General features: G+C 42.0%; 3 protein-coding genes across 3 annotated transcripts; 1 reads left to right on the forward strand and 2 right to left on the reverse strand.

Moving 5' to 3' along the window:
• Positions 1-10108: 10108 nt before the first annotated feature.
• On the reverse strand, positions 10109-45780 carry LOC120516236. Its single transcript, XM_039737787.1, has 8 exons — positions 45688-45780; positions 41658-41697; positions 38233-38574; positions 36640-36669; positions 30269-30391; positions 16954-17018; positions 15487-15525; positions 10109-10209 (listed from the first exon to the last, which is right to left on the reverse strand). Exons 1-8 carry the CDS (start codon positions 45778-45780, stop codon positions 10141-10143), a joined length of 801 nt encoding a protein of 266 aa, XP_039593721.1. The 3' UTR covers positions 10109-10140.
• Positions 45781-58267: 12487 nt separating this feature from the next.
• Positions 58268-68279, reverse strand: LOC120519587. Its single transcript, XM_039742533.1, has 7 exons — positions 68247-68279; positions 65288-65635; positions 65006-65035; positions 64724-64831; positions 61506-61570; positions 59965-60003; positions 58268-58448 (listed from the first exon to the last, which is right to left on the reverse strand). The coding sequence occupies exons 1-7, from the start codon at positions 68263-68265 to the stop codon at positions 58380-58382; spliced, it is 678 nt and encodes a 225-aa protein (XP_039598467.1). The 5' UTR covers positions 68266-68279; the 3' UTR covers positions 58268-58379.
• Positions 68280-79780: 11501 nt separating this feature from the next.
• On the forward strand, positions 79781-99278 carry LOC120516298. The gene is made up of 7 exons (XM_039737914.1): positions 79781-79799; positions 87305-87652; positions 87871-87930; positions 88104-88211; positions 90466-90518; positions 94431-94469; positions 98458-99278. The coding sequence occupies exons 1-7, from the start codon at positions 79781-79783 to the stop codon at positions 98530-98532; spliced, it is 702 nt and encodes a 233-aa protein (XP_039593848.1). The 3' UTR covers positions 98533-99278.
• Positions 99279-116177: the final 16899 nt, after the last annotated feature.

Raw genomic sequence — 116177 nt, forward strand, 5'->3', positions numbered from 1 at the left:
AGCACTTTAAACCACACAAGTACTATAGGAATAACAACCTGTCATTCAGCACTTCAAGAGACTTACTTATTTTTGGCACAAACAACAATACGATGTTTTAGTGATATCTCAGACCTAAATATTACTTTTGGTCTACAAGAATACATTTAAACATACAAAGACTCAGCACTCTTGACTTTATGCCATTTATCAGCCAAGAATACCTTCTTTATCGTATTTGTTCCTTCTATTGAGTATAGCACCCTCACTCTCAGCCTTATAAACCTCGCAGCTCAGAAATAATGGCAAAAATCCGGCTGTCACCAGGTGCCCAAAGAAATCTAACTTATTACTTCAATCACTCTAGACATTAAGACAAAGCATTGAAAGTTAAAAGCAGCATGGTATTTATCACAAGAATAATAATAATACCACAAGAACAAAGAATACTAGAAAATAGGTACTGATAGGAAAGTCTGAATATATGTAGTCTTTAGAAAAAGCTTACGATAAAGTTATCGACAAGGATGAATGTCCCAGGGAGGCGTTTGATTTAGCAATCGATGTTCATGATGCCTTTCTGACGACCAGGGCCATCTTCGTCCGTTCCTCTTCTTCTTTCTTCTTCTCCCTTTGCTTCTCTCTTCTTCTTTCCAAACCAAGGCATATTTATTATGAAATGTCAAGCCTTGGTTTCACAATACATGCACCTGATTGGCTGACTGTCCAAATGATTGATGAATTAATTCAATGTTCGTTTTCCCACACAACAAAACCTTTGATGTGCTCTGAGGTAGCAGTAGTTCTTCCTGTCCCAGGCTATAAAGCAAATTGTTGTTCCAGATGTCCATCCATAAAGTAATCAATAGCCTGAGGTATCAGCTCAGCATCCTTTCCCAGGCTATAAAACCAAATTAGCACGAAGCTATGAAAAAGTGTTATAAAAGTAAGGTGTAAGGGAAGAAAACCTGCTTTAATTTGTTAATTTCATCTGTTGTCTTGCCTTGAACAAAATATAATGGAAACCAAAATGTACAGATTTTATACACCATAACAAATACATTTAGAAAGAAAAAGGGAAAAAGTCAAAGATCTGGTGAATATCTGTGAATAAAGATTGAGAGCAAAGAGTTCAAAAAACTCTACCTGCAGACCTCCAGAGCTCCACTCCACTAAGAAGGTTGTCGCCTTACGTTAAACGTCAGTGAGACGCCTGGTCGATTAGGGTTGGGGGATGGGTACCTGATTCAATTTGAGCAAATCAGGTGACAAAAATCTGCAATCTAATTGGCTACTCAGCTGAGCTACTGATTAACAGAGCTGGACCAATCCTGAAGAGACCGGGCTGAAAAGTGTCGGAAGCTTCTTCTGGGGATTAGGGGTAACGCGGCAAAAAACAGGGAACAGACGCTCAGTTGTATTAAAAGAAGGGATGGAAAAGACGATCATGAAAGAAAACAAAATGTCACAGAGGAATTGGGAAGCTCAGCAAGAGGAAAAGAGGAAGACCTAAAAGGAGGTTTATGGATGTGGTGAGGGAGGACGTGCAGGTGATAGGGGTGACAGAACAAGATGACGAGGACAGGAAGATATGGAAGAAGATGATCTGCTGTGGCGACCCCTTACGGGAGCAGCCGAACAAAGAAGAACATATTAGTTGGTTTTGGAGGTGTCACTGGTATGATAAAAACTTCCTGTTTGTTGTGAAATGTATTCACGACCAATGACGGCAGCTATTTATGTTAAATTTTCAGTAGTAAAAGTTAATGCACGATATCTCATAAACAGGGAAATTGTTCGTAACTAGCGCCTATTTGAAACAATGAATGTGTGTGTATACCGTATGTGGACCACAGTAGAATGAATGAAAATATGGGCTTTTTTATATTTTCATTGTTTATTTAAGGTGTGAAATAAATAGCCTCGACACACAAAAAAAGATTTGGGGCAGCCACCCATATACTTGAAGCCTGGCTGCAAAAACGCAAATAAGTAGCACAGATGTGTACAGAGTCGAGTCCAAAACAGAACTGAGGTTATATTGAAGTTGTCTTGTATTTAATGAAGAAGTGATGTCATTGAGGCCCAGAACCAGAATTGGTGTCCTTGGGGCCAGAAATGGAAGTGACATCATTTTTGGGGGCGAAACCAGAAGTGACATCATTCTGGGACCCCCTAAACCGGACGTGACATCGTTCTTGGGCCAGGGCCAGAGTCTGTGTGGCTTTACGCAAAGTTTAGATTTCACACATTGCGATTTGAGTGTGGAAACAGGAGTACGCAACATTTTTGTGCATACGCACCGTTTATACATGAGGCCCCTACTCTTTATACTTAGCCCATCACTCCTGCTAGTGGTCCTGGCAGTAGCGTGGCAGCTGTGCTGGTGTCATCGGGGGGACAAAGTTTGTTGACTGTGCATAATGAGGGTCTCTTGATCGTGTCTCATTTCCTCATGGAGCTTGATGCTTTGCGGAATACGCCAACCCACAGATCATCAATCAAGTGTTTCAAGCTTTAAGGGGGGACACATTTACACGATTATTGAGATTTATAAAACCAAATCGATCAATTCATATTTAAATATTGTGCTCTGAGTTCAAAGCTTATTTTTTGGAGTTCATTCTGTATGTTGTTCTATTTGAAATCTCACTTCTTCATTTTCAAATATTTAACATAGAAAAGGTAAGGTACCACTGTCCTTGAGAGACTTTTAGTGCAGTTTCTAGGAGTAATTCTGAGACACTTTTAATACAAGCACTGGTCCACAAAACATCTTAGGGGGGGCCCTCAGAAAAAAGAAAATCTACCACTTTGTAAATGCCTGCCTTGGCAGAAAGCGAGCCCTAAGAAGTTCATAGGATGAAATAATTGATGTTCTTAACATCTGTCTTGCATGGCCTCCTGAAGATCCTCTTCCAGGCACAGACCGTGCCACCCTCTATATATATATATATATATATATACAGTAATCCTCGCTATATCAGCTCGACTTTCAGTGCTTCACTCTATCGCGGATTTTAAATGTAAGCACATCTAAATATATATCATGGATTTTTAAGCTGGTTCGCCGCTTTCTGCGGACAATGGTCTTTTAATTTATGCTACACGCTTCCTCAGTTTGATTGCCCAGTTGATTTCATACAAGGGACGCTATTGGCGGATGGCTTAGAAGCTACCAATCAGAGCATGTATTACATATTAACTAAAACTCCTCAATGATATAAGATATGCTTCCCGCGCGGTGCTTGTTTTGTTTGCTTCTCTCTGTCTTTCTCACTCTCTCTGCCTGACGGAGGGGCTGTGAGCAGAGGGGCTGTTTGCACAGAGGACACGAAGGCTCCTCTACAAAATGCTGCTTTATCGCGGGGCCTCTGTATACTTAAAAGCACATATTGATTTTTTGATTGTTTGCTTTTCTTTGCGAGCGCTCTCTCTGACATTCTCTGCTCCTGACGGCGCTCCTTTGAAGAGAAGATATGTTTGCATTCGTTTAATTGTGAGAAAGAACTGTCATCTCTGTCTTGTCATGGAGCACAGTTTAAACTTTTGACTAAAGGGTGTTATTTCATGTCTAGAGGGCTCTAATAATGTTAACAGTGTGGGAGAGTTTATAAGGGCTTAAAATATATAAAAATAACCATACAAACATATGGTTTCTACTTCGCTGATTTTCATCTATCGCGGGGGATTCTGGAACGCCAACCCCCGCGATCGAGGAGGGATTACTGTATTTAGGAGGTCGTAAACAGGTTTTCTATGCTCTAACTGCGAAAATATTCGATTTATAAATAAAGAATCCTACTATATATATACTATATATATGTTAACTAGCTGTATAAGCCCGTGCTGTAAAAAAGCCCAGGCTCCTAGAAACTAAGGATTCTGGTACTTCAATCAATCAATCACATCGGTTGTGCATTAGCGGCTAAGTGAGGTTCTCTTTCCTCTGCGATTTTGTTTTGCCGATGTGCTCGCCTCTTTTGTCTATCAGCGGCTAAGCGAGTTTTTCTCTTTTCTTGGTGGTTTCACTTTGGCGACGGAGTCGATTTCTTTGAGCTTAATGCTGTAGACTCGCACTTCCAGGCCGGACAGACAGACACATACACAAAGAAAAGTATTGTGTTGTGCTTGGGACTGTCTTAAGCGTTGTCCACTGGGTAAAAAAGAAAATAAAAAACTTATGTGTGCTTGAACTTGTGTTCTACGCCTGTCTGTTTCAGGGTTGGATTTTACAATGTGCATGAGGACCCAGGAGAGTGATGGAACACTTCTGGGAACGTCTTCAGCAATGTATTGTCAACGATGGCCACCATTTGTCTGATATGATTACTAAAACCCATTAAAACTGAACTGTTTCTTATGTACTTTTCAGAAATATGTACAATTATTTTTTTAGATAGCTTTGTTCATTTATTATACCCCTTCAAAATGTGGTAGATCTTTCTGCCCAACACTGTTTCAGGTCTGTTTGGTTTTTGGTCTCTAAGTACAAGGAGTCACCCAGTGGTACCCCGACCCTTTCACTTTGTTGTGTCTCCTTTTGACAACATGTAGACTGTGACCCTGTAGTTAGGATCTAGTGGGTTGGATAATGGATGGACGGATGGACTGATTAGGCATCACGGAAAACACAGACCTTGTCACCAGGATAAGGTGGCAATTCTCAGAGAGGACAAAGCTTTTATAGATATGAATATACAAGAACATATACTGTAGCTGATAACATGCTAATTATACACAAGCAGATTTACTTAAAAAGGTAAAGGAAGTTGGTCTAAACATGAATGTGTGGACTTTGGCCGGCCATTCATCCCGGCCAAGTCCCCCAGGCCGCCAGAGGGGCCCTCCCTACAACATGGAGATGCCCCAAATTCCAGAAGGGCATCATGGACTATGGAGTTTTAATGCACATACCTTCTGGATAACATTGGGGCCACCAGGGGATGCTGTAGGGAGGCACAGAGACGTTTATTTTCCATACAGCCCGGAAGTACTTCCATGTCACGAGGACAGAAGAAATAAAGTGCTTCCAGGCTGATGAAGAAAAGTAGTTTTCACCTGACCCGGAAGTGCTGGGTAATCACATGACCTGAGGGGTCAGAAGCAGTTCCAGGTGATGGACTATAAAAGACTGTGGGAGATCCCAGATGGGCGAGCTGAGTTGGGAGGAAGGGAACAACGCGTCTGGGAGAGGAGGATTGATTATTGACTGGTTTATTTGTAATTATTTATGAGTATTGTGGAGTGGATGGTGCTTTGTGTACATTATAGTTCAAATAAATTTAATATTTGGACTTTTACATGGTGTCTGGCATCTGATCCAAGGGTTCAAGGGGATGACAGCGCCCCCTATCTGTCACAAATGATAGAATATATCCATGGCGCTGAGACTCAGGGTCTGGGCCTGCTTACCATGGAAGTGTCTGCATACTTTAACCTTTTTATTGATAGACATTGAAGACAGCTGCATCTCTTAGATTATTTCACACAGTTAGGAAAACCTTGTGAGTCTCAAAGTCCAAGATGCTAAAGGTTTATGCATCTGGTGATGCCGGCTCGGTGTGGTATCAAGTCTCAATCCAGACTCTTTTCGTGTGTCGTTCCTAGTTGTTGGAATGAGCTGCCCACCTCTGTCTGTACTGCTGACTCCCTTAATGTACTGTATATTTAAGCAGGAACAGATGAACCATCTGTTATGTGAATAAAAAACAAAAAAAAAACAATGCTCTGTGATCTTTTATGTTATCGGTTATTTGTTGTGTGACGGGCAGCCACGGCCAATACCCTGCCAGAATGCCAACGGAATGGAAGTACCGGGGGGTGGGGAGAGAGCACCAGTGAAGCAATACCTCCTCTGGGACACTAGAGGGCTGCCCTCCTGGGTATCTGTGGCACCACGGATTCCCGCACAGCATTCTGGGAGCTGGAGTTTGATACAGCCCTGGTGGGTTCCATGGGGGCCACCAGGGGGAGCTGCAGAGCAATATAGTTATTTAATTATTCCAGGTAATGCTGATGAACAATCCCAGGACCTGAATAAAAGGAGCCACCTCGCTCTGCTCTGAGTCGGGAGGAGGTGGACGAAGCTTACGTGAGAGGGAATGGAGGAGGAAGGACAAACCGAGAGATGGAGAGAAGGAAAGAGTCTTAAGGCCTGTGCTTTGTTGTGATGTTTTGGGACTGTGCTATGGGAAAAAAGAAAGTCCCAGATTGTAAATAAGTTGTGTGCTATGTGACAAACTTGTGGCTGCTTGTCTGTGTCAGCTTAAGGTGGCTTTATACACCCCTTGGGCATCACAGTTGTTATATAAGTTTAATTGCTATATCTCTATCTTATATAATAAACATCAACACATAGAAGTGTGTGTGTCTTTCTGTCCGTCCCGGAAGTCCAGCCAGCACATCGGCAAAACAAAACCTCCGAACAAAGACAGCCAATTTAGCCGCTAATGCACAAATGATGCAATCGACAAATCGAAACCTCCTAGGAGAGAGACACACAGAGCAGTTCCTTTCAATTACCTGACATCTCTACATTTTATTTTTTTTTTCTGACGATTTCAATAGTTTTTAGGACCCTGTGCTTTGATTTAAGATATGAAGAGGTAGGGGAAATGATGGCGAAGGTGGTAGGGAATGAGAACGGCGCCCGTACGCATGTGCCGCACAGCTGCCCTGCTGGCCACTGCCGAGAGTTGATTCTACAATAAAATAAAATAAAAAGATAAATAACCTTAGAGGTCAACCATCACCCTGAAAGTGGATAGTAGACGTCACGTAGTATATGTGTACCAAATTTCAGGTCAAGCGGTTTGCGAGCTACAGGTGATTTAAAATCCTGGATAGTCAAATGGACAGCCATGGTAGCGTATTATATAAGAAGATGTGACGATGCCAGTCCCCTAGAGACTCCCTGTTCCCACATTTGAGTCTGTAGTCTGTAGGGGACCGACATCGTCACAATTTGGTGGCAGTGGTGGGATTGTTTCTAGTGCTTTTATTATTTATTGGTGGCTTTAGAGCAGTGGTAGTGTGGCTGAGCCACGGACCTGGGCTGCCAGTTGCACAGGGTGAGTAGTGATGTGGAACCTTCCCGTGCAACTGGGGCTTAAGGGGGGAGGTATGTGGAATAGCGGGTCCGCGGCTACAACAAAATATGGCCAGGTTTTAAATCCACAAAGCTGTGCCCGTCTCCGTGGGCGTGATTGCACAGCCGCGGGGAGCTAATGAGGTAATTGGGGCGAGTCGCACCTACACGTGAGGGTGAGATCATTCTCAATTGCTTCATTGGCTTCCTGTGGTTTAAGGCGCTGCGCCCACAGAGATGGGTGTGTACAGACCCTGACAAAAGTCTTGTCGCTTCTCTATTTTGTAGAAACTCCTGCCTGACTTTTAATTAATCAACTGGTGTTAGAAATAGCTCCTATGAAAAGCTAAAGCCCTCCCAAATGATGTTTAATGCACTGAAATAAATTAGTTTCACTGAAAAAAGATTTATCATTTAATCAAGACAGACAGGTCAAATTTGGGCAAGACAAAAGTTTTGTCGCCTATACAGAAAATGAACAACTTTACTGCAAATCCAAAAATATGTCAGCAAATTAAGTAGTGGTGCTGTGAGATCCAAATTTATTATCTTGTATGACTTCCATGAGCTTCAAGGACAGCATCTGTGCGGTTTGGCAAGGATTCATACAATTTATTGAAGAAGTCATCGGGAATAGCAAAGAAAACAGTCTTGCGTGCCTCCCAGAGTTCATCAATATTCTTTGGTTTCGTCTTCAATGCTTCCTCTTTCATCCTATCCCATATATGCTCAATGATGTTCATGTCTGGTGTCTGGGCTGGCCAATCCTGGAGCATCTTGATCTTCTTCGCTTTAAGGAACATTGATGTGGAGATGGAAGTACGCGATGGAGCACCATCCTGCTGCAGAATTTGGCCTTTTTTATGGTTGGGAATATAAGAGGTAGCTAAGATTTCTTGGTATTTTAGACTATTGATGTTGCCTTCCACCCTGCAGATCCCTCGCATACCCCCATACTGGATGTAACCCCAGATGATTTTGCCTCCACCAAACTTCACTGTTTCCTGGGTAAATCTCGGCTCCATGCGGGTTCCAGTAGGTCTCCTGCAATATTTGCGGTGACTGTGGTGTAATTCAACAGAAGATTCATCTGAAACATTCACCTTCTGCCACTTTTCCAGCGTCCATCCTTTTAGCCTTGGCAAATGCCACACGGTTTTTCAATTGTCTTTTGTTTAGTGCTGGCTTATGGGCACTGATTCGACCATGGAGGCCATTTCAGAATCCGACAAACTGTTCTGGTTGACACAGGGACTTCAGGTGACCAGGTCTCGTGGAGCTCTGCTGCAGTGGAAAACGGGCTGACCTTGGATTTTCGAGCCAACAAACGGTCCTCTCGAGCAGTTGTCTTGCGGGGTCTTCCTGACCTGGGCTTGTCAAAAACGTCTCCAGTCTCTTCAAATCTTTTTTTATCCTCTGAATTTGACGCTGAGACACATTGAAGGTGTTTGCCACATCAGCAGTGGATTTGGTCTCCAGCCTCTTGACAATCAACACTTTAGTCTCAAGGTGAATCTTAGGCATGTTCGCAGAGCTCTAGTTGCAGTTGATGTGAAGGTCTAGTGTACTGGGGTTCTTGTTATACACACCTGAGACCTAATTGATCCATTATAAGTCACAGGTGAAGCTCATATGACAAGGTGACAACACTTCTGTCTTGCCAAAAATTGACTCAATGGGCTTTACCAAGCTGTGAATATTAGAATACTTTTTGTCAGTTTCGTTTTGCACTGAAACATTATTACAAAAGCTGATGGGATTAAAATGACCCATTACTTGTAACACAATCTTGATTAGAAATATATTTTAGTGGCACTTCAGGTCAATTTGTACACAAGCGACAAGACTTTTGTCAGGGACTGTATATACGGGCCGGCACAAGGGGAGAGGGAAGATATAAAAGATGTAAAAGAAAGAGAGGAAAGAAAAGAATAGAAAGAGGTTAAAGGATGGAAAAAGGCAGTCATGGGAGATGATCCAGACACCTGTTTGGAGAAGGCAGATCAAGCTGTGGCTCTGGAAGGAAGCAAAGGCTGAGGCGGTCTAGGGGCTGGTTGGTTCGCCCCACTGAGTAAGCATGTGGAGAGGGGTGAGCGGGACATAAGCCCTTCCAGTGGATCTGTGGAACGACTGCGTGAGTGCGAAGGAAGACGGGAGAGGTGTGCCGACCTGGACGGTCTGGATGCATCCTGGATTTATGGGGGGTATTAATAAGAGAGATGAGACAGAGGAGAGGAGTCAGCAGGGAGAACTTTGAGAATTGTCTGCATGAGCGTCCGTGAGTGTCTTCTTTTTTCTTCTTCTATAACATTCTCAAGCTCATTTAAGCCATCATCTTCATCATTGTGCTGTGTCGTCTAAGACATTGGTGGTCAATTTTCTCCAGTGCTCTCTTGTCCTCCATCTTGTGTATCAGCTCTATTTTTGTGACAACTTCTCCTATGCTGTTGTTCCACTGTCCAAGTCTTTTAACCGCGGCACTCCTCTTCATTTATTTCCCAGTAACAATGTTGTTCTCAAGCTCCTCCCACCTCATTACATGTCCAAAAACATTCATTACACTTAAACAAATTAACTTTAATTATTGAATGGGGTCACAGCCCATCCAGAAGCGTGGAGCACAAATCAGAAAGCAATCATGGACTTGGCCCACTCGTGCTAAGAACGTCATTCAAGCTCTCAGTGTGGAGCTGCTTATTGGGAAGGTGGGAAGAAAACCAGAGCCATTCAGGTAAATTTGACACAAACAATGACTGGGATCAGGATTTGACCCCAAGCTGCTACCTCCTAGGGGCCTGCATAGTCACTGATGCCATAGAGCTCAACGGCGGACAACAATCTGCTGCTGTGCCACCTCAGGGAGGTCAGGGTGTCCAGTGTCACTAGTAACTCCTTCCATCTCTCTGTTCCTCCTTCTCATTGATTCAGTAAATGGCATACTTGGCAATATATTTTCTTTAATGAGATTCTTGGAAGTTTTGAAATTCTAAAAATGAAAGTACATTTCACTTTTATTAAAGACAACTATTTCCTCACAAACTAACTGATCTTCCTCTGCTCTGCTCCATTCTTCATTTCCTTGTTGTTTTCTGGGAGTGTTGACATACTTCATATAAAGCCTGGTCCTTGTGGGAGAGCATCTGCAGAAATAAATTCCAACAATCAGTTTAAGAGGGGACAGGGAATCAAAAATTCTGGGAATTGTCAAAAAAAAAATCTTTCATTATAAAACGTACAGAAATTCCCTTTCAGCTGCTTCAACTACTCCTCTTGAGATGCGATACCCGTGTCCCAGCACTTATACCATCCCAGTTAACGTCTCCTGTGCTTTCTAGATTTGTTTTACAGTAGTAAATCTTCTTAACTTCAGTCTAAATTTATCATTTTAGGAAGAAAAAGAAGTTACAGGGAGTGGGATCCGATAGATATTATAAAAACTGGTGAGTATAAATTGAGGGATGTTATAACACACCAGTGAGACCTCATCTGGAGTACTGTGTGTAATTCTGGTCTTCACGCTGCAAGAAAGACAGAGCAGCAGAAGAGAGCAACCAAATGCACCATGGGAATGAAGGCCATGCCGTACTCTGACAGACTCTGAGAATTAAACCTGTTTAGTCTGAGCAGAGGAGACCTCATCCAGATAACTCCATTGATATGGAAGATCCAGCACAATTCATACAATTTAGTGGTGAAGCACGTACTCGAGAACACCAGTGGAACTTAAGGGGACATTCAATTAGGACTGAAGCTAGGAAGCTCTTCTTTATGTAAAGAGTTGTGGGACTCTGGAACAAACTACTGAGACACGGAGTTGAAGCTGAAACCTCGACACCCTTAACGCGCACACGTACCGGTCCCGGGACATAACAGCGTTTTAAAAACGTTACAGTAATGTGTGCATGCCCATCTGCCATGCATCTCGACACCCTACCCATCAAATGAAACTTCAAAGTCTCGTCTTTCCGATGATATAAACCATTTTGACACACAACAACCACAGCACTGACACTAAAGTCTTTTTTACAGAGAAGTACATACTTTTAAGAGTTGACTTTCCCTACCTTTGAAGACCCCCTGCAAGTCAAACATCAATATTTCCGAGCAGTATTGATCCCATTGTGTCCGTAAGGCTCCAGCGAATATAATCCAGTAAAACGATTAGGTCCAAAACACACGATATATCCTCAAAGGGACAAAATCTCCAGAAAATGTTTCTTAACTTGAGACTAGCTACGTAATTTTTTTTCATTTCTATTGATCATATCAGACGTAATTTGTTTCTGTCGGCGATAACCATGCTACCGCATGTTACGGAAGTGTTAGCTTCTGATCGACACCTAAGTTGGCCAATTACGACGGGTCTGGGGTTGACTGGCACCTCGTATAGCCAACGAGTGTCACAGACAGCTGGAAGGATGACGTAAAACTCCAAATCTACCATTTTGATTGGACACTGTGACTGACACTCAAAACTTACAGCCAATGAGCAGCCGAGCATTTTGATATGTAACTTGCCATACTAACTTGTAAACAAAACGATCGGAGCTGCGCGAAGGTGGCATTTGTGCCAGTCTGCAGAGTTGGTGCGTGGTTGTTTATTGTGATTTCAAGTTTTTCTCATTTTAAATATGAATAAAAGTAGAAGTTTAAACGTAAATAAACGCTCGATTAAATAATAGATGCATGTACGCGTTGCAAAAGTTTTCAACCGGCATACGGGCCGTATAATGGGAGAGAGCGACATGTGCCACGCCCTTGTGCTTTCTGGTTGCTAGTGATTGCTGCCATCAAGTGGCACATGGAAAAATGCTGAGCTGTGTTGTAACAGTTTGTAAAAGAAATGTATATAGTTTGTGTGCATTTTATAAAAAAAAAAGTAAAAAATAAAAAATATAAATATATTTTTGGCCCATAAGACTTGTATTGACTATTTTTATATAGAAATGTGTATTTTTATTGTTTTTATTATTTTTATAACTAATAGAGTGACACTGTGTGTAGATATAGATTCCTTTAGGTGTAAGCTTTCAGTAGAGCCCTCATTGATATCTGTGGGTTGAAGCATTCAAACGTTATTACACTTTCTCCATATGTTCCAAAATGTGGATAATGGTCCCTCTAAAAACCCCCTGGGCATGCCCACATAAAAACTGGTGTAAAAATGTCATTTTTACAGGTATTCTTTTCAAATTTGAAATGTGAGTAGTCAACAAGTTATTCTGTTGGTACATAGTGTGTTTCTGTCCCCACCTACCTACTGCAGCTTTATTTTCCTTTATTTTCATAAAAACTTTGGCGAGAACAAAAAATTCATTTTTTTGTGAGTTCTAATGTGCATAACTTTTGATCAGTCACACCTACAGTGATTCTGACTACTAAGGGTGAAACTAGAGAATGTGACCTTTACAAAGAGACCAAACATGTGTTTATACTCCAGATAGTTCAATAACAGCAATGATTCTAATTTGGAGAGGTCGAATTACAAGCGATTTAGCAAAAATGACCCCGCTTGATAAGGGGTTTTAAGAAGAATCTGGAGGAGATACTGGGACAGCTTAGCTATGAGCTAAACAAACAAGTGAGAAATGGAGAAAATGTTCAAAATGTTTCTTATGTTGTAACACCGTGAATTCATACATCTGAAATAAGGACCTTGTGTGGGGTAGCTTGGCTCACTGTCCATAACAAGCTGAGTTTTGAAGATATGAGGATACTTCTGAGGTTCTTATGGTTTTATGTCATGTCCCCTTGTCTACATCTAATTTTATAGATAGAAAGATAGATAGATAGATAGATAGATAGATAGATAGATAGATAGATAGATAGATAGATAGATAGATAGATAGATAGATAGATAGATAGATAGATAGATAGATAGATGAAAGGCACTCTATATTAGATAGATAGATAGATAGATAGATAGATAGATAGATAGATAGATAGATAGATAGATAGATAGATAGATAGAGTGGTGTGAAAAACTATTTGCCCTGCTGATTTCTTCTTTTTTGCATGTTTGTCACACAAAATGTTTCTGATCATCAAACACATTTAACCATTAGTCAAATATAACACAAGTAAACACAATGCAGTTTTAAATGATGGTCTTTATTATTTAGGGAGAAAAGAATCCAAACCTACATGGCCCTGTGTGAAAAAGTAATTGCAGCCCTCGTTAAAAATTAACCTAACTGTGGTGTATCACACCTGAGTTCAATTTCCGTAGCCACCCCCAGGCCTGATTACTGCCACACCTGTTTCATTCAAGAAATCACTTCAATAGGAGCTGCCTGACACAGAGAAGTAGACCAAAGCACCTCAAAAGCTAGACATCATGCCAAGATCCAAAGAAATTCAGGAACAAATGAGAACAGAAGTCATTGAGATCTATCAGTCTGGTAAAGATTATAAAGCCATTTCTAAAGCTTTGGGACTCCAGAGAACCACAGTGAGAGCCATTATCCACAAATGGCAAAAACATGGAACAGTGGTGAACCTTCCTAGGAGTGGCCGGCCGACCAAAATTACCCCAAGAGCGCAGAGACGACTCATCCGAGAGGTCACAAAGACCACAGGACAACGTCTAAAGAACTGCAGGCCTCACTTGCCTCAATTAAGGTCAGTGTTCACGACTCCACCATAAGAAAGAGACTGGGCAAAACGGCCTGCATGGCAGATTTCCAAGACGCAAACCACTGTTATGCAAAAGAACATTAGGGCTCGTCTCAATTTTGCTAAGAAACATCTCAATGATTGCCAAGACTTTTGGGAAAATACCTTGTGGACTGATGAGACAAAAGTTGAACTTTTTGGAAGGCAAATGTCCCGTTACATCTGGCGTAAAAGGAACACAGCATTTCAGAAAACAAATGGTGTCATACCAACAGTAAAATATGGTGGTGGTAGTGTGATGGTCTGGGGTTGTTTTGCTGCTTCAGGACCTGGAAGGCTTGCTGTGATAGATGGAACCATGAATTCTACTGTCTACTAAAAATCCTGAAGGAGAATGTCCGGCCATCTGTTCGTCAACTCAAGCTGAAGCGATCTTGGGTGCTGCAACAGGACAATGACCCAAAACACAGCAGCAAATCCACCTCTGAATGGCTGAAGAAAAACAAAATGAAGACTTTGGAGTGGCCTAGTCAAAGTCCTGACCTGAATCCAATTGAGATGCTATGGCATGACCTTAAAAAGGCGCTTCATGCTAGAAAACCTCAAATAAAGCTGAATTACAACAATTCTGCAAAGATGAGTGGGCCAAAATTCCTCCAGAGCTGTAAAGACTCATTGCAAGTTATCGTAAACGCTTGATTGCAGTTATTGCTGCTAAGGGTGGCCCAACCAGTTATTCGGATCAGGGGGCAATTACTTTTTCACACAGGGCCATGTAGGTTTGGATTTTTATCTCTAAATAATAAAAACCATCATTTAAAAACTGCATTTTGTGTTTACTTGTGTTATATTTGACTAATGGTTAAATGTGTTTGATGATCAGAAACATTTTGTGTGACAAACATGCAAAAGAAGAAGAAATCAGGAAGGGGGCAAAGAGTTTTTCACACCACTGTAGATAGATAGATAGATAGATAGATAGATGAAAGGCACTATATTATAGATAGATAGATAGATAGATAGAATAGGCACTATATTATAGATAGATAGATAGAATAGGCACTATATTATAGATAGATAGATAGATAGATAGATAGATAGATAGATAGATAGATAGATAGATAGATAGATACTATGGTTTGAACACACACCAGAATGACTAAAAAGGAAGAACATTTGAAAATCAAGAAACCTTCTCACTTGGCAGTACCAGTGAGGCACTAAGCAGATGTACTGCTGTTGCTATTAAGGACCTCCAGTCGCCTTTCTTGACCCACTGCTGCTGAACGATTTGTTGGCTGAAAGTCCTCAGTGTTTGTGTATCACAGGGAGGATGTTCAGCATTGTTCGTAATGGCACTCGGTTTGGTGTTCATTCTCTTCTCCTCTACTAATGCCAGGTGGTCCAGAGGGTGCCTCATAACTGAGCCTGTCCTTTTAATCAGCTTCTTAATTAATTCGGTGGTCCTCTATTGAAGTGACGTTACCAGCCCAGCACACCACACTGGTCATCACAGAGTTGTAGAAGATGTGAAGGATTTCACTTCCTACATTAAAGGAATGCAATCTCTTAATTAAACAGAGCCCGCTCTGCCTTTTCTTCTATGGTTCTTCTGTGTTAGGAGACCAGTCCCATTCTATATTTTTTTCTGCCTCGCACATTCTAGAAGAACACACATGTTATGTCAGTCCCTGAATAAGTTGCAACCCACCCAAATGGAAACAGATACCGAAGAGATAAAGAAAGACAACGCAGATCCAAGATCCTCTGACACACACCTAGAAATGACAGTCCATAATTACCTGGTATTCACTTTCTCTCTCTTTATTGGCAGACGAAATCTGAAATGAAATTTGAAACTGTTCAGTTGGTAAAATATTTACGGTGCAAAACTAATTAGGTGGCAACATTCAAGCCATTTCTAAAGAAACATTGAAACATTGAAAATCTTACAAAAAAAGTGACATTTAAGGGTGTAAATCAAACCAGAATCAGAGGCCATGTGTCTGGAGTAAATACAAATGGTGTGTTTGACTCAAAAGTCTGAAGGCTTTGTCTCCTGTCCTGTTTGGGATTTTCATGGTCAGGATATCAAGGTGCAGTCAGGGAGGGGATGGCAGTCCAGTTTGGTGGCTTTACCACTGCATTGCTTCTCTTTCCTGATTTCATTGTCCCATTGGCTTTGTTGGGCTGTGAACTCCAGCATGCATTGGGATGAATGGCGACCGAGTGAGAAGCGGCAGGGATGAGGAGCAGCATCTCCAGATCTGAGGCTATGGTAATTAGTAGGCAAATTATGGTCTGTCCTCTCCAAACGGGAGGTAAGTAGAAGAGTGCTAGAATTTTAGGGTTTTGTTCATGATCGAGGAGAACAGAGATAGTAAGACCGACAGATAGATCAGGAGACAGCAAGTGCAGTTATGAGTTCATAATGATGATCCATTTAGTGAACTAAGAAGGAGCCGAGACTGAAAGAAAAGCTCTCAGTTTCTTAATTAGAAAGAGAAATACTCATGGTTGTGTCACTTTTGAATGCTTTTGTTGTGTATTTGTGATAAAATAAAAAAGCCTTAGTATTTGAACCTCTTGACTTGTCTTGTTTCGGGTGTGTCTGGGGTTTGGGGTGCTGCTACGCCCCTATTTTTGTGAATACCACATTACTGTCACCTGTCTGAGAGAAACATGAAGTTCAGAGTTTCATTGTGCTGTCCTTGCATTAAAAGAAACTTGAACCTGAACTTCAAAACAATTGGCGAAGTAGTGAACATGGCATGAAAGCAGAAAGGGACGGTGTCATTGGCCCAGTTTGGGGCAGGCAGCATAAGATTCTTCAACCTGCTTGATCCAGCTAAGGATCATTTTGGGGGGGCCATTTGTAGTGCTGAAGCCTATCCCTGAAGCCCCCAACCATCCTTAAGGGCAGGCTGGCAGCACATCACAAACACACACACAATTGTCACAATTCACATTCACCAATTAACCTAACAAGATGGGAGAGGATGACATCTGGGCAGGCGAGTCAAACCCGGGGTGTCACAGCATTGTCACCCCCATGCAGTTTTCATGTCTCTATTTATTCTTTTCTACATCAATAGCAAGGACTTTTATGTTGTTTAGCAACTTTCTAAAGTCAACAGCATCCTGCCCAGGAGTGCCGATCGACTTCAGCTGGCATCATGGAGTGTGAGTGTTGGGTGGACTCTGCTGGCATCAGTGACCAGTGCTGAATCAGACCATTGGACTCAATAAATCACACATCTTCACCTTACCTCAGAATCAAAGCTTCGCCTCCTGGATTTCTGGTCGCTTTCCATTTGCTCTGAAAGCCGCCTCACTGAAAAATCAAGAAGAAGTAAATCCCTTAACTCCCATGTCAAAATGTAGGAGAGTCCATTATGGCAGGGATAACATCAGGACATAACACAGCCTTGGTTCTGTACCAATGCTATCCATGTATGCATCAAAATGGCAAAAGAAAAGGCGAATATATTGTCACACACGTCCCAATAGGGGGCAGCCAACAGGCCCGATGCAGCGTGAAAACAACAACGACCGAGGGGATTTGACACAAAATTCTTATGCCTCTCCTCGTATCCTCCAGGAAAAAAAGAAGAAGAAGAAAATCTTTACCTTTCGGAACTCTGCTCAAAACAGACCCGATCACAACAAGCAACCCTCTTCCTGGTTCCGAAGTTCTGACTTCATCTGATGACTTCACTTCCGGTCCACTCCCGATGATCTCACTTCCGCCTTTCCCCAGCGTCATCGTCTCTGGTTCATCACTTTCATCACGCATGTCATTTCCTGTCCGTTTTCTATAAAAATCCCCCTGTTTCACTCATCGTGGTCTCTCTTGAAAGTCTGTTATGTACACGGTTTCGGTACTTTACGATTACTCATCAGCGACCTACAGTATGTGAGATGGGGTCCCAAACCTTTACGAGTGTCTCTTGTATTTTTATATCTTCACAACATAGAGGGTGGTGTATGAAAAACCGAACCATCTCTGACTGGCTGGCTCGAGCTACTGTATTATACAGACGGGTGCCATCGCAATCGCGGAGCCTCGTTGTCGTGACAGGGTCAGCAGCCCCAGCTGTGCATTAGTAAGAAAGCTGTGAGCCAGCAGGTACAGACGTACGTGAGAGAGATCGGGAAGATGTATTCTCTGCAACAGAGGATTGGAATAGTGGAGGTGTATGTGTCTACCGGTTCTGTTAAGGAAACGCGGGACATTTTCACACAGAAGTTTCCTGGCATAAACCTACCAGCAAAGAGCAGTATTCACGAGTTGGTGAAGAATTGGTATAAGACTGGGTCAGTTGCAAACTGCAAAAAGAATCGGGCCCCATCCGTTTGTACACCTGCAGTCGTAGCAGAGCCCTAGGAAATCGACACATAAATCGGCACAACAAGCGAATGTTTCGTGCAGGTCTTGTCAACGTGTGTTGAACTCACTACAAATGAAGCCGCCGCACAGAACGACTTGTGTCCAAGAACTGAAGGATAACGACAAACAAAAACGTGTATTTTATTGCACGTGGCTCCTTCAAACAATTGTAATTGGATTTTTGTATTGCATATCTTTCGTTTCGTGTACAGGCTAAGAAACGTACGTCGACGTTGGAGTGGGAGATGGTTCAGTTTTTCGTGTGCCAACCGGTATAAAATCCATTGTCTCTCTGTCTGTCTTGCTTGAACATTCCGGTTGATTTTGCGACTTCTGTCATCACGCTAAGTATCATAGTTCGCTTACGGTACCAATGTATTTGCTTGAATCCGAGAGAGACACACAGCGGGCCACGGAGAGTGGGGGCTGGGGGGGAGAGGGCCGGGCCCTCCTCACTCACTTTCCAACCTCGGCGCGTATCTTACTTCGACTTAGCTAGCGAATGAGAGAACCACTTAACGGATTTAGATCGGGATTTTTTTTTAGAATTTGCTTGAACATTCTGGTTGATTTTTTTCTCTCATCACACTAAGAATTACAGTTGGCTTGCAGGATCAATATAGTCGTGCTAATCCGAGACTGAGGCTGCCGGCCGAGGTGGTGGGGAGCGTGACGTCAGTAGTGGGGAGCCAGCCAGGGCCCTCCTCACTGTCCTGTTTCACTTCACAATTTACAAATAATTAGAACTTCCAGCATTAGTGTGATAGCATCTTCAACAGTGCCTGCAATTGTGACATCACTGAAACACCTGTGAGTGCCACAGGAGATGGACGGGCATCCCCGAGGGTGATTAGTCGCCCAGACGGGATGCCATAATACAACCCCAATTCCAATGAAGTTGGGACGTTGTGTAAAACATAAATAAAAACAGAATACAATGATTTACAAATCCTTTTCAACCTATATTCAATTGATTACACTACAAAGACAAGATATCGAATGTTCAAACTAATAAACTTTATTGCTGTTTTGCAAATCTTCACTCATTTTGAATTTGATGCCTGTTCCCAAAAAGCTGGGACAGGGCCATGTTTACCACTGTGTTATATCGCCTTTCCTTTTAACGTCACTCAATAAGAGTTTGGGAACTGAGGACACTAATTGTTGAAGCTGTGGAGGTGGAATTCTTTCCCATTCTTGCTTGGGTGCAACTTCAGTTGCTCAACAGTCCGGGGACTCCGTTGTCGTACTTTGGACTTCATAATGCGCCACACATTTTCAATGGGAGACAGGTCTGGACTGCAGGCAGGCCAGTTTAGTACCCGCACTCTTTTACTGCGAAGCCACGCTGTTGTAACACATGCAGAATGTGGCTTCACATTGTCCTGCTGAAATAAGCAGGGACGTCCCTGAAAAAGATGTCGCTTGGATGGCAGCATATGTTGCTCCAAATACTTTATATACCTTTCCGCATTAATGGTGCCTTCACAGATGTGCAAGTTACCCATGCCATGGGCACTAACACACCCCAATACCATCACAGATGCTAGCTTTTGAACTTTGTGCTGATAACAATCCGGATGGTCCTTTTCCTCTTTGGCTCGGAGGACACGACGTCCATGATTTCCAAAAACAATTTGAAATGTGGACTCGTCAGACCACAGCACACTTTGCCACTTTGCGTCAGTCCATCTCGGATGAGCTCGGCCCCAGAGAAGCCGGCAGCATTTCTGGGTGTTGTTGATATTTGGCTTTTGCTTTACATGGTAGAGATTTAACTTGCACTTGTAGACGTAGTGACGAACTGTGTTAACTAACAACGGTTTTCTGAAGTATTCCTGAGCCCACGTGGTATCCTTTACAGAATGATGTCGGTTTTTAATGCAGTGCCGCCTGTGGGATCGAAGGTCACGGGCATCCAGTGTTGGTATTCGGCCTTGCCGCTTACGTGCAGAGATTTCTCCACATTATCTGGATCTTTTGATGATATTATGGACAGTAGATGATGATATCCCTAGATTCCTTGCAATTGTACGTTGAGAAACGTTGTTCTTAAACTGCTGGACTATTTGCCCACGCAGTTGTTCACAAAGTGGTGCACCTCTCCCCATCCTTGCTTGTGAACGACTGAGCCTTTTGGAGATGCTCCTTTTATACCCAATCATGACAAACCCCTGTTTCCAATTAACTTGTTCACCTGTGGAATGTTCAAAACGGGTGTTTTTTGAACATTCCCTAACTTTCCCAGTCTTTTGCTGCCCCTTTCCCAGCTTTTTTGGAACGTGTTGCAGGCATCAAATTCAAAATGAGTGAAGATTTGCAAAACAACAAAGTTTATCATTTTAAACATTCGATATCTTGTCTTTGAAGTGTATTCAATTGAATATAGGTTGAAAAGGATTTGCAAATCATTGTATTCTGTTTTTATTTACGTTTTACACAACGTCCCAACTTCATTGGAATTGGGGTTGTAAAAGAGACTGAAAGGACAGACCGGGAACAAGAATCCTTACCTGGCAGGAAGGTCAGTATGTTGGAAGGACTGGGGAACTGTATCTACTGATACACTAGTGAGCAGCATCCCTGGGAATTGGGTCCCCTTCATATACCCACAGGGTATCATGGGAGTTGGAGTTCTGGAGTATAGACCTGTTGAGTTTCTTGGGTGCCACCAAGGGGATGTTGCAGGGGGATATGGACCTTATTTTGTGGAACTCCCATCTAAGCTGAAATGGCTTCCAGTGGCTCTCATCCTAACCCCAGAAGAACACCCTGGTTCAAAGATAAAAGAAGCCCCTTCACCTCAACCAAACAGTCAGAGTCAGGAGGTGGCACATGAGGCTTGATGGGAGGACAATGGAGGAAGAGGACTGTAATACTGTACTGCTTATTTTTTGGGGGCTCGTTGGCACCCCTTACTGGTTACACACCTCTGCCAGTCACATGACCAGAAACAAGCACCACTAACAACACCAAAATCACTTTGGAAGAGAAGCAAATTCAAAATGATTCCCGGATACCATCATTAACAAAATGAAGAAAATTTGTAACAACCAGAACTTTTCATTTGAATAGAAAAACATAAGTCTGTCTTTTGTTTATCCAGGGCAGGGTCATGGGGGTACAATACAATACAATACAGTTTATTTTTGTATAGCCCAAAATCACACAGGAAGTGCCGCAATGGGCTTTAACAGGCCCTGCCTTTTGACAGCCCCCCAGCCTTGACTCTCTGAGAAGACAAGGAAAAACTCCCAATAAAACCTTGTAGGGAAAATGGAAGAAACCTCGGGAAAGGCAGTTCAAAGAGAGACCCCTTTCCAGGTAGGTTGGGCATGCAGTGGGTGTCAAAAGTAGGGGGTCAATACAATACAATATACAGAACAGAACAATTCCTTAAGACAGCATAATAATAAAAATTTTAGAATTACGGTTTAACAGTAGATGATATGACATAATTAGGTTTGGATATTTTTAGAGTCCTGGAGACCTCATCCATCTAGCTGCCTCCCCATTTGGCCATGCCACGGCTGAAACATTGCTCCGATGAAAGGACCCTCTTTCCCATGATTCCTGTGATCCTCCATCAGGGATGACTTTACCATAGGCAGGCAAACAACTTGGCAGGTGGGCCGTGGCACCAATGGCCACATTTGGGTACCGAGAAAAGAAACAGAATAGGTGAGGGTTAGTATTCAAATATAATTATCATGTTACTTATCTTATAGTGCTAATGACTAACAACAGAGATGCAGTATGTACAGTTAATCAGCAGCTCTAGTCAGGATATGCTAAACTGAAGTAGTGAGTCTTCAGCCGGGATTTAAAGGCTGAGACTGAAGGGGCATCTCTTATGGAAGCAGGAAGACCATTCCACAGTTTAGGGGCCCTGTAACTAAAAGCTCGACCTCCCACTGTTATTTTATTAATCCTTGGAATCCTAAGCAGACCGGCATCTTGAGATCTTAATGTGCTCAGGTTTGTAAGTCATGATAAGTTCAGACAAGTAAGCGGACCTTGGCCATTTAATGCTTTATATGTTAAAAGGAGGATTTTGAAATCTGCCCTAAATTTAACTGGGAGCCAGTGTAAAGATTTAAGAACTGGGTTATGTGTTCATATTTTCTTGTTCTTGTAATAATTCTTGCAGCGCATTTTGGATTAACTGGAGGCTGTATAGAGAACAGTTTGAACAGCCAGTGAACACCGCATTGCAGTAGTCAATCCTACTAGAGATAAATGCATGAATTAATTTCTCACAATCCTGTTTATTTAGAAAGCGCCTTAATTTCCTAATATTTTTAAGATGGAAAAACATGTTTTGGACGACTTTGTAATATGCGCTTTAAATGACATGCTAGAGTCAAAGATAACTCCTAGATTGCGGGCTGATTCAGTAAAATTAATTGGGATTCCAACTGAGTTAAATGACGACAAAATATTGCTGTGATCAGCGTCATTCCCTCCAACAATTAACATCTCTGTTTTATCTGTATTTAAAGACAAGTAGTTCTCATTCATCCATTCCTTTAATTCACTAACACAACTAATTAAAGACAACATCGGAGAAACTTCATTTGATTTAAATGAAAGGTATAACTGGGTGTCATCTGCATACAGTGAAAATTAACATTATGTTTCCTAATGAGAGATCCCAGTGGAAGCATGTAAAGTGAAAACAGTAAAGGTCCCAGTACTGAGCCCTGCGGACACCATATTGAACTTCTGTGTATAATGATGGAGTACTGTCAGCACATTTCTGTACATACTGGAATCGATTTGATAAATAAGAACTGAACCAAGCGAGCACGGGCCTGTAAGCCCAACATCGTTTTCTAGCCTGTGCAGTAAAATAGAATGGTCAATGGTGTCAAATGCTGCACTTAAGTCCAACAACATAATTACAGTGGAATTTCCTTCATCAGAGGATATCAGAATGTCATTTACAACCCGTGTTAGTGCCGTTTCTGTACTATGACCAGTGCGAAAGCCAGACTGGAATTTCTCAAATAAATTGTAATGCGTAAGGTGTGACTGAAGCTGACTGGCGACTACTTTTCTAGTATTTTAGAGAGAAATGGTAAATTTGAAATAGGCCTATAGTTATTTAGTATGTGTGGGTCTAGGTCTGACTTTTTAAGTAAAGGTTTAATGACTGACACTTTTAGTGCATCAGGTACTGTGCCATGCAATAATGAACTATTGATAATGTTTAGAATGGTGCTACAAGAACATCCATTGCACTTTTACTAGTTTTGTTGGCACTGGATCTAGGGAACAAGTAGTGGGCTTCATTTTAGAATTAAAGTTAAGACTTCCTGCTCAGTTACAGGATTAAAATTATTAAAGTGCTGAATGCAATGTGAGCAGGGTCTGCTAAGCTAGTATTTGGTTTGTACTGTGATGCTGAGATCTGGGATCTTATATTTTTAATTTTCTCATTGAAGAAGTTCATAAAGTCTGTACTGCTAATATCTGTTGGTATTTTGCACTGTTGATCTGAATTCCCATTTGTTAATTTAGCCACTGCTCTCAAAGTACCCTAGGATTTTTATTATTGCTATCTATTAATGTAGAATAGTATTCTGAGCGAGCTTTAAAGAGGGCTTTTTATATTTATTACACTCTCTGTCCATGCAATTTGAAAGACATGTAGCTTTGTTGTTCTCCATCTGCGCTCCAGTTTTCGACACTCTAATTTAAGAGCTCGAGTATTTTCATTAAACCAGGGAGAGTTTCTATGTGCTTTGATCACTTTTGTTTTAGGGAGCCACTGTGTCCAGAGCATCTCTCAAGGTCACATTATAATGTGATGTTAGCTGATCTAAATTGTTTTCCACAATTACACTCGACTTACTCAAGGTATCTATAAATTTTGAAGCAGAATTACAATCTAGATGTCGCACTGTCTATGTTTTAATCTGCGAGTGCTGGCATGGGCAGAACTAAATCAAACGTAATTAAGAAGTGATCGGAAATAACTACATTTAATGGAGTAATATTTAAATTTTGAATTTCAACTTTGTAAGTTATAATTAAATCTAATGTATGGTTATGATTATGAGTTGGACCTTTGACAATCTGACAAAATCCTACTGAATTTAACAAATAAGTAAAACATTTGCTAAAAGTGTCAGTTTCCACATCAATGTGTACATTAAAATCCCCCATCAGAACTACGTGATCATAATTTATAGCCAAATCAGACAGAAGGTTGCTAAATTCAGTCATGAACAATGAATATGGCCCTGGTGGTCTGTAGACTAGCACTATAATTGTGTTGGAATCTGTTTTAATATTTAAAATGAATGCCTCAAAGGATGTAAAGTTGCCTAAATTTTTAGGAGTGATTTGCATTTTGTTACAATGAATTATTCCAAGGCCTCCTCCTCGACCAGAATCTCTAGACTTATGAAGGAACGAGTATCCATCTGGTGACGCCTCAGCTAGGGAACAGTGTCACATTTACTAAGCCAGGTTTCAGTAAGAAGACACAGATCAGATTTTGTACTTAATATTATATCATTTACCAAAACAGCTTTAGTGCCAAGAGAGCGAATGTTCAATAAACAGCATTTAAAACTGCATGGTTCTTTCTGAACTGCTGATATAATTTTTGTTTTAATTTGAATTAAATTTCTATTACAGATGCCCCTGGTGGAGTGTCTGGTTTTATCCCTTGGTCTAATTATACACCTTATTTTTGGTTATCAATTAATTTATGGTTTGTATCAAGACTAAATTTACTGGATGCCCCACAACAGGGATTATGGGTAACAGCTTCAGGAAAATAACAGGTGGGATAAACAACAGCCTGTGATTTAAGATCACATGACTGCGGCCTGGATGGTGCTCTAATCAGTCAACCAGGCAGTTTTGCTGCCATATTTTGGGATAATACATAAGATCCCCTCCAGTTAGGATGAAGACCATCTCTTCTGAAAAATCCAGGCCTTTCCCAAAAATCATCCCAATTGTTCACAAATGCTATGCTTTTATTTGCACACCAGGTTTCTAGCCAGCAGTGAAAGGAATGCAATCTGCTATAAATCACATCCCTCTATATAATCTTGGTAAGGGACCAGATACAATTAAATTCCGACATTTTGTTTTAGCTTTGGTGCATAGAGATGAAGTTCGCTTTAATACCTCAGATTGCTGTAAATAAATATCATTAGTGCCGACATGCAGCAATAAGGTAGATACTTCATCGTCGGCAACACGGTCCAATGCGGCCTTTATGCCAGAAATCTTGGCCCCTGCAAGGCACTTAACATTAACTGCTGGTTTAACATAGTTTGGAATTCTAACATTCCGCACTATGGAATCGCCAATTATGAGCACTTTATTATTCTCAGTTTCCACAGGCGCTGGAGAGCTGAGAACCTGTTCTGGGTCGAATTGGTGACCTGGGTGCTGGGGACTAAATTTTGGATTCTTAGACCCCCGTCTTACTGTTACCCACTCGCCCTGTGGCTGAATTGGTGCTGCTGATTTCGGCCTCGCACTGACTACAGTGGGACCTGGAGAGACTGAAGCCGAATCAGATGTAGCGAATTGTCTAAACAAACCGAGTCGATCCAATTTTGGTTTGCCTAATCGCTATCAGATTCCTAACGCGGTCCTCCAATTCGCGTATTTTCCCGACCAACTCTAAATTAACTAAACATTTTTGGCAGGTGAAGCTATCTGCACTGTCGGCCGGAAAACCTGAGCTGTACATACTGCAGGACACACAACATATAAACGTGCCCTCGATGGGCAGAGAGCAGATAGAACTTACATTAAATGTTGAAGTCATCTTTGCCGTTTTTATAGGTGCTTCTGCGCTTTCCGTGTTGAGCTGAATCACCGTCGCTTTAAGTTTCCACCACCCGCTAAGCGATCGACTTTAATTTCTCACTGCCGGTTATTTCTACTGGTCAGCTGCCGGCTTTATCTCAAGTGAACTTGCTTGTGTGCTTTCAAAGGGCTACGTGCCTGTGGGAGACGCCGCCGCTCTCTGCTTCCGCTCGCTGATTCGCTGGGTACTATCCCAGCAAGCACTGGGTGCAAGCCAGAATCAAAATCTGGACTGCGACAGAGTGAATGTACCGTCACAGATGTCAAGGGCCAATTTAGCATCTCTTACCCACCTAACCTGCATGTCTACGGAATGTGGCAAGAAACTGGAGCCCCCCAGACAGGTACCTGGGTCTCCTTGTGCCACCATGCCATCAAACAGCAAAACACTGCTCCATAATTATGCCTAAAGTGGACAATTATGACCCTACAGCAGCTCATATAGAATGTTAGACAAAGACAAAATGAAAGGCAGTCAGCGCGTCACGTAACTTGAGAATTGTGCTTTGCTCTTGTCAGTGACATGGAGGTAAAATTCTGACAGATAAAGCCATCCTATCTAAAAAGACCAAGACAAGAGAGTGTGTACAATGTGCAGGCAAGCATTGTTAAATTGACCTGTTCTCATAATGCTGACCATTTCTAAAATGTATTGTCAGTTACTCACCTTTAGACTTCAGTCTGCACACTGCGTACGTCAAAGCAGAGGTCATCACCACCAGCAGGAATCCCAAGATGGCAGACACCCAAATCCAAATTCTACAGGGACAAGAAAGTCCAGCTGCACCTGCTGACAAAGTCAAGAATGAAGACAGACATTGGTATTTGTGCATTAGCAGTGCCAGAGGGTCACAACCTAACCAGATGTTCCCTCAGTCACTGCGCTTATTATTGAAATGATTCAAACAACCCTTAGCTTTGCCTTCTTTTCTCATCTTTCCCTTTTCTTTTTGCTTTTTTGTAGTTTTTGCAAATATTTTCAGCTCATTGCACTCACTCAGTTGGCCCTGCAGTGTTCTGCATATTCTTGGATATGATTAGAGATGAGAGCCCACCATTAAACTGTGACCCACCTTATTTATTTCAATCATGTGTTTGCACATCTCATCCGAGATTTTAACAATTGATATCATGCAGTGCAAGAGACCAAGAAAAAGTCTGAGACTATTTACTTATTTTAAAGAAGGAACAGGAATTTAAAAAATGTTTATTATAAAGAATGCATCAGGAACAACATATCGAATGGGGCTGAGTGGCCACTTGATCTTCACACACTGAAGAGGAGGACCACCTGATGGTGCTAAATTTGATTAAGCAACCAAGGAAGTGTACATGATGCAATTAGTTCAGAATGCACTTGCATGAATCTTAACAAGAAAACAAAGACCTGGGCACAGGTTCTTACTTCCTGTATGTAATTCTTTACATTTACCAACATTAAATGTCATCTGCTGTCACAAACCTGCCCAAGCCTGTCTGCTGTTCAAGTCCTTCTGTGATGATTTAATGGATTCCAAATTATCTGCTAATCCACCCATCTTGATATCATCTGCAAACTTAACCAGCTTATTACTTATATTCCTATCTAAATCATTTATATATATTAAAAATAGCAGAGGCCCTAGCACTGCCCCCTGCTGGTCACCACTCTTAACATCGGCCAGTTCTGATGAGGTTCCTCGCACCATCACCCTCTGCTTCCTGTGTCTGAGCCAATTCTGCACCCATCTAAAAACATCACCCTGAACTCCCACTTCTTTTAACTTGATGCCCAACCTCTCATGTGGCACCTTATCAAATGCTTTCTGAAAGTCCAGATAAATAATATTGTAAGCTCCACTTTGATCGTATGCTTTTGTTGCCTCCTCATAGAATTCCAGCATGTTAGTAAAACACGACCTCCCTCTTCTGACCCCATGCTGACTGTTCAGAATAACTCCTGTCCTTGCCATGTGTTGCTCAATCTTATCCTTAATAATTCCTTCCATTAATTTTCCTGTGATGCACGTTAAGCTTACTGGTCTGCAGTTGCTTGGATCAGCCCTGTCACCCTTTTTACTGTATATAATGGATAAAATTTGCTATTTTCCAATCATTGAATTATATTAAACTTATATGCCTTATTTGTCTTTTTTTCCTTTGCAGTTTCCTTTCTAACTCTTCATTAACCCACTGCAGAGAATTTTTACGTTTCTTACTAATTCCAGTTTTAGGTATGTTCCTGTGCTGCATTACATGTAAAACATTTTTAAACCTGTTCCACTGCTCCTCGACTGTCTCCACATTTAAAAGCTTATCCCAGTCTATCCTACTTAGACTGTCGCATCTGCTCAAAATTTGCCCTATCAGAGTTCAACTTAACAATTTTAGTATTTGCACCCGCGCTCTTACAGAACACTGAGAATTATATTATTTTCTGGTCACGTGACCCTAATGGTTCAATCACTTCTACACCCTCAATTCCATCCTGATTATTACAAAATATTAAATCCAGACAGGCTTCACCCCGTGTTGGTGCTTTAACATGCTGTGTTGAAAAACAGTCACTGATGACTTCTAAAAACTCCTGGGGCCTCATGTATAAACGGTGCGTACGCACAGAAACGTTGCGTAAGAACTCTTCCACGTTCAAATCGCGATGTATAAAACCTACACTTGGCGTAAAGCCACACACTTTTCCACGGTACCTCATGCCTTGTCGTACGCAAGTTCTCCGCTCGGTTTTGCAGATTGCCGGCACCCAGCGTCAAAGCAGTGCTACTGTTTCTGTGAGGTTACACCTTATTTTCTGACGCGGCTTTATAAATACACCGAAACTAACCGCATATTGTTTATTAGTGTAATGCATCTGATTGTAATTAACTTCGTAACAATATAATGGTCAGGAACAGCCATAGTATTCCAAATACCATAACTGCTTTAGCGTTGTTACTCTCACTTCTTCTTCTTCTTCTTCTTTCAGCTCCTCCCGTTAGGAGTTGCCACAGCGGATCATGTTTTTCCATATTTCTCTCACTGCACAACTCAGAGTATTTATATCACTGTATCTGAGTGTGAATCACAGCAGCAGCTGATCGGAAAGAGAATTATCGGTATACGGCATTAAGCACACGCTGTCTCAGCCACTGCAAAATGTTTTAAAGCCTTTCCTGTACGGACCTCGCAGTTCAGAAACAGAAACGATATCATTTATAAAGTGAAATTCAGCAAAATATGTTTATTAAATTATACAGATAAAACTTTAACTTCATTTTAATAATCTATATTCTTCACTGGGAGTGTCTTTAAGGATAGAATAATTAAACATGTACTACGAAGATATTTCAATGTTCTTTAAACGTTTTGAAGAATCGGCGCTAAGCTTACAGATGGCTTAACGTCTATTACAGAGCTGATTGTATGGCGATCGGTTACTTGGGGAAAGAAAAGCAAGGACTCTTGGGCGCTACGCCAATATATATTGAATATAAAACAGAAAGATAAAATAACAACACAGCTAAAAACACAGCAACAAATTTCGGCAAAAGTTAAATGCTTGTGTCATGAGCACGAGGCGGCTAGTGTCTGCAACATACGTGGCCATCCACTGTGCATAAGCTACTTTACTGACGGGCGGGCAAAGGAGCCACCGATTCTTCCTCTGCCCAGTGCCACCACAAGCCTTGAGCCACCCCTGATTGTACTGCTGCAATAAATTATTTCATCAAAGTGAAACACATGTTTAATAATGTGCTTTAACTCCTATCATCATGAAAATGATATCACGTATACATCTCAGTATTTTAGTTATTCAGAAAGCTGTAATATCACGAATGTAATGGACTCTGTGTCCAGTTGGAGGAAGAGAGCCAGTTTAAAAAGCAAGTAGTGATTCACACACATAGAGCACATAGAAGATCAAATACAAAACAAAGCATTTAACGTGCTACTTTAATTATGATGTGATTTGAGAAACTGGTTAATTAAACGATTTTAAGATGAAGTTTATGATGTTCTACTAAATGACAAAATAAACTCCGTGATTAAAGTGGAAATGTCAAGATTGAAGTTGACATTTCGTGCTTTTTCCCCACCGTGTGCCTTTTTTCTCTGTACCCTAATAAGCTTTCACACTCAGACAGCTCATATAGAATGTTAGACAAAGACAAAATGAAAGGCAGTCAGCGCGTCACGTAACTTGAGAATTGTGCTTTGCTCTTGTCAGTGACATGGAGGTAAAATTCTGACAGATAAAGCCATCCTATCTAAAAAGACCAAGACAAGAGAGTGTGTACAATGTGCAGGCAAGCATTGTTAAATTGACCTGTTCTCATAATGCTGACCATTTCTAAAATGTATTGTCAGTTACTCACCTTTAGACTTCAGTCTGCACACTGCGTACGTCAAAGCAGAGGTCATCACCACCAGCAGGAATCCCAAGATGGCAGACACCCAAATCCAAATTCTACAGGGACAAGAAAGTCCAGCTGCACCTGCTGACAAAGTCAAGAATGACGCACAGACACTCAGACAGTGGAAGCACAACTCTTCTGACACTCAGACAGTGGGCTTAGTGGGCTTACAACTCTTCTTTCCTGACACTCAGACAGTGGGCTTACAACTCTTCTTTCGGACTTTGATATGTGACACTTTGATATGTGACTTCTTTTTTATTTCCGGCACTGTTCCACTATTAAATGTCATCTGCTGTCACAAACCTGCCCAAGCCTGTCTGCTGTTCAAGTCCTTCTGTGATGATTTAATGGATTCCAAATTATCTGCTAATCCACCCATCTTGATATCATCTCCAAACTTAACCAGCTTATTACTTATATCCCTAATTAAATCATTTATATATATAAAAATAGCAGAGGCCCTAGCACTGCCCCTGCTGGTCACCACTCTTAACATCGCCAGTTCTGATGAGGTTCCTCGCACCATCACCCTCTGCTTCCTGTGTCTGAGCCAATTCTGCACCCATCTAAAAACATCACCCTGAACTCCCACTTCTTTTAACTTGATGCCCAACCTCTCATGTGGCACCTTATCAAATGCTTTCTGAAAGTCCAGATAAATAATATTGTAAGCTCCACTTTGATCGTATCCTTTTGTTGCCTCCTCATAGAATTCCAGATGTTAGTAAAACACGACCTCCCTCTTCTTTCCAGCTGACTGTTCAGAATTACAACTCTTCTTTCCACGGCGCACTTTGATATGTGACTTCTTTTTATTTCCGCACTGCGATTTTGTGGATGTGAGCTTTCGAGTTTCTCCAATACGCTATGTCACTCGATCAACTTCATTTTGTTGATTATACCACGGCTTACTTGAACAAATAGTATGTTTTTCATTTGCCTCCACTTGGTATTCGCTGAAATTCTTATATTTTCCCCGTGCTTTTCCCATTGTCTTTTCACAGAAGGCTGCGCTTAAGGTCGATTTATATTGATTTGCATATTCAAAGAGGCGTAATTCTGGGTGGAGTTGGGGCGTTACATAATGCGCGTGCACGAGCGTTAGTTTTCACGCTGATCCGGATTTATGGAGTGGAAGAACGTGGAAGTTGAGCGCACAGATTCCTGCATCTGGATTTTTCTGTGCGTAAGCTTTTGTGCTTACGCCATGTTATAGTGCGAGTTCTACGCACGGCGTTATACATGAGGCCCCTGCTCTTGTGCTCTGCTATTTGTAAGGTTATCCCAGTTAATATTCAGATGATTAAAGTCCCCCATGACTATAATAGCACCCTGTAAACTTTGCCTTTTTTAATATTACTAACAAGATGTGTGTTTAAATTATTGTCTGAATTGGGTGGTCTTTAACACACTCCTCATATAAGGCCTCTTTCCCTAATGCTATCTAGGCAAAGCCAGATGTCCTCACTAAGATGGGGCTCGTCATCCAACTGAAGAGGACTTGCGTTTAAATTCTGTTTGACATCAATAGCAACCCCACCTTCTTTTCCGTTCTGTTTATCCTTCTTAATAATTTGTATCCCTCTGTGTTACACTCATCGGCATCTTTGTTATTTTTCCAGGTTTCCATTATTGCTATAATATTGTAATTATTCTGCATACAACTCCAACTCACTTGTTTTATGTCTGATACTTCTAGAATTAAATTAATTATTTATCTTTCTAATATAAGTGTGCATTATGTATTTATCTTTTGTATGCTGTTTATTTATTATTAGAATTATGTGCAAGTGTAATTTGTTTTTCTTCACATGTAACTTCAGTACTTCTTTAACATCTCGTAAAGCACTTTGTATGAAATCCTTTGTGTGAAAATGTGCTGTAGAAAGCACTTTCATTGTTTGTGTTCTTCTTCTTCTTGTATGTTCCATCTAGTTCCCCAGAAGTCTGATGCTCCTGTTTAAAAACTTGCAGAAAGGGCAGGTCTGTGTGTGGAAAATCGTTTTTCTCGATTTCTGGCTGGCCTCGTGCTGTCCATCAAACGTCTGACCACATGGCAATCAGAGCTGCCGTTGCATGTTGAGTGTGCAGTTTGAGTCGTGCCATGTGTGTCATCTGTGTGTTCTGTCTAGGATATTGTGGCCTGTCTTTGTGACCTTAAACTCATTTCTGCTGTGATATGCACCATTACTCATTTTCTATGAGATTTCTGGATGGATTAACAGTAAACTCAATGATTAGAATCTCCTCATTAGCTTGTGTGTTTAGTGTGCAAAGTTCAAAAATTCTCATTATGCTGTGACACAATCCAGGCAATGCTGTTTCATGGGTTTTGGTGTCTCCAGTTGACCTAGCAATTCTCCCCTGTGGGACATCCTGAGGGTTCGCGGGATCCCCTCAAGGTTGCTGCATATCTTAACCGGCCTGTTCGCTGGTACTGTGAGTGCTGTGCAGAGTGGAGGCAGGACCTCTGCATTTTTCCCAGTTAATTCTGGGGTTCATCAGGGGTGTGTTCTGCTCCTGCTCTGTTCAATGCTTGTATGGACTGGGTGTTGGGCAGGGTCATGCGGTCCAGCGGCTGTGGGGCATCTGTTGGTGAAGATAGATTCACGGATATTGAGTTTGCTGACAATGCTGTGATCTTCATGGAGTCAATGGAGGCTGTGATCGGGGCTCTCGAGAGACTGAGTGAGAAGTCTGAGTGTCTGGGCTTACGAGTGTCCTGATAAAAACCAACATCAGGGCTTTAATGGCCTCTTGGGCACAGCAGTGTGTCTGTCTGCAGAGAGAGTGTCGACCTCATCGAGAGGTTTACTTACCTTGGCAGTGACATTCATGTCTCTGGTGACTCTTCCTATGAAGTCAGTAGATGGATTGGGAGGGCATGAGTTGTCATGAGGTCGCTGGAAAGGAGTGTGTGGTTCTCCTGATATCTACGTAAATGGATGAAGGTCCAAGTCTTTAGAGTCCTGGTGCTTCTTCCTATATGGTTGTGAGACATGGACGCTATTCAGTGACCTGAGATGAAGACTGGACTCCTTTGTTACTGTGTCTCTTCAGAGAATCCTCGGGTACCATTGGTTTGACTTTGTGTTGAATGAGCAGTTGCTCATTGAGTCCCGAATGAGGCACATTACCTGCATTGTGAGGGAATGTCAGTTACGGCAATACGGCCATGTGGCGTGTTTCCCCGAGTGTGATCCGGCTTGTAAGATCCTCATTGTTGGGGACCCAAGTGGCTGAACCAGGCCAAGGGGTCGGCTACGTAACACCTGGCTGGGGCAGATAGAGTGTCAATTCGGTGAGGGTAGGACTGGACCGCATGTCTGCCTGGGGAGTTGCCAACCGGGATCCCGAGTTGTTCCATCGTGTAGTGGGTACTGCAACACACTGTACCAGTGCATGCTCCCTGACTCGACTTGACTTGCTGGCATGTGGGATAAGCCCACCTTAGTGCCTTTATTAACTTTCAAGCCCAATTCCCAACCCCTATATTTTATTCTTACCAACCACCTTAACCACCTGTTGATGCTTTTTGGTCATTTGATTTCATTTAGATCTGCAATACACATGGAGGTGTCCATTAGTGAAACACAATACATCTGCTTTGCCTTTGTTATGATATGTGATCAATGGACAGGAATGCTGATGCAACACAATTGTATTGCATTTTAATTTGACATGAAAATTGAGTGGCTTAGTGAAAAGCAATTATGACATGATAAAACAAAATGAAATGCACCACTTGCATATGTATTGCACTTCAACATAGTTAACACACTGGATTGCATTTATGTGAATTTCCCCTTGAGATTAATAAAGTATCTATCTATCTATCTATCTATCTATCTATCTATCTATCTATCTATCTATCTATCTATCTATCTATCTATCTATCTATCTATCTATCTATCTATCTATCTCTGAGTCCAGTAATAAATTCAGATGGCAGGGAGCACAAAAAAACAAACAAACAAATCTTCTTCGTCTTCTTTCGGCTACTCCTGTTAGGAGTTGCCACGGCAGATCATCTGTCTGCATATGGATTTGGCAAAGTTTTACACCGGATGCCCTTCCCGACGTAACCCTCCCCATTTATCCGGGCTTGGAACTCCAGGCCAAAAGAGTATCCAGCCCCAACTGGACATTCTACCTAACGTAAAGGTTCTTAATTCCTTCCTCCTTCTTTCCAGAGTTCACATGAGTAGGATTTGATGGAGTTGGACTCATGGACAGCTGAGACCCTCACCTTCATTCCTTCATCACAGGTGCCCTGATCAGGTGGTGGTGGTGTTGCTGATCATCACCACAGAAGAACCAGAAAAGACAGCAGAGAATCGCAGAGGAAACAACACGTCAGCTAACAGTGTGGATATTCTGACCAGTCAGGTCTGAGCTTCTACTCAGCGTCCTACCTGCACTTTCTAATTTTACTTCAGCTCTAATTTGTCATATTGCCCTTGTATGCTGCATCATATTTTATCCTTTCATATTCAATTTTTATATTTATCTTTGGTATTCCGTGTGGTCCTTATAGATTACATCAATAATACCAAAGCAAAATCCTAATACATGTCTATCTATCATATAGTGCCTTTCATATCTATCTATCTATCTATCTATCTATCTATCTATCTATCTATCTATCTATCTATCTATCTATCTATCTATCTATCTATCTATCTATCTATCATATAGTGCCTTTCATATCTATCTATCTATCTATTTCATTTTGGCACAAATAATCTTTCATAAACATCTTCATAGTACACTTCTAAAAATCAAGATGCCAGCGTGGTTCTTCTGAGCAAAGCAATAGGGCAATCATTTTTAATTCCTAAAAGACCCATCCAGATGGGATGAGAAACACCACCATTGACACGTCACAGTTTCAGTGGCCATGAACAACTGTTTGGTGCCTCGTTGCATGTTTGCTGTTATGGCACATGTTGAATCTAAATCTCTAGGAGAGAGTTTCCATTTCATTTAAAGGTTCCTCGGTGAGTTAGGATTATCCTCGTCATGCTAGTTTACATTTACTTTAAGTGTGGAGGTAATGCTTGGAGAACAGTAAAAAAACACCAAAAAATGGGAAATCAAGGTGTCGGAGTGGTTCTTCAGAGTGACGCCATAGGGGAACCGTTTTTGGTTCTCAAAAGACCCATCCACATGATGGTTCCAAAAAGAACTCTTATTTATTTAAATCCATAACAATCGCCATACAGTTAATAACCATAAATAGATGATAACAGATCTGCGAAACACCAAATTGACTTCTGTTTTTAAAAGGACTCACTCTGCATACAGTTCTTCAAGCTCAGCTCAGGATTTCTTAATCTGTTCCTCTCCTGCTAGGTAGTGTACTATACAATAAAGATTTCTGTTTTTATTCTTCATATTAGGATGTTGATTAAGGCACAAAGAACCAGCTTTATATACAGAGAATCCTTCCCAGACTGACATGGTGCTTGGGCAAGTCATAGTTGTATGAGGAACTACACAACCCAGTAAAGAACCATAAAGTGCCATTAAAGAGCGTATCTGAGTTGCACAGTCTGAATCTTTCAAAAACCTTTTGTTCCTTTTGACTTCCTGTATTTTCTTGATCTTGTGCTCTCATTCCTGATTACTTCCTTTTTAATTTCATTTCCACTTTGTTTAAAAGACAGGACTGTCTTTCAGTTCCAGCCTTACTGTAGCTTATACCTACTGGCTTCGCACATCTCCTGGTCTTCTACATATCATTTCTATCTCACTCTGAGTCAATATAACCTGAGGGATTACCGTTTCAGTTCAGGAAAGATCACAGCTTCATCAGCAGGTTGAGTTTTATGGGGGGCACGAGGGGGAATTGCCAGAAGTGATCATCCCTGCTGTATGGGAGCCAGAAGTGCATCCATCAGGCCACACCCCCAGCACAGGAAGTACTCCAAGATAAAAGGAGGCCACTCGACCTCAAACAGGTGAGTCAGAGTTGGGAGGCAGCGGGCAACACACAACGGGAGGCGGAAGGAGAGGAAACGGTTAATCGTTTGTATGGTTTTTGGCTCCAGCAGACATCCATGACCCTGTAGTTAGGATATAGCAGGTTGGATAATGGATGGATGGTTTTTGGTTGTATTTCATTGCGTATTATTGTGCTTGTTAGATTAAAAAATCCATTATTTGAATTTGTGATTGTGTTGGACATTATTGGATCTGGGGTTTGGTTACAAGGTATTCAGTGGAAGTCATGAAAAACAGATACAGGGAATGAGGGAGGTTAGTGGTCAGTTATCATTATTATTATTTGAATTGTGATTTGAAGAAATTTAAGAAGTTTCACATACCTTCAAGTGTGCTCTTCACGTCTGTTGGACCTTGGAGAGATAAAAAACAAAATCAGACATAAGAAACATGAAAATATTGGATTTTTTATGTCAGTACATACAATTATGATGTCTAAAAATACAGAACAAAGAAAACTGTGTGAGTGCCATCACAACTATACTGAGGTTTCGATGCGATTGGGTCACACTTAGGTGGGTATGGAGAAAGTGCCTTGGGAAAGCTGCTATATAAATAAAATGTATTATTATTATTATTAGGTGGGCCAAGACCCCTGGCACCTTTGGCGCCCAACCCCCAGTTGCAGCCTGGTGGGCTGCCCCACTTGCGGCCAAAATCACGAAATTCTATATATATCCATCCATCCATTATCCGACCCACTATATCCAAACACAGGGTCACGGGGTTTTGCCGGAGCCAATCCCAGCCAATACAGGGTGCAAGGCAGGAAACAAACGCTGGGCAGGGCGCCAGCACCCCGTAGATCACCCACACACCAAGCACACACTAGGGACAAATTAGGATCGCCAATGCACTTAACCTGCATGTCTTTGACTGTGGGAGGAAACCCATACAGACACGGGGAGAACATGCAAACTCCACGCAGGGAGGACCCGGGAAGCAAACCTGGGTCACCTTACTGTGAGGCAGCAGAGCTACCCACTGTGCCACCGTGCCGTCCCTTCTATAAATATGCATCCATCCATTTATTTTCTAACCTGCTGAATCCGAATACAGGGTCACGGGGTCCGCTGGAGCCAATCCCGGCCAACACAGGGCACAAGGCAGGAACCAATCCTTGGCAGGGTGCCAACCCACCGCAGGACACACACAAACACGGGCCAATTTAGAATCACCAGTCCACCTAACCTGCATGTCTTTGACTGTGGAGGAAACCGAGCCCGGAGGAAACCCACGCAGACACGGGAGAACATGCAAACTCCACGCTGGGAGGACCCGAAGCTAACCCGGTCTCCTAACTGTGAGGCAGCAGAGCTACCCACTGTGCCACCGTGCCGTCCCTTCTATAAATATGTAAAAGAAAAATGTATTATTATTTAACGGAATAAAAATCATGAAATGAGAATTAAATATTTACTCTCTTACCGATCGGAGTATTCCTGTTTAAACTGAGCTCCACTGTGCTCGATGAGTATTTATAAGAGACTAAATAAATGATCCATTTGTTTTAACTGACATTCTTGTAGGTAAAAAAAAACTTTTTTACAAAAATGACTCATTTAAATAACAGGAAAAATCACATGAAAACTAGTGGCAGGCCATGGGTGGTCGTAACTCGACCGTCAGCTAACTAAATCACCTAAATACAAACGACTGGCGGGATATTTTAGTTTATAATTTAAAAACGGAATAAGAATCTGAAAATCTAACATCACATTAAAGTTCCATGCATTCTGAAAAGAATGATACCAAATATATATATATGTACTGTAGGTTTTAAAATAAGCCGATTTAAAGTGTGACAAAAAACATCACATAAAATTGTTGCCCTTTTAGGCTTATGATTTTATACATAGAGAGAGAGCAGATTATTATTAAAGTGACAAGAACACATTAAATCAAAACTGACTGACTGTCCACTCGCAGCTCGATCCCTTCGCCAAAGCGGCACACGTCCCTCTCTAGCTGTGAGCAGTAATAAGTCGCAGCGTCTTCTTGGGTGACGTTCTGGATGACTAGCGTGTGATTTTTCTTTGAGAGAAAATGTCCTCCAAAATTAAAGTATGGAAAGTGGAGTTCACGGTCAGGGCTGAAGGTCTGCAGTATGGGTTGAGGTGGCCGCCCGGGGAGCTGCCTGTACCAGAGCATCGCTGGGCCGACACTGCTGTTGGCACCTGAGCAGTTCAGGGAAATGGCGTGACCTGTGAGAGACGTCAACGAGAAACTCCAGGCATGAAGGCAGAAGCTGAGAAGACCTGGAAAAAGACAAACATGAATTCTTCTTAACATTTTCCTCGATATTCTTTTGTTGATGTAAAAGTGAATTGAAATTCTTAATGAGTAGCTAATACCTGACCTGCTGCAGGTGGAAATCATCAGGCCCAAAGTGTTCTGACTCTGCACGTTGTGTCACACATGTGCACATGGGGAGCATCTTAAGGGTCCTAGTGACGGTGATTACCCACCAAACCAGGGATTGCACTGTTGTCTAATGCCTCCCTCTGCAGAACAGAAGATTGACGGCCCTTCTACCACTGGCATCCCTTCTGTTGTCCGCCCTCTTAGACCCACTTCTTCCTGCCTGGAACCCATATGACCAGATGTTTGGCAATTTTGAAATCAGATCTGTTTGAACTGCCATCTGAAAAGACGCCTCCACAACTTGTTTCAAATATTCTGATTATATGAGGGTCACCGTGGTGGTGCCACAACCCTTTGACATTGTATTGTCTCCTCTTTACAGTTGACATATTTTAAATATTTGATTAATCCTTACCAAAACCCTCAACAGGAAAAAAGGTTTTAGAAGACGAGATGACGATGATAAAAGCCTTTTTATTAATGGTTACTACCCAAGTTGGGTGTTTTTGAAGTTCTACAACTGATGTTTGTGTTTATTGCTATCATAAAAATGATTTTGTTGTTTCCTAGGTGCTGCCTTGTTGTGTCACCGCTGTCATGACGTGATGACGGTCACCAGGGTGTGCGATTCAGGGAGTTGCATGGTTGACATCAACACGCCACTACACGAAGTGACACATCAGATATCAGAATAAAAACTATTTTCAGTTACGTTATTAAGATTTTCTGGTTCCCAAGTGGCCAAATGTTTTGAGAATGACCCAAGTGTTGGTTTTCACAAAGTTTGCATCTTCAGTCTTTTTAGATCTTTGTGTCAGATGTTTCTATGGTAGACTGAAGTAGAATTACAAGCAGTTCAGAAGTTTCAAAGGCTTTTATTGACCCCCAAAGGTTAACCTAAAACAGAGGTTTAGAAAGAGAGAGGTATAATCTTACCTTCAATTGGGATTCGGAAAGTGAAAAAGGCCCCTGACTCCTGAGCCTGCTCATGTGTGTCTGCAAGGCCACTTGTATTTTAATAGTGCAATGCAATGTGATTGGTCACACTGTCTAACCGTGATTGGTCAGTAAAAGGTACTTCCAGCCTGCATGGGCCATCTCTCTCTTTCTTCCGACCAAGATGTCATGGTAAGTGTTTGGTAAAGTTCAGCCTTTAAAGTACATTATTTGTGTAAATATTGTGGACTGTGATGTTTGCTGATGACATTGTGATCTGTAGCGATAGTAGGGAGCAGGTTGAGGAGACCTTGGAGAGGTAGAGATATGAGAGGAGAGGAGAAGTATGAAGGTCAGTAGGACCACCAAGACAGAATACATGTGTGTGAATGAGAAGGAGGTCATTGGAATGGTGAGGATGAGGGGAGTAGAGTTGGTGAAGGTGGATGAGTTTAAATACTTGGGATCAACAGTACAGAGTAATGAGGAGTGTGGAAGAGAGTGTACAGAGGGTGGAGTGGGTGGGGAAGAGTGTCAGGAGTGATTTGTGACAGACGGGTATCAGCGAGAGTGAAAGGGAAGGTCTACAGGACGGTAGTGAGACCAGCTATGTTATATGGGTTGGAGACTGTGGCACTGACCAGAAATCAGGAGACAGAGCTGGAGGTGGCAGAGTTAAAAATGCTAAGATTTGCATTGATTGTGACGAGGATGGACAGGATTAGAAATGAGGACATTAGAGGGTCAGCTCAAGTTGGATGGTTGGGAGACAAAGTCTGAGAGGCGAGATTATGTTGGTTTGGACATGTGCAGAGGAGAGATGCATGCTGGTATATTGGGAGAAGGATATTGAGGCTGTCAGAGAGGAGGAAAAGAGGAAGGCCTAAAAAGAGGTTTATGAGAGAGGACATGCAGGTGATGAGGGTAACAGAGCACAATGATGAGGACAGAAAGATATGGAAGAAGATGATCTGCTGTGGCGACCCCAAACAGAAGCAGCTGAAAGACAGAGAAGATTTGTGTAAATATAGTCTTTAAATAAATTTCTCCCGATGTAGTGATTAGTGGAGGTATTTATGTGTATTATGTTTTGTCTTCTTGTGTATACACTGATTTTTTTCTTTGTAAATATTTTTTTTGGATTATACTATTTGTTGTGGAGTTTATTCCTGTATGTATTTTCAGTAAGGACGGCTGCCCATTTTTTCTGTATATGCGTTGATTGTTCTCGTTTCTTATACCTGGGGACTTGGCACACTCACTGTAAATACTGTTCAGTTTCACTAGTTTTATTTTTGGGATATTAAGTATTTGTGTTTTGTCTGTCATTTGCGGTGTGTTCTGTGTAAAAAGCCCACCTGACACTATTTGATGTGCACCCATAAAAAAGAACCCACTTTTGTTTTTGGACCCCAACCTTTTTTGTGCCTGTGCATCCAAGATTCATCTCTCATTTCTGATTCTGATCGGTCCCAAACTACAGGACCGCCCAGGGTGTAGTGTAGAGCCCACTACACAGGGTGTCACGGTCACCTTGGATAAAGTTGTCTGCTAAGTAAATCACAATGGTGATTATTATTATAGCAGAACAGAGAAGGCCAGTGCTGCTGTCTGACAGGACGTACTGTGTGTTCACTCCAGCCACAAGTTCTTATCATGGATGACACCTTTATGAATGTTTGAAATTGCTGAGTTCTGAAAATAATTTGCAAATACAACCACTTGGAGTAGAAACTTGTGGTCAATGGGGCCGGGATTGAGCTGCACATCTAAATTAGCGTCCCATCCATCAGCTGTAATAATAGTACATTATATTTATACAATATATCATCCTTTAAAAGATCAAACTACCTCACCACATGAATTAAGGCTCCTCACTGATTCAAATAAAGTTAAGGTGAAGTGAAAGGTGAGATAAGAAAGGAAACTAAAGAACAAAATCAAGAAATCACAAAGGTCATCAGGCAAATCAAAGCTCCAAGGTAAATTAAAACAAAAAGTTAATTACACGAACGGACAAATGTGCAGAGAAAGGACTCACCAAAAGCAAGCAGCTGCATGGTGGTGTGGTCAGCCATCAGCTACAAGGGGGAAATAAAAAAGCAGAGAAAAGTTGAGGCAGGAAATGAAGAAGAAGAAACATCCAGCCAACCCGGAAGACTCAAATGTGAAGAATGACAAACTAACACCACACAGATTAAGAGAGACGGGTGTTGCACTGCCTTTAGAGTTTAGCAATGTGAGAGTTCTATTATACTGCCTACCATAACAGAAGACCAGTATGGACTGTCATCCCACTCAGGATGGACTATTCCCTTTCCCGGTGTGGCGGATGGCTGTGGACCCTGCCCAGCTGGGACGCCTGGAAGGACCGGGAGGGGGACAATACCTCCCCTGGGCCACAAGAGGGCTGCCGCCCTGGTCTGCATGGGGGCCACGGGACCACAGCGAAGAAGCTCAACCCTGCTGGGGCCCGTGGTCACCACCAGGGGCGCCCGGAGGATCATGGAGCCTTGAAATTCAGCACTTCCACCACACCAGGAAGTGCCGCTGGGAGGTAATTATGGACTACCTGGAGCACATCCAGGGCATGATAAAAGGGGAAGGAGACAGAGCTTGAGTGTGGAGGAGTAAAGGCGGCAGAAATTGAAGAAGAGTGAAGAAAGAAGGGACTACGTGTGGGTTGATTAGAGCTTAGTAAGGTGTTGTGAATAAGAGAAGGCAAAAAATAGTGTATGCTTTGGACATTGGGTGTCGTGTCCGCTGTGTACGGGGGGCTGCATTACCACACTGGTCGGGTGGCCAATGTAATGGATGGACACAGGGAGACCCCGTCCTCAAGATTTGTGTTGGCCAGTATGCTGGGTGGCCACATCCCCTTAGTGAAGCTCCTATTTGAACACTCATAAGGCTGAATAGAAATTGTGGTTCCACTGAGCAGTGCTCTTGGGGTCATTGGGTGATGTCAGGGGAGGCTGCTTATTTGCATGGTGGTCCTGCCTGACCTGGAAGTGTTTCCCATATCTGGATATATATACACCGCCTAGATATCTCTACATGTATACACTGATAGGACATCCATCCAGCTGGGGTCTGTGCCCTGCCCCAGCGTAATGTCTCCCAGCATCCACAAGAGGGCAAGAAAGTCCAGTAGCCAGTAGGTAAGTAGCCCGCATAAGACAGTAAACCATGTGGCATATGTCCAAGTGTCACATCGTTTGGCGCCCACAATGGGACTTGCATTCTACCTAACATAAATTACCTCAATCAGTCCTCATGGTATTCAGGGTTCTCATGAAAGAACTTGATGATGACGGTCATGTGGACTTCTGGCCTTTAATCCATCAATGTAGGGGAATCAGGGTGCTTTGACCAGGTGGTGTTGGTGCAGGTCGCCACCCCAGAAAACCAGAAAAAGAACAGAACTGAAAGTAGGGGTTAGTACGGATTTTAAACATGAATACCATGAATAATGATGATAATTAATTGAATATACAGAACATCAGGATTAAACTAAGATGAAGCTATGATAAAGCCATGTTAAAGTAATGTGTTTTCAGCAGTGTTTCTATCGGTCAGCTATTCCAGATTTGAGGTGCATAACAGCAGAAGGCCGCCCGCCTCACCACTTCTTTTAAGTTTAACTCTTGGAATTCTAAGTAGACCCTCATTTGAGGATCTAAGGTTACGATTTGGAGTGTAAAGTGTCAGACATTCTGAAATATAAGATGGAGCAGAGATAATTGAAGGCTTTGTAAAATATAAACAGGATTTTAAAGTCAATTCTAAATGACACAGGTAACCAGTATAGTGACATCAAAATTGGACAAATGTGCTTAGATTTTCTTTTCCGAGTTAGGATTCTAGCAGCTCCATTCTGCAGTCGTTGAAATAGATTTATGTGTTTTTTGGGTGGTCCTGAGAGGAGTGCATTACAGTAATCTAGCTGACTTAAAACAAAAGCGTGAACTAATTTCTCAGCATCTTTCAATGATATAAAAGGTCTAACTTTTGCTATATTTCTTAAGTGAAAAAATGCTGTCCTTGTAATCTGATTAATATGTGATTTAAAATTCACGTCGGAGTCAATAGTTAGCCCTAAATTCTTTATCCCCATCTTGACTTTTAATCCTAATGCATCAAGTTTATTTCTAATAACCTCCATTATTCACTAAAATCACTGAAATGTCTGTTTTCTCTTTATTAGTTTGAGAAAATTACTACTCATCCATTTAGAAACACAAGTAAGACATTGTGTCAGTGAATCAAGAGAGTCGGGGTCATCAGGTGCTATTGACAAATACAGCTGCGTGTCATCAACATAGCTATGGTAGCTCATGTTGTGCCTCGAGATAATCTGACCTAATGGAAGCATGTAAATCGAAAAGAGCAGCGGACCCAGAATAGAGCCTTGTGGACCACCATATAGAATATCAGGTGTCTTCGAGATGTGATTACCACAACTCACAAAGAATTTTCTCCCTGCCAGGTAGGATTCAAACCAATTTAAGACCCTGCCAGAGAGGCCCACCCATTGACTAAGGCGATTTCTAAGAACGTTTTGATCAATGGTGTCAAATGCAGCACTCAGATCTAAGAGGATGAGAACAGATAAATGGCCTCTGTCTGCATTTACCCGCAAGTCATTTACTACTTTAGCGAGTGCAGCTTCTGTAATTCAGAAACCCGACTGTAACTTCTCAAGAATAGCAGGTTTATTGAGGTGGTCATTTAGCTGCATAATGACTGCCTTCTCTATGATTTTACTTAAGAAAGACAGGTTAGAAATGGGTGTAAAATTGTCAAAAACAGAGGAATCGAGATTATTTTTCTTGAGCAGGTGTTTAACTACAGCAGTCTTAAGACAGTCTGGGAAGACCCCCGTATCTCATGATGAGTTTACTATGTCAAGAATACTACCGGGGTTTAAGAGGATCAGTATTGGGATATATACTGTACTATATTATTTCTAATATCATTCATTTTGTGATTACAAAATACAGCAAAAGCCTCACAAGTTTCACTGGAAGTATTCTGGAGGCATTCCATTGAGTGACCCGCGTTTAGCAGACAATCAATCGTAGACAACAAGACTCTGGGATTACTAGCATTGTTATTTATAATTCTAGAAAGAATAAGAAAGGAATTGGGAAGTTCAGCAAGAGGAAAAGAGGAAGGCCTAAGAGGAGGTTAATAAATGTGGTGAGAGAGGACATGCAGGTGATGGGGGTGACAGAGCAAGATGAAGAGGACAGGAAGATATGGAAGAAGATGATCCGCTGTGGTAACCCCTAAAGGGAGCAGCCAAAAGAAGAAGAAGAAGAAAAATGTATTAGTTGGTTTTGATGCTGTCATGATAAAAACTTCCTGTTTTTGGTGAAATGTATTTATGACCAATGATAGCAGCTATTTATTTAAAAAGTTAATTCGCGATATCCTGTAAACATGGAAATTTTACGTAACTAGAGCTTATTTGAAACAATGAAGGAGTGTATATGTGGACCACAGTAGTATGAATGAAAATATGTGCTTTCTTATATTTTTGTTGTTTATTTAAGGTTATCACACTGCTCCTGTTCCTGTTACTACTATGTTATTACTATTGTACGGTGCTCTGATGAAAAAGAAGAGTCATTCTGTGTGTCCACTTTAATCAGTTCACGGTCATCTTTCAAGTTTAGGTGGACACTGATGCAGCAAACCCAGACATCTTGACACCAACCATTGAACCATTTCACCTGTTTTAATAAATGGTAATTTCTTGGTGTTTGTATTTACTGTAATACTCCTGGTCCTGCTTGACAACTGCTTTCTCGATTGTCACCTGTGAATGAACTACAGAAATGTAGGTTCTCGCGGGTGCTTTGCTGTGGAATTGAAGCGTTTGTAAAAGTCAAACATCTTTTTATGAAGAGTAGAGAATAGATTTTGGACCGTGCAATGATCTGTAGAGAAGGCCAAGGTCTGCTATTGACTTCTGTGAAACATCACTTGATATTTTGAGTTGTACTGGACATTTCTGCAAGATGAGAACAAGGGGGACTGAACTAGAAGCAACACCTGCTGCTTACACTCAGCCCATCTCTCCTGCTGGTGGTCCTGGCAGTAGTGTAGTGCAGCAGCTGTTTTTGAACTGCAGGGGACAAAGCTTGTTGACTGTGCATCATGAGGGTCCGGTGCAGTTGTGTCTGAGCTTTGGTGTGCTGCCAGGCCCCCTACATGTCGATATATTTAAATATACATATTGTGGACCTCTAAGGTGGGCACTGCCATGCCAGCCCGGCACAGACAGACATAGAGGCACAACTCTAAGCGCAGAGGACTTTTTATTTTCTTTTCCCTTATGGACAATGCCTTCTCCATCCCCAAAAGTATAACTCACTCCCAAAACACAAGCACAACACAATGCAATTCAATTCTTTTCTTTTCTCTTTCTTTCTCTCTCCTTTCTCTCCTTTACTCGTCTGGTCAAGTGTCATTTCCCTCCTCCTGACTTTTGCTCCCAGAGTAGTGTCTGCCAGCTCCTTTTATACGGCACCCCAGAAGTGATCCAGGTGCTCGTTGACACATTTCCGGAAGTACTTCCGGGTGTGGCGGTTGAGCTGCTCGGTAGGGCTCAGCAGCAGTTACAGCACACCCTGGCATCACCCACAGATCCCAACAGGGCTGCACCAAACTCCTGCTCCCATGAAATCCTGCGGGAGTCCTATGGCACTGCTGCAACCCAGGAGGGCTGCCATCTAGAGCTCCAGGGGAGGTAACACTCTGGATAGGCTGGCTCCCCTGGAGTGTGGAGGCATCTCAGCTGGGAAAGCGGTCCGGCTGTCCGCCACAATATTTATATATAGTCACCTGTGTGCACTTGGGAAGCAGCTTAAAGGATTTGGTGATGGTAGTTACCTGCTAAACCATGGGTTGGCACTGTTATCTAATGCCTCCCTCTATCTCCCTCTGCAGAAAGAAAGACTGACAGCCATTTCAGTGCTGAAGTCACTTCCATTGTCCACCCTCCTGGACCCGCCCCTTCCTGCCGGGGACCTATATGGCCGGACGTTCTGCCATATTTACTCAGGTTTCTATTGGACTCGCATCTGAAAATAAATCTCTCTATTATAAAAGGAAATCCTGAGATGAGACTTTTTCAAATAGATAATTTCAAGTCCTGTGAGACGAGAATTTGGCCATGAGATTTTTTGAAGTCCCACCCTCCTCTCAACCATTTTCCACCTCGCACACGGTCCTCTCACCTCTCATTCGTGTGAATGCTTTTGACAGACAGAGTCCCTGCTCTCTTAGCTCTTACAAATTTTTGCGTTTTCCTCACTTTAAGTTCCCAATTAAAGAAGACTCATTATGTCCAAATCTTATTGAAGAATTTCATCCCGAAGGGTTATCAACAGAAGAAATGAGTAGACGGACAATCCTAGCACAGAGAAACAATGAAGTCAAACGAATTAACGTGAAAACTGTTGATCGGTTACACGGCAAATTGGTTAAATGTGTATCAATAGACTCTGATGAAACAGCTGGCAGTTAAATGTTGCGTTGTCACGATGAAAGTCCAAACACAGAATCAAAATTCAATGCGATATTGACGAAAATTTAATTAACATTTTTTTACTGAAGCTTTAAAGTAAAAGAGTACGTTTAAAAAGTATTTGTGTGTTAATTTCAAACCCAAACAGAACAAAATCGTATAACACAATGAGTGACTCTAACGCAACATGAAACATAATTTACTTTCAAATTAAAATGTTTTACTATTTTTTAAAATGGTTAATTACTCTCTGTAATGTAAAATAGTTCTATTAAGCATATGTAACAATTCCCATGAAAATAAAAATCTGGTTAAATTGTACATCCGCATCGCCATACGCGTAGTGCATTGTGCCAGCCCGGGGATTTACACATGAAGTGAGTAGGAGACAAAGCCCCCTAGTTATAAATATCTTCATAAAAGGATCATTTTGTTTTTCATTAGTTTGCATTATATGAGGTCAGGGATGTGCCCCAAAGCTTTTTCTATGTTGTATTCTTTCTTACAATATCTAAATTTATATAAAATGAAAATATATATTTTTATTTATTATTTTAAGTTTCTGTCATACCCCTCCACACCGTTCACCCAATTATTACTCCTGCTATGCACATCCTCTCTCTGTCCCCCCTATGACTCCCTCAGTCTCAGTGCTGCTAACTTGCCTTTCAATGCAGTCGGTTATAATGGCAAGACAGAAAAGCAACTTATCTATTCAAGGATGTGCAATTTTAGACTGCAACAGAAAAACTGCGGCAAAAACTGATAATGAACATCGAAAAAAACAAAATGAACAAAAAGAGTTGCATATAATAAAAATCAAGAAGAAAGAGAATTGCCCAATAAATAAAGAGACGTTTATAGAATATAAGTTAGAGAATAAAGTAATTCATATTGGTGTTTTTCATGAAATTTTAATGTAATTTATTTTTTATTTTATTACTGTATATATATATATATATATATATATATATATATATATATATATATATATATATATATATATATATATATAAGGAGGTTGGGTGCAGTGTGAGTTGGGTGGTGGCGGGCGAGGGACCTTGGCGGTCTGATCCTCGGCTACAGAAACTGGCTCTTGGGACGTGGAATGTCACCTCTCTGAAGGGGAAGGAGCCTGAGCTAGTGCTTGCGAGGTCGAGAGGTTCCGGCTAGATATAGTCGGACTCACCTCGACGCACAGCTTGGACTCTGGAACCAGTCTCCTTGAGAGGGGCTGGACTCTCAACCACTCTGGAGTTGCCCCCGGTGAGAGGCGCCGAGCAGGTGTGGGCATACTTATTGCCCCCCGACTCGGAGCCTGTGCATTGGGGTTTACCCGGTGGGCGAGGGTGGCCTCCCTCCGCCTTCGGGTGGGGAAGAGTCCCGACTGTTGTTTGTGCGTATGCGCTTGAACAGCAGTTTGGAGTATCCACCCTTTTGGAGTCTCTGGAGGGGTTGCTAGAGGACATACCTTCTGGGGATTCCCTCGTTCTGCTGGGAGACTTCAATGCTCACGTGGGCAATGACAGTGAAATCTGGAAGGGCGTGATTGGGAGGAATGGCCCCACCGATCTGAACCCGAGCGGTGTTTTGTTATTGGACTTCTGTGCTCGTCATGGATTGTCCATAACGAACACCATGTTCAAGCATAAGGGTGTTCATATGTGCACTTGGCACCAGGACACCCTAGGCCTCAGGTCAATGATCGACTTTGTGGTTGTGTCGTCGGACTTGCGGCAACATGTCTTGGACACTCGGGTGAAGAGAGGGGGGTGCTGTTAACTGATCACCACCTGGTGGTGAGTTGGCTTCGATGGTGGGGAAGATGCGGTCAGACCTGGTAGGCCCAAACGTGTTGTGAGGGTCTGCTGGGAGCGGCTGTCAGAGTCCCCTGTCAGAAGTAGCTTCAACTCCCACCTCCGGCAGAACTTTGAACACTTCCAGGGAGGTAGGGGACATTGAGTCGAATGGGCCTCTATTGTTGAGGCGGCTGACCGGAGCTGTGGCCGCAAGGTGGTCGGTGCCTGTCATGGCGGCAATCCCCGAACCCGTTGGTGGACACCGGCAATGAGGGATGCCATCAAGCTGAAGAAGGAGTCCTATAGGACTTTTTTGTCCTGTGGGTCTCTGGAGGCAGCTGATAGGTACCGGCAGTAAGTATATAAGTATATGTTGTTGTGTATGGCTGGGGCCCTTGCCCGGCCAGGATGCCTCCATCTTGGGAGGACTGGAAGAGCCAGCTTATACAGAGTGTTACCTCCCCCGGAGTGCAAGATGGTAGCTTCATGGGAGTTTGGTGCAGCCCTGTTGGGATCCATGGGCACTGTAAGGGGGTGCTGTAACTGCTGCTGAGCCCTACAGAGCAGCTCTTCCGCCACACCCAGAAATGCTGGCGGGTGTGTTATTAAAGGAACCTGCAGCCACTACTCTGGGAGCCAGAGTTGGTAAGAGGGAGAAGAAGAGATAAGAAGGAGAACGAAAAGGATAAAGAAAAGTATGGTGTTGTGCTTGGGACTGTGTTAAGCTTGCAGGAACAGGGAAGGTATTGCCCAGAGGATAAAAAGGAAAATAAAAGACTCACTTGTGTTTGAACTTGTGTCCTACGCCTGTTTGTGTTGGGTTGGCCTTTACAATGTATATATCTATATAGTATAGAATGATGCCAATGGACAGGCATGCTGGCCCGGTTGGTTGGTGGTACCTTTTAGAGTGCAATTAGCAATGCATTCCTGCATGAAGCACAAAAACATTTTTACTGTACTTTATATTTATTGTATAAATATACAATTTTATATAAATTTAAGTCAGGCTTCAGAACAAATCACAGCACAGAAACTGCACTCATTAAAGTAATAAATGATTTGCGGGTGGATTCAATGAGGTTATCAGAAATAAACTTGATGCATTAGGATTAAAAGTTAAGACGGAAGTAAAAAACTTAGGGGTAACCGTTGACTGTAATCTGAATTTTAAATCGCATATTCATCAGATCACTAGAACAGCATTTTTTCACTTAAGAAACATAGCAAAGGTTAGACCTCTTATATCATTGAAAGATGCTGAGAAATTAATTCACGCTTTTGTTTTCAGTCGACTAGATTACTGTAACGCACTCCTCTCAGGACTACCCAAAAAAGACATAAATCATTTACGAGTGCAGAATGCAGCTGCTAGAATCCTAACTAGGAAAAGAAAATCCGAACACATCTCTCAGTTTTGATGTCACTACACTGGTTACCTGTGTCATTCAGGATTGACTTTAAAATTCTGCTTATGGTTTATAAAGCCTTAAATAATCTCGCTCCATCTTATATATCGGAATGCCTGACGCGTTATATTCCAAATCGTAACCTTAGATCTTCAAATGAGTGTCTGCTTAGAATTCCAAGAGCTAAACTTAAAAGAAGTGGTGAGGCGGCCTTCTGCTGTTATGCACCTAAAATCTGGAATAGCCTGCCAATAGGAATTTGCCAGGCTGATACGGTGGAGCTCTTTAAAACACTGCTGAAAACACATTACTTTAACATGGCCTTTTTATAACTTCACTTTAACTTAATACTGATACTCTGTATGTTCATTTCATCATAATAACTATTCATGGTGGCTCTAAAATCCGTACAGACCCCAACTCTCTCTTCTGTTTCTTTTCCGGTGGCCTGCGCCACCACCACCTACTCAAAGCATCATGATGCACCAACATTGATGGACTGAAAGTCAGAAGTCTACGTGACCATCATCATCAGGTCCTTCCATGAAAACCCTAAATACAAAGAGGACTGTTTGACTAATGTTAGGTAGATTGCCCAGAGGGGACTGGGCGGTCTCGTGGTCTGGAACGCCTACAGATTTTATTTTTTTTCTCCAGCCTTTGGAGTTTTTTTTTTTTCTGTCCACCCTGGCCATCGGACCTTACTTATTCTATGTTAATTAATGTTGACTTATGTTTATTTTTTATTGTGTCTTCTATTTTTCTATTCATTTTGTAAAGTACTTTGAGCTACATTTTTTGTATGAAAATGTGCTATATAAATAAAATTGATTAAACATCAAAAAACTAACTGAACTAATAAAGCGTGCTCCAAAAAGTTTATTTCTTCTCATAATTTCTCTGAAAATTCAAAACGTTTCTCTTACGGTCTTCCCTGTCCTCTTACTGGGGCCAGTGAAGTTCTGGGGTGTTTAAAGGTTGAATGCTTAGTGCTAAGTGTTAAGTTGTTTTCTTAACCATGTGGTGGTCTTACCATACAGTTTTGTTTAGTTCATATTTGTATTAATTCATAATTGCTTTTAGCCCAGGTCTACTTATCTTGATCCATTGCCTTTGAATATATATTTTCTTTTGAAAAATAAATCAGCAGTGATGTTAAGTCTCCTGTGGTTTGTACCAGCAAAATCAGCTTCAAATGATCAAAGAGAAGAGAACTGTGCAGGCGTTAGAGGTCAGGGTTTATTTATAAAGTGGTCTAACCAGCAGTTTTTAAAATTGTTTTATTCTTTCCGAGAAATGAAGGTGAGAAGAGATAAAGGATCAGAATCAGAATCAGAACTGACTTTACTGGCCAGGTGCACTAACGTGTATTAGGATTTTGCTTTGGTATTATTGATGTAATCTATAAGGACCACACGGAATACCAAAGATAAATATAAAAATTGAATATGAAAGGATAAAATATGATGCAGCACACAAGGGCAATATGACAAATTAGAGCTGAAGTAAAATTAGAAAGTGCAGGTAGGACGCTGAGTAGAAGCTCAGACCTGACTGGTCAGAATATCCACACTGTTAGCTGACGGGTTGTTTCCTCTGCGATTCTCTGCTGTCTTTTCTGGTTCTTCTGTGGTGATGATCAGCAACACCACCACCACCTGATCAGGGCACCTGTGATGAAGGAATGAAGGTGAGGGTCTCAGCTGTCCATGAGTCCAACTCCATCAAATCCTACTCATGTGAACTCTGGAAACAAGGAGGAAGGAATTAAGAACCTTTACGTTAGGAAGAATGTCCAGTTGGGGCTGGATACTCTTTTGGCCTGGAGTTCCAAGCCCGGATAAATGAGGAGGGTTATGTCAGGAAGGGCATCCGGTGTAAAACTTTGCCAAATCCATATGCGGACAGATGATCTGCCGTGGCAACTCCTAACAGGAGTAGCCGAAAGAAGACGAAGAAGATTTGTTTGTTTGTTTTTTTGTGCTCCCTGCCATCTGACCTTATTACTGGACTCAGAGATAGATAGATAGATAGATAGATAGATAGATAGATAGATAGATAGATAGATAGATAGATAGATAGATAGATAGATAGATAGATAGATAGATAAATAGATAGATAGATAGATAGATAGATAGATACTTTATTAATCCCAAGGGGAAATTCACAAAACAGACTCATCCTTAGAGACTAACATCATGACACTGTATATAAGGATGTATGGAAAATAAAAAGTCATGCATTAGAGTAAACACACATAAAACTAATTAAGAGCTTCTATAAGCATTACAACTTACCATGAATTAGATATGTCAGGCAAATAGTTCAATAAATGCATTTGACATATTTCTTTTTTAGTTACGCTCAGAGCAAAACCACCAATATTGAGTTACTTGGAAAGACAGAACAGGAAGAGAATGACGTACAGAAACTGCACAGGGACAGAGAAGGGGAACAGGGGAACACCTGTTTTTTGAAGGTCGGCTAAGAAATAAGGGAAGCTGAAAATGGTATCGAATGACGAGATGCAGAAAACATTGGTGGCCAAGAAAGGCCCGTGAGAAGCCAGCTGGAGTAGGGAGTCAGAACAGTCAGCAAAGGCATTGTTCTGAGCGGTCAACATGATGAGAAATGATTATACAAACAGTGATTTTTGGCATGTCCGGCGCTCAGCTCAGTTTGGCCTAATTGGGTTGAGTCTGTGTTATTATTTATTGAAATAAACCTAATTACTCTGTCTATCCTTCGACTCCTAGAGCCTTCATTCAAAGTATATATTTTTCGCTTCAACAGACGTTACTCTTCTACTTGATAAATTAGCCACAGGGGATGCACAAAGCAGTGTGTTTCTTCATGCCAGTCCCAAGCCCGGAAAAATGGGGTGGGTTACATCAGGAAGGGCATCCGGTGTAAAATTTTGCCAAATCAATATGCAAGCAACAATATAAATTTCCATACCAGACTGGTCGAGCCCCGGGTTAACAACGACATCCACCAGTACTGTTAGACAACAGGGTGCTGGTGGAAAGTGGGCTACTGTTGGCCAAAGAAGAAGAAAGGAAATGAAGAGTGGGGGAGATGTGTCCGGAGTGGAACTGAGGGTAGGAACTTTGAATGTTGACAGTATGACTGGTAAGGGGAGAGAGTTAGCAGATATGATGGAAAGAAGGAAGGTTGATATATTGTGGGTGCAAGAGACTAAATGGAAGGGGAGTAAGGCCAGGAGGAGCGGAGGGGGATTCAAATTGTTCTATCGTGGTGTGGATGGGAGGAGAAATGGAGTAGGAGTCATTCTGAAGGAACAGCACATCAGGAGTGTTCTGGAGGTGAAAAGAGTGTCAGACAGAGTAATGATTATGAAGCTGGAAATTGGAGGTGTGATGATGAATGTTGTTAGTGCATATGCCCCACAAGTTGGGTGTGCGATGGGTGAGAAAGAAGATTTTTGGTGTTTTAATTAGATGAAGTGATGAGCAGTGTACCCAAGGGACAGAAAGTGGTGATTGGAGCAGATTTCAATGGGCATGTTGGTGAAGGGAACAGTGGAGATGAGGAGGTGGTGGGTAGGTATGGTGTCAAGGAGAGGAATGAAGAAGGTCAGAGGATAATGGATTTTGCCAAAAGGATGGAAATGGCTGTGGTGAATATGTATTTTAAGAAGAGGGAGAAACATAGGGTTACGTACAAGAGTGGAGGAAGATGCACACAGGTAGATTACATCCTATGTAGAAGAGTTGATCTTTAGGAGATTGAGGACTGCAAAGTGGTGGCTGCGGAAAGTGCAGTTAATCAGCATAGGATGGTGGTCTGTAGGATGATGTCGGAGATCAAGAAGAGGAAGAGAGTGAGGGCAGAGCCAAGGATCAAATTGTGGAATTTGAAAAATGAAGACTGCAAGGTTAAGTTTAGGGAGTAGGTGAGACAGACACTGGGTGGCAGTGAAGAATTACCAGACAGCTGGGAAACTGCCGGCTGGGAAACTACAGCAGATTTAGTAAGGGTGCTTGGCGTAACATCTGGACAGAGTAAGGAGGAAAAGGAAACCTAGTGGTGGAATGAGGAAGTACAGGAGAGTATACAGGGGAAGAGGATGGAGAAGAAGAAATGGGATAGTCAGAGAGATGCAGAAAGTAGACAAGAGTACAAGGAGATAAGGCACAAGATGAAGAGAGAGGTGGAGAAGGCTAAAGAAAAGGCGTATGATGAGTTGTATGAGAGGCTGGACACTAAGGATGGAGAAAAGGACCGGTGGGCTACAGAGAGGGGCCGAGCTGGGAAAGGTGTGCAGCATGTTAGGGTAATAAAGGATAAAGATGGAAACATACTCACAAGTGAGGAGAGTATGTTGAGCAGATGGAAAGAGTACTTTGAGAGGCTGATCAATGAAGAGAACGAGAGACAGAAGAGGTTGGATGATGTGGGATAGTGAATCAGGAAGTGCAATGGATTAGCAAGGAGGAAGTAAGGACAGCAATGAAGAGGATGAAGAATAGAAAAGACATTGGTGCAGAAGACATACCTGTGGAAGCATGGAGGTGTTTAGGAGAGATGGAAGTGGAGTTTTTACCCAGATTGTTTAATAGAATCTTGGAAAGTGAGAGGATGCCTGAGGAGTGGAGAAGAAGTGTACTGGTGGGCCGATATTTAAGAATAAGGGGGATATGCAGGACTGCAGTAACTACAGCGGGATAAAATTGATGAGCCACAGCGTGAAGTTATGGGAAAGAGTAGTGGAAGCTCAGTTAAGAAGTGAGGTGATGATTAGTGAACAGCAGTTTGGTTTCATGCCAAGATAGAGCACCACAGATGCAATGTTTGCTCTAAAGATGTTGATGGAGAAGTTTAGAGAAGGCCAGAAGAAGTTGCATTGCGTCTTTGTGGACCTGAACAAAGCAAATGACAGGGTGAGGAGAGATGAGCTGTGGTATTGTATGAGGAAATCGTGAGTAGCAGAGAAGTATGTAAGAGTTGTACAGGAGATGTACGAGGGAAGTCTGACCATGGTGAGGCCTGCGGTAGGAGTGACGGATGTATTCAAGTTGGAGGTGAGATTACATCAGGGATCGGCTCTGAGCCCTTATTTAACAATGATACATTTTATTTATATAGTGCCTTTCCCATGCTCAATGGTGACAGGTTGATAGATGAGATTAGAGAGCAGTCCCCGTGGACTGTGATGTTTGCTGATGACATTGTGATCTGTAGTGAGAGTAGAGAGCAGGTTGAGGAAACCCTGGAGAGGTGTAGGTATGCTCTGGAGAGGAGAGGAATGAAGGTCAGTAGGAAGAAGCCAGAATACATATGCTTGAATGAGAGGGAGGTCAGTGAAAAGGTGAGGATGAAGGGAGTAGAGTTGGTGAAGGTGGATGAGTTTCAATACTTGGGATGAACAGTACAGAGTAATGGGGATTGTGGAGGAGAGGTGAAGAAGAGAGTGCGGGCAGGGTGGAATGGGTGGAGAAGAGTGACAGGAGTGATCTGTGACGGACGGCACATATCAGAAAGAGTGAAAGGGAATGTCTACAGGATGGTAGTTAGACCAGCTATGTTATAAGGATTGGAGACGGTGGTACTGACCAGAAAGCAGGAGACAGAGCTGGAGGTGGCAGAGTTAAAGATGCTGAGATTTGCATTGGGTGTGACGAGGATGGACAGGATTAGAAATGAGGACATTAAAGGGTCAGCTCAGGTTGGACGGTTGGGAGACAAAGTCAGAGAGGCGAGATTTAGTTTGGACATGAGCAGAGGAGAGATGCTGGGTATATTGGGAGAAGGGTGCTAAGGATAGAGCTGCCGGGCAAGAGAAAAAGAGGATCGCCTAGGGGAAGGTTTATGGATGTGGTGAGAGAGGATATACAGGTGATGTGGGTAACTGAATAAAATTCAGAAGACAGTAAGATATTGAACAAGATGATCTGCTGTGGCGACCCCTAACTGGAGCAATCGAAAGAAGAAGACAACCTGCAGTAAATAGTCCTTAGCAAAGTTTCGATGTCACTCATCAGGGAATGGCTTTCTAAGCACCATCTTTACGCAGGTCCTCAAAATGTGCCACGCGATGTCCCGCTCTTGAATGTAGAATGGACTGACACAGAAGAGTGGCTGCACCTTTTCATTTGGACTGCATGACTGATGTGCCACTGTAGGTAAACAACAGCGGATCATCTTTTTCCATATCTTCCTGTCCTCCGAGGGGAGGGTGAAGTGTTGACGTCAGGAGTAGGGAGCTGGGCAGGGCCCTTCTCATTGTCCTGTTTCACTACAACGTGAGCGGACAGCTAGTCTCTCTATATATAAAATCCAACGTCTGTCTGTCTGTAAGTCTGTCCGCTTTTCACGAGAGAACTACATAATGGATTTAGATCATTTTTTTTTCTTTCTATAATTTGCTTGAACATTCCGATTGATTTTGCGACTTCTCTCATCATGCTAAGATTCATAGTTCGCTTGCTGTACCGATTTATTTGCTCCAACCCGAGAGAGACGAAGCAGGCTGAGGGGCCCTGGTGATTGGCACAGATATCACGGCCATGTGCTTTTCTCCCCACACGGAAGTCGCTCTCCCGTCAGATCTGAACGCGTTCAGATACAGTGCCAGCATTTGACATGTGAGCGTAGCCAATTTCTGCTTGACCAGAATTACATTTTTTATTGCATTTTAAATCTTGTCCTGTTTCACTAATATGTGGGTGGAGCAGCAGATGACAGCTAGTATTTAATAAAATATCGTGTCTACTTTTCTCATGTGGTTATGATACTTTTCTAATACGTAGAAATGACAATTTAAAAAAAACAATTTTCTATAGTCAGTGTAATTCATATTTTTATTTAATTTTTTGATAGTTTCATTGTGTTTGAAAGTCGGATCTTTTGTGAGCGACCGTGTCAAACCTGTGAGCGACTCTCCTAAAATGTTAGAGCGATCAGAAACAAAGAGGGAACAAAAACAAAATGGCATCTCAAATAAACATCCAATAAAGCGAATCTTCTAAATGAGGGCTCCAATAAGGAAAATGATTACAGTATTCATTTCCCTGAATATAAAAATCACAGAAATGACACACAGATGCCATGAAGAAAGAAAAAGAAACTTCATTCACAACATCTAAACAGACAACGACCGGGCCCAAGATTTAAATGCACGCTGCTGCCCACCAGTACTCTGGGGAATGACAACTCAGTCTTGACTACGAATCTGTGGCTGTGACATCCCACCCTGGTAATAAGGCAATCCGTTAGCGCCCACCCAGCTCCTGCCGTATAACCTTTTCAGAATTTCCACCTGCCATTGTTGGTATGTGCACAGTGTGCTTAACAAGTTTGTTTTGAAAGGATTTGAAATGTGACTCAATACTTATGGGGTGCGTTGATAAGGGGGATGAGACAAGGGAGACGAGAAAGGGGGAGAAGTATGAGAATTGTCAGCAACCCAAAAATCAGCAAAACCAAGAAACTGCTGACTGACTTTCACCGCACTAAAGAGCCGATATGTCAGGTTACCATTCATAGATAGATAGATAGATAGATTGATAGATAGATAGATAGATAGATAGATAGATAGATAGATAGATAGATAGATAGATAGATAGATAGATAGATAGATAGATAGATAGATAGATAGAGTGAAACATACTATAGATAGATAGATAGATAGATAGATAGATAGATAGATAGATAGATAGATAGATAGATAGATAGATAGATAGAGTGAAACGTACTATAGATAGATAGATAGATAGATAGATAGATAGATAGATAGATAGATAGATAGATAGATAGATAGATACTTTATTAATCCCAAGGGTGAATTCACATACTCCAGCAGCAGCATACTGATAAAGAACAATATTAAATTAACGAGTGATAACAATGAAAGTATAACAGGCAGACAATAATTTTGTATAAGGTGTTTATTTTGAAAGGATGTGAAACTGTAAAACTTAAAATGCATTTCAATTTTGCTTAAACAGCCTTCTTCCCCTTCAATCGGTTATTTTTCATCTCCTCTCCTTCATTCTTCATTTCCTTCTTGTTCTTTGGGAGCGGCCACACACTTCATATAAGGCCTGATCCTTGTGGGACAGCGACTGCAGAAAAAAAAAATTTAAAAAATAAAATAAGTCTGAATTAGCGTAAGCTGACCTAACCTGGGGTGCTCAGAATAATAGTAATAATAGTGTAATGATTTACTTAAGGGTGGCAAAGGTGGCGCAGTGGATAGCGCTGCTGCCTCACAGTTAGGAGACCTGGGTTCATGCATGTTCTCCCTGTGTCTCCGTGGGTTTCCTTCCGCAGTCCAAAGACATGCAGGTTAGGTGCATTGCCGATCCTAAATTGTCCCGTGTGTGTGTGTGACCTGCGGTGGGCTGGCGCCCTGCCCGGGGTTTGTTCCTGCCTTGCACCCTGTATAGGTTGGGATTGGCTCCAGCATCCCTCTAGTTAGGATATAGCAGGTTGGATAATGGATGGATGGATGATTTACTTAATGAGATATACTGCATATACAACTTAATAACCAAGAAGAGTTCCATCAAACATTTCAAATATTAAAATGTGTGCTTCAGTGTAAATGTTTACAGTCTAAATATTTTTCTGATATTTTTCTGATATGGATGTGAGCAACACTGGAGCACTATGAGGACCACGAGGAACAGGCCTGTCTGCTTTACTCTTCACTCTGCACACCTCAGACTAGAAATAGAACAGCAGGTCAGGTTACTTGGTGAAATTCTCAGATGATTCTACACTTATGGGGGTAATGAGACAGGGGAGAGGAGTCAGGTGGAGAACATTGAGAATTGACTGCAACTTAACATCAGCAAGACCAATGAACTGCTTAGAGATTTTCACCATCTCCAAAGATCCACTATGTCCAGTCACTATTCAAGGAGTGGATGTAGAAGTGGTCCACTCCTATAAGTACAGAACAGTACAGTACAAGTACAAGTTGATATGGTGGGCCTCACTCAAAGTGATGTTACCAGCCCAGCCCAGCACACCACACCGGCCATCACAGAGTTGTAGAAGATTTGAAGGAAGTCACTTCCCACATTAAAGTACAGTCTTCTCAAATTAAAGCGTCTCATCTGCCCTTTTGTTCTCTTCTTCTTCTGTGCCACAAGACCACCTACTACCACTGTACCCCAGACACCCTTGAACACAACAGCTTCTGATTTCCTCAACTTGGACCCGGACTTCTGACGTTCACAATTTGGAGAACATACTAGCTGGAGCAACTCCTGCATTCATCTCTGTCAGTTTTTATCGTGGGTTTCCCAACAGCACTTGACTGTGTCTTTGCTCAGAGGCTCTTTAATACAAGAGTTAAGTTACCATTAATGTTGTGGTCATATTGTCATCTTTGTGTTTCTGAGGTGGCACTGCACTCTAAGTGGAGTTCTCAGTATTCATCAGCCCATCAGCAGAGCTAACATCCTCTGCTGGACACCCCGACCCAGACAGTGAAGGAGGAACATGGGGCGTCTCAATTCCCTCAACAACAACTTAAGTTTTGATCTACCCATACTGAAGCATGTAATAAATGAGAAAAAAAAGTGATGCCTGTTGAGCCCAAGCCTCTGACCCACGTCTTGACATATTTACCTGATATTCTCCTTCCAGATCTTTCTTAGTAGGTAGAATCTGAAACAAAACATGAAAATATTCTCTTTTAAAATAATTCACCATATCAAAGAATTAAAGAAGTAGGAAAGAAACATTTGTCGATATGTCCATTTTGTCACCTCATCACTCCACTTCCAGGTTGTGGGGACAAGTATCAGAAAGTCAAAGGAGCACCACCACCCCGTTCCCGCACCCGTCTTCACTTGACTTTCACTGTCTCGTGACAATCGATTGTGAGAGCTTCTGTTTTTTTTTTAAGCAAATTAAATTCTTTCACCAGGATAGATTTACCTGATTTATATAAAATAATTTCTCAACTGAGAACCTCCGCTTCAAATCGCGACTTGATGTTATTTTGGAGAAATCAGAAGGCAGAAGGCAGGATAGGAGAGATTACTGAGATGATTGGCCTGTCCTCGTTGAAACTGTTTAAAGTTTAACAGCATCTGCTACAAGCGTTTAGTACAATTGCTGATATTTTTGTACAAATTGAAATTGCTGAATGTGAGGGCCGTATGCATTGAACTTGCAGCAGTGATATGATTCCTGCTTCTCTCTGCCTAGCATTTTCAATTATGGTTTTTGTGCTAGTTGTGTGTTTTAACTCATTGAATACTTGTAATGTTATGTTAGTTTCATCGTCGCACCATCACTTTCAGCTTTTGCTTCACACTGTTGACAGCCAGGAGATCTGTGTTGACTCCATCTGACGTAAGACAGCATACAGTATGTACAAAACATGGAGGTGTTTGTAGATTGAGGTTCTGTGCAAAATTAATATTTTCTGGAGACTAAGGGCTAAGAATTCTCCTTTTGACTTTTGACCTCAAATCCTTTTTTTTGTGTATTAGGAGTATTGTTCACTGATAGCTTTATCACATATATGTAATGGGCTAGAATTCAGTGTTTTCAAGAAAAGGCATATTTCCTGGAAAATTCTGCTACAGGTTATTGTTGATGGTGATCTGCAGGACTTCAACGTTTACCTGTAACCTGCTTGGAATAGTCAGGCTGCTTTGATTTAGTAACTCATCTTCACACAATGTGGTGATACAGAACTGCCTGCTTCCTTTGAAAATGAACGAGTTCTGGGGACATTGGTTTCTAATCAGGTACTTCTTGATAGCTGACCACAATACTATTGTTGAATCAAAGCAAATGTGTTAACACTGTTGTTCTGCAGAGGAAATTGGCTTGCACCATTGTTTAACTGATTGTCATGTTAATCTATACAGAGATTGAAGTATTTATATATCTCTGGGTAAATGAGAATAAAGGAGAACAGAGAAGTCTGGTCTGAGACTCATGACTGCTGCCTGCTCCTCTGATGCTCTCACCATATCGCTGTGGCTGCACCCTGTAGCAACAGTGGCTTGTACCTCACCCAGGTTCCCCTAGCCCTGAATGTCCCAGACAACATCATAAGCATCTTCTCATGCAATATTCATCTCCTTTTTTATAATTATTCAATAAAGTCTGAGCCCACAAACAAGATCCTGGCTTTGTGTGATTCATATTACCTCAGATTCCAAGCAATGCCTCCTCGTATTCTTGACGCTTTCCAATTCTTCTGACAGCCGTCTCACTGAAAAATCAAGAAGAAGAGGAGGATGTCTTAACCCACTTTTCAAAATGTTGGAGAGTCAAAGAAAGCAGGGTGACATGCTGAAAGCTGATGGCTTGATTACAAGCTACGCGTGTGCTTAACCCCTCCATCAATAGTTGTCATTAGATGACCAGAAAACGTGGGAGCTCGCTGGTACTGGCAGCAGCAGTCAATGTCATTGAAAAATAACACAATAAGTCACTAATTTGGAATGGTGAGAATAAACTTCTGAGGCAGTTTGTACATAATGGTGCACCCTATTAAGCTCTGGACAAATAAATTAAAATATATTTCTTGGTCTGTAATAGTAGAAAATGTGATGGTCAATTGTGGGACATTGAATAGAGCTGATACAACGCCACTGTAAAGAGCCAAATCAAAGTCGGCATGTTGGAGTGAGCGTGTGTGCGTAAAGGAGACGACAGCCTTGGTCAGAAAGTAAGTGAATAGACATTTAGGAAATTAGGTGAGCAGGGACTTGAGCATGGGAAAGGCGCTATATAAATATAATGTATTATTATTATTTATTAATACATTCTATTTATTTATTCATTAGTACATTTAATTTATTTATTTATTAAAAATAATAATAATGATAATAATAAGAAAGGCACTTTATAAATTACTAGCAAAATACCCGCGCTTTGCAGCCGAGAAGTAGTGTGTTAAAGAAGTTATGAAAAAGAAAAGGAAACATTTTAAAAATAACGTAACATGATTGTCAATGTAATTGTTTTGTCACTGTTATGAGTGTTGCTGTCATCAAGGATTTGATTATCATTATTTCTTTCAATCAGGTTCGTATTTGTAGGATGTGTTGTGTTCAAGTTACATTCCGTGTTTGTCAATCGTTGTAAAGATGACAGGTTTCATTCATCGAAGTGTTCACTACACAAATAGGTACTCGTGAATGTAAGATGTTCAACAGGCATTCCCGGTATTAAGTTGTGGAAATTGCCTGTGAATAATTTATCGGCAGCATGTCTATGAACTTAATTTAATCTTTTCCAGTCCTGCAAAGTCAGTTGATGTGAGCCACTCGGAGTACATGCATCGAAGCTTCTCAGCTGTGCTCGTGCGATCTCGCGATGTCAGCGGCTTTATTTAATGTTAGCTAAGACCCGACACTTAAAAGTTTCTCGCTGCAGCAATTTTAACTCCGTTACAAAGTGATCCAAAGTTTCGTTTATACCTTGTGTCTTCTCATTAAACTTGTATCTCACGAATACCATATTCGTCGTAGGCATGACAAACGGCAGCGGGAGTGTGTCTATAAACTTAATTTAAACTTATGCTTCATATCGTGCTTTGTTTCCGCAGTAGCTGCACTTATGAATATACTTGTATGCATCACTCGCTTCATAATCTTTTGCTGCCTTCTCAATTGTGCAATGCGTTTTTTGTTCAGCACTCCTTGGAGCTCTTCCTTGTTTTCTACGTACTGCGTTCATAGTCATTTCACGTGATTACGTGGGAGGCGTGATGATGTCACACGCAACTCCGGCCCCCACGGGCATCGAACTGAACTGTCCATTACAGTATATGGAAAAAAATAGGTTCCAGTTATGACCATTACGTGTAGAATTTCGAAATGAAACCTGCTTAACTTTTGTAAGTAAGCTGTAAGGAATGAGCCTGCCAAATTTCAGCCTTCTACCTACACGGGAAGTTGGAGAATTAGTGATGAGTGAGTGAGTCAGTCAGTCAGTGAGTCAGTGAGTGAGTCAGTCAGTCAGTCCGTGAGTCAGTCAGTGAGTCAGTGAGTGAGTCAGTCAGTGAGGGCTTTGCCTTTTATTAGTATAGATTATTATAACATATTATAATAATTATTATAATATATTATAATTTCATAATAATAATTTATAAAGTGCCTTTCAAATTATTATTATTATTATTATTATTATTATTATTATTATTATTATTATTATTATTATTAATAATAATAATAAATAAATAAATAAATAAATACATGAAATGTCTTAATAATAGTCAGTCAGTCAGTCATTTTCCAACCCGTTATATCCTAACACAGGGTCCCGGGGGTCTGCTGGAGCCAATCAAGCCAACACAGGGAGCAAAGTAGGAACAAATCCCGGGCAGGGTGCCATTCCACCATAGGCATTAATAATAATAATTTGTAAATGCATTTGTTTTATTTATTTATTTAAATCAATTGATCAATTAATATTATTTTTACTGGGTGGTCTTTTTGCAAGTTATTGGTATTGTCTTGCAGCTTTGTGTAACAGGTGGTGGGCTAAAAGGGGATTAAAGACGTCAGCCCACTCACCATGAACAGTTTATGCCTATAATGCTGTTATTGACGGCCCATTGAGAATCCTCAAGAGCTGGGTGGGAAAACAAAAACCCACCAATTCTGATTCTGCAAGAATGGGCATCTGCCATCAGTCAGGATTTGGCCCAGAAGTTGATTGCCAACCTGCCAGGATGAACTGAAAAAGAAAGAAGGACCAACACTGCAAATATGGACTCTGGGCATAAACTTCATGTCACTGTCAATCAAAGCCTTTGAAACTTCTGAACTGCTTGTCATTCTACTTCAGTCTACCAGAGAAACATCAAACACAAAGACCTGAAAACACTGAAGCAGCAAACTTGAAGACCAACACTTGTGTCATTCTCAACACTTTTAGCCGCAACAGTAGATCAGGTGACCGTGTCGGTTTGCCCTTTTTATTGGCTCCCCTGTGGCCATTCATTTGAATATGAAATGTCAGCTCATGCTGCTATTGGCTCATTCTTGGCTAAAGGAAGAATATAATTACTTGACTCGTGATATACATTTGTGATGCCTGCACTAATATCATTGACACATCAATAAAAGGTTGGCCAAAAGTCCCATAGGCCAAGACGCCGCCAGCTAAACAACGTGGATGCCAACATAATCAGCACTTACTTGGTTCACAGACACATGGAAGAAAATTCTCAAGTAGTGTGTGAGAGAGTAGGACATTAGAGGTCTTCAGAACTGGACTTGATGTTATTTTACACAAACCAGATGGATAGGGTGGACAAGCTTGTTAGGGTTAGCGGCCTGTTCTCGTCACAGTCTATTAAATGTTCTGATGTTCTCATATGTATAATTAATGAAATGTATTATTGAGCACACACCTTTAGACTTCAGCCTGCACACCACATACGTCAAAGCAGACGTCATCACGACCAGCAGGAATCCCAAGATGGTGGACGCCCAAATTAAAATTCCACTGCTACAGTAAACTACAGAAGAACAAAAACAGAAATTAGAAAAGGAAGAACTTTAATTAGGGTGGCGCTCAGTCCTGTATGGAAGGGTAAATCACACAAGTGGGCATGAAATATGAGGGAGTTATTGTGCTCTTATTTTAATTACTGTATCTTGTAATTTCGAGACATTTACAATTCACCACATACCTTGGTGGATTACATTCATTTTCATCAAACCTTGAAGAGAAAAAAAGAATATCATAGTCCACAATAAAGTCTTAAACTGGTTTATTATTTTATATCATTGTAATGAGATGATAAATACTGAAAATAGACAAGGAAAGTCAGTAAGAGCAACCTCTCGACTTCATTGAGGTTTTACTTAACAGAAGTGGAGCCGCTTGGTTGGCTATGGAGAAAGTGAAAAAAACATAAAATATTGAAACAAAATGACAGACTGAGTGATATAAAATATCGAAACAAACTCACCGTCCACTTGCAGCTCGATCCCTTCGCCGAAGCGGCACACGTCTGTTTCCAGCTTGCAGCAGTAATAAGTGGCGGCGTCTTCTTGGGTGACATTTCGGATGACTAAGGTGTGATTTTTCTTCAGGGAAAAGTGCTCTCCATACTGGAAAAATGGAGTTCTGAACGTACTCTTAGGACTGAAGGTCTGCAGTATGGGCTCAGGGGGCTGGCGGGGGAGCTGCCTGTACCAGAGCATCGATGAGCCGTTACTGTTGCTGTTAGTGGAGTACAAGCAGTTCAGGGACACCGTGTCACCCGGGGGAGATGTCACCACAGAGCTCAAGGCGTGAAGACAAAGGCTCAGGAGACCTGAAAGAATACAACGTGAATTCTTCTTCACATTTTTACTGATTTATGAAAATTGCTTGCAGGTTTAAAGAATGGCAAACAAGAATTGGAAAAACTGCTGTCTTCTCTGTTGTTTGTGGTTTGCCTTTTATTTGCTATTTAGACTTTCATATTTCTGAGAGACAAATTACAAGCTTCATTTCCGTGTGTGATTGTTTATTTAAAATCTGTGTTTGGAAAAAAATTATTCTTAAATGCACACCATCGCCAATATTGAATTTCAGAGTCAGTGTCAGAAGTGTTTGCTGGTGGCTATGACCTGTGAGCCGGGGCCACCACACTTCACGTCATGGAGACTCGTTTATAAATTCCAGCACAGCCCCATTAGTCCTTTGTTCAGAATTACAGATTTGAACTGTGAAAGTGTTGGTATAGTGCTATAGAATCATCGAAGATCTCATTTTCAACACCAAACAACCCAAACTGAGGGTTGATGCTACCACTGCGTCTTAGATAATGGACCACCCAACTGGTAGACCACAGTTTGTGAGGCTGCATATTGGACATGATCAAGAGCAGTGCAGGAATGCCATAGGGAACTGTACTGGTCTGTTCCTGAATACCCTGTAGTCCTCAGACTTTAGATAAAATACTGAAATATGTCATCTGAAGACATTCACCAATGACACATTTGAAGTTTGGTGTCTATGTGGTAAAGAGAAGAAAGAATACAAAGCACTTGTGAAGAAGAGTATTTAAAGGTACAAACTGAATTACCTGGAGCACAACATCAGTAAGACAAAAGAGATCATCACAAACTTCAGGAGGATCAAGTCCACTTTGTCCATGGTTCACATTGACGGTGAAGATGTGATGAAGGTGATGACCTTGGAGGGCATCTGATTGACAGGCTTGGATAGAGTACCAACACATCTGTATACAAGACGAGGCAGAGTCGCCTCAATTTCCTGATGATGTTGATGTTGGATGATGTATGAAGGACATTCTTAAATGTTTTCTGTCTGCCAGTCTGTAGTGGCTGGTGCCATCAACTATGTGGTGATGTACTGAGGAAATAGCATTAGAGCTGCTGATGCCAACAGAAAAACTGAATTGATTAAAAAGGCTGGGTCTGTGTTAGGAGTCAGGATGGAGAAACTAGAGAAAGTGGGAGATCAGACAGTCACTCGGGATGCTGTTGACTATCCTGGACAACAACTCTCACCCCATGTATGGGGTGTGCCTTCAAAAACAGACCGAGACAACTCAGATGTTCCTAGGAGTGCCATGTGAGGTCATTTCTATCTTCAACCCTCAGGCTCTACTATCTATCTATCTATCTATCTATCTATCTATCTATCTATCTATCTATCTATCTATCTATCTATCTATCTATGTCAGTCAGTCATTATCCAGCCCGCTATATCCTAACTACAGGCTCACGGGGTCTACTGGAGCCAATCCCAGCCAAAACAGGGTGCAAAGCAGGAAACAAATCTTCGGGCAGGATGCCAGCCCATTGCACTTTTTGTAAATAAATCCTTGATAAATAAAGATTCCTGCTTACCTGTTGTTTATAAAATATGCGGGTTTCTGGGTATCCATCCTCTAATGGAACTTTATTAGTATTACTGTATTTAGAAAATATTTTTCAGGTTTTTGAGATGATGTCTGAGGCAGGTGAATGTAGCTCAGTTTGAGCTCATTGGTGTGAGGCTTTTGCAAGGCAGGCTCCTTATTAAAATGAATGGCTTATGCCTTCATCTTATGAATGTGTATCACACTGCCCCTTTAATTTTGTGTCCCCATCAGTGTGTGAATCACAAATGCACATTTGGCCCCGAGTTTAATAATGAGGACTGAGCTGATGAGCACTCGTGAAGACTTCTGTTGCTGTTCATTTACAACATTCAGGTTGTGATGCCACTGATGTCACACTCACTCCAGGTATGAATGACATTACTGGAAAATTGTCTTGTAACTCCTACTACAGGTGGCGCCCCCTTCTGGAAGTTAACCGATAATCTTACTGTAACTAAACCTCTTGGGTAGTCCAGTGTGGGGCTGATAGTTAAATATGAATTACATAGTAAAGGATCACATTTACAAGGAATGAACATGAAACATAAAAGAGGACAGTGCCACTCAAACAAACAAAGGACACGCACCGCGGTCACCACAAATGACAGTTTCTGAAGTAGGAGTTCTTATCATGCAGGTATTTTATTGAATATTTGAAATGCAGGAGTATAGAAAGTAATGCAAAAATGCAAGTAGCTTCTACTGTTTAAAGACGTACATGTGGTGAACAAAGTTAAAAGTGAGCCTGACGTCTAATTTTAGAAGTGACAGTCTCTGTTCCCTCATTCAGTGATTATTATAATATTGGTACATTTTAATTACAGAGCATCTACAGTATCCCAGGACTCAAAGCATTTCAAGAACAACAATTTATGTTCTTCACCCACTGAAACAAAAATTAGGAAAAGTGAGATAGGAAGGTGTGGGGTGATAAAGCAAACTGAATAAAAAACAATCAATCACAGTTTAATAAAATGAATCAAATCCAAGCACCAAACGTAAAAAGTAAATCAAATGAAAACGTGAGAATTGAATGAAAGAAAGGACTCACCAAAGGCCAGCAGCTTCATGATGGTGTGGTCAGGGTGGAAACACAGAAACAAGAGAAAATGTGCAGCAGGAAATAAAGAAGAAACTTCCTGTCAATGAGCTAACACCTCAAACGAAGAGAGCAGCACCGGCTTGAGAGTTTATTTAGGGAAGACGGGCAGGTGAGGATTTCATTATCCTGTGTGCCATCGTGGAGTAAACATGAGAGGACCAGCAAGTTGATGCTGATCTGTTTATTAGGCCAAATAAAACACACCAAAGGCCAAACGAATACCCAAAGAAAGCCGAGTTCTCACAAAGCATTAAATAATAGTGGCAAGGCTGCATATATGATGAGACGTCTATTGTAACATTTAATACAAGTAAATCTAATGCAAGTTTAACACGGTCTTGTCTGGCAAACCAGTAGAAAACAACCTTTCTGATGGACAGAAAGCAGAAACTATTAACAGTTCTAAAAATTAAAGACACACTGTGGCCTGCAGGGGGCGCTCGGCTCCCCAACATCAAGAGTTCAACGATGCACACTCGGTTTTTAATTCAGCTGTGGGAAACTCTTTCCTTCGTTTCTCATCTGCACAGCACAGCACAATCAACAATAAACCAAACACGCAGCACTTTGTCTTCCTTTTCTGTCCTTCCTCTATCCTTCTTTTTTCTTCCTCCTCCAGCAAACTTCATCACCTTCCTCCCTACTGTGGCTCCTGGAGCACTGGCAGTTGGCTCTTTTTATATAATACCCGGGAGTATTTCCGGTGTCCCGTAGGCTTGGTCCGTAAGGTGAGAGTCTGATGAAGCAGGGCATTGCAGTCTCTAGAACAGCCCCCCCAGCGGCACCCAATGGAGCCCAACAGGGCTGTGCTAAACTCCAACTCCAATGAAGCCCTCTGGGAATCTGAGGCACTGCTGCAACCTGGCGGAGGGGTTGCCATCTGGAACTCTGGGGGAGATAATGCCCTGTGCACGCTCTCTCCCCAGGTCCTTCTTTTGCGAAGGCATCCTGGCCATGTAAGGGCCTTGGCTGCCCACCACAACACCATAATACAATGGGTGAAAGATTAGCCCGGCAACAGACAGACACGCTCTCCAGATGTCCCAAAAAACATGCACTTTTAAATTGAATAACTGCTCCCACACAATATCGTGCACAAACCACAAGGCTCAATCCTTTGTGCATCTCTTCAGCCACCTCTACTCGTCTCTCGCAAGCTCCGTCTTCTCCCTCCCAACTCCGGTTCCTCGAATGGAGTGAGGCAGCCCCTTTTATCCTGCTCCGGATGTACTCCAGGTGCTCAGTGATGGTCGTCTGCACTTCTGCCACACTAGGAAGTGCTGCACTTGCACCTTAAAAGCACTCCTGGCATACATGGTTCCTGCTTCGGCAGCACTTCCCGGTGCGGCCGAAGTGCCATTGTATTTGGCTCAGGAACCATCCAGGCACCTCTTGTTGGCAACCACAAACCCCCACAAGGCTGAGCTTCCCAGCTTCCATGGTCCTGATGGAATTCAGGGGGCCCACCCTCTTATGTCCAGGGGGAGGTATTGCCCCTCTCCCGGTCCTTCTGGGTTCCAGGCATCCAGATGAGGCAAGAACCCTGGCCGTCTGCAACAAATGCTTCTAATGCTGTTCTCTTGATATTACTGCGAGGCCTTCTAATTACTTTGAGTCAGGTCAGGTCAGGTCACGTTTGGGAGCATGCACTGGTACAATGTGTTGCCACGCCCACCACACGCCAAAACAGCTCAGGATCCTGATTGCAACCCATCCATGCAGACACAAGGTCCACACCCACCATCCGGAAATGACCATCTATCTGACAGGGCCAGGTGTTATGAAGGCATCCCCTTGGCCTGGTCCAGCCACTCGGGTCCTGAACAATAATGATCCTGTGAGCCGGATCACCCTCAGGAACTGCACCACATGGCCGTTGTGTCGTAACTGATGCTCCCTCACAATGCAGGTAATGTGCCTCATTCGGGACTCCATGAGCAACACAAAGCCAATTCAGCGGTACCCAAGGATTCTCCAGAAAGACACAAAATCTTCATATCTGGTCACTGGATAGCATCCATGTCTCTGTCTAGCAAAACAGTTAGCACCAGGACTCTAAAGACTTGGATCTCATCCTTTTGCAGAACACACACCCCTTTCCAGCAACCTGATAACCCACCAGTCCGTCTATTGACTTCATAGGAAGAGTCACCAGAGACATGAATGTCACCACTAAGGTAAGTAAACCTCTCAACACGGTCAACACTCTCTCCGCAAACTGACACACTGCTGATGGCTGTGACAAAGAGGTCATTAAAGGCCTGGCTCTTGGTTTTTATCAGGACACTCGCAAGCCCAGACACTCAAACTCCTCGCTCAGTCTCTCGAGCGTCCCGATCACAGCCTCCATTGACTCCACGAAGATCACAGCATCATCAGCAAAGTCAAGATCCGTGAATCTTTCCTCACCAACAGATGCCCCACAGCCACTGGACCCCACGACCTTATCTATTACCCAGTCCATACAAGCATTGAACAGAGTAGGAGCAGAACAGACCACTGACGAACCCCAGAATCAACTGGGACAAACACAGAGGTCCTGCGTCCACTCGGCACAGCACTCACAGTACCAGTGTACAGGCCGGCAATGATATCCAGCAACCTCGAGGGGATCCCGCGAACCCTTCACAGGACAGCTCGATCAACTGAGTCCAACGCTTCATGAAAATCAACAAAGGCTGCAAAGAAACTCTGCCGATATTTGCTTTTGCGCTCCATGAGAACCCTCAGTGCCAGGATGCGGTCGATGGTAGACTTCTTAGGTGTAAAACCAGACAGTTCCAGTCACTGGTAGGTGAGCAAGTGGTCATGGATCCTGTACCCGGTACAGAGAGCAGTGTTATCCCCTGTAGTTATCATTGATTTGATTCAAAGTCACATTAAATAATATATTACAGCAGAGTGCACATAACAAAAAAACTTGAAATGAAATGAAGTTACATTGAAGAATGATATGAACATATGCAAGACGCAAAAATCAAAGCACAAACACAGATAAAAAAATTAAAGATGACAACTACTTTCAGATGAGTCATGTCTTGACTCCTTATCTGAGTACATTTTCCAGTTTCAGTTTCATTTTGTATAGTGTGTCACAATGCACCCTTGAGGACCTCCCAGATGGCCCAGCTAAGCCAAGTGATACCACCGCCGGGCAGGAATGGCGCTGTTTGTTTCTTCCACAGCACAGACCCGGCCCAGCCAGGTGTGGGAAGTCCTCCCAAGAGGAAGGGCCACGATGACATCACTGCTGAAGGACCACCCTCAGGCTACATATTTCAGTAGCTCCCTCAGAGGTTCATTGATTTTCCATCAAACATTGCATTTTGGTGTTATATATTTAGTTTGGTTTTTTTCTGAATTTTGGTGCTTCTCTTTTTGGATTACGAATTAGGGTTGATTGTTGGGCCAATTGCCTTTTTGCTATTTTCGTTCTTTGTTAGTGAATTAAAAATAAAACCTTCAAACCTAGATTTGTTAAACTTGACTTGATTGTATGGAATGCTATTTGATTTTAATAAAATCAAAAAATTGCAAAAAATAATAATAATAATAATAAATAAACCCTTGCATATCTAAATATTCTTTGATGGTCTTGTTTCTCAAGCCAAAGGTTTTGATGACTTCCTTTCCCTTGAGCAACACAAACACCGCCACCAAGTCATAAGAGGGTCGCTTTGCTCAAACTTTAACAAATGTCCGGTGCTGTCCGGTTTGCACATTTCCAGCAATTCATTTGTATTATGGAAACAAGGAATCACACTGAAGAGTGACAGGACCACTTCTGTTATCCATCACTGGAAGGTGGTGGTGTCACTGATCCTCACGTGAAAGGCTCCTCATTAGAACATTAGAAAAATAGAACAACCCAGACGAGAACGGGCCATTCAGCATAACAAAGGTTGCTTAATTCTTCTAAAGTAACATCAAGTCGAGTTTTGGATGCCCCTAAAGTTCTACTGTCTACCACACTACTTGGTCACTTATTCAATGTGTCTGTGGTTCTTTGTGTGAAAAAAAAACTTCCTAATGTTTGTGTGAAATTTCCCCTTCACAAGTTTCCAGCTGTATGTTCTTGATGAACTCATTTTAAAGTCACCGTCTCGATCCACTGGACTAATACCTTTCATAATTTTAAACACTTCACTCAGGTCGCCTCGTAATCTTCTTTTGCTTAAACTGTAAAGGCTCAGCTCTTTTAATCTTTATTCATAACTCATCCTCTGTAGCCCTGCAATCAGCCTAGTTGCTCTTCTCTGGACCTTTTCTAGTGCTGCTATGTCCTTTTTGTAGCCTGGAGACAAAAACTGCACCCTGGATTCCAGATGACACCTCACCAGTGTGACATAATGTCAATTTATATATATTGTCATGCTCTGGTCACAGAATTGCACAGAAACACAGGAGACTGTAGAGACAGGAACCTTATTCAAACACTTCAAACAAACATGTCTCTTTCAGAAATAAAAGGAGCTCAGTATGCAGTTAGTTATGATTAAAGAATAGACAAACATTATAGGGGGCACAACCACCAAAAGGAGCAGAGAATGTCTGGGGGAGGAGAGAGAAACAAAGCAATCAGCCACAAGGACAGGTACTGTTCATGCTTTTAAGTAAGCGTAGCGTCGCGTGAGAAGCATATCACTCGACAACAGCAGCCGTAAGCAAGCCCAGCAAGTAAGGGAGCAATGTGAAAGTAGCCTATCAGCGTTTTTAAGAGGGCGTTTTGAGGAGCGTTCGTGTCTTCTAGGGGTGTGTTCAGCCCCCCTGCTCACAATATATAAAAGTGAAATACCACTGACTCACTCATCAGGAAATCTCCTGAACCATGAGAACTTGGGACTTTAAATTGGGAATGTACGTTACCCTTGGCCCAAAGGTTTTTGCTAAGAAACTGATTTAAAAATGTTGTGGTCCAAGTGCAAAATTTCTTATAGTTTTTTAGACCCATTCACTCTTATTTCTTTCTAATATAAATTTTTAATTAAAAATACTTGATGACTAAAACTTGGCTATCTTTACATTTTCTCACACTGAATGAAGATAAGACTGATATTGTTGTCTTTCAACTTCCTAATGTTCTAATGTTAGAGATGCACAAAGGATTGACAACAGTACTGACACAATGCTTGGTTCTCTCTCGGTCTACCGTGGGAATTTTACTAAAAGCCTGGGGGCTTTGATGGGTGAGTGTTTGAGTTTTGAAAAGCAAGTAAATGCCGTTGTTTGCACGAGTTTTTCTCAGTTACGAGCTTTGGCTACGGTCAAACCCTTTTTATCCTATACTGATGTGGAGAAGGTCACTCATGCTTTTATTTCCTCCACACTTGATTACTTCAACTCCTCATACTACGGAATTAGTCAAAAAGAGCCCTTTCTCGACCGCGGCCGGTTCACAATGCTGCTGCTGGGCTTCACACTGGCACTCGTAAACGTGAGCACATTTCTCCAGTGTGAGCTGCCTTACTCTGACTTCCCTTCTGCTATCGCATTGATTTTAAAATTTGAATGGTAGTTAATGTCTGTGCTCTTGTCGACATGATTAACCTTTTAGTACCCTGTACTCCCACCTGTGCCCTTAGCTCTGCCAACCAGCTCTTGCTCGCCACTCCGTGCACGAGGTTAAGGCTGAGGGGGGGATTGATCTTTCGCCAATGTTGCTCCAAAATTATGGAACAGCTTACTGCTTAGCATAAGGACATCGTCATCTCTGACTGTGTTTAAGAGCAGGCTGAAAACTCATTTTTACTGCATGCGTTTATGAGTTAGTTTTAGTGAGAAGTCAAGGAAAATGACCGCTTTTATTGGCTAAGTAAAAAGATTACAATATGCAAGCAACTCAGGGCTCTTCCTCAGGCAAGAACAGGGTTAGTTCTATTATGTGTTGTTATTGTCACTGTATTATTATTCTTTTTTATGTTTGCTTTTATTGTACAGCACTTTAGATCAATGGCAGTTGCTTTAAAAGTGTGCTATATTAATAAACTAGCTGAATATCCGTGCTTGTGATGGGATGGCAACAGTAATAATGTGTTTTAAAATATACAGAGTGGCAGTATACGTCGTGTGAAGGTCATAAGGCAAGATTTAACACTTTGAAATGGCTAGAACTCACCACTAGGTGGAGTGACAGATGTGCGGTAGGTGGCGTTAGGTTCGTGAAGTCTTAGCATTTTTTTATTTTCTTTTTAGTTGAAGCCATGGAGCCGTGGACGATAGAACACCGCGTTTTTGCGTACGACTTGTCAAGAACAACCAATCTATTACCGCAGTTCAACGTGAGTTTCGTTGCCATTTCAATATCCACAGAAATAAAGCTGTTCCCGCTCCTAACACTATCCTACGTTGGGTTAAAGCACTTCGTACACGAGGTACACTAATGAACAAAAGACCGCAGGGGGCTACACGAACGGCACGTACCCTGAAAATGTGGAAAGCGTACGACTAGCCCTGCTGCACAGTCCAAGTCGATCTGCTCGGAAGCATTCTGATGAACTTGGCCTCAGTAATCGTTCGGTAAGGCGTATTTTGCATTTAGACCTGCATTTCCATCCCTACAAATTGTCAAATGCCATTTCAATATAAACTCAAATCTTTCAATGAATTTCTTTTTCAGAAAAAAATTAACAATTTTGTGATTTTGTAAAAAATGTCCGTCCTTCCTGCCTCACCCTGTATAAGCTGTTTTAAGTATAGAGGCACAAGGTAGGCCGGCGAGGAGGACGGGCACGCGCCGTCACCGCTTATCCGCACCACTCGGTGAGGGACCATTGCTTCGTCAATATAAATCCTTTCTTCTTCTGTCATAGTTTTACGGGTTTATTTAAAGAGGTATAAACTTAATAGAAGAACTTGTGAAGAAAGTATGAAAAAGAATAAAATAAAAAAAGTATGAAAATCAAAATTCTCAGAAAAAACAAAAAACAATTTGCTTTAATTTTCCTTATGTGATGGATAGCCGGAGCCCATGCCCCTTTGGCACTGAATTCAGGGAAGCTGTTATGGTAGGCTCATTACGTTCCCCAGAACACTTGTTGGCAGCCCCCCGGGTGGTATCAGGGCTACAATCATGGAACACCGGAGCTCAGGCCTTTTGGGTTCCGTGGCCACCACAAGGGGGAGCTGAACGACTTAACGAGCCCATCTGGGCTGTGCTGCAGCCACAACCGGAAGTGCAGCCTAATTAGGCTCATTACCACTGGAAGCACTTCTGGGTGGGCTACAAGACGGGCCTGCAGCCACCACTCAAGGAGCTGCGGGAGACGAAGCTGCAGAGAGGAGTGGAGGAAAGGACAAGCGTTTTTATGGTGGTGTTTTATTTGGTGTGACTTTTGTGCTTGTGGGACACGGGGAAGATGAGCCCACCGGTGAAGAAAATGAAAAGTTTATTTATTTTATGTGTGCCTCATGGTGTCGGGCTGGCGCCCATTTAGCACCTTTTCACACTTAAATTAACCTAACTAAATTGTTTTAAAAAGATAAATAAATGGCAAATTACAAACGCTTTGTGGAAACTCGAAAATATCAAAACAAAACTTGTACTCTTCAGATATATGAAAGTATTTTTAATTTACTTTAAAGAAATTTATATTAGAAAGAAATAGATTAAATTAGGCCAAAAAACTATACGAAATTTCACGCTTCGACCACAAAATTTTTAAAACCGTTTCTAAGCGAGCACCTATGGGCCAAGGGTGACCTACATTCCAAATTTCAAGTCCCAAGTCCTCATGGTTTGGGAGATTTTGTGATGAGTAAGTCAGTGGGATTTGGCTTTTATAGATATAGAGTGACATTATGGCACACTGGTGAGGCCTCATCTGAAGTCCTGGGTGCAGTTTTGGTCTCCGGGCTACAAAAAGGACATAACAGCAGCACTAGAAAAGGTCCAGAGAAGAGCGACTAGGCTGATTCCAGGGCTTCAGGGATTGAATTATGAGGAAAGATTAAAAGAGCTGAGCCTTTACAGCAGATGAAGATGAGACCTGACTGAAGTGTTTAAAATTATGAAGGGAATCAGTCCAGCAGAGGCGTAGCTACGGTTTTCAGCGCCCGAGGACAACTGAAGATTTCGTGAAGGAAAGAAAATTTTAAAAAATGCATTTAAAATAATAGTATTTTAAGAAAACAATTTCATATAAGTCCCAGAAAATGATAACACCACCTCATGCTCTTTAAAATCTAAATCCGTCATTAGTTTTTGTAAGAAAAAATTCATTTTCCACATTTGGAAGTGATTTTAAAGAAAGTATATAGCAAATTATAAAGCAAAATAATTATATATTTATAAAAACTGCATTACTTACAATTTATGCATACGAAAATATGATGGGGAAACGTCTAGACTTTTGCAGCCATCTACTAGAATACTTCACCACAGCCCAATCAATTTTCTATCAAACACATAAACACAAATCACTTGGCACACAGAAATGGCGTTTGCAACAACTTAGACAGACAAGGATACACTAATGCGCCAAGTCAGTCGCATCGACCTGTTTAATAACGTCAAAAATGTTTCTGGGTGGGAGTCAAGTATGTTAGAGTAGTGGAGGGGATCAATTATTGTCTATTGGGTATATAGAAGTAATACATGCTTCGAAATCAGAAAGAGACAAAAAACAGGAAAAAGATACTGATGGAGTGATGGACTGAGTATGCGAATGTTTTTTATTTACTTTTTAGTGCATTTAAGAATGGAAAACATTTCATTCTAAAATTTCATAACATCAGTTTGGTGCCCCCTGGATGCTGCACCCGGGGACGAATGTTCCCCCTTGCCACCTCCCCCCAACTACGCCACTGCAGTCCAGTAGATTGAGACTGTTATTTTAAAATGAGTTCATCAAGAACACAGGGATACACCTCTTACGACTTGGTGATGGTGTATGTGTTGCTCAAGAGAAAGGAAGCCATCAAAATCTTTGGCATGAGAAACAAGTTCATCAAAGAAAATTTAGAAATGCAAAAGTTTATTTTTTGATTATTTTTTTTTTCAATGTATTGATTTTATTAAAGTCAAATAGCATTTCATACAAGCAAGTCAAGTTTAACAAAACTAGGTTCAAAGGATTTATTTTTAATTCACTAACAAAGAACAAAAATAGCAAAAATGCAATAGGCCCAACAATCAGCCCTAATTAATAATCAAAAAAGAGGAGCACCGAAATTCAGAAAATAATAAACACCAAAATGCAATGTTTGATGGACAATCAATGAACCTCTGAGGGAGCTACTGAAATATGTAGCCTGAGGGTGGTCCCTCAGCAGTGATGTCATGATGTCAAAGAATCCTTGGGCACCGTTGGTTTGACTTTGTGTTGCTCATGGAGTCCCGAGTGAGGCACATTACCTACATTGTGAGGGAGCGTCAGGTTAAGGCACTACGGCCATGTGGTGCGATTCCCTGAGGGTGATCCGGTTCACAGGATCATCATTGTTGAGGACCTGAGTGGCTGGACCAGGCCAAGGGGATGCCAACATAAAACCTGTCTCCATCAGACAGATGGTCATTTCCAGAGGGTGGGTGCTGAGCTGTTTTAGCGCGTGGTGGGTGTGGCAACGCATTGTACCAGTGCAAACTCCCCAACTTGACCTGACCTGACCTGAGTCAAAGTAATTAGAAGGCCTGACAGTAATATCAACAGAGAAACATTTGTGGCAGACGGCCAGGGATCTTTCCCCACCGTGACGCCTGGAAACCGGAAGGAAGGCAATACCTACTCCTGGACATAAGAGGGTAACCCCCCTGGATTCCATCAGAACTACGGAACTGGGAAGCTCAGCCCTGTGGGGGTTCGTGGTCACCAGCAGGGGGCGCCTGGATATTTCCTGAACCAAAGACAACTAGGAAGTGCTGCCTCAAGACCATCCCAGAGCACCTGGATCACATCCGGGGTGGGATAAAAGGGGCTGCCTCACTCCATTCGAGGAGCCAGAGTCGGGAGGGAGAAGACGGAGCTTGCGAGAGAGGAGTGGAGCCGGCTGAAGAGAAGACCAAAGGATTGAGCCTTGTGGTTTGTGCACGGTATTGTGTGTGTGCAGTTATTCAATTTAAAAGTGCATGTTTTTGGGACGTCTGGAGTCCATGTCTGTCTGTTGTCGGGCTAATCTTTCACCCATTGTATTATACAATACAATTTATTTTTGTATAGCCCAAAATCACAAGAAGTGCCGCAATGGGAATTAACAGGTCCTGCCCCTTGTCAGCCCCCCAGCCTTGACTCTCTAAGAAGACAAGGAAAAACTCCCAAAAAAAAATCCTTCTAGGGAAAAAATGGAAGAAACCTCGGGAAAGTCAGTCCAAAGAAAGACCCCTTTCCAGGTAGGTTGGGCATGCAGTGGGTGTCAAAAAGAAGGGGGTCAATATAATACGATACACAGAACAGAACAAATCCTCAATACAGTATACAAATAAAAATTTTAGAAGTACGTAGAAGAATTTAACAGTAGATGATATCCCATAATATGATTTGGATATGTTTATATTTATTATGGTGTTGTGGTGGGCAGCCAAGGCCCTTACATGGCTGGGATGCCTTTGTAGAAGAAAGACCCCGGAAGAGAGCGTGCACAGGGCATTACCAGGTTGCAGCGGTGCCTCAGATTCCCAGAGGGCTTCATGGGAGTTGGAGTTCAGCACAGCCCTGTTGGGTTCCATGGGTGCCGCTGGGGGCTGTTCTAGAGACTGCAATGCCCTGCTTCATCAGACTCCCACCTTACGGACCAAGTCTACAGGACACCAGAAATTCTCCCGGGTATTACATAAAAGGAGCCAACTGCCAGTGCTCCAGGAGCCACAGTAGGGAGGAAGGAAGGTGATGAAGTTTGCTGGAGGAGGAGTGGAGGTGGAAGAAAAAAGACGGACAGAGAAAGGAGAGAAAAGGAAGACAAAGTGCTGCGTGTTTCGTTTATTGTTGATTTTGTTGTGCAGGTGAGAAACGAAGGAAAGAGTTTCCCACAGAGGAATAAAAACCGAGTGTGCATCGTTAAACTCTTGATGTTGGGGAGCCGAGCGCCCCCTGCAGGCCACAGTGTGTCTTTAATTTTTGGAACTGTTAATAGTTTGTGCTTTTTGTCCATCAGAAAGGTTGTTTTCTACTGGTTTGCCAGACAAGACTCTGTTAAAGTTGCATTATATTATTTGCAATAAATGTTACAAAAGACGTCTCATCATATATGCAGCCTTACCACTATTATTTAATGCTTTGTGAGAACTCGGCTTTCTTTGGGTACTCGTTTGGCCTTTGGTGTGTTTTATTTGGCCTAATAAACAGATCAGCATCAACTTGCTGGTCCTCTCATGTTTACTCCACGATGGCACACAGGATAATGAAATCCTCACCCACTCGTCTTCCCTAAATAAACTCTCAAGCCGGTGCTGCTCTCTTCGTTTGAGGTGTTAGCTCATTGACAGGATGTTTCTTCTTTATTTCCTGCTGCACATTTTCTTGTTTCTGTGTTTCCACCCTGACCACACCATCATGAAGCTGCTGGCCTTTGGTGAGTCCTTTCTTTCATTCAATTCTCACGTTTTCATTTGATTTACTTTTTACGTTTGGTGCTTGGATTTGATTCATTTTATTAAACTGTGATTGATTGTTTTTTATTCAGTTTGCTTTATCACCCACACCTTCGTATCTCACTTTTCCTAATTTTTGTTTCAGTGGGTGAAGAACATAAATTGTTGTTCTTGAAATGTTTTGAGTCCTGGGATACTGTAGATGCTCTGTAATTAAAATGTACCAATATTATAATAATCACTGAATGAGGGAACAGAGACTGTCACTTCTAAAATTAGACGTCAGGCTCACTTTTAACTTTGTTCACCACATGTACGTCTTTAACAGTAGAAGTTACTTGCATTTTTGTATTACTTTCTATACTCCTGCATTTCAAATATTCAATAAAATACCTGCATGATAAGAACTCCTACTTCAGAAACTGTCATTTGTGGTGACCGCGGTGCGTGTCCTTTGTTTGTTTGAGTGGCACTGTCCTCTTTTATGTTTCATGTTCATTCCTTGTAAATGTGATCCTTTACTATGTAATTCATATTTAACTATCAGCCCCACACTGGACTACCCAAGAGGTTTAGTTACAGTAAGATTATCGGTTAACTTCCAGAAGGGGGCGCCACCTGTAGTAGGAGTTACAAGACAATTTTCCAGTAATGTCATTCATACCTGGAGTGAGTGTGACATCAGTGGCATCACAACCTGAATGTTGTAAATGAACAGCAACAGAAGTCTTCACGAGTGCTCATCAGCTCAGTCCTCATTATTAAACTCGGGGCCAAATGTGCATTTGTGATTCACACACTGATGGGGACACAAAATTGAAGGGGCAGTGTGATACACATTCATAAGATAAAGGCATAAGCCATTCATTTTAATATGGAGCCTGCCTCGCAAAAGCCTCACACCCAATGAGCTAAAACTGAGCTACATTCACCTGCCTCAGACATCATCTCAAAAACCTGAAAAATAAAGTTACATTTTAAAAATAACTAGGGGGCTTCACTCCCTGTTCGCATCGCTTGCCAACCCCCTGGCCTGTGCTATGCGCCAGCCACTTCATACGTGGATTTCACTTTCACCAAACAACAAATCTTTTAATTCTCGCAGATATGCCTCTTCATTGGGAAGAAACACTACTTTTCACTGATGGCACAAGTCTCCGACTTAAAGTTTAAATCTGAACAATATATTCAATCTCTTTTCACTATTCCATTATTTCACCAAGTAATAATTTCTGTTTGTTTGCGCTAATGCGATCTTTACTATTATTTGAGACTTTCATTATCTCTAACCTGCTCTTCATGTGTACCGCACCAGCATTTTTGAATTCTTTATGACATTTTACTTTGTCGTTCACTCTTTGTCTTTTATTTCCGACCCCAGACGCGGTTAAATCCCTTGGCAAAAAGTCTTGTCTCGCAGGACTTGTCTTTCTGAAAAAGTCTTGTCTCATCCCAGGATTTTTGTATTATAATAGAGAGATACAACAAAAATTCCATCAGAGGAGTGATACCCACAACCTTCATCTTTTAAAAAAAAAAAATAGGTAATCAGGAATCTTTATTTATCAAGAATTTATTTACAAAAATGCTCAGCAGACCAAATGGTTTCCTAAAAAGAAATACTAAAACAAACAAGGCCCAGTACAATAAATCAATAATTAAACAAATAAATGAAATTAGATTCCTTAATCAGAAGCAAGAAAATCACAAAAACAGTAAACAGAATTAATGAAACTCCACAGACAATGAATGATCTCCAACTCCTGAGCCTTCTCAGATCCAGTGATATGGTTTAGGATTGGTGATGTTAGGGTGGCCCTGCCTCCTTGGGCACAACCCATAACAAACAGTTTAATATTAATATATACACATATTTTTTATTTATATAGTGCTTTTCTCACTACTGAAAGCACTTTGCATAGTGAGTGGGCTGCAACTACTAACTCATATCCACCTAGATGATGCGATGGCAGCCATTTTTATTTTTTGTGCCAGTACTCCTACAGCACATGACTCATTAAATGATAAAGGGGTGAGAGAGATAGCTAGCCAGTTTGGGACAAGGGATGATTAGTGGGCCAGATTGCCTACTTCATGGTGGGCAACTAAGCTGGGACATCGTTAAGACAAAACCAAAATGGAATTAACAAATTAGGAAACACATTTAAATAATAAAATGTAAGGACAAAAAAGAATCAAACTTTAGGCAGTGGGCGACTCTGGATGTACCATTACACCGATGTTATACCAGACATGAGTGTCATGAACTAGAGTGTTTCTAAGCACAATAAGTCCCAAAAATGACTCAAAATGCCCACAAAAGGGGGGAAAACCAACAAACCCTGGCTAATCACACAGAGGGCAAAAATAGAATCTTTATAAATAAAAAGTTTTATTTTTACAAAAATGCTCAGAAGCACCAAAAAAACTCTGAGGAGCACAAGAGGCCAAAGGAGTTACCTGAAACAACAATCCATGGCAAGCAATTTTCTAATGTACAAATCCAAAAAAGAGTTGAAAAACTCTAGTAATTCACAAAACAAAAAAAAAATAATTAAAGACACTCATCAAAGCAGGTACATTCAAGAAATGGTGATGGACAGGTGGTCCAATCTCCTTGGGAACCACCTTCAAAATACAAGAAACATGGAGACATTAAAGAAACAGTACATGCAAATCTTTAAATATAACAAAGAAATAATACTACATTACTACATACTACAATACAATACTACAATACTACATTAAGTATGTCAATTAAATTAAAAGTGTCAAATAACTGAACAAAACAATATTACCAGCTATAATAATACTAAAGAAATGAACAATTAAAAGAGAAATATTAAAGAAAAAGTCAAAGAAAAGGAACCTAAATGTAAGCCAGGGATGGAAACATAAATGATGAACACTTGAGGTGTCCTGGCTGAACAGCAGCACTGACGCTCTCTGTATGTCATTGGATTCTCTGAATACCCTGATGACAAAATGTGATAGATAGATAGATAGATAGATAGATAGATAGATAGATAGATAGATAGATAGATAGATAGATAGATAGATAGAGTGAAAGGCACTATATAATAATGATAGATAGATAGATAGATAGATAGAGTGAAAGGCACTATACAATAATGATAGATAGATAGATAGATAGATAGATAGATAGATAGATAGATAGATAGATAGAGTGAAAGGCACTATATAATAATGATAGATAGATAGATAGATAGATAGATAGATAGATAGATAGAGTGAAAGGCACTATACAATAATGATAGATAGATAGATAGATAGATAGATAGATAGATAGATAGATAGATAGATAGATAGATAGATAGATAGATAGAGTGAAAGGCACTATATAATAATGATAGATAGATAGATAGATAGATAGATAGATAGATAGATAGATAGATAGATAGATAGATAGATAGATAGATAGATAGATAGATAGAGTGAAAGGCACTATATGATATATATATACAGTACAGGCCAAAAGTTTGGACACACCTCCTCATTCAATGTGTTTTCTTTATTTTCATGACCATTTTACATTGGTAGATTCTCACTGAAGGCATCAAAATTATGAATGAACACACGTGGAGTTATGTACTTAACAAAAAAGGGTGAAATAACTGAAAACATGTTTTATATTCTAGTTTCTTCAAAATAGCCACCCTTTGCTCTGATTACTGCTTTGCACACTCTTGGCATTCTCTCGATGACCTGAAATGGTTTTCCAACAGTCTTGAAGGAGTTCCCAGAGGTGTTTAGCACTTGTTGGCCCCTTTGCCTTCACTCTGCTATTTTAAAGAAACTAGAATATAAAACATGTTTTCAGTTATTTCACCTTTTTTTGTTAAGTACATAACTATGGCATACCTGCACTGCTCTTAATCATGTCCAATATGTAGCCTCACAAACTGTGGTCTACCAGTTGGGTGGTCCATTATCTAAGACGCAGTGGTAGCATCAACCCTCAGTTTGGGCTGTTTGGTGTTGAAAATGAGATCTTCGCCCTGCTGCCCTGTTCCTCCAAGTGGGATTAGGCCTTATTCAGCAGACAGGTGATAGCATTGTCCACACGTGATAGGCAAACTGCAGAGGGTCCAGTGCTGTTCAGAAAATCAGAATCTATAGCACTACAGTAACACTTTCTGATTTCAAATCCATAATTCTGAACAAAGGACTAATGGGGCTGTGCTGGAATTTATAAACAAGTCTCCATGACGTGAATTGTGGAGGCCCCGGGTCACAGGTCATAGCCACCAGCAGACACTTCCTTGTGACTCAATAACCAGACTCTGAAAATCTAAAATTGGCAATGGTGTGCACTTAAGAATACATTTTTTCCCAAACACATGATGTTAAATAAACACACACACATGAAAATGAACCTTGTAAATGTGTCTCTCAGAAATATGAAAGTCTTATCTATACTAATAAAAGGCAAAGCCCTCACTCACTCACTCACTCACTCACTCACTCACTCACTCACTCATCACTAATTCTCCAACTTCCCGTGTAGGTAGAAGGCTGAAATTTGGCAGGCTCATTCCTTACAGCTTACTTACAAAAGTTGGGCAGGTTTCATTTCGAAATTCTACGCCTAATGGTCATAACTGGAAGGTATTTTTCTCCATTAACTGTAATGGAGTTGAGCTGGAATGACGTGGGGGCGGAGTTTCGTGTGACATCATCACGCCTCCCACGTAATCACGTGAACTGACTGTCAGCAGTGCGTAGAAAACCAGGAAGACCTCCAAAAGCGCTTAAGAAAACATGCATTATATAATTGAGAAGGCAGCGAAAACAATAAGAAGCGGCGAGTGACATATACTACCATATTCATGAGTGTTGCTGCCTCGGAAAGAAAGCAAGGTGTAAACCTAAACTTTAAATTAAGTTCATAGACAGGCTACGCTGGCGTTTCACATGCCCACAGGTAATGCGGGATACAAGTTTAATGAGAGGACGAGGATATAAACGAGTTTTGATCACTTTGTAACTAAGTTAAAATTGTAGGTGAAGGGGTGTGCTTATGCAAATTCCGAGACTGTGTTTGTGGGGATTGACAGTTAAAGGCGGGTGGGGAGTCACGTCATCATCTCCCTCCCATTCATCTAATTTCGGTCTGAGCTGAGCTCAGCGCTAATGCCGTCTTCGAAGCAACTTGTCAGACTGCCACCAAATACTCACAGAAAAATCCACAAGTTAATACACACGCTGTCTCTAGAGTTTCTCCACACTGAATCCTCCAGGCACTACTTACAAAAGGTCACATTGACAATCGTGTTACGTTATTTTTAAAATCTTTCCTTTTCTTAGCACAAGCACAGCTGAGAAGCTTCGATGCATGTGCTCCATAACGTTAAAAATAATGCATTTAATCACACTTTGCATTACAAGCAAAGGGAGCTTTTGTCAATGCATGATTTCCTGGTACACGATTACATTGATCAGCGCATCCCGATTCATTTTACCCTCGCACCACCTTAGTTTGAGAAGAAGTATGAAAAATATGAGGTTAACACAGAAAAACATCACCAATTCAAGCTTTATGAATAATCGATTCGCCATCAATAATTGTTTTGGTAAAGCCATCCTCCTTCCATTTTATAATTTTTCCGCCAATAGCCATGATTAAATGAGCGGTAAATAAAGTAAGAGCAAAGCGAGGGTGACTTATTTAGGCAGGCATATATATGACAGCAACACTCATGACAATGTCAATCATGTTACGTTATTATTAAAATGTTTCCTTTTCTTTTCATTACTTCTTTAACACACTACTTCTCCGCTGCGAGCGGGTATTTTGCTATATATATAATATATGAATGACCTCCAAAGGCTGAGACTTTTGATATCATGAGCGTGTCTGCAAAACTGGGTCTCCTGCCCAGCAAAAGTCGAGCAGCCAGCGCGCGCATAGCTGTGCCGGCCTTTGAGGCGCTGACTGCGCTTCTGCCTTAAGTCAAAGTGAGCACTTTTAATTTTTTTCATCCTCCCCTGCGCTATAGCCCAGACAAGTGCAAACACGGGACCCCTTTTCTACACCACGGCAAAATAATATTAAGGCGATTCACACTTTCTTTTGCACGATACGATTATGAGGTCCTCACCTCGGATTATGAAACACGCACGAGTGGAGGACTGACAGTGCCATCACAGCCGATTAATGGCGGGACGTCTCACCAGTCTACACAAGACCCACGACTGTCCCAAAAGCGATCATAACGTCAGCGAACACATCTCTCTATACTATATAAAAGAAAAAGGCAACTTTCCTTTCTTTACACCTTTTTCCTTTTATCCCAAACCAAAGCCTTTCTCTCTTAACACTGCAGAGGACACAAAACTAATTTTCTTTAAATGCCGGTAAGGCACATTACCAGAGGCACAAATTTGAGCGTTCACATAGAAAATGTAATTTCTATACCACAGCCGTCGTGTAGCGCCTTTCAAAAGGGATCTACTACCGAGAGATGATCCATATACATTTTAGCTGCTGTTAGTTACTTACCTGTTGTGTTACACAGTCTTTAAAATGTAGTTTACCGAAACCACTCCAGTAGTGCTCAATGTACCTGTACTTCTTAAAACGTTAATGTTTTACTGTTTAATAACTTATAGACTATATTTTATTATTTTTCCCTTGCACTCAGTGACCAAAGCTATACACCTAGATAGGTATGTATATATATATATATATGTATGTGTGTGTGTGTTTGTGTGTGTGTGTGTGTGTGTGTATATGACAGCAGCAATCCAAGCTGTGAGAAAACACTAAAAAGGAGGCATGTCAGACGTTGTGGTACATTTTCTGATGTAGCTAGACGAAAAAACTTTGTGACGCTGCCGCCAAATACACAAAACAATTACTTTGACAATCATGTTACATTATTTTTAAAATGTTTCCTTTTCTTTTCATAACTTCTTTAACACATGACATCGCTCAGAAGCAGCGGGTATTTTGCTATATATATATATATATATATCACAGCGACACTCATAACAGTGACAAAACAATTACATTGACAATCATGTTACGTTATTTTCAAAATGTTTCCTTTTCTTTCTCTTTCCTTCTTTAACACACTACTTCTCGCTGCCGCGGTATATATATATATAGAGATAGATAGATAGATAGAGATATATATATAGATAGATATGAAAACAACATATATATATATATAGATAGATAGATAGATAGATATGAGAACAACACTCATATCAATGACAAAACAATTACATTAACAATCAAGTTACGTTGTTTTTAAATTTTTCCTTTTCTTTTTCGTACCTTCTTTAAAACACTACTTCTCCGCTTGGCCTTGGTATTCTGCTAGTAAGCAGATAAAAGGCAAACCACAAACAACAGAAAAGACAGATGTCTTCCAGTTCTTGTTTGCCATTCTTTAAACCTGCAAGCAATTTTCATAAATCAGTAAAAATGTCAAGAAGAATTCACGTTGTATTCTTCCAGGTCTCCTGAGCCTTTGTCTTCACGCCTGGAGCTCTGTGGTGACATCTCCTCTGGGTGACACGGTGTCCCTGAACTGCTTGTACTCCACTAACAGCAGTAGTGACGACTCATCGATGTTCTGGTACAGGCAGCTCCCCGGCCGGCGCCTTGAGCCCATACTGCAATCCTTCAGCCCTGACGATACGTTCAGCTATTCTTACCTGAGGGCCGGAGAGCACTTTACAGTGGAAAAAAATCACACCTTAGTCATCCGAAATGTCACCCGAGAAGACGCCGCCACTTATTACTGCTCCAAGCTGGAAAAGGACGTGTGTCGCTTCGGCGACGGGATCGAGCTGCGAGTGGACGGTGAGTCTGTTTTGATATTTTATGTTCTTCTCACTTTCTCCATAGTGAACCAAGCGGCTCCACTTCCGTTATGTAAAACCTCAATGAAGTCGAGAGGTCACTCTTACAGACTTTCCTTGTCCATTTTCAGTATTTATCATCTTATTACAATGATATAAAATAATAAACCAGTTAAAGACTTTATTGTGGACTCTGATGTTCTTTTTTTTCTCTTCAAGGTACGATGAAAGTTAATGTAAACCACCAAGGTACGATGAAAGTTAATGTAAACCACCAAGGTAAGTGGCGAATTGTAAATGTCTCGAATTACAGAATAAAATAATTAAAATAAGAGGACAATAACTCCCTCATATTTCATGCCCACTTGTGTGATTTACCCTTCCATACAGGACTGAGCGCCACCCTAATTAAAGGTCTTCCTTTTCTAATTTCTTTTTTTGTTCTTCTGTAGTTTACTGTAGCAGTGGAATTTTAATTTGGGCGTCCACCATCTTGGGGTTCCTGCTGGTCGTGATGACGTCTGCTTTGACGTATGTGGTGTGCAGGCTGAAGTCTAAAGGTGTGTGCTCAATAATACATTTCATTAATTATCCGTATGAGAACATCAGAACATTTGATAGACTGTGACGAGAACAGGCCGCTCACCCTAACAAGCTTGTCCACCCTATCCATCTGGTTTGTGTAAAATAACATCAAGTCCAGTTCTGAAGACCTCTAATGTCCTACTCTCTCACACACTACTTGAGAATTTTCTTCCATGTGTCTGTGAACCAAGTAAGTGCTGATTATGTTGGCATCCACGTTGTTTAGCTGGCGGCGTTTTGGCCTATGGGACTTTTGGCCAACCTTTTATTGATGTGTCAATGATATTAGTGCAGGCATCACAAATGTACATCACGAGTCAAGTAATTATATTCTTCCTTTAGCCAAGAATGGGCCAATAGCAGCATGAGCTGACATTTCATATTCAACTGAATGGCCACAGGGGAGCCAATAAAAAGGGCAAATTGACACGGTCACCTGATCTACTGTTGCGGCTAAAAGTGTTGAGAATGACACGAGTGTTGGTCTTCAAGTTTGCTTTTTCAGTGTTTTCAGATCTTTTCTCAGATGTTTCTCTGGTAGACTGAAGTAGAATGACAAGCAGTTCAGAAATTTCAAAGGCTTTTTTTGACAATGACATGAAGTTGATGCCCAGAGTCCACATTTGCAGTGTTGGTCCTTCTTTCTTTTTCCGTTCATCCTGGCAGGCTGTCAATCAACTTCTGGGCCAAATCCTGACTGATGGCAGCTGCCCATTCTTGCAGAATCAGAATTGGTGGGTTTTTGTTTGTCCACCCGCCTCTTGAGGATTCTCACTGGGCCGTCAATAACAGCATTATAGGCATAAACTGTTCACGATGAGTGGGCTGACATCTTTAAATCTAATTTTTGCCCACCACATGTTACACAAAGCTGCTGGAAATACCAAAAACTTGCAAAAAGACTACCCAGTAAAAATAATATTATTAATTAATTAATTAATTAATTAATAAATAAAATGCATTAACAAATTATTATTATTAAGACCTGTGGTGGGCTAGCGCCCTGACCAGGGATTTGGTCCTGCCTTGCGTCCTGTGTTGTCTGGGATTGGCTCAAGCAGACACCCGTGATGCTGTGTTAGGATAGAGCGGGTTGAATGATGACAGACTTACTGATTGTTATTAATAAATTTTATTTATTTATTTATTAACAGTAATAATAAAAGTGAAAGTTATTTTATAAATTATTATTATCCATTCATTATCCAACCCACTATATCCTAACTACAAAGTTATGGGGGTCTGCTGGAGCCAATCCCAGCCAACACCGGGTGCAAGGCAGGAATAAAAACCCTGGCAGGGAACCAGCCCACCGCAAGGCGCGCACACACACACACACCAAGCAAACACTTGGGACAATTTCGGATCGCCAATGCTCCTAACCTGCATGTCTTTGGATTGTGGGAGGAAACCCACGCAGACGCGGGGAGAACAAACTCCTCGCAGGGAGGACCCAGGAAGCGAACCCAGGTCTTCTAACTGTGAGGCAGCAGCGCTACCACTGCGCCACCGTGCTGCCCATTATTATTATAATTATTATAATATTATAATATATAATAATAATAATTTTTAAAGTGCCTTTCACATTATTATTACTATTGTTAATAAATAAATAAAATGTATTAAGAAATAATAAATAAATCAATAGTCAATAAATAAATTAAATGTATTAATAAATAATAATAATAATGATAATACATTTTATTTATATAGCGCCTTTCCCCTGCTCAAGTCCCTGCTCACATAATTTCCCAAATGTCTATCCACTTACTTACTGACCAAAGCTGTCGTCCCCTTTACGGACACACGCTCACTCCAACATGCTGACTTTGGATTGGCTCTTTACAGTGGTGTTGTAGCAGCTCTATTCAATGTCCCAGAAATGACCATCATGTTTTTTACGATTACAGACAAAGAAATACATTTTAATTTAATTTTTTGGGAACTTAAAGGGTGCACCATTATGTACAAACTGCCTCAGAAGCTTATTTCCACCAATCCAGTTACTGCCTTATTGTGTTATTTTTCAATGACATTGCCTGCTGCTGCCAGTACCATTGGGCTCCCACGTGTTCCGGTCATCTAGTGACAGCTATTGACGGAGGGGTTAAGCACACGCGTAGCTTGTAATCAAGACATAAGCTGTCAGCACGTCTCCCTGCTTTCTCTGATTCTCCAACATTTTGAAAAGTGGGTTAATGCATCCTCTTCTTCTTCTTGATTTTTCAGTGAGACAGCAGGAAAGCGTCAAGAATACGAGGAGGCATTGCTTGGAATTAGAGGTAATGTGAATCATGCAAAGAGAGGATCTCATTTGTGGGCTCAGAATTTATTGAATAATTATAAAAAGGAGATAAACATTGCATGGGAAGATACTGATGATGTAGTCTGGGACACTCAGGGGCTCAATATATACCAGCCTCCGGCCTAGGTTAACCTGGGCCAAGTAGAAGCCACTGTTGCTACAGGGTGCAGCCACAGCAATATGATGAAAGAGCATGAAAGAAGCAGGCAACAGTCACGAGTCTCAATCCAGACTTCTCTGTTCTGCTTTATTTTCATTTACCCAGCGATATCTAAATACTTCAATCTTTGTATAGATTAACATGACAATCAGTTAAACAATGGTGCCAGCCAATTTCCTCTGCAGAACAACAGTGTAAACACATTTACTTTGATTCAACAATAGTATTGTGGTCAGCTATCAAGAAGTACCTGATTTGAAATCAATGTCTCCAGAACTCACTCATTACCCAAGTAAGCAGGCAGTTCTGTATCACCACATCGTGTGTAGATGAGTTACTAAATCAAAGCAGTCTGACTATTCCAAGCAGGTCACAGGTAAACATTGAAGTCCTGCAGATCGCCATCAACAATAACCTGTAACAGAATTTTCCAGGAAATATGCCTTTTCTTGAAAACACTGAATTCTAGCCAATTACAAATACGTGGTAAAGCTATCAATGAACAATACTCCTAATACATAAAAAAAAAGGATTTGAGGTCAAAAGTCTACTGGAGAATTCTTAGCCTTTAGTCTCCATAAAATATTAATTTGCAGAGAAGGTCAAAAATGGAATGGCAAACTACAAACACCTCCATGTTTTATGCATACTGTATGCTGTCTTACGTTAGATGGATTCAACGCAGATCTCCTGGCTGTCAACAGTGTGTAGCAAAAGCTGAAAGTGAAACCAACATAACATTATGAGTATTCAATGACCAAAAACACACAACTGGCATAAAAACCATAAAAAAAAAATAAAATGCCAGGCAGAGAGAAGCAGGAATCATATCACTGCTATAATATCAGCAATTGTACTAAACGCTTGTAGCAGATGCTGTTAAACTTTAAACAGTTTTAACGAGGACAGGCCAATCATCTCAGTAATCTCTCCTATCCTACCTGTCTGATGTCTCCAAAATAACATCAAGTCGCGATTTGAAACTCCCAAAAGTCCTGCTGTCCACCACACCACGTGGTCACTTGTTCCATATGTCTGTGCTTCTCTGTGTGATGAAGAACTTCTATGCATTTGTGTAACATCTTCCCCTAACACTAACTGTCATTATCCACTAAATTCTCCCATAATTTTAAACTCTTCAGTCAGGCCACCTCTTATGTTCCTCATCGTACGTCGTTCTTGCCCTCTATATGCTTAGCCGCTCCTCCCTGAACAACCTCAAGTGCTGCTTTGTCTTTTTTGTAATATGAAGACCAAAACCTCACACAGATGAGGCCTTACTAGTGAGATACAGTCACGTGGAAAGTTAGGTCCTCACAGTGCTTGAAGTGGAGGCAAATTATTGCGATAGAGAGAGACATTCGAATGCCGGGGTTCATCAACAATTAATCAAAGTTTTGGGTCCCTTGAACAACAACAACATCACCATTTATTTCTACAGCATGTTTCTATACAAATGATGGAGCTCAAAGTGCTTCACAAGATGAAAAAAGAAAAATATAAAAATAAGGTTAGGCAATACTAATTAACATATCATAAAAGTAAGATCTGAATGCCAGGAGGACAGAGAAAACAAAAAAAAAAAACTCCAGAAGGCTGGAGAAAAAAAAAAAAACCTACAGGGATTCTGAGGCCACGAGACCACCCGGCCCCCATCGGGCACTCTGCCGAACATAAATGATCTTATTCAATCCTCGTGGTTTTCATGCTTCACGTGGCCGAATTGGACGATGATAACGATCATATGGACTGCTGGCCTTTAATACACTAATGGAGGGACGTCAGGGTGCTTTGATTAGGTGGTGGTGGCGCAGATCAATACCAGAGAAAAACGGACAAAGAACAGAAGAGAAAGTAGGGGTTAATATGGATTACAGAGCCACCAGGAATGATAATGATAATTAAATGCATTTACAGAATATCAGTATTAAATTAAGATGAAGCTATGAGAAAGCCATATTACAGTAATTGAGTTTTTAGCAGTTTATTAATGTGCTCCACTGTATTAGCCTGGTGAATTTCTACCGGTCAGCTATTCCAGATTTTAGGTGCAGAACAGCAGAAGGCCGCCTCACCACTTATTTAAGTTTAGCTCTTGGAATTCTAAACAGACACTCATTTGAAGATCTAAGGTTATGATTTGGAGTGTAAGGTGAAAGACGTTCAGATATATAAGATGGAGCAGATTATTTAAGGCTTTGTAAACCATTAGCAGTATTTTAAAGTCAATTCTGAATGACACAGGCAACCAATGTAGTGGCATCAAGACTGGGGTGATCTGCTCGGATTTTCTTTTCCTAGTTAGGATTCTAGCAGCTGCATTCTACACTTGTAATCGATTTATGTTTTTGTTGGGTGGTCCTGAGAGGAGTGCATTACAGTAGTCTCGCCAAATGAAAACAAAACCGTGAACTCATTTCTTAGCATCTTTCAGTGTTATAAGAGTTCTAACTTTTCTTATATTTCATAAGTGAAAAAATGCTGTCCTAGTAATCTGATTAATATGTGATTTAAAATTCAGGTCAATAGTTACCCCTAAATTCTTTACCTCCGTCTTTTAATTCTAATGCATCAAGTTTATTTCTAATATCTTCATTATATCCCTTATTGCCAATCACTAAAATTTCTGTTTTCTCTTTATTTAGCTTGAGTAAATTACTACTCATCCACTTAGAAACACAAGTAACACATTGTATCAGGGAATCGGGAGAGTCGGGGTCATCAGGCGCTATTGATAAGTACAGCTGTGTGTCATCAGCATAGCTGTGGTAGCTCAAGTTGTGCCCCGAGATAATCTGATCTAACAGAAGCATGTAAATCGAAAAGATCAGTGGACCCAGGATAGAGCCTTGTGGAACACCATATATGGCTATCAGGTCTTTGAAGTATAATTACCACAACTAACAAAGAATTTTCTACCTGCCAGGTAGGATTCAAACCAATTTAAGACACTGCCAGAGAGGCCCACCCACTGACTAAGGTGATTTCTAAGAATGTTGTGATCAATGGTGTCAAATGCAGCACTCAGATCTAAGAGGATGAGAACAGATAAACGGCCTCTCTCTGCATTTACCCGCAAGTCATTTACTACTTTAACGAGTGTAGTTTCTGTGCTGTGATTTGTTCTGAAACCGACTGAAACTTTATCAAGAATAGCAGGTTTATTGAGGTGGTCATTTAACTGCATAATGACTGCCTTCTCTAGAATTTTACTTAAGAAAGGCAGGTTAGAATTAGGTCTAAAATTTTCAAAAGCGAGAGGAGTTTAGATTATTTTTCTTAAGTAGGGGTTTAACTACAGCAGTCTTAAGACAGTCTGGGAAGACCCCCGTATCTAATGATGAGTTTACTATGTCAAGAACATTATCAATTAGCACGGCCAATACTTCTTTGAAATATCGTGTTGGTATTGGGTCAAGGACACAGGTGGAGGGCCTCAGTTGAGAAATTATTTTATATAAATCAGGTAAATCTATCCTGGTAAAATAATTTAATTTGCTTAAAAAAAACAGAAGCTCTCACAATCGATTGTCACGAGACAGTGAAAGTCGAGTGAAGAGGGGCGCGGGAATGTGGTGTGGGTGCTCCTTTGACTTTCTGATATTTGTCCCCACAACCAGGAAATAAAGTGATCAGGTGACAAAATGGACACGTCGACGAATGTTTCTTTCCTACTGCTTTGGTATGGTAAATTATTTTAAAAGAGGATATTCTCATGTTTTGTTTCAGATTCCACCTACCAAAGAAGATCTGGAAGGAGAATATCAGGTAAATATGGACGGTCATGTCAAGACGTGGGTCAGAGGCTTGGGCCCAACAGGCTTTACGTTTCTTTCTCATTTATTAGATGCCTCAGTACGGGTGGATCAAAACTTAAGTCGTTGTTGAGGGAAATGAGATGCCCCATGTTCCTACTTCACTGTCCAGGTCGGGGTGTCCAGCAGAGGTTGTTAGCTCTGCTGATGGGCCGGTTCAATACTGAGAACTCCACTTAGAGTGCAGTGCAGTGCCACCTCAGAAACACAAAGGTGACAAAATGACCACAATACAGTAATCCCTCGCTATATCGCGCTTCGACTTTCGCGGCTTCACTCTATCGCGGATTTTAAATGTAAGCATATCTAAATATACATCACAGATTTTTTGCTGGTTCGCCGCTTTCTGCGGACAATGGGTCTTTTAATTTATGGTCCATGCTTCCTCAGTTTGTTTGCCCAGTTGATTTCATACAAGGGACGCTATTGGCGGATGGCTTAGAAGCTACCCAATCAGAGCATGTATTACATATTAACTAAAACTCCTCAATGCTATAAGATATGCTTGATAGTTTGCTTGTCTCTGCCTTTATCTCACCCTCTCTGACATTCTCTGCGCCTGACGGAGGGGCTGTGAGCAGAGGTGCTGTTTGCACAGAAGCTGTTTGCCTAGTAGATACGGACGCTCCTCTAAGAAATGCCGCTTTATCGAGGTGCGTCCAAAAGCACACTTATTGATTTTTTGATCGTTTGCTTTAATCTCACCCGCTCTCTCTCTCTCTCTCTGACATTCTCTGCGCCTGACAGAGGAGATGTGAGCAGAGGGGCTGTTTGCTTAGAAGATACTGACGCTCCTCTAAAAAATGCCGAGGCAAACTTAAAAGCACACGTATTGATTTTTTGATTGTTTGCTTTTCTTTGCGAGCGCTCTCTCTCTCTCTCTCTCTCTCTCTCTGAAGTTCTCTGCTCCTGAAGAGAAGAAGATATTTTTGCATTCTTTTAATTGTGAGAAAGAACTGTCATCTCTGTCTTGTCATGCAGCACAGTTTAAACTTTTGACTAAAGGGTGTTATTTCATGTCTAGAGGGCTCTAATAATGTTAACAGTGTGGGAGAGTTTATAAGGGCTTAAAATATATAAAAATAACTACACAAACATATGGTTTCTACTTCATGCGGATTTTCATCTATCGCGGGGGATTCTGGAACGCAACCCCCGCGATCGAGGAGGGATTACTGTATTAATGTTAATTTAACTCTTGTATTAAAGAGCCTCTGAGCAAAGACAGAGTCAAGTGCTGTTGAGAGACCCACAATAAAAACTGACAGAGATGAACGCAGGAGTTAGCCGAGGGGCTCCAGCTAGTATGTTCTCCAGATGCTGAAAATCAGAAGTCCGGGTCTAAGTTGAGGAAATCAGCTGCTGTTGTGTTCAAGGGTGTCTGGGGTACAATGGTAGTAGGTGGTCTTGTAACACAGAAGAGAACAAAAGGGTAGATCGGACTGTACTTTAATGTGGTAAGTGACTTCCTTCACATCTTCTACAACTCTGTGATGGCCGGTGTGGTGTGCTGGGCTGGTAACATCACTTTGAGTGAGGCCCACCGAAGATAACAAGCTAATTAAATGGGCAGACTCACTTTTGGTGCACACTCTGGACCCCCCCTGGAGGTATGAGAGGAGGAGATAATGAAAACAAAACTGAGCCCCATTATGAACAACGCTGCACATCCTCTCTCTGATAGGGCAACACTAGGACTTTCAGCCAACAGAACTGTCAAGAGACGTTACTGGGGCTCCTGCTTACCTGCAGAAATACGCCTTTATAGGGTCTCACCGGGACTGCCCTCTTATCAGGAGCCACTTCTTTATGTGACACAGGGGGAGTGAAGCTGCAGCTTAGACTGTGTTTGGTTTAAAACAGATAGATAAATAGATAGATAGATAGATAGATAGATAGATAGATAGATAGATAGATAGATAGATAGATAGATAGATAGATATATAGATAGATAGATAGATAGATAGATAGATAGATAGATAGATAGATAGATAGATAGATAGATAGATAGATAGATAGATAGATAGATAGATAGATAGATCAATGGGTGCTATCTGAAAGATAGATAACACAACATATCCAAAACCCCATGGGCATTATTTTTAGATAGAACTTTCTTGCCTCCAGGGGGAAATTTGGCTTTTTACAGAAGCTCTTTAAATAAATAAATACTGTACATACTGTATGTATATATATATGCAGTACATGAATAAAATGCATTATTATTATTAGTAGTAGTAGAAGTAGTAGTAGTAGTAGTAGTATTATTATTACTAGGGGGCTCTGCCCCCTGCTCACTTTGCTCGCCAACCCTTGGGCAGGCACTATCACAGCTCTTCACAGCTCTGGTCATATGGGGATCATATGGGGATGCGGATGTACAAATTAAACGATTGTTATATATATACACACACACACTATGGTCTGAACACACACCAGAATAACTAAAAAGTAAGAAAATTAAATAATATAAAAACAAATGAATAAAAACTTCAGACTTGGCTATCCCAGTCCCAGTCCCAGTGCGGTGCTATACAGTAGTATTGCTGTTGGTATGAAGGACCCCCAGTCATGTCTCTTGACGCACTTCTGCTTAGTCATTTGTTGCCTGAAAGTCCTCAGTGTTTGTGTGTCACAGAGAGGATGTGCAGCATTGTTCATAATGGCACTCAGTCTTGTCTTCATTATCTCCATTTCTCCTACCATTTTGTGGTCCACAGTGTGTCCAATAACTGAGTCTGTTATTTTAATTGGCCTGTTGATTTGGTGCTCTTCTCTTGAAGTGATGTTACCAGCCTCACACACTACACTGGTCATCACAGAATTATAGAAGATGTTGTCAGAGGTGGCTGGGGTTGAATTGGCGCTGACCATCTGGGGCGACCGCACTGGTTCCTTTGGTGGGTACAGAGCTTTGAAGCTGCACCCTTTAGGGGCCCGTGGTCACCACCAGTGCCCCCATGCCTTACCCTGGACCTCAGCACTTCCACACACACCAGGAAGTGCTGGGGAAGAAGAGCAGGGACACCCAAGTGGTCAGCCGGCACTCACAGGGCGTGTTGGCTGGTGATTGCGGAACCCACCTGGAGCACATCCAGGTATAACAAAAGGGCCGCCTCCCTTCAAGATGTGGACTGAGCCTACAGGAGGAGGCAATGAGGTGGCCTGAAGAAGGAAGTAAGGCATTGTGGCCAGGACTTTGGGGGTTTTGTGGTGCACATTTGTGACTGTAAATATGGTAAATAAACGTGTTTGTGGGTGACATGAACATGTCCGCCTGTCTGTGCCTGGGCCAGTCTCCACAATGTGAAGGATATCACTTCCCTACGAAGATCCAAAGAAAGAAGAGCCTGCTCTGTCCTTTCTTCTCTTGTTCCTCTGTGTTCTAAGACCAATCCACCCTGTCATTAATGTGGACCCCCAAGTACTTGTAGGAGTGGACCACCTCCACATCCACTCCTTGAATAGTGACTGGACACAGAAGATATTTGGTGTGGTGAATGTCAATAGTCAGTTCTTTTGTTTTGCTGATGTTAAGATGAAGACAGTTCTCAAAGTTCTCCCCCGACTCCTCTCCTTTGTCTCATCCCCCTTATCAGTAAGTGAAGAATCATCTGAGAATTCCTCCAAGTGACCTGACCTGCTGTTCTGTTTCCAGTCTGAGGTGTGCAGAGTGAAGAGTAAAGCAGACAGGCCTGTTCCTCGTGGTCCTCATGGTGCTCCAGTGAACCAGAAACATATCAGAAAAATATTTAGACTTTAAACATTTACTTTGAAGCACACATTTTAATATTTCACATGTTTAGTGGAACTCTTCTTGGTTGTTATGTTGTACATACAGTATATTTCATTAAGTAAATCATTATACTATTATTCTGAACACCCCAGGTTATGTCAGTTTATGCTAATTCAGACTTATTTTATTTTATTTTTTTCTGCAGTCGCTGTCCCACAAGGATCAGGCCTTATATGAAGTGTGTGGCCGCTCCAAAGAGCAAGCAGGAAATGAAGAATGAAGGAGAGGAGATGAAGAAGAACCAATAAAAGGGGAAGAAGGCTGTTTACGCAAAACTGAAATGCATTTTGATTTTTACAGTTTCATATTCTTTCAAAATAAACTTATAGGAGCGGACCACCTCCACCTGCACTCCCTGAATGGTGACCTGACATATCGGCTCTTTGGTGCGGTGAAAGTCAGTCAGCAGTTTCTTGGTTTTGCTGATTTTTGGGTTGCTGACAATTCTCATACTTCTCCCCCTGACTCCTCTCCCTCGTCTCATCCCCCTTATCAATACCCTCATAAGTTGTGAGTCACATTTCAAATCCTTTCAAAATAAACTTGTTAAGCACACTGGGCACATACCAACAATGACAGGCGGAAATTCTGAAAAGGTTATACGGCAGGAGCTGGGTGGGCGCTAACGGATTGCCTTATTACCAGGGTGGGATGTCACAGCCACAGATTCGTAGTCAGGACTGAGTTGTCATTCCCCAGGGTACTTGTGGGCAGCAGCGTGCGTTTAAATCTTGGGCCCAGTTGCTGTCTGTTTAGATGTTGTGAATGAAGTTTATTGTTCTTTCTTTATGGCATCTGTGTGTCATTTCTGTGATTTTTATATTCAGGGAAATTAATACTTTAGTCATTTTCCTTATTGGAGCCCTCGTTTAGAAGATTCGCTTTATTGGATGTTTATTTGAGATGCCATTTTGTTTTGTTCCCTCTTTGTTTCTGATCGCTCTAACATTTTAGGAGAGTCGCTCACAGATTTGACACAAATATAAGTTTCAAACAGAATGAAACTATCAAAAAATTAAATAAAAAAATGAATTACACCAACTATGGAAAATTGTTTTTTTTTTTAATTGGTCATTTCTATGTATTAGAAAAGTATCATAAGCACATGAGAAAAGTAGACACGATATTTTATTAAGTACCAGATGTAGTAGTGAAACAGGACAAGCTTTAAAATGCAATAAAAAAGAAAAACATTGTAATTCTGGTCAAGCGAAAGGTAGGTCAACATCAAGCACTGGCACATTATCTGATCGTGTTCAGGTCTGACGGGAGAGTAGCCAGCTTCTTACTTATATTCCTATTCATATCACTTAAATACTTTAATCTGACTCCGGACAATTGTTTCTGGTCTGTCGGACAGGCGTAGAGAGGATTCTTCAGTCATGAGCAGTGGAGGTCTTCCCTGGTCTACCAGTCCCTTTGTGATTACTGAGCTCACCAGTGTGTTCTTTCTTCTTCATGATATTCATCATAATTTCATCATAACCTCCTGTGACTTGTACTCCACACTTCAAGGCGCTATATAACCTGACATTCTATTAGCCTTCTTAATGGGTGCTGAACACTGTCAGGAAGTTGATAGCTTAGAGTCCACTACGACTCCTAAATCCTTCTCATAAGGTGTATTCTCGATTTTCCAACTGCCCATTGTGTATTCAAACCTCACATTTTTACTTCCTACACTTAATAATTTACATTTACTGACATTCAGTTTCATCTGCCCAAGCCTGTATGCTGTCCAAATCCCTCTGTGATGATTCAACAGTTTCTTGATTATCTGCTAATTCACCTATATTGGTATCATCTGCAAACTTAACCAGCTTTTTACTTATCTTCTTCTTCTTCTTTTGGCTGCTCCTGTAAGGGGTTGCCACAGTGGATCATCTCTTCCTGTCCTCTTCATCTTGTTCTGTCACCCCCATCACCTGCATGTCCTCTCTCAGCACATCCATAAAAATTTCGCTTAGACCTTCCTCTTTTTCTCTTCCCTGTCAGCTCTATCCTTAGCATCCTTCTCCCAATATACCCAGCATCTTTCCTCTGCACATGTCCAAACCAACACAATCTCGCCTCTCTGACTTTGTCTCCCAACCATCCAACTTGAGTTGACCCTCTAATGTCCTCATTTCTAATATATTCTTATCTAAATCCTTTCTATATATTAAAAAAGCAGCTGCCGCAGCACTGACCCCTGCTGGACACCACTCTTAACGTCAGCCAATTCACACCATTGTCCTCTGTGACATGTGTGAGACATGCCTGGACACCACCAGACTGAGACCACATCTTTATCCAAAGCACACACATTTATTTCTGCACACAGTACACAGTGCTTCCCAACACTAACCACCTTTACTCCGGGTCTCTCTTCAAATGTCCATGGGCCGCCTTTCCTCTCTCCATGGGAGCTTCGTCCTGCTCCCACTCCCAACTGTAGGGAGGTGGCCCCTTTTATTCCCACCCGGATGTACTCCAGGTGCTCCTTCTGACGACACTTCCTGATGTGGTGGATGTGTCAGGAGAGCACTCGGAAGTACTCTGGGCATCCCTGGAGGGATCATCATCCATCTTTCCGGGTGTGGCGGAAGTAGATATTTCCCAAGCTCTCTGAGACTCGGGGCACCTGCTGGCGGTGGCCAGGGGCCCCAGTGGGCTTGAGCCTCCTTGCTCTTCTCCTGTGGTTCTCCTCCGATCCAGGACGGTCGGTTGCCCCTCGTGGCCCGGAGGACGTATATATGCCACCTTCCGGTCCTTCAAGGTGTCCCGGTTGGGTCTGGCCCCCAGCTGGTTGTGACTCATGTAACACTGAAAAATTATGTCTTGGGGTTCCGTCCTGCGGTGGGTTGGAGCCCTGCCCGGGATTGGTTCCTGCCTTGCGCCCTGTGTTGGCTGGGATTGGCTCCAGCAGATCCCGTGACCCTGTGTTGGATTCAACGGGTTGGAAAATGGATGGATGGATGGGGTTCCATTTAAAAATTCAGTCCATCCACCTACCCATTTAAAACTTAGTAGAATTAATGGATCGAATTGGAATAAGACACAAGACCATTATGGGGTATCCTGATGCTATGAGACAACATAACAGAGCTCAAGTAGGATGAGCCCCGTGTGGAGGAAAGACGCCCTGCAGTCACCCTGATCTGTCACTTGAGCTCCCAGATGAATTTGCTAGGCCGTTGAGTATTAGGGTGTTGTACCGTGTTAGCCATTATGAATGTCGTGACATCTCACCTGAGTTGCCTCAAAAGTTTGCATATTATCATCTTTTTAGTTAGCCAATGAAAAGGGTCATTTTGCTTGACTTCTCACTAGGCCCTTAAAAAAAATTATAGGCAAATGACAGTTTAAATATCATGTAGTGGCACAAAAACCAGCCCAATACTTGATGTAGACAAAGATTTGGTGACGTCAAGAGCAATGGATTAGCTACATACCATTAAAAAACTGAATAATAAAATATGTATCAAGATGTGAAGGGCATGGAATGGGGTGCCCGATGGATCAAAAAAAAAATCCTAATAAGATGAAGGAGGGAGTTTGAAAACCAAACCAAAACACTGCATTATTCCTTAAAAAGTAGCCCAAGGGACCACAACTCACAAAAGCCCAATTTGAGCAGAAAATCCACAGAGCGGCTCCCAGAGACCTCCATTGGCTTCACTGGCTACGTGAAAAGAAGACAGAACTTTATTCCCTGGTAGCCCATTGAGGATGACCTGCAGTTGTGTCGGCGAAGGGTCAACCGAGTTGTGAAATGTCTAGAGAAGATATTGGGACAGTGTCAAGAGGCAGGGCCTGTTAAAGCCCATTGCGACACTTCCTGTGGGATTTTGGGCCATACAAAAATAAACTGTATTGTATTGTATTTTACTAAACACAAGAATGACCCACCAACTGAAGCTCACTTCTTGTTTGAGCATAAGAAGTTTGAAAAAACGAGAGAAGGCCATCCAGTCCATCAGGCTCATTTGTTGATTTATCTCCGGAGATTGGTGACGCTATGCTGGTGAGACATCCGAGCAAGATCTTAGGTGAGCTCTGTATATTAGACAATACGACTATAACAATGACCACTGAGCTACCATCTTTCCACAGAATCAGGGATGTAAACTTTGCATGGCACGAAATAATTAATTTGACGAGAACACCTTAAGGTAAAAGGTGATGACGCTGGCGGTGACAATGAAGCTCTTTGGTTCCTTCCTCTTATTTGTCTGTAAGCCGATTTTTTTGAATCTGGATTGTTTATAAGCTCATATTCATGTAGCATGCGTCTCGTCTCCTGAAGTGAGCTCTCTTCTTGCATGATTTTTTTTTATTTTTCTCACTCTAAGCTCTGTGGTGGTTTGCATGCACATGGCCACTGACCACAGGATGTCTCGACTTCAGGCTCTGCCTTTCCTGTGGCTCCAGTTTCTACCCAAAAACAGCACGAGAAATGTTCCATGATGCAGACCAGAGCCAGTCACGAGACATCTCGAGTGTTTCACGTGCATCTCAGCGAGCCACCGTGATTACCTGACGTCCATCGGCTCTGAGGTGCCAGGTGAAAGTATTTATGGTGTTTGTCCTGTTTTGTCACTTTACAGTCGAGTTAAAATGGATTTTCATTTGGATTTTATATAATGGACTTAACAATACAGTCCAAGTTGTTGAAGTGGATTGAAAATAAAACACCTTGTATAAATATATAAAATAAAAATAACAAGTAAAAGCTGAAAAGTTCTGAGTACTGTGAACAAAGCACAAACATGGTGGTGGCAGCTTTGGGGACATGAAAACTGGTCAGGATTGAAGGAAAATTGTCTGTCACTCAACACAGGACAATCAGTCAGTCATCTCCCAGCCCGCTATATCCTAACACAGGGTCCTGGGGGTCGGCTGGAGCCAATCCCAGCCAACACAGGGCAAGGCAGGAACAAATCCCGGGCAGGGTCAGCCCACCGCAGGACACACACATACACACCAAGCACACACATTAGGGACAATTTAGGATCGCCAATGCACCTAACCTGCATGTATTTGAACATGGTGAAAATTACGGGGGGCGAAATGTGGGGGGCAACTTATCCGGATGCCGAAATGAATGGTATACTTTTAAAGCTCTTTCACTCCTAGACTTTTCATAGCACTAAAACTAATAATGAAGCGTATTGATCCTTGATCAAAATTCTCAACAGCAGTGCATACAATCCACCTATCTAATAGTGACGAGGGTGGCTGGTCCACGTGCCCACCTTCTCAGATCTCTTGCTTGTTCTTTCAGCCCCTCTATCTCCCTTCTCTTCTCACCAAATGCATGCTTCTCGACTTTTAACTCCATAACCAAAGACCACTTTGCTCCTTTAAGTCTGATCTTGGAAGACCTTCCAAGGTCACTTCCAGTCTTTTCTGAAGCAGTCCTTCCAATGCAGACATAGTCCTACAAAACCCCCTGGAGATGTTTTCTCAGAGCTCACCCTGGTGTCCCCGGGTATTCTGATTAGACTACTAGAACAAGGGACATTTTTTAGGATCACCAATGCACCTAACCTGCATGTCTTTGGACTGTCGGAGGTAACCGGAGCACCCGGAGAGAACATGCAAACTCCATGCAGGGAGAACCCAGGAAGCGAACCCAGGTCTCCTTACTGCGAGGCAGCAGCGCTACCCACTGTGCTACCATGCCGCCCACACAGGACAATTCTTCAGGAAAACCTGCTTCAGTCTGCCAGAGATCTAAGATGGGGATGAAGGTTCACCTTCCAGCAGGACAATGGATGACCACCAACAGACTGCTAAAGCAACACTGGGGTGGGTAAAAGGGAGGCACTGAGATCAGTGGCGTAGCGTATTGGGGGCGGCACTTTTAGGGGGCAGCAAAGAATTACTGTATATTTTAGTCTTTTAAATTGAAATACCTAAATAAGGGGGCGGCGAAATTTTCCTCCGCCCCGGGCGGCTGACACCCACGCTATGCCACTGACTGAGATGTCTTGGAGTGGCCTTGTCAAAGCCCAGAGCTCAATCCAATGGAGAATCTGTGGCATGAGTTGAAGAAGGCTGGACACAACAACACAAATCATTGAACTTGTAAGAGTTGGAGTAGTTTGGTCTTGAGGAATGGGTGACAATCCCAGTGGTGAGATGTGTTCAGCTAATGGAGACATTCAACCAGAGACTTGTAGCTGTAATTGCACAACACGTGGGGCTCTATAAAGGACTGAATACTTATGCACACTCAGGATTTCTATTATTTTTGTCTTAATTATTTTTTTGTGTCACAATAAAAAACATTGTGCATATGCGGTTGGCATGTTGTGTAAATCAAGTGGTGCTAGCCCCCCAACAATCCATATTAATTTGAAACACTTAGGGGGATGAATGCTTTCACAAGGGGATGTATATCCACCCAACCTTCATTATAATGGTGACCTTTAGTAAAGCAGGGACCAACCAGGATGGGACACCCAGTCTATGGTCCGTTCAGAATGTATGGCTGTAGGTTGTCACATTTTGACTTTACTTAGTATTGCAAGAAGAGGCTATTTTGCCCCAAAAAATCCTCACCAAACCTAATGACCTAATTTTGCCAAAATGTCATCAAGTCATCCATTATACTTTTCCCCTTCATACTTTTAAATACTTCAATTGTGTCAACTCTTAAGCTATGAGGGAGGCATCACCCTCACCAGAACATACTGGGGTGATTTCAGAATTTCCCAGGTCTTAAACTTATATACTACTAGCCATGTGCGCCCAACTACGTTGCGCGTGTTAAGGTTGTCTGTGAAGGGCTCCCTGTTTAAACGCGGCTGCCAGTCATGAACTGGGCCCTTCATCGCAAAGCATTATGATTTTTTATAAGGGAAACAAAGTTACAAATGAAAACCCTTGGATATTGATTCGATAGGAACGGCCTACTCGGAATCACTGTCCGAATCGTAATTATGTGGTGGCTTCTGTCCATTCACAGTCCGTCTCGTTTTCACGAGGCTGTCGTTTTCTCTCACGATGTCTTCTCAACCTTTCTCCAATCTCGCAGGTTGCTTTGTGGCAATCCAAAGAGTAAGGCAATATGCACGGAGCAATGGTTATGAAAGGTGGACACATAGGTATCCAGGCTCTTTAAAGCATAAATAGGGATCACTTCACTGACATGTGAGCAAGCCACGGTACAACAGTGAGACGCGCAGCACTCGCCGCTAGCGTAACAATAATAATTTCCAGAATGTGCTGTTACGTTGTCATTCATTTTATCCACTATCTTTCTTTCATTCATATGTTACGTAGGCACGCATCTTTATCTTCGGCAATCTCATTCTCTAACCAGGCCTCAGGAGCTAACCAGCGTAACACTGTCCACCACCCCTTTCGTTATTCTCGCATTGTTGACATCCGTGAGTAACAACAACATACTAAACTGCAAGGTGGTCTACGCATGCGTGGAATTCGTGGACAAACAAAGATCAAGATCTAAATGAAGATCTCTTTAGTTAATTTAAAGCACAACAATTTGTTTAGTTTGAATGTCTGTGTTTTGAGGTGTGACTGGCGTACTACAGTCTTCAGTAGTATAAGCCTGGAGGAGATTCTTAATGCAATGCCTATGTTTTAGCTCTCTCTACTGCCATCTAGTGCTTCTCCTAATTCATTCAAGACAAACAAAGATCAAGATCCAAATGAAGATTATACACTCACCTAAAGGATTATTAGGACCACCATACTAATACGGTGTTTGACCCCCTTTCGCCTTCAGAACTGCCTTAATTCTATGTGGCATTGATTCAACAAGGTGCTGAAAGCATTCTTTAGAAATGTTGGCCCATATTGATAGGATAGCATCTTGCAGTTGATGGAGATTTGTGGGATGCACATCCAGGGCACGAAGCTCCCATCCACCACATCCCAAAGATGCTCTATTGGGTTGAGATCTGGTGACTGTGGGGCCATTTTAGTACAGTGAACTCATTGTCATGTTCAAGAAACCAATTTGAAATGATTCGAGCTTTGTGACATGGTGCATTATCCTGCTGGAAGTAGCCATCAGAGGATGGGTACATGGTGGTCATGAAGGGATGGACATGGTCAGAAACAATGCTCAGGTAGCCCGTGGCATTTAAACGATGCCCAATTGGCACTAAGGGGCCTAAAGTGTGCCAAGAAAACATCCCCCACACCATTACACCACCACCACCAGCCTGCACAGTGGTAACAAGGCATGATGGATCCATGTTCTCATTCTGTTTACGCCAAATTCTGACTCTACCATTTGAATGTCTCAACAGAAATCGAGACTCATCAGACCAGGCAACATTTTTCCAGTCTTCAGCTGTCCAATTTTGGTGAGCTTGTGCAAATTGTAGCCTCTTTTTCCTATTTGTAGTGGAGATGAGTGGTACCCGGTGGGGTCTTCTGCTGTTGTAGCCCATCCGCCTCAAGGTTGTGCGTGTTGTGGCTTCACAAATGCTTTGCTGCATACCTCGGTTGTAACGAGTGGTTATTTCAGTCAAAGTTGCTCTTCTATCAGCTTGAATCAGTCGGCCCATTCATTCTCCTCTGACCTCTAGCATCAACAAGGCATTTTCGCCCACAGGACTGCCGCATACTGGATGTTTTTCCCTTTTCACACCATTCTTTGTAAACCCTAGAAATGGTTGTGCGTGAAAATCCCAGTAACTGAGCAGATTGTGAAATACTCAGTCCGCCCATCTGTCACCAACAACCATGCCACGCTCAAAATTGCTTAAATCCCTTTCTTTCCCATTCTGACATTCAGTTTGGAGTTCAGGAGATGGTCTTGACCAGGACCACACCCCTAAATGCATTGAAGCAACTGCCATGTGATTGGTTGATTAGATAATTGCATTAATGAGAAATTGAACAGCTGTTCCTAATAATCCTTTAGGTGAGTGTATATAGAGACAAGAAGGCAAACAGAATGCCAGGTTGTATAGCGCCTTGATGTGTAAAGTGCAAGTCACAGGAGGTTATTATACTTATATACATATAATTCCTGGAACTTCCCAGTCTTCTTCTGTGAGAAGAGCTGGCACATCACCGAGGATGAGGCGTTAAGGGAGATCACCTCAGGTGACACTTTGGTAAGGGCGATATTTTCATATAAGAGCATTTTTTTGAACCTATGAAACAATAATAATAATAATAATAATAATACTGTAGTGGCCAGGAAGGATTGGGGTCTTTGTTCAATCATGTTTCACATTCAAAAGTAACTTTTACCCATAGCTCAGTTTTCTTGCACAGTAGCAGAGTGGGACACATGCCAATGGGGGTCCTGAAATGGGCAGAACAGCAGCGCTGACCACCTATAATGTTTACGTGTCACTGAATACCTCAGAATGCTGCCCAGTTATTCAGTAAAGGCTTCTTTATTGCAGACCCATCTGTCCCCACGCCGCATGAAAAAACATGACAATAAAAAAACAAAAACAATAGTTTGTGACACCCCGGGTAAGGACCCTGCAGTACAATTCTCAACTTGGCGTGTCAGTAGACGAAACCGAGCAACCAAGGGATGGAGTAAAAGAGGCTCGAACTTAAAAAGAAACAATTCCAAAATCGGGAATCTCTTTCATTCCAGCAGTGTCCACACTATTTTACAAAGAAAGGTCTTGCAAAAAAAAAAATACACATTTACAAATGCCAATGTACAGACACTTCCGAAATGTAAAATCAGTGCCGGTGTTATAATATTTACAGTGGTTTCCAAGTCAAAAGTGAAGAAAAGAACAAATTGGAAAAAAAAAACTCTTCCACCTCCTTCATTTAAATACAAAACGGATCACGAAGGACACCCTGAAAAAAATAATCAAAACAAAATGAATAAACTAAGCAGCTACTATATATACACAAAGAACAGTACGTATCTCCACTACTCAGTTAAATAAACCAGTAGCACCGATCTACATTAAAGCCTTAAGACCAGGTCAAATGACGACCTCGGTGTTCGGACCCTGGTTTTATATCCTGAGCCCTTTTAACCATCCAATCCGCCTTTACGTTTCCCGTGGACTTCTAATAATCAGACACGTCGGTGGGGACGTGCACCATTCAACAATACCTGCTCAGGTACAGTGCATCCTATTTAAATGTTCTTGCGCGCGCCCTCTCTTTCTCTCTCTCGCGCGCGCACGTACCCGTCTGTCTTGGTTACTTGCGGGCTCCCGTTCAGCCTCTGTCTGTTAAGTAAGAACTGTTTTACTTTCTCCCGCTTTCACTTCTAGACTTTGCCACACGTGTGAATTCCCTTTTAGCCAGCTACTTTAGAAACTGACCTGTCTATCCTTCAAACTTGTTCCTCTAATTTAAATACTAAACTGCTCAAAAAAATTAAAGGAACACTTTGAGAACACATCAGATCTCAATGGGAAAAAGAAATCCTCCTGGATATCTCTACTGATATAGACTGGGTAATGTGTTAGGAACGAAAGGATGCCACATCGTTTGATGGAAATGAAAATGATCAACCTACAGAGCCCTGAATTCAAAGACGCCCCAAAAATCAGAGTGAAAAATTATGTGGCAGGCTAGTCCATTTTGCCAAAATTTAATTGCAGCAACTCCAAATTGTACGCAGCACTTTGTATGGCCCCTGTGTTCTTGTATACATGCCTGACAACATCGGTGCATGCTTCTAATGAGATGACAGATGGTGTTGTGGGGGATCTCCTCCCAGATCTGGACCAGGGCATCACTGAGCTCCTGGACAGTCTGAGGTGCAACCTGGTGGCATTGGATGGACCAAAACATAATGTCCCAGAGGTGTTCTATTGGATTTAGATCAGGAAAGTGTGGTGGCCAGTCAATGGTATCAATTCCTTCATCCTCCAGGAACTGCCTGCATACTCTCACCACATGAGGCCAGGAATTGTCGTGCACCAGGAGCCACTGTACCAGCATAGGGTCTGACAATGGGTCCAAGGATTTCATCCTGATACCTAATGGCAGCCAAGGTGCCTTTGTCAAGCCTGTAGCGGTCTGTGTGACCCTCCATGGATATGCCTCCCCAGACAATCATTAACCCACCACCAAACTGCTCATGCTGAATGATGTTACAGGCAGCATAATGTTCTCCATGGCTTCTCCAGACCCTTTCACTTCTGTCACGTGCTCAGGGTGAACCTTCTCTCATCTGTAAAGCACAGGGCACCAGTGGTGCATCTGCCAATTCTGGTATTCTATGGCGAATGCCAATCGAGCTGCATGCTGCTGGGCAGTGAGCTCAGGGCCCATTAGAGGACATGGGGCCCTTGGGTCACCCTCATGAAGTCTTTCTGGTGGTTTGGTCAGAGACATTCACACCAGTGGCCTGCTGGAGGTCATTTTGTAGGGCTCTGGCAGTGCTCATCCTGTTCCTGCTTGTCCAAAGGAGCAGATCCTGCTGATGGGTTATGGACCTTCTATGGCCCTCTCCAGCTCTCCTAGAGTAACTGCTTGTCTCCTAGAATCTCCTCCATGCCCTTGAGATTGTGCAGGGAGACACAGCAAACCTTCTGGCAATGACACGTATTGATGTGCCATCCTGGAGAAGTTGGACTACCTGTGCAACCTCTGTAGGGTCCAGGTATCGCGTCATGCTACCAGTAGTGACACTGACTGTAGCCAAATGCAAAACTAGTGAAGAAACAGTCAGAAAAGATGAGGAGGGAAAAATGTCAGTGGCCTCCACCTGTTAAACCATTCCTGTTTTGGGGGTCATCTCATTGTTGCCCCTCTAGTGCATCTGTTGTTAATTTCATTAACACCACAGCAGCTGAAACTGATTAACAACCCCCTCTGCTACTTAACTGACAAGTTTAATATCCCATAAGTTTCATTGACTTTATGCTATACTCTGATTCAAAAGTGTTCCTTTAATTCTTTTGAGCAGTATATATACTACTTTCGGCCTCTCACCTCCAGCGGTTACGGAAGCGCGCCTCCGCACTTGGCCGTCAGAAACCGTGAGCGCGCTCAAAAACCCGGCCTCGGCAAGTTTGAGCCCCACGGCGCACTCTCGGAGCGCATGTAGACCTCCAGGCAGCCCTTCAAACATCACGCCGATCAAACCGCACCCAAAACTTTGTACTGTTAATCTGTGTATGGGGCGCTAAAACAGTTCAATGAAAACTTTATTTCTTTTACATTGTTTTTTTTTTTTCAAATGTTCGTGATAAGCCGATCGACTCTCTCTTAATTTGCATTATTTATGGCCTGTGAACTTGGCGTATCGCAGAGTTGATTATGAACTCACAATACCTATCCATCACATTATTTATTTATTTATTATTTATTTATTTATTTATTTATTGTCCTTAAAAATTGTGTAAAATATCATATACAGTGTCTTCAGAGAATATTCAGACCCCTTCTCTTTTTCACATTTTGTTACACCAGTCAGCCACGAAATTAAAACCACCTGCCTAATATTGTGTACCCTTGGTCTTCCAAAACAGCTCTGACCCATCCAGTCATGGACTCCACCAGACCTCTGAAGGTGTCCTGTGCTATCTGCACCAAGACGTTAGCAGCAGATCTTGTAGGTCCTATAAGTTGCAAGCTGGGGCCTCCATGGATTGGACTTGTTTGTAATGTTTCTACAAGGCAAAGTTGTCGCAGCTGGAAAACAGCAAAGTCTGAAACGTGGCATTTCAGTGCCAGTGGGTCAGGTCTGACTCTCCCCTAATGACATGGACACTTCAGGCGAACTGACCAAATCAAAATCTTGGAAAGAGCTTCAACGATCCTTGCCATACTGCAGGACCGGTGGAAATCAACTCAAAATGATTTCAGAGCTATGGCCAGACTCTCATGCAGTATGCCCAGCAGCTCCTTGGGCTCTTATTGCTGCTGTGCCAGCGCTTGATAAATTGTCCTTGTAAACGCTTCACTCCTGATCACAGGTCTCGATTGCATTCTCATAACAATTCTTATTTCACATTCTCATAAGAAAAGAGAAACCATGCCCGGCATCAAGACTGGGATAGGTGGGCATTGATGAAGTGCTGTGCCTACCTAACACACAAATCAGAGTCTTGGAGAATTGTGGGGTGTTGGCAGCCACTTGTTTGCTGCTGGCATTCAGACTTAAGTGGCTTCACACACTCAGCAGGAAACTGGCAACTCACATCAGTTTAGAGGCCCATACCAACTTAGCCGACAAATGACAGTCCGTCCCACAGGCGACGTACCAGTTACACATGGGCAAGGTGTCCAGGAGCACCACCTCTGCCCCCTCTGTATTCTTAACTACGTACCTACCCAGAGCTGAAAAAAGTGCAAGGACCCCAAACAAAAATTTCACTAACTTTACCCATCATGGGGATGAAACATTGCATCCCTGTGCCAACCTCTAAAAATGCACCTTGCAGAGGTGCCACCCTAATAAAGTGTGGGTGCAGTCATTAAGTAAAGCTCCCCAAGGGAACAATAGCTAGACTGTGGTCTTCTCCTGTGCCAAAGCGCGACATCTGTGCTCAACTTGGTGGGGTTTTACAACCTGGACATACACACCCAAATTCACGTTCAGCTTTATAGTTGATATACAAAAGTTCTGGAAGGCCATGCCAGCTCCAGTCATGATGATGATTACTGCCCCTATGGTCACAATGATTGTATAGACTGGCATGACACTGTCCTGTCCCAAAACACCTCAAAAGAGATAATCATCGATATTCAGAATGAGCACACCAAGGTGGTCCCATTCTCAGTGAGAAGGTAGATGTTGTAGAGCTCTACTGCCTGGCTGCTTGAATTGCTGTCAGCTTCTTATTGTATTGTTGAGGTCTTTTGTTTGTCACGTCATTTTGTCTCAGTACCCTCACCGCCCACAATGTCTGCCTGCTACTTTGTGCTGGCCTGTAGTTCAGAACAGTTTGCTCTACAGAATTTACAAGACCACAGCATATGAAGACCGAGCCAACCACTTGAGTGTCTTTTGTTGTTTTGGGTGGTGGGCTTGGCTGTGGTTTGCATGTCTCTGCCTCGTCTGCCCCCTCATTCAGGCTTTGTGCTTATTTTTAGGTCAACTTGGCCACACGGCTCCTCTGATAAAATGTTTCTTGCTTGAAATGGGGAGGCTCTCACAGAGTGTCACATACGTATGGCTCGGGGCAGGGTGGGCACTAAAACAGTCAATCGCAGAGACCCAAATCCATCTTGGTCACCATGCCAAAGACAGCCAAGTCTGTTATATTTCATCCAGGATTCCCAAACTCGGGCTGAGGTTAAAAATTCTTCTGTAATGTCTGTTTGGTTCATTCTTGGTTCCTATAACTATTGTGAACTTTAGCCCGGACACAGACCGGCACGGACGCAGAATTTCCTGAAACACACATGTTTATTAACATTTTGCACCACCACAAAGTACACAGTGTACAAACCCCACCAATGCTCCATCCTTACCTCTTTTTCTTGTCCTTTTCTTTTGCCGCCTCCACTCCTCTCTCACAAGCTCCGTCCCCTTCCACTTGACTCCTGCTCCCCGAGTGGAGTGAGGCGGCCTCTTCTATACGACACACGGACGTGCTCCAGGTGCTCCTCGATCAAGTTCTGGCAGCACTCCCGGGTGAGGCAGAAGTGCTACATGGGAATCCGGCTCCTCTTCTGGCAACACTTCTAAGTGTGGCAAAAGTGCTGCAGACCATGGCTCTGGAACTGTCCAAGCGCCCTCTGGTGGCCCTGATGTAAACCATGGTGTCTCGGAAGAGGTACTGCTGGTGATATGTCCACTTCCCCAGTCCTCTCCTCAAAAGGGCGTCCCGACTGGGCAAAGTCCCCAGCCGTCTATCACACTCTGTTCATTTTACTTTTGTTTATGTGAATTGTTTTTGACTTTGTCTATGTATGGAAGCTGTTTGTGTTACACTCCATGTGTTCAGTGGGTTGTCCCACAAGAGGCAGAGCCGCCTGCCAATTACCACCGGTTACCAGCGTCTACCTTATAATTTTAGAGGGTCTCCTACAGTTCTTGACTGCTCATTGTGAGTGCGCTAGTGAGTTGGTGAGTTTACTTGTGTTGATTATTTTTTGATTTATTGGATTTCTGGATTCTCAACCGTGATGGACGGCCGGGACACCCAAAGAGTGCAAGGATGGGCAAAGTTATCTACTCTGGGACACTGGCTCCCCCAAGACGCCAGATGATGATTTCCCTGCAGCATAACGGTGCCCTGGATTCCTGCAGGGCATCATGGGATCTGGAGTTCGGTTTTACAGCCCTCCTGGGAGCCGTAAGTGCCGCCATGAGATGCTGCAGAAGGACCTGGGGACTTCTACTTTCTACATAGCCCGGAAGTACTATTGAGTCATAGTGCTGGAAGCCAAGAAGTATTTCCAGGCTGACAGACAACTTGAGTTTTGTGCTGGCAAGTCATGTGGGCGGATGAGCAGAACCATATCCAGGTTGGACCATACTGTATATAATGAACTGCTGAAAACCCAGCAAGTGAGCCAGAGTCGGGTGGAGGTGGACAAAGCTTGCTGGAAGGGGTGGAGGAGAAAGAGAAAGAAAGAGTATTGTGTAGTTGTGATTTACTTTCCCTGCTGTGGGCTGGCACCCTGGCCAGGGTTTGTTTCCTGCCTTGCACCCTGTATTGGATGGGATTGGCTCCAGCAGACCCCCTTAACCCTGTAAGTTAGGATAAAGCGGGTGGGATAATGGAAGGATGGATGGATGATTTACTTTCCTGTTTATTGTGGCTGCGTTGCTTGAAGGGTACTATTTAAAGAAGAGAATTATTAAAATACTTCTTAGTGCTTTTACACTGTGTTCTGAACATCTGTCTGTCTGTTGGGGTTAAAGGGGCGACAGTGACCTCTAACGTCCACACAACCTTCTGCTCTGTTTTCTGAGAAAATAAGCAAATGTGAGTGGATAACCTCAAACCGCTTGGCTTTGTATCTTTATGTATATTGTGCTCAGGCAGGCTGACTAAGTGAGCTCCATGCATGTCCTTCTGTCACACTGGCCAGGTATTGCTCTTCCGCCCAACCCTTCCAAGATGCCATTGTGTCCACTTCTGTACTGGCATTTTCTTCCACCATTCTAGTTAAACCAGAGAACATCCTGCCACTCTTTGTGCGCATTTTCCACCTGGGCCTTCCATTACACCACGTTGTGCTAGTGACATCAAACACCATGGGGTGAAATGGTGTTAAGGAGTAATCAAATAACCCATGAGATGGAGAAGGAATGGTGATTAAAATGACTGATGAAATACATTTTCATAGTTATAATAATGAGCTGTGTAAGCCCATGCTGTAAAAAGCCCGGGCTCCTAGACACCATAGATTCTGGCAGTTCAATCAACCAACTGCATCCATTGTGCATTAGTGGCTAAGCGAGTTTCTCTCTCTTTGGAGGTTTCATTTAGCCAACGTGCTCACCTCGCTTGTCTATCAGCGGCTAAGTGTGTCACTCTCTCTCCTCGGAGGTTTCAATTTGCCGACCTGCTCTCCTCACTTATGTATTAGTGGCTAAGCGAGTTTCTCTCTCCTCTGAGGTTTCGTTTTGCCGATGTGCTCACCTCGCTTGTGTATTAGTGGCTAAGCGAGTTTCTCTCTCCTCTGAGGTTTCGTTTTGCCGACCTGCTTGCCTCACTTATTTATTAGATGCTAAGCGAGTTTCTCTCTCCTCTGAGGTTTCGTTTTGCCGATGTGCTCACCTCGCTTGTGTATTAGTGGCTAAGCGAGTTTCTCTCTCCTCTGAGGTTTCGTTTTGCCGACCTGCTCGCCTCACTTATTTATTAGATGCTAAGCGAGTTTCTCTCTCCTCTGAGGTTTCGTTTTGCCAATGTGGTTGTCTTGCTTGTGTATTACTGGCTAAGCAAGTTTTTCTCTCCTCGGAGGTTTTGTTTTGCAGATGTGCTCATCTCCTTTATCTGTCAGCTGCTAAGTAAGTTTTTCTATCCTCTGAGGTTTCATTTTGCCAAAGTGCTCACCTTGCTTGTGTATTAGTGGCTAAGCGAGTTTCTCTCTCCTCTGAGGTTTCGTTTTGCCGATGTGCTCACCTCGTTGTGTATTAGCGGCTAAGCGAGTTTCTCTCTCCTTGGAGGTTTCGTTTTGCCGATGTGCTCACCTCGCTTGTGTATTAGTGGCTAAGCGAGTTTCTCTCTCCTCTGAGGTTTCATTTTGCCAATGTGGCTGTCTTGCTTGTGTATTACTGGCTAAGCAAGTTTCTCTCTCCTCTGAGGATTTGTTTTGCAGATGTGCTCATCTCCTTTATCTGTCAGCTGCTAAGTAAGTTTTTCTATCCTCTGAGGTTTCGTTTTGCCGATGTGCTCACCTCGCTTGTGTATTAGTGGCTAAGCGAGTTTCTCTTTCCTCTGAGGTTTCGTTTTGCCAACCTGCTCGCCTCGCTTGTGTATTAGCAGCTAAGTGAATTTCTCTTTTCTTGGCTGTCTCACTTTGGCGACAGAGTCGCATTCTTTGAGCTTCATGCTGTAGCCTCACACTTCCAGGCTGGACAGACAGACACACACACATCCACGTATAGACATTTATATATAAGAAAAGCGAGACAGAAGCTAATATTCAACATGTGTCCATTGGGTAAGATTCCTTTGTGTTTAGCGACTAAATTAACTGACATGAAAGTTGGAGTATTTCACATTTTTAATGTTAATTATTGTATTTTTTATTAAGTATTTTTGTAGCAATGAGTCAAAAGCCAAAATAAAAGATAATAGTATAGAAATAGATGATAGAATGCATCTCCATGTGTCAGCAGACAACATTAAATTTGTGCTTTTTAACAGCTCTTTACAGCGGCAGGCAAAATGATTTTACAAATTCGCCAATGCTTTTCAATAAGTGATTTCAAAATTTCAAAACTTTGTACAGATCAATCTGTATGAGATAACACAATGAAAATGGAACTGTCTT

The sequence above is a fragment of the Polypterus senegalus genome, chromosome 1, assembly GCF_016835505.1.
Source record: "Polypterus senegalus isolate Bchr_013 chromosome 1, ASM1683550v1, whole genome shotgun sequence".
Classification (NCBI taxonomy): domain Eukaryota; kingdom Metazoa; phylum Chordata; class Cladistia; order Polypteriformes; family Polypteridae; genus Polypterus; species Polypterus senegalus.

Bases quoted from the DNA above. Each gene is read 5' to 3' on its own strand.
- LOC120519587 (XM_039742533.1), bottom strand. The intron at 65,036-65,287 runs GTGAGTTTGTTT...TTTCTCTTCAAG, and splicing joins GATCGAGCTGCAAGTGGACG to GTTTGATGAAAATGAATGTA. The intron at 58,449-59,964 runs GTAAATATGTCA...TTTTTTCTGCAG, and splicing joins ATCTGGAAGGAGAATATCAG to TCGCTGTCCCACAAGGATCA.
- LOC120516236 (XM_039737787.1), bottom strand. From the start codon at position 45,780: ATGCACAGTCAACAAGCTTTGTCCCCTGCAGTTCAAAAACAGCTGCTG. The intron at 36,670-38,232 runs GTCAGTCAGTTT...TATCTCTCCAAG, and splicing joins GATCGAGCTGCGAGTGGACA to GTCCAACAGACGTGAAGAGC. The intron at 15,526-16,953 runs GTAAGGTGAAGA...ATTTCATTTCAG, and splicing joins GGCGAAGCTTTGATTCTGAG to ATTTCGTCTGCCAATAAAGA.
- LOC120516298 (XM_039737914.1), top strand. The intron at 87,653-87,870 runs GTGAGTCTGTTT...TTTCTCTTCAAG, and splicing joins GATCGAGCTGCGAGTGGACG to GTACGATGAAAGTTAATGTA. The intron at 88,212-90,465 runs GTGTGTGCTCAA...TTGATTTTTCAG, and splicing joins GTGCAGGCTGAAGTCTAAAG to TGAGACAGCAGGAAAGCGTC.